Raw genomic sequence first — 144,179 nt, forward strand, 5'->3', positions numbered from 1 at the left:
TTTTCTGCTAGCCCTTTAAGATTCCTACTTAAATACTCCATTGTTGTGGCAAAGAGGAAGGGTGATATGGGATCCCCTTGACTCAAGCCTTTAGCTGCATTAAAGGGCACAGTAGATTCTCCATTGACCAGAATAGCATAGTTAACAGTCTGAATACATTAAAAAATCCAGCCTATGAGCTGTTCAGGAAAACCAATATACTCCATGACTTGTTTCAAGTATGCCCATTCTACTGAGTCATATGCTTTCTGTAAATCTATCTTGCTCATGCACCTGGGGGATATATGTTTCCTTGTGTATGCTTTTACTAGCTCATGAGCTAGTATGATCTTATCACCAATCTTTCTTCCTAGTATGAAACCAGCCAGTGACTCACAAATAATAAATGGCATCACTTTCTATAGTCTTGCTGTAAGCACTTTAGCTATTATCTTGTAGAGTGTAGTGCAGCAGGCTATAGGCCTGTATTCTTTGATGGAAACAGGATTGGCAGTATTGGGAATTAGAGTTAAAGTGGTGCAGTTGATACCTCTATATATTTTCCCAGTAAGAAAGAATTGTGTTACTGCTCTAGTAACCTCGTCTCCAATGCTTGGACAAGCTTTCTTAAAGAAAGTGGCATTGTACCCATCTATACCTGGAGCTTTGTCCTTACCAACTGATTGAAGTCTTTTTTGTATTTCCACATCAGTCACTGTAGTACAAAGATCAATTCTTTGCTGGTGTGACAGCACTGGTCCTTTCTTTATGATATTTCTATTAACTGCAGGTAAAGCAGTGGCTGCAGTACCCATTAAACCCTTGTAGAATTTCATTATCTCATCTTTGATGGCATTAGACTCAGTGAGTATAGCACCATCAAGTGCAGTAAGTTCCCTTATATGCTTTCTTTGTGTCCTCCCTTTTAATACAACAGAAAAGTATTTAGTGTTGGCATCCCCCAGTTGCATCCACTTGGCTCTACATTTTTGTTTCATTATGCTTTCTTCCACTAGAGACCATCTTTCCAGATCTTGCAAGGTTTTCTTCTCTTGGTCTATCAACTGATCAATACTTTGAGAATTAAGCTGCTCTTGGATATACTGCAAATCCTTTCTTGTTTTGCTAATCTTATGTGTAACAGTTTGAGACTCTTCCCTTTTAAGCTGCTTTAGCAGGGATTTGAGTACTTTCAGTTTGCACCTGATGTTTTTCATGTAATGAGTATCCTTCTGTTGACTCCAAGTATCTTGCACTAGCTTCTGAAAATTACTATGCTCAGCCCACACATTAAAAATTCTGAAGGGGATAATGGCGTTACTACTAGTAAAGTCCAAAATAAGCATCATAGGTGAGTGATCTGATATATTAGGCAATGCATATTCAACCATCACATGTCCCCATTGCATCATCCAATTATGATTGCCAAAAGCCCTGTCAATCCTGCTCAATACTCTGTCTGCACCATGTTGTTTATTTGACCATATAGAGAACTCACCTTTCCAAGCTAGTTTGTTGAGTAATAGGTCTTGGATACATTCTACAAAGTCCTTCACCGCTGAATATTGTACCCTGGATATGCTTAGTTTGTCATGTTGTTGGAGGAGGCCGTTGAAATCCCCACACACTAACCATGGAGTTGTGATTCCCTGAGCCACAGTTCTGAGTAGATTCCATAGAGCTTTTCTTTCTATCTTTAACTGAGCAGTGTATTAATTATGGAGCTTCTGTAAGTTTATCTACTTCATATTTCTCAGTGTCCCAAAGTATCCACACTCTACCATTGGTTGCACTCTGATAGTTGTCATGGCAGTTCCATCCAGGTGCTATAGCATTTTGTATTCTAGTAACATTTGGTTCCTGCACTCTAGTTTCAATCAAGCTTGCTAAGGAAATCTTATTTATTTTCAGGAATAGTCTTAACTCCTTCTGCTTGTATCTCTTATTTTCTCCTCTAACATTCCAAAACAGCCAGGTCATAACTGATTATTTTCTCCTCCTTTATTAGGAGGATCTGATTTGTTGACTCTGTTACCTTGAGATAACACCTCAAACCCATTCTTTATTTAGGGCTTAGCTGGACTTTGCTGAGCTACTGGTAGTCTCCTTTTCACTGGTACTGATCCTAGCCTAGGAAAATTGGTATCATTCAACTCATGGCTAGTATCTGCTGCTTTTCCACTTGCTTGCTTTGTTGGGGAGCCCTGTATTTTATCATTTTGTACTTGCTCGACCTGATGCACCTCAGGAGTGGAAATAGGATTGCTTGGACCAACCTGTGTGTTAACTACAAGTGTAGCCTGAGCACCAAGTTGTATTTCTGCACCTTCTTTATGTTGCCATTGCTGAACCACCCTTCTTTGTCCCCTTCTTTTTCTAGCCTACTGTCGAAGTGGAGCTTGTTGTTCTGGAGGGCAGACATGGCCTATCACTTGACATTTCTGGCGAAACAGGGGTTTCTAATCATATTCAATAATCTGATGAAATATTCTACCATTTGGGTCCATCACAGCTATTGAATCAGGTAATGGTTTAGGGACATTGATCTCCACAAGCATTCTTGCAAATGTGACTCTAGTTTGCTTAGTAGTACATTCATCCGCATACATGGGTGTGCCCAAGCCACTAGCAATTCGACTAAGCAATTTCAGTTGGGTATTCATTATCAAAATCAAAATCTGGGCACCAAGGTTTAAGTATGAGGGGTCGATTAGTAATAGAGTATGGCCCAGAGTACAAGATGTCTTGCATATCATGAATATCCTGGAATTTGATGATGTAGTACCCTTCCTCACGTAAAAACACCATTGGTTGAGCAATAGAATTCCAATTTTGTTCAATATACCTAGACATAGCATTGTTGCTGGGTGTATCTCCAATAACATAAGCAATTAGGGCACTCTTCCATTTAGCTATCCCCTTATCAACCTCATCCCTATCAAGTTGAACAACGACTTGACCAACTATAATTTGGGGAGGGATGTAGGATAGAGCCATACCATTTTTTGCAGCCCTATTGTTAGCAAACAGATTTACCCATGGTTGCTTATGTTCAGTTTCTTCGTCAGGCCCAATTTATGCCGTCACCACTGTTTCATTATTCTGTTGGTTCCCTTCTTCAGTCACAGGTTCACATGGGGTTACTGGACTCTTAGCAGCACTTAAAGATGCCAGAAACGTATCAGGTGCTACCACAGAGGTTGAACTTCCGACATTTAGGCTCCCGTGCTGACTCAAAAGCACTGGAGTTAGGGTTTCGTGTAAGCTATCGCGATTCTGCTGGATCCGAGCTCCCACTGCACTGCCGAAGGATACAATGGGTTCCTTTCGCAGTCTACCGCAACCACGACCTTGTCTTTGTCCTCGTCCTTTTCCTCTCGCCATAGCTGATTCACGACGATGCACGTTTAGCTATCATGCGCCGAGAGTGTCAGGAGAGAGAAAATTCAAAGTATCTTACAATTTGTTACAAATTCATAAAAGTATCATTCGACATATAATGTTATTGAACTTAAATAAGAATCTATAAATACCTATTATTAAAAAATAATTATTATAATATAAAAATGTATTACATAAATTGAGGATTGAAAAAACAAGGGTGAAATAATCATTGCATAAGATAAAAGGGGGAGAATGTCTGTTGTTAAAAGTTAAGGGAGAAGTTTGATTTTTAAAACAAAGTTGAGGGATGAAAATGATTTTCACCCTTAGTTATTAAGGGTTAATAACATAACTGTGCAACATTTTAAAAATATATACTATTTCCTAGCACAGTTACTTAATTTACATATATGTCAATGTATTTATTCTTAAACCTAATATCCTCGTCATCTAAGCCAGCGAAAAGTTAGGCACCTTAAATATCCCAACAACTTTGCCCCGATTTCATGCACTATGATTTATCTTTCTCTCGCTTCTAAAGAATTTTGTTCATTAGCATAAATGAGTATTTTATTAGTAATGGTAATAGTACTTTCCTTCTCTTCACTCAACTTTCTCTCTTCTCATTCAACTTTCTCTTTAATTATGATATATTTTACCTATTTATTATTATCATTATAATTGTACTCATAATATTATTGGTATAATTAGTACTACGCATTGTTATAATTATATTCATATTATTATTGATATAATTAGTAATATATATCATTATACTCATAATATTATTGGTATAATTAGCATTATTATAATAATACTCATATTACTATGAAGCTCGAGATGGAGACTGAACAATATAATCAACAGATGAAATATGAGAATGACATGAAGAATTTGATCATCATTATACTCATAATATTATTGGTATAATTAGCATTATTATAATTATACTCATATTATTATTGGTATAATTAGTAATATATATCATTATACTCATAATATTATTGGTATAATTAATATTGTACCTATTATAATCAAAATATTACTGGTATAATTAGTAATATACATTTTTATTATTATAGTCATATTATTTACTGGTATAATTATTAGTATACATTATTAAACTCATAATATTGGTGGTATAATTAGTAATATACATTATTATAGTTAAACTCACATTATTACACTTATAACATTACTGGTATAATTATTAGATACATTATTATACTCATAATATTACTCATATATCAGTAATATACATTAGATTTGCATATAACAAAATTCATAGGTCAATAGCATATAAAGTTAGGAATAAATGACGATTATACGGTGTAACCATGGGGGAGTATAAATCAAGTATCAAAAAATGAGGGAGTATAGGTTGAAGAAGAGAGAGAAGTGAGAAAATGGGAGTGTATTTGATTATAGAAAAGAGAGAGAGAAGTGAGGAAAGGGGGATTATTTGTTAAGGAAGATAAAGAAATGATACTAAAGAGAGAGAAAGAATAGGATTGAATCCCTATTTTAGTGGGATTATCAATTATACGATTATTTTATGAATATGTCATAAATATAATAAAAGTTGCTCTTTTGAAGAGTTTTAAAAGTGATGCTATTTATGTGCCTAGCTCTAAGACGGTGATTTTTAGTGTAATTTTCTCTCATTAATTCAGCTCAGTTTGACACGTTCAATCCAGCCCATCTAAAAGTAAAGTTGGGCTGATATTGATCCAGAGAAATCTTGTCAAAATATTTTCTAAAAAAACTTAGTTTGTTTCATATTGTATATATAGACATAATAAAGAAAGAAAATTATTTTTGTTTGGTAACCAAATAACTATAAGAAAACAAATAAAAACAATTAAAATTTGGCTAGAGCTGGACAGGTTGAGTTGTGACCCATTGTTAGCCCATTTTATCAGCTCATCTCAACAAGTAACCTTAGACAGATTAATGACCTGCTCGTTTAGTAACTCAACTCATTTTGATTCACCCAAATTCAGTTCAAATCTGCTTATTTGAGACGTATAATTACCAATAATAACTAGTGATGATGGTAAGCAATACTGATTAATGATGGTGGTTGATAACGGTAGTTGATATCCATTGATAACGGGGTGGATAGATGAAGGCGCAAGGTGTCTTGAGTTGAATGCCCCGCATATCTAGATCGAGGAGAATCCTCAATGTTTGCTTTTTTAAAATATTGAGCCCAAGTTTTATGCATACAACAAGTATATCGGTATATTATGTAGTATACCGTAATTATTATTGAATCGTGATATATTGCGAGTATTGGTATATCAAATGATATTCAAAATATACATCATATATACCACGAAAATTCTAAAAAAAAAAAAACAAAGGAGTACGCCCCATTGAAAAACCTCAACTTGTAAATTCTTCAACACTATGATGAAAATAAAATTTGGACGAGTAAATTAAGCGTACAATTTGACTCTTATCAGGATTTGGTGGGAGAAGAACTTTTTTTTTAATCTCGTGGTTCTAAATAAAAAACTTTGCTTTGCTTCAATCTTATTAAAATCGAGGAAAAGGAGACAGAGAAGAAAAGAACAAAAGAGATTGGGGAGGGGTTTTTTTTTTTTTTTTTGCGTGGGTGAGGGGGGGAGGGGGGGAGGTAGAGGGTTGGTCATTGAGGTCAAGAAAGACAAAAGTAGTTTAATTTGAGTGAAAAACGGCAAAGAGTCAGTGGGCGTTCGGATGTTAGTAACTGATTTTGTTTGGTTTTTAACTTGCATTGGCATCGGATTTTGTTGTGTCATTGTTCACATTTTTTGTTCAACTGTTTTATTACGTCACTTGTCAATAATTGGCATTAAACTCCTTTGTATTTTCTATTAATTTTCAATGGGGCGTACACATGGGGCGTACTCCTTTGTTTCACCCTTGACTAAAGGGTTTCGAATTCGAGCCTTAAGAAAATTAATAGAAAATTTCTTGATAGGAGCGGTTTAACCGTTTTGTACAAGTGCATGTTAATGTGCTGTGTGTCATACGATATAGATTCTACACTATTAAATATACATAAAAGACTCCGATCCACCTGGATTTTCCTTGCTACATTAAATTTTAGTTCACCTCATGCAGGTTTAATCCTTCTCACAAGCTTGTTTTTCTGATGGGATCTAATTCTGTGGACCGACTTGCAGATGGTTGGTCTTTCTCTCCAGGAGAAATATTGATATTCTGTATGTGAGCTACCAGATTGGCAGAACATGTTACATGAATTAAGTTTCTGCATGCATGTTCCAGTGGTTATAGCTAATAAAATCTGCAACTTTAATTTAGCATGATCTGTTACCCTGTTGGACCACCATATTCAATTGAATCATCTTTTGTCGAAAAACTAATTTGTATAACTAGGATAAAAAATAAATTATATGTTATATATGCAAATTGTAGAATCATCTCAACATTAGGGAAGCTTATGGTCTAATGACAAAGATGACTCAAAAAGCACGTGCTACATGGTTTTTTCTTTACAAAAAATTAAAGTTCTGATGCTGTCACTGCGTGATACGTGCATAGTATGCTCTAAATCCCGTGATACTAATTAAAGGTGAACTAACAACACTTGTATCAACAATACATGCATTAATTAAGGCATGTAAAATGAAGGAAAAAAAGGTTCTTGCTATTAGATTGCTATGGAGACGACCATGAAAAGAAGAATGTCACGAACAAAATCTGACACCCAGACTATAATTAACATGACACCCAACGAGTCACTACTCCTTTGGCGAAGCCTTTAAGTTAGAGCATGTTGAAATCATAAAAAAGATATATAAGAGAAAGTACTACTAAAACTGTCTCAATATAATCAGGTGCGGAAACGTAAAACAAAGTAACGAAAGTCAACTCATACACCCCAATAAGATGCTAAGTCATGGAGCAGTACAATCAAAGTACAAACTAATTTGGGATGCAACTAGATAAAAAGAAAATAGACTAAAAGTAAATGATAGAAGCTGAAGTCGCCTCCACGGTCTAGTCGTGGGTCACCTCAACTGGATCGTACTGATTGCTAGCTGGAGTCACTGATCAACAACTGGATCCCGGCCGCCTAATGCACCTGCGCACACAACAGCAATTATGAGTCTAAAAGAGCCAGCAAGATTATTGACTCACTCTCCCAGCCTACCCCTAGGACAAGTCGTTAGAAATCACGGAAAATTCATACAAACACTTCATCAAACAGTACAAGTACAAATATGAAATCTAAATAAAGCAATTGAACTAAATCATGAATACATATAATGAAAATAAACATAAGCACTACTGATCTGAGATGGTGTCATGAGACATCGCTCAAGCTCAATTCGACTAAGGTGCATTAAGTACGTTCACTCAAGCTCAATCTCCTATGGTGCCATGAGTACGCTCACTCAAGCTCAAAAGAGGAGATAAATTATTTCAAATAATCAAATCCATTCGAGCTTTGCCGAAGATTCAAAATCACACATATTGATTACTTCTCCATTAATCGGCCATGCATGGGAAACCCCAACAAAATTCCATTATTCTCACCTTTTGCTGCCATAGTGTTCCACATCTCTTGCTTTACTGTGGCCAATGTGGAACTCATTTCTTGATGATAATGCATTCCCATTTCTGCACTCACATTTAACCCCAATATTTCTTCATTTTGAACATGCCCCATGTTTCCATTATTATCAATACCATAACTCAAGTTATGGTGGATTAATCCACTCGGGGATTCAAGAAATCCACCCCTTTGTGCACCATGAGCATCATAATGAACGTTATTACACATCATTGACATATCATTTACATATGAAAGTGTTGTAAATGAAGACAGTGGATAACTAGGCCTGTTGGTCATGGAGTACTGATCATGATCTTGGCTTGATCTCTTTAAGGATGAATTTTTGTTTTTTCTACAGCCTCCACCAACTGGAATGTTTCTCAGTGTACCACCTTTAGTCCAGTACCTTTTGCAAGATTTGCAAAAGTATCTGGGCTGAGAGAGACTATAGTTGTTATAGTAACAGAATTTGGTGTTGGCAGAGCCACATCTTGGACATTTTTGTGCTTGCTCTATAGGCCTTGGTTTCTTTTCTTGCTCCACCTTTGTGCAAACCAACATACTACTTTCTAGTGGTTGGGATGACATTTCCTGAAGACTAAACTGAAAAGGGTGATTGGACATTGGCTTATATCACTAGTAGTGAACAAAAGAGAAAATAATATGAAAAGAAATATATAATGTTGTGTTGTTAATTGCGTCGAAGCAAACTGAACTTGCTAAGAAAAGGATAAGAACTCATGCAAATGGTAAGGAAACTTGATGCCTCTCTCTCAACCTCATGTGCCATTTATATATAGAAAAAAAAGTAGAAATAGAGAAGGGAGAAAGGAACAGAATGGTGGGGTACCGTAGGGGGTTGCTTCAATAATTATGTGCAGTGTATGAATTTTGGGTGAGAAACAAAGAGAGAGAATGGTGTAAAACTAGTAAATACTAAATAGTCACTCCACTATTTTAGAAGTTTTATGTTTAAGCACTCCTTTTATATGGAAAAAGTTTTGGATAAAAATAGAATTTGGAAGTTTTGACAATTGGAACCTCAGCATAGTCTGGAGTTCGAAAATCTCCAACAAGTTAAATAATCAAGCACCGTATGTCGGAGTTCGAAATTCTTAAATGTGAAACTCCAGCACACTGTGCTAGGTTCCAACTCTTCCATATTTTTTGCCAGGGTTATTTTTGTTTAGACATTATTTGCAGATTAAAAAGCGACTATTTTCAAATAACATTTGAAATGGTGGCTAAACTTGATTATCGGCTCAAAAGCTGGCCATTTCACCTAATTTTTACATGGGAATATGGGTATCTAGGTGTCTTTGCACACAGAGAAAGTTGATCTGGTCGTTTTAATTTGGCTAAATACATGAACGGGAACCGATCCGGGTTTTTACACTTTGATACTAGAATTTTGACTTGTTTCTATTGAACACTTATATTATTCAAAAAGTTTATATCTAGCTCAAGTTTATAAAGAGAAAATCTACTGCAATCCGAACCGACAAAATTGCACTGTTTGTCCTTCAAATGGGCCGGTCTTTAGTTTTTGCCCTTCAAAATTGAACTTTTGCCTAGCTAGTGTGGCATAAGTTCTTAAGGGCGCGGGGCATAACCCGTGAAATATTATGATGTGAAAATATAAATTTATGCTTCACGAAGAACTTTATTGCCTTGAGGGACAAAAATTTATAAGACCAACACAAAATAGGGCCAAAAGTGGAAATGACCCGATTAAGTGCACCGATGGACTGAGACCCGAACTGCCAACTGGGCCGGTCTCCAAGCCGAAAAATAATATCCAACCCCAACCCCCCGCCTCCCGCCCCCCAAACCCAACCCCCTTTCCCGTTAAGTCTGGGTCGTTCTGAGTTTTTATCGGGCCGAATAGGGCTGCAACCGGGGTTAGCCCGGCCCTTTATACATCCTTGTCTGGAATTCGGATTATTAGCCCCTGGTATCATACCAATATTCCAAGTACAAGAGCATTGTTTATGCGGTTGGCAAATGATTGTAGTATAAGTCCATGCTACCATTTGTAGGCTAACTGGCGAAGAGAAAATACTTTGTGAAACACCGTACAATAATGTGATTAAAAATTTTGACCTTAAATAAGAGATTTTGTTTATAAGTTTTATTTTAAAACTTTTCGATAGGAGAGGTTATACTCCTTCCGTCGTGAATCTATCTGATGTAAATCTGAAATAATTGAGATAATTATTGTACCAGTTAATTAAAAAAAAAATAGTTTGCATGTGAAGCAACAGTGTAATTTATCATGATGATAGTGTACTCATAATATCACTACAAAATTCATGTTTCCATCATTTTTAATCCTTTCATGCCGCATTTCCATTTTAGTCACGAACAAAAAAGTTTACTCTTGTGGGCAAGTTTTTTGCTTGAAGAAAAGAAATGATACAAATATAGTAAGTTCATACACATAGGCCATAGCTTAGACATTCATGATATTAGAGGGTTTGCTCATACACACTCTTGCCGACACAAGGAAATAGGTAGTTCGATTATATATATATATATATATAAAAAAGATTTCGTATCAAGACTATATATTCTAGCTTCAAGGTTAATTTTACAAATGGTCACTCAACTTTAACGTTATTGCGACAAAGTTAACAAAAAAAGGTCGCTCGACTTGTATTACAAAAAGTCACTAAACTATTTTTATAGCAAAGTCACTAAACATTTTTTTGTCACTTGAAAAGTCGATGAACTTTGCATAAGTATCACAAAAAATGTCTCATTTATTTCCTTCCAATGACTTTTATGCAAAATTGAGTGACTTATTTTTTTACAAAGAAATACTTAGTAACTTTTGTGATCTAAAGTCGTGTGTTTTTTTCGTTTTAAAAATAATTTAGTAATTTTGACGCAATAAAATAAAAATTTGAATGACCATATGTGTTGCTTCAATACATCTTCTTGTGGAAGTATAATGCGAAAACTCCAGTAAAAGGTGAGAAAACCACTACAATTAATGGATACTTATCAAGAAAAATCACTACAAATGGATGGTTTCCCCGCTAATAGCACGAAAGATCATATGAAGCTGCTGAGTTTTATGTTTCTTTCAGCTTTATTTGTTGAATTGTTCTTGTTTCATCCTTATTTTTCTTCTTGTTCTTCTTCTTTTGTTTTCTTTCCAGTTCCAACTCCTTAATTTTCGCATAGCTCTCTCCCTCAGCTCTAAAGACCTTAATCAAGTCTCAAGAGCATCATTAATTAACAATAAGAAAATCAAGAATACTCCCCTCATTTCAAAATAAGTGGTGTTTTTATTTTTTTTCATTTTGTTTCAAAATAAGTGGTATGGCACAAAATCAAGAAAGCAATAATTTTTTTTTCTTCCAATTTTACCCGTCTTTAAATAAATGTAGTTTCATATGACCAAGAAACCGTTAAAAATCTATTTTTTTTTCAAGGCATTTGATTAAGGGTAAATTAGTAAAAATACTTCTTACTTTTTAAGAGTGAGTAGCTTTCTTAAGCGGTGTGCCCAAACTTAAAAAGGGAATTTTACACTGTATGCCAATTATGGCAAAATATTTACCGTTTTAGCCCATCTTTTTTAAATTACCCACCATAGCCATTTTTTTCCTCTTCAGTTTTTTACTAGTCTTATACATTATTATACACTTTTATACAAGGTTTATACATTGTCTACAGTAGATGTATAAAGTTATATATTGTTGTATAATATTGTATACTAGTCTTATACATTATTATAAACTTTTATACAAGGTGTATACATTGTCTACAGTAGGTGTATAAAGTTGTATATTGTTGTATAAAGGTGAATATTTCAAGTTGTGCCATGAAATGTTGGGCAGTAGGTTTGTAATTTAAAATATGGGCTATGAATATATAATTTTGACCCATAAATTATTTATAACTGAAATTTTCCCAACTAAAAATACCACTTATTATAAAACGGATGGAGTATCACTAATTGTCATTAAAACCATTAATTGACAATTGTCACGTGTCACCATAAAATCCCTAATTTCAACCTGAGATCAAATCAAAATCATTTAAAAACAAAGTTTAAGGAGTGATATTACATCTATCCGTGGGTTTATAGAATCCCGTAAAAAAATCTTAGCTCATACTCACAAGTCAAAAGGTTAATAGGTAGCATAAAATTGCCATTGCATGTTAAAAAGAACATAGACTTCCAGAGCCCTGAACTCACACGACGAATTTAACACTACATAAAAGAAAAATAGATTAAACATAATAAAAATTTAATCGCGCGAAGCAGCAAAACTACCAAAATGGTAAAAGAAATCAATAAAGCCAGAGGGGATGAAGAGATCGAATGGAAGAAGAAGGTGGAGAGAGGAAGGGGATGCAACTAAAAATATACTATATATCATCCTGAACGGAACAATTTGCTAAAGGAGTAAATGAAATATCAATTTCCAATTTTAATGGAGAGAATACACGTTAAATTTGAGAGAAAAACATTATGTCAAATGCTAAATATGGTGTAAACGAACATCACTTTTCAGTCTGCAGTCTTGGATTTTGGGGGTCATTTCTATTCCAAGTACTCTCTAATTCGATTAAATCAATATTATAGCTTGGTATAATTTAGAAAAGCAATAATATATATAGATCTACTTTTTCTTGTTAACGCAAAGTTTAACAAATAGTAGCAATAGTTCAATAGAAATACACATGCAAGCAAATAGAATAAGTCAACGATAAATGTCGCACTTACACGTACCAATATTGTCCATTGAGCGTAAAAATTGTGTACCTTTTGGATTCTTTTGTTTTCCGTCCTTGATTCCTCATGAGAGGTTAATATGTCGTAGAACCGGTAAAAAAAAAAAAAAAAAAAACTTAAGTTGTTTGAGGCACATACTTATTCGCAATAATTCTCATGTGAAGAAAATAAAGTGCAATCGCAAAAACAAAATAAAAGTAATTTTTATTAATGACTTTGTTGAGTACAATTTTGTTGTTCTCTTGATTCTTTTCTCTTTATAAATTTTTCCGTGGTTCGAGTGTCATTAGTAGCGTATTACTCAAATTTTTGGATCATTTAGACCTCCTAGAGATCTAATTTTATCGCTAGGGATGTAGGGCAACACTTCGTCATTTCGGATTGATCTCCGGGAAGAACTCTGTTGACTACTGCTTCGAAGAACTATGTAGTCTATGTTGGATCTCTTTGCTTGTGGATGTCTTCACCAACTGTGGAATGCTTTCTTCGATGCTCGGGTGTGGGTTCTCGAAAACCCAGTAATTCCGTTAATTGTATAAGAAATAGCTAGTTGAGAACCCATTATTAAAAGGAGCAGGTAGTTCAGTGTCAGAGATGGAACCTTGTTACGGCGTTCTCATGCTTGAGGCGGGATTGATTCCCTTGGACCCTTTTGCTTTTTTACTCTGCCTTTTCATCTCAACTTGAAGTATGCAGAAACTTAAGTTCCTAATTTATAGCAGTGAGTAATAACTTTTCCAATATAATTTAGCATTATCAAGATGAAATTGGTGCAATTCTAATTAAGAAACCACTGAATGAATGAATGTGATTTTTCAAGTTCTTCACCTAATGAGAGTAACAACTTTTCCAATATAGTTTAGAATTATCAAGATGAATTTGGTCTAATGCTAATTAAGAAACCATTAAATGTGATTTTTCAAATTCTTTACCTATTGACAACAACTGACAACCTGCAATAACTATCGCAAGATGTAACAATTCTTTCATATTTATCCAATTCAATGTAATAATAATTATTATTATTTGATGGAAGGAATTTTCTTTTGTGGCTCAAGGACAAAATGGTCATTCAATTTTTAAGAGATATTTTTGTAAATAAGTAACTTTTAACTTAGCGCATTCCACATTTAGTAGTTAGTACAATATGATGTTGTGTTTAAGTGGTTCCTTACTATTTAAATGTATATTAAATTTCGGGACTCATTTTTTGTCCGATATTATTGCATATTAGCTTATTTACTGGAATCATAAGTTTAAAATCCTGAATCCGCTTCTGAATTTATTTTCAAGAACCTGAAAATCACCTGCTAGGAAAAATATATGATATAAGGCAATTTTTTGCTAAAAAAATGAACAACCAAATTCCAAAATTCAGCCACACAATCAGATTTGGGCACATACTTACCGATTAATATAAAGAAAAATAATGAAACACCAATACATAATTTGTTGCCAATATCATAACAGAAGAGGAAAAAGCTAATTTTCCAAAAACTCAAATTTTAATTCATCAAATCCAAAATGATCCACCAATACAAGGAGTTAGGTAAATGAAAATGAATACAAAAGAAGCACACGTGCTTATAGGAAAATTGTATACACATTGAGAAGAATGAGAGCCTTGGAGTAACCGGTAAGAGATAAGGGTCAAAAATATACCTCAATCATCATTTTTTTTTTTTGTTTCATACTTGAACTATCAAAAGTGAGATTTTTCTACCTAAACTATTATCAGATAGTTAGCAAAACACATTTGAATGCTGACTAAACTAAATGTTTGAGTTCAAACACCTAAATGCGCGTGAAGCATAATTTTCTCAAAAACTTTCGTCCATTTGGCGTAGGGGAAAAATAGCATTTTTAGTCCCGGTGTTATTGCATTATTCCTATTTTAGTTCTTGCGATATGTAACTAAGTATATTTAACCTTCAATTAAGTAATGTGTGTGATTTTAGTCCTTGTACTAACAAAAATCAAATAAATTAACGAACTATTAAATATTAGAAGGGTAAATTTGGGTTTCTAATCTTCGTGGTGTTGTACTCTTATGAATTCCCAACCAACTACCAGACACAGCCTGAAAATAGATACCGACAACCTTCTTCTTTTTATACCCCCTGCTAAGAAATAATTATGTTTCTAATTATTATCTCTTGAAAGATGACTTAACAATCAATCGTAAACCAAAAACAGAATCTTCATTTCGTTCAGCATCCCAACTGAAAAAAAAGGCATAGAAAGAAACCGGTGACTCGTCTTTTGAAATGAAAGCTACGTTGAAGATGCATTCTTTTTTACGTCAATTCTTGTATTTGGTTAATACCAAAATATATAAAACAAGAAAATAAAAAGTAAATCATAAATGCTTAATTCTCTACGTGCTACCTACAAATATATATTGAATCAACCCCACCTAATTAGAAGAAGCAAACTGCTACATGAGCAACGTAACTCAAAGCCATATAAAAAGAAATTCTTCGAGTAGAGGGAATGGATAAATATTTACAACAGAAGTTTTAGAACTATGGAAATGGAAAAAAAAATTAGGTTATGTAATAATTTCAAAAAGGAAACTAAGAGAGGAGGGGGGGGGGGGGGGGGAGGTTTTTGGCTGAGAGAGGACATGGAGGAATAATGTTGCGGAGGTTGACCCGGTTGAAGGGAGAAGATGACAAAAGTTTGGGGTTCACTTTACCGAATTGCCCTTTCTAGAGTTAACAATCTTATTTATTTAATTCCTGCTAGTATAAAGACTAAAATCACACACAATTACCTAATTGAAAGTTAAATATGCTTAGTCACATATCACAAGAATTAAAATAGGAATAATGTAATAATACTGAGACTAAAAATCATATTTCCCCTTTGGCATATGTAATATATATGAGCTAACTCATTATTATTTTTATTTTTAAAAAAAAATCAGTTAATTCTCCCCCTTTTTCTTCATCATTTGTCAACCATTTTTCTTCATTTCTTCTTCTCTTGTGCAGATATTCTCATTTATTTCTTCTTCATTTTCTTCTTCTTCATTATCAACTTTGTTCTTCATTTTCTTCTTTTGTAAGAGCTAATCAGATTTTTTTCCTTCATTTTGTTTCCCTACATCTTCTTCATTGGTCATATTTTCCTGTCAAAATGAAAAAGAATGTCTTTGCAAATGTGGGCAGATTATCCACATGGGATTAACTTTTAACCTAACAATTAGTTCTATCATGGTGGAATTATTTATCCACGTGGAGTGCCATGTGACACGATTTTTAAACAAAGAAAAAAAATGTACTACACGCACCATCATATATAAGTCGAGGTGTGATGTGCTAACTATTTGGCGATAGATTAAGTAGGAAAGTCTCACTTTGGATAGTTAAGGTATGAAACACAAAAAAAAGTGATAGTTGAGGTGTGTTTTTAAGCCTCATCTCCAAATTTAACCAGTCCACAATTTTGAAATATACAACTTCTGTTGCGTTTTGTACAATCACCTATAGCAGTGTTCTCCTTTAGGATAATCTTTCCCTTGAATCACTATCCAAACAACGCTCAGAGAAGCATGCTTATTTTGAGAAAATGACAAAAATGGTCCCTTATGCTTGAGGATAGATTTAAAATAGTACCTTAAGTATGCTCTTAACAATTTTGATCCTTTAAGTTTGTCAAAAGTTAACACTTTTAATCTCCATAAAATATTTGACGAATTTTGTATGTTAGATTTGACGAAATTAGTGGGAAAAAAAAAAGATTTAACCATAAATACGAAGAAAGACTCATCAAATTTTAAAATATTAACATAAAAGATTACACTAGACACTAAAATGATTTTAAAACAATAGCAAAATTACACCTCAAAATGTTGCACCAGATTCTAGAAATAAATTAAAAATTGCAGGAACTATAAAAATTGTATATAAATTATGGGAGATTAATCTATATATTATTTTCATGCAGTACAGAAAATGAAATAACTAATTACATAATTTTTATACTCCTTTCATCCCAATTTATATGATACACTTCTCTTTTTAATTTATCAAAAAAAAAATTATATTAAAAAATAAGTTAACTTAAAACTTCTCATTTTACTCCTAATGAAATGGTTGTAGCCACACAAATATCGGTTGTTTTACACCACAAGCTTCAATTTATTTTTAAACTCCGTTTCTAATTAAACTATACCACATAAATTGAGACGGACTGCATACATAAATTCCCTCATAACCAGGGGTGGAGGGAGGAAGGGCCAAGGGGGTTTATCCAAACCCCTTCGACAGTAAATATCCTGGCTCTGCCACTCTTCATAACTAATTTCTGCATATCTCAAACCAACAACCAAACAACCCCTTAAACACCCTGAGATCCACAATTTGGAAAATACAACTTCCATTGCATTTTGTACAATCACCTATAGCATTGTCCGTCCTTCAAACTTTCCCTTTAAATCACTAATCACTATCCAAACACCACACAAACCCGCATGCTTATTTTCCATTATCCTTTTTCATCTATCTTTCTTCACTGGTATTAACTGATAATTCATTTTTCACTTTTCCGGTGAAACATTTATTTACTTACTTGATAAAAATGGCACACAGAGAAGGTGAAGTAGTGTGTGTAACGGGAGGCAGTGGTTATATTGGTTCATGGCTGGTCCGTTTTCTACTTGAACGTGGATACACCGTTAATGCCACCGTTAAAGATCTCAGTCAGTTACCTCCTCTTTTTCCTTCATCAACATTTTTTTTAAATAATCGTGGTGTCCAGGTCAGCTTGCGCGCACCTGGGCTACACTCTTTTTGTATGGTCGTTTACAGTATCGTACATGAAAAACTAGGCTTAGATATAATGGAACAAAATCACGACAACTACTCTTTTCTAACACTACCCCATAATAATAAATTAACAAGAGCAGTTATAATATATCCAATACAGGAAATGTAGCAAAGAAAGTCTTTAGGCCACATTGACACAAAAACAATTTGAATTTTAATAGAGAATTTTGATGTCACAAAATCTGTAAAAAGTTGACATGAGATCTCAAAGTTATGTCGGACCCGGCATAATCTTATGAAGGAATTACCAAAGTTATGCCGGACCCGGCATACTTATGTCAAGTCTGCCCATAGGGCATGAGTATGCCGGATCCGGCATAACTTTGGTAATTCCTTTATAAGTTTATGCCGGGTCCGGCATACACGCGACCCAAACCTTGTCTTGCAGTTTTCTTTTTTAATTTATGCTTGAGCGGGGGTTCGAACTCAGAACCTCATGATTTCTGCGTGAACGCTCAGTATTGCAATGCGAAGGGCAAAAATTAAAGACCAGCAATATGAGGGGCATAATTTAAAGACCACAAATATGAGGGGCAAAATTTAAAGACCACCCCAAAAGAAGGGCAATCCGCGTAAAAAAAATGTTTTAGATAAGTTAAACCAAATAAACCCAATTAATTTTTTGGGCTTATTTTAAGCACAAAATGGCTTTAAGCTGGCCAGCCAAACACTTAAAAAAGCTGAAAACAACTTATAGGCAACTTATAAGCCAATCCAGGCTCTTAGTACTTTCGAATGACGATACAGTGATTGCATCTTAAGTTAGGTAATGACAACAAGTGTGTCATATAATGATTATCTTTTCGAATGATCTCTGAAAATTCAAAATATGATCAAGCGCTTATGCAATTAAGTTATCTGTACAAATCATCAAGATTACCTAATAGTACTATCCACAATTAAAAGGTGGAGGTAAAGGCTAATAAGAATGGACTTTGAGGCTTTGAACCTAATTTAATTTCAAAAGTTAGTTAATGAAGTAAGAATCACTCAAATCATATAGACAAAATCACCCATTAAGGACGATACAAGAAATTCTAGCACTCCCCCACCACTCAGTTTTGCTAATCAGAGCCTGTACGCAGTGACGGAGCAAGAATTTTCACTAAGGAGGTTCAAAATATAAAAAAGTAATCATGCGAAGAAACGAAAGGGGTTCAACATCTACTATATATATATATATATATATATATATATAAAATAATTTTAACCATGTATAAACAGTGTTTTTTTTCGTCATATGTAGCTCCGACCTTGACGTGGAGTGGCACGTGACACCATTTTTAAACAAAAAAAGAGAGTGTAGTACACCCACCATCATATATAAGTTGAGGTGTGTTTTGCTAACTATCTGGCGGTAGCTTAGGTAGGAAAGTCCCACTTCGATAATTCAGGTATGAAACACAAAAAAAAAGTGATAGTTGAGGTGTGTTTTTGACTTTTATCTCTAAATTTAACCCTATAAGAGTCCACAATTTTGAAATATACAACTTCGGTTGCATTTTGTACAATCACCTATAGCAGTGTGCTCCTTCAATATAATCTTTCCCTTGAATCACTGTCCAAACAAGGCTCAGAGAAGCATGCTTATTTTGAGAAAATGACAAAAATGGTCCCTTATGCTTGAGGATGGATTTAACGGGAAAGGCTCAAATATGCCATCGAACTATCGGAAATGACTCATTTATACCACTCATCAATAGTTTGGCTCATTTATGTCATCGAACTATTGGAAATGGTTCATTTATGCTACTCATTAATAGTTTGGCTCATTTATACCATCGTCCGTTACCAAAATGACTCATGCATGCCATTTTTCATTATCGCTGGTTTTATAATATCAGATATCACACGTGGCCTCCTATTAGAGGTCTATGTCGTTTAATTAAACCAGCTCAATTTTAAATCCCAAATTAATAAAAACCGACCCATACACCCTACCCGCCCACAACCATAATCTAATTGGAGGCCACGTGTCATATCAGGTATTGTAAAACCGATGTTAATGAAAAATGGCATGGTTGAGCCATTTTGGTAACTGACGATGACATAAATGAGCCAAACTATTGATGAGTGGCACAAATGAGCCATTTCTGATAGTTCGGCGGCATATTTGAGCCTTTTCATAGATTTAAAATAGTACCTTAAGTATGTTCTTAACAATTTTGGTCCTTTAAGTTTGTCAAAAGTAAACACTTTTAATCTCTATAAAATATTTGTCCAATTTTATATGTTAGATTTGACGAAACCAGTGGAAAAAAAAAAAGATTTAACCATAAACACCGAGAAAGACCCATCAAATTTTAAAATATTAACATAAAAGATTACACTAGACACTAAAATGATTTTAAAATATTAGCAAAAATTAGACCTCAAAATGTCGCCAGCCTCTAGAAATAAATTAAAAATAGCAGGAACTACAAAAATTGTAGATAAATTACGGGAGAATCTATATATTATTTTCATGCAGTATAGAAAATGAAATAACTAATATATAATTTTTATACTCCCTCTATCCCAATTTATATGATACACATTCCTTTTTAATATGTAAAAAAAAAAAAACTATATTTAAGAATAACTTAACTTAAGACTTCTCATTTTACCCTAATGAAATTATTTGCGGCCACACAAATAGCGCTTGTTTTACGACACAAGTTTCAAAAGTCTTTCATTTTTTCCTTAAAACTCCGTACCTAATCAAATCACATCACATAAATTGAAACAGGGACATATATAAATTCCCTAATAACTAACCTCTACCAAACTCTAACCAACAACCAAACAACCCCTTAAACACATTGAGATCAACAATTCTGAAAATACAACTTCCAATGCACTTTGTACAATCACCTATAGCATTGTTCGTCCTTCGAACTTTCCCTTTAAATCACTAATCACTTTCCAAACACCACACAAACCCGCATGCTTATTTTCCATTATCCTTTTTCATCTATCTTTCTTCACTGGTATTAACTGATAATTCATTTTTCACTTTTCCAGTGAAACATTTAATTAGTTGATAAAAATGGCACAGAGAGAAGGTGAAGTAGTGTGTGTAACGGGAGGCAGTGGTTATATTGGTTCATGGCTGGTCCGTTTTCTACTTGAACGTGGATACACCGTTAACGCCACCGTTAAAGATCTCAGTTAGTCCCTTTGTCCTTTTACTCCCTCAGTCTCAATTTATGTGACACGGCTCGGATTTTGAGAGTCGAACCTTTTTATTATGACGGTGTATGCCAATATGGAATCTTTTTAAGTTTTCTGCGGTAAAATTTATATACTCATTCCGTTCACTTTTACTTGTTCACTATTAACTTTGCACATCCTTAAGAATTAATAAATTAAGTATGTATTGTACCATAATACTTATATTAATTGGTGTATAATTTGAAAATGTTAAATAATATTAAGAGTAAAACAAGAAAAATAGTATATTGTCTTTGGTTTTCTCTTGATATGCTAAAGGTGATAAGTAAAAGTGAAAATTTATTTTTAGTATATTGAATAAGTAACAGCGAACGGAGGGAGTATTTAAAAACTACTAAAAAAGTACTCCCTCTGTTTCAATTTATGTGTCACCCTTTTCTTTTTAGGAGCCATTTGGACATGATTTCATCTCATGAGATAAAATCATGTTTGGATATGCAATTTGAATTTCTTAAGTTGCAGATTTTTTTTAAACATAAAAAGCCCACAAGTTGTAAAAACCATTAAAAATTTTCCAATTCTTATACAATCTTACCAAATGAGTAAATCATATCTCATAATAAAATTAATACGCTACTAGAAGGCTTTTCTGAAAAATACAACATCAATTCATCAAACTTTAGTTCAATAAAAAGGAAAATTTAACATGAATAGTAATGTAACTACTCTTTAATATAATCCTCTCATATGGTAAACATAATTGGTAAATATATTTTACCAACTTGCAGATTAATATTTAATACAAATAGGTGGTAAACATGATTGGTAAATATATCTACTAGCTTATGGGTCTTTTCTTACAAAATATAAACGTATGGGTCAAATTTGATCAAATTTTACATTTATATTTTTTGAAATCATGATTGAAATAAATGTAAATGTAAAATTTGACCCATACCCATAAGTTGATAGATATATTTACCAATCATGTTTACCAACTATAAGTTGGTAGATATATTGTTTGTACCATGTGGGAGGATTATATTAAAGAGTAGTTACATTACTATTCATGTTAAATTTTCCTTTTATTGAACTAAAGTTTGATCAATTGATATTGTATTTTTTAGAAAGGTCTTCTAGTAGCGTATTAATTTTGTTATGAACTATGATTTACTCATTTGGTAAGATTGTATAAGAATTGAGAAAATTTTGATGGTTTTCACAACTTGTGGGGTTTTTATGTTTATAAAAAAAACTGCAATTTAAGAAATTCAAATTGCATGTCCAAACATGATTTCATCTCATGAGATGAAATCATGTCCAAACGGCTCCTTAGTCTATCGCAAAAATAATATCATCGTTCTATAATTAGAAACAACTTACCATTAAAATTTCTCTTTTGCCATTAATGAAATGATTTATAACCCTACAAATGTTTAAGGTTAGTGTTAGACCACAACTTTCAAAAGGTATTATTTTCTTTCTTAAACTTTGTGTCAAGTCAAATGGTGGCACATAAATTGGATACTATAAAGTCGCAATAATTGACAAATCAAAATGATTAGAAGGCATATAAAAAATTGTGGTAAAAGAAAAACTGTTTGAATGTCAAGATGCTGCGAAAGGTGGCACATAAATTGGGACAGAGGGAGTATCATTTTTTGGTTAAGAAAAGTTGCTAATTTTGTTAATTTTATTGGTTGTAGATGATGAGAAAGAGACGAAGCATTTGCTTGCATTAGAAGGGGCTGAATCCCGTCTTCGTCTTTACCAGATTGATCTGCTTAACTATGATTCCATTGTACCTGCTATTACTGGTGTTGTTGGTGTTTTTCACCTTGCTTCACCTTGTATTGTTGATGAAGTTAAAGATCCTGAGGTGGGTTCTAAAACCCCTCTAATTTTTAATTCCTCTGCGCTAATTTATGTGGCACTTTTCGAGATTTAAATTATGTAAACTTTGACGTAACATTTTAAAGTATATTTTTTCATCGTGTTGACATGAGAAATGCAACTTATAATACTTTTCGTGTAGTTTTTGAATATCTAAATTGTAATTTTAAAATATTGAGTTGATCTAATCCAATTTAACTTCAAAGATTAGTTAAATTGACTTCTCGGGAAGTGAAAAGTGCCACATAAATTGGACGGAGAGAGTACCACTATTGGCGGAGCCAGAATTTGAACTTTATTGGTTCCAAATTCTAGGATAGCGATATCGGTGTTGGTAATTTTGGGTTCTAAATCTTTTTTTTGTACATATCTAGTGATTTCTTTTAATACAAATACGGGGTTTGAATTAAAGCTAGGACGGGTTCGCCTGTGCTATTGCTCATTTACTTGTTCTTCATATTGATTTGAAGTTTTGGTATTAATTTCTACATGGGGCTGTGACGGACCCAGAATTTGAACTATATTGGTTCTAAATTCTAGGATAGCGATATCAAGTGTTAGTAATTGTGGTTCTAAATTTAATTTTTCTAGCTTCGCCTCTACTATTGCTCATTTACTTGTTCTTCATATTGATTTGTTGTTTTGGTATTAATTTGCTATCCTGTTTGTTATCTAAATGGGGTTGTGGTTGGGTGAATTATAGAATCAACTTCTGTCGCCAGCAATCAAAGGCACTATTAATGTACTTACAGCGTCAAAGGAGCTCGGGGTTAAGCGTGTGGTGGTTACTTCATCTATATCTGCCATCATCCCAAGTCCTAATTGGCCGGCTGATCGCATCAAGAATGAGGATTGCTGGGCTGATATTGAATACTGCAAACAGAATGGGGTACATACTTTTCCCCTATCTTCTTTATCATAATTATACCTTTCCCTTATCATGTTTCCATTTATTTCTTCTGTTTGGGATTGTCTTTGACTTGCCTTTGTTTCTTAACATTCCTGATACGTAACTGTGTTTTCGTTTCTGTGCGACAAATAAGACAAGGAAGGAAGAATTGAGTGAAAACTTAGCTTGATTATTCCCTCAAACTGTTGGGTTTAAACACTGAATGTAGAGGTGCTAAAATAGGACAGAACAATTTGACTAATCGTAATTGAAACTCACTCGTTTTTACAATATTTTAACAGCTTCTTAGGCATTTGGATTAGGAAATGGTATGATTTTAAGATTGGTTTGGTTATTGTTTTGGTTTTCATAAAACATTATGTGATTTTGAACTTAGTTTTGAAAGAACAGGTCTTGTGAACATGGTGAGTTACAAGTCTAGTGCCATGTTATCATATTTGGGTACCGTGACAGTAGTCCAATGTTAATTCCAAAGTTGCTAGTGTGTACGATTGCTGCCGCACGAACTTCTAAAATCGTAAATAGAGAGGAAGAAAAGATAGAAGATCAACTCCATTAGCCACCCTTCTTATCACAGGTTCTATTTTCTTTTACTTTTTTAAGTTTGTATTGAAATGATATGCCCTAAAGATCCTAGTATTTAGTTTGGTATGAGGTGCAGTTGACTGACTGATTGATGAATAAAAGTAGTATTCCTTGGTTTTCTTCACTCATAATTTGGAGTGAAATTGAGCACATGCTTGTTCAATCGTACTTAAGAGATTTTATCGCTTCCAAGGTTTTGGTTCAAAAGTAAGGACGCAACTCAGAATATGTGGGTAGGATACATGTAACGAGCTCAAATCGCGCTGCTTACAAGAAGCCTGATAATTTAGTGAGGTAGAGAAGAGAGGCAGGTCCATACTTTTTCAAGGTTCGAACTCGTGGTCAACTGGGGTTGGCTGCTAAACTCACAGGAGATTTCTCGCTTATAACTAAAATTTGTACTTTGAGATTTGAGTTTCATATTTGCTTCTATGATTGCCTACAGTATCATACATAGTGTCTTCATCCATGTATTGAGTGAAATTGCATATAATTTAATGAGGTTATGTTTAGTTGTACTTTAGTGAATAGAATCTAACGAGAATTCAATTTAGAGAAGTTAGGTTGTTCAAGAATATCAAGTTATTGTTAAAGTATGACATAATTTTGGTTAAGCTACCCGATAGGAACAATAAGAAGCTTTTTGTGCTACAAATAAGAGAATTCCTTAAACCTTAAAGCATCTTGGAGTCACTGGATGAGAGTCTACTCTTGAGAATATTCAAAGGCTAGGATGATGTCATGGATTGTCAAAGATGTGAAGCTTGAGTGGAAGTTTAGAAAGAAGAGACGGAGAAAAAGAGTACGGGAAGTGGTTGCTTTAGTGCTCATATGGATAATAAGGAGGAGTGGAACTGAAGTGCTTTTGAAGAGTGGAAATAACTTTGTAGAAATTAGTGGAACTGTATGTTTCCTTTGCACTTTTGAAGCATACGATGTTTCAATCAATGTCTATGACATTATGCTTTAGTGGACAGTAACGTTTGGCGTAAAATTCTCTACTTTATATGTGGGATTTCCTCATCTAATCAATGACTATTGGCTTCATTAAAAGAAAACACTGCTACGCATACCGTTGATTAACGGTTAAACCCTTTATTCGATTGACTCAACTATAAAACTAACAAAATATATGCAACATCACCGTGAAAGCCATGAAAGATGAAGAAAAAGTGACTTTGGTACTAATTAAGTCTCTTAAATCTTAATCAGTGAGTTAGGCTAACTCATCAAAAAATATAGGAGCAAAGCTCGACTTTATCTGGACTTGTTTAGCTTGCATTTTGTGAAAAAAAGACTAGGCCACTCCTTTTGATTTATGCTGAATTTTCTTGTACATTTACATTTCTAATCAGTTCCCTTTAAATGTGATGTGCACTGGTTCCTTAAATGACATTGATGTCAATCTTATTATGGTTTAGGTATGGTATCCTCTGTCAAAAACACTTGCTGAAAAAGATGCTTGGGAATTTGCCAAGGAAAAAGATTTGGATATTGTTGTGGTGAATCCAGGAACCGTAATGGGCCCTATTCTCCCACCAACACTTAATGCCAGCATGCTCATGATTCTTCGTCTACTTCAAGGTAACATTGAGTAATGAGCTCTATTTTCCTCGTGTCTTCAAGGAGAGCTCTAGGATAGGGTTAGATTGTTGTTCCTATTTTTCATCTCTTCAATTTGAATTCTTATTAAAAGCTTTTAAATATCTTCTGATGGATATTTAGTTATGAAACTTTGTTGCTGGTGTCCTCCTCAACATGTTTTGTCACTTTGTTTATACTCAGGCTGCACCGATACATATCAAGATTTCTTTATGGGATTAGTCCATGTCAAGGATGTGGCATTAGCTCATATTCTTGTTTATGAAAACAAATCAGCAAAAGGAAGGCACCTGTGTGTCGAAGCCATAACTCACTATGGTGACTTTGCGGCTAAGGTTGCGGAGCTTTACCCTGAATATAACATTCCTAGGTAATACTCTTGTAATCTGAACTCTGAACTTTTCTTGCCTAGTAAACTTGAGGAATGAATATTTCATATTATCCTAGACTAGAGGTGTACTGTTCTAGTATCACCGGGCATTCCTTATCCCTCCACAAAAATAAATTTCTATAAACCCTTCATTAAGTAGTGCCTTTTCTTTTCAAATGATCGATCTAATTGCTTTAATAACTCAATGGCTTTCTGAATCTAAATTTGTTCTTCTTTCCCACTCCACGTGCTTGTTTCTCTGGTGTCATAATGTAAATGTACAGACTATACACAATTTCTTCTCATCAAGACTATTGTTAACTGGGGATTTCCCTCAAATGAACTTCCATCATCTTGAAGCCACTTGATCTTATTAGAGTTTGAATATCGGCTCCATGACTTGCTCTTACTGTTTATTGGTAGTTTCCCTTCTTTTTTTTTCCTCTAAAATACAAGCTTAGGGATGTCGAAGTAAATAAGACTAGAAATATTTCAATGTCCTTGATGTTTAACGGTCTAAGTGCTTTCTTCGGTATCTGAATCTTTTTATTCCTGCTTCTTCTCTTTCACGTTATTCTTTTTGATATCTGACGACTCAAACTATTGCAGATACCCTCTGATCAATTTGAGTTCCTAGTTAAAAGTATATAGTAGTGTAGTTATTTTCTCCGTTGTGTTTTGCTTGTTTGGATCAGGTTGCCAAAAGATACTCTACCCGGACTATTAAGGGCCAAGGATGGAGCTAAGAAGTTGATGGATTTGGGACTGCAATTTATTGAGATGGAGCAGATAATTAGGGACTCTGTTGAGAGTTTGAAAAGCAAGGGCTTTATTTCTTAAATAAATGTCCATAGTTGTTGCTGTATCCGGAACTATAGTGACATGCTTTTACTTGTTGGTCAATTTGTACTAGCCGTAAGTAAATGGAAGCTAGATAAAACTATTTAAACTTTGACCAATTTCGTAGTTCTGCTGTAAAGTAAGTGATTTCTACTTTTAATTTTAAGTCTTGAAATACAAATGCAGACAATGGATGGACCGTTATGCAAACTACGAAGTCACAAGTTGTACCACCTCTTAAGTCTTATCTCCTCAAATATGACCACATTGTGAATAAATGGAATATGCTACTACAACTTTCTTTGTCATCAAAGGAAGATGGAATCATACCTTAATTCAATATACCAATATGTAGGAGACCACCATCCGGCCAATGAACTGAAGACTGCAGATATGAATTATGTCTTCGCCTTGTCACTTGAGATGCATTTTTGTATAGGTGATACTGGACAAGCTCTTACAGAATAATCTCTTTCTTATTAAATAAGTGGTTAAGTACTATGTTTAATGCTAGTTTTAAAGTTAGGAAAGTTTCAGAGATTTTCAGGATTGCCTTGATAACACTAACCTCCCTTGTAATATTGACATATTATACGGATCTCACTTATTTTGATATTTTTGTAGTAAAACATATTTAGAAGATAAATTATCAATTATCTTTCAAATATACCCTTTTGTGATATTAAATTTTGTAACAGGAACCCTTTCATAAACTTCACTCTCTCGTGTCTGCTCTCACCAGTCATCCCAATATATTCATGGTAACATTGATTCTTCCTCTAAGTTGGTATTACATTTTTTCACCAGTCATCTCCCTCCCTTTTCATTTGAAAGGGGAATGGATGTGTTATTGAGAGTAATTAAAGAATAATGTTCTCATAGATGAGAGCGATAGGCCGGTTTGAAGAGCAAGCTTGAAAGAAAATGGAGTTACTTTCAGTTCCAACTAGTTAATGCACCTATAAAGAACCCGACAATGCCCGCCTCCACTACTTTGTCAATCATAGCCGTCTCATCTCTTTTATTCCTGGAAGCGTGTAGATAGAAGGTGATTTACAGTAAACAATGTTTCGATCCTTTCGATACCTTGTCATGAAATGGACACTTCAAGTTCAACTTGATAAGAACATTCTAATAGGATTAATTTTTTCTCTTTGGTTTCTTGCTTTGTTAGTTTCCTGTGAACATACTTTTTGATTCACATGCTTTTTCAATTAAAAAAAGTTAAACTTTTGTGGTTTAAACTTGCTTTGTTAGTTTCCTGTAAACATGGACATGCTTTGTGAAGAATCAGAGAGCATGTCCATGTTTTCAAAGTAGTAGCTGAACAATGATTTAAAGGTTTTGGGTTTTTAGCTTGCCATCAAATTCATAACTCGTTTTATTTATTGCGTTTGCAACTGAATATTTATACGTACTCAATGAACGTTTCAATACAAATATAGAATTTCAGCAAAAGTTAATGAGTTCGTCTAAACCCATAGCTAATGAACCAGCTCCATCTCTTTTCCTTTGACTTCGGTTTTAAGTGTGAACTGATCAAGAGCATTCTTCAATCTAATATTCCTCCTCAACAACCAAAGAGATCATGTAAGAACAAAGGAGGTGAGTATAATATCTCAAATCACAAGAAATGTTAATGTTATAAAAGTCTATCTCTGAATTTATTCTTTTAAAAGTTTTATCCAAACAAAAATTGCATAAGACGGTTTTGGAGCATTTTAGTGATATACTCCCTTATAGCTTGTTTGGTTAAGTTTTTAGGAAGTGAAAATTACTTATTTCTCTAAAAGAGAGCTTATTTTGGAGAGTTAGAACTGTTTGGCCAAACTTGTAGGAAAAAACAATAAGTGTTCTTAAGTAGTTGTAGTAGAAGTTGTTTTTCAACAGTTGAAAAAAGTAGATTTTCTCTGGAAGCACTTTTGGAACCTAGGTCAAACAAAATTGGTAAAAGTATTTTTCAAATTAATTAGTCAAATACAAATTAAAAAAAGCACTTCTAACAAAAACACTTTCCCAAATAAGCAAGTTTTGAAAATTTGGCCAATTTGAATGTTAATAATCATCTTGTTATTGTTAGAAAAATAATATATTTTAGTATTTCAAAATAATGAGAGGACCAACGGTCAATTGGTCAATTGAATTTAATACAAAGGTTTATTATTATTTTATTAGCCTTAAATGGCAACATTCATTTGATAAAATATGGTTGTTGCCAAACGGTCACAATAGTTATGGTCATTTGATGATAACAATTTTTGATCCTATATATACCTTTGTATATGTTCATTTTGGGGAGTAGAAAATACCAAGAGCAAATAATTCTTCTTATTCTTATTTCTTTTGTTGGGTTCTTACTTTGTGAAATCTTTATTAGATTTTGGCTCCTAATTTTGTACTAGAAGAGCTTGTTGAATCCTAAGGGATACACCTACACCAGGTGAATTATCCTTAAGGACAGTGTCTTCGATACGCCTCAAGCTTTCAAGAATTTATTATTATTTCCATGTTTTGCACAACAATTTTACAACAATCTTAAGGATAATTCTTGTTGTCATGAAGCATGGAAAATCTAGCCGTGTTTTGTTGAAGAAAGTTTTGTTATGTTCTTGATGATTTTGATACTTTATGGTGTAGAAGAAAGTCTTGTTTATGTTCTTGATGATTTTGATACTTTATGGTGTATCCAAGAGTGAAGTGTACAAGATTAGTGGCGTGATCGGGTGGACATTTACTTGTTGATATGATTACAAATCATGGTTGGCTGGTAAAACTGTTAGTGTTGGAGGTTATACTCTTGTTATACTTTCAACTATAATTGTCTTTGCTAAACTACTTTACTTTTGGAATTATGCTACTAAAGTAGGTAAGTATATCCCTACTCTTTTTAATGAAAATAAACATGGTTACAAGCCCAAAGTTATTAATAAAAATTTCAAGAAAAGTGTTGGGAAAATTGACAATCCTGCTGAGTCAAAAATTAATTTGGGTAAAGCAGATGATATTATTTTTGTGGTCATTTCCCTAGAGAACATTGAGACCAGTGTGAGTGACTGGGTGATAGACTCTGGTGCTACTAGGCATATTTGTGCCAATAAAAATAATTTTATATCTTACACCCAAGTCAATAGAGGAGAAGAATTTATATATCTTGGTGATTCAAGAACCACTAAAGTTCTTGAAAAAGGAAAAGTTCTTCTTAAAATCACATCTGGAAAACCTTTGGCTTTAACTGAAGTATTGCATGTTCCAATTTGGTCTCTGTTGGATTATTAGGAAAAGCTAGAGTGAAGGTTTTATTTGAATATAATATGGTTACTTTAATAAAAAATAATGTTTTTGTGGGCAAAGGATATTATAACCATGGTTTATTTGTACTTAATGTTTCGCATGTTGTGATTAAAAAAGTAGTTCTTCAGCTTATTTGATTGATTCTTTTGATTTATGGCATGCTAGACTTGGACATGTTGGTTCATCTTGTATTAAGAAAATGCATTCTGAAGGTCTTATTTCGAATGTTAACTTTTCAAATATTGATAAGTGTGAAATTTGTGCTGAGGCTAAACAATTTAAGAAATTGCATGCTTCTGTGTTTAGAGAATCTGATTTATTGGATTTAGTGCCCACTAATTTGGGAGACTTGAAACAAACTACGACTAGAGGTGATAAAAGATATAACGTCACATTTATAGATGCCTTTTCTAGATATACAAAAGTATATTTGTTGAAAAATAAAGATGAAGCTTTTTAAATGCTTTTGTTGTATAAATCTGAAGTAGAAAATCAATTGAATAAGAAGATCAAAAAAGTAAGATCTAATAGAGGTGGAGAATATATTTTGTTTAATGATTTTTGTGAAAAGGAAGGAATTATTCATGAAGTTACTCCTCCATACTCACCCAAATCGAATGTAGTAGCTGAATGGAAAAATAGGACTTTAAAAGAAATGATGAATTGTATGACTGTTTGTTCATGTGCACCAGACAATCTTTGGGGTGAAGCTATTTTATCTGCTTGTCATTTACAAAGTAGAATTCCTTACAAGAAATCTTGAAAAACCCCTTATGAATTGTGAAAAGGTTATCCTCCTAACTTGATATATTTGAAAGTATGGGGTTGTCTTGCCAAGGTTATGTTACCTGACCCTAAGAAAAGAAAAATAGGGTCCAAGACTTCTGATTGTATGTTTGTTGGTTATGCTAAAATAGTGCTGCATATAGATTTCTTGTAATCAATAGTGATGTGATTAAACGCAACACTATAGTAGAAACAAAAAATGCTGAGTGTTTTTAGGATATTTTTCCTTTAAAGCTTAATAATTTTTCTCATGTTCCTAATTTTCAAAAAGAAAGTACTTCTACTGTTCCTGTTCTTCAAAATGATTTTGAAACTGAGGATTTGAGGAGAAGTAAAAGAACAAGGATAGAAAAATCTTTTGGTAATGATTTTTTCACTTATATTGTTGATAATGATCCTTTAACTTTTTCTGAAGCAACTTCTTCTTCGCATGCATTTCATTGGAAAGAAGCCATCAAATCTGAAATAAACTCCATTTTACAAAATAATACTTAGCGATTAGTTGATTTACCCCTGGGATCTAAACCGATTAGTTGTAAATGGATTTTCAAAAGGAAATATAATCCGGATTGTTCTATTGATAAATATAAAGCTAGACTTGTTGCTAGAGGCTTTACTCAAAAACAAAATCAAATCTGAAATAAACTCCATTTTACAAAATAATACTTGGCAATTAGTTGATTTACCCCCGAGATCTAAATCGATTAGTTGTAAATGAATTTTCAGAAGGAAATATAATCCTGATGGTTCTATTGATAAACATAAAGCTAGACTTGTTGCTAAAGGCTTTACTCAAAAACAAAATATTGATTATTTTGATACTTATGCTCTAGTGACTATAATTTCCTCTATTCGTGTTTTATTTGCATTGGCATATATTCACAAATTATTTATTCACTAAATGGATGTTAAAACTGCGTTTTTAAATGGTGATTTAGAGGAGTAAAGTTATATAGAGCACCCAAAGGTTGTATAGTAGCTGATCAAGAGAATAAAGTTTGTAAATTAATAAAGTCTTTATATGGTTTAAAACAAGCTCTGAAACAATGGCATGAAAATTTGATCAAGTTTTGTTAAGTAATGATTTTACCTCTGTTGAAGTAGACAAATGTGTTTATACAAAACTTGTTGATGGTCATTGTGTTATTATATGTCTTTATGTGGATGACATGCTTATCTTTGGTTCTAATCTTGATATAGTAAATGAGACCAAAAAATTTTTGTCTTCAAATTTTGACATGAAAGATACGAGAGAAGCAAGTGTTATTTTGGGCATAAAAATAATTAGAGACAATGATGGCTTGATTTTGACTCAAGGACATTGTGTAGGAAAAAAAATCTTAAAAAGTTTGAAAATTTTGATGTGGTACCTGTGAGCACTCCTTTTGATTCTAATAGTCAATTAAAAAAGAATTACGGGAAAAATAATTTTTAACTTTTTTCTCTCTCTAGCGGCGCGTAGCTTCTCCCTCAGCGTAGGTTACGCTAACTTGCGCTGAGCGGCGGATGGCGAAGAAGCGAGGCCGGCCGAGGAAGGTTCCGATCATCACTATTGGGAGCTCGGTAAGCTCACAAGTCACCCAAGACAGACCGGACCCTTCATTGAAATAGGAAGCAGTGACCCCAATTCTGATGAAATTTTCAAGTGAGAGGGGAAACTCTAATGGAAATCCCAGGGGAACAGCGCTGAGATTGTAGCTCTCACCATCACAGAGAGTAGCTCAAGGAAGTGATAAAGGTAAGAACAAAACCCCAGAGGCAGCAGCTGGCTCAGATCGAGGAGACGACGCTAGCCCTAGTCAAGTACGGATTGCTACGGGTGACCCACAGACACAATCCACAGATCTGGACGATGCTAAGGTCCCTTGGGCTAGCCTTTTATCAGGCAATCGAGCAGCGACTAATGGTATGTCGCTCACCTACATCACCAGTTTCACTCTCTCGTCTCTGCTCTCACCAGTCATCCTAATATATTCATGGTAACATTGATTCTTCCTCGAAGTTGGTATTTCATTTTTTCATCAATTATCGGCTCTGATAGTCATATGGTATCATCTCCCCTCTTTTCATTTGAAAGGGAATGGATGTGTTGTTGTGAGTAATTGCAGAAGAATGTTTTCATATAGGAGAACGATAGGCCAGTTGGAAGAGCAAGCTTGAAAATAAATGGAGTTACTTTAAGTTTCAATCAATTTCTAGTTAATGCACTCATAAGAACCCGACGATCCCCGCCTCCGTTGCTTTGTCAATCACAGCCGTCTCATCTATTCTATTCTTGGAAGCGTGTAGATAGAAGGCAATTTACAATTAACAATGTTTCGATCCTTTCGGTGCATTGTCATGAAATGGACATTTCAAGTTCAACTTGATAAGAACTTTCTAATAGGATTAAATTTTTCTCTTTGGTTTCTTCTTTTGATAGTTTCCTGTAAACATAGCTTTTGATTCACATGCTTTTTCAATTAAGAAAAAGTTTAACTTTTGTGCAGATGACAAGATAAGATTAATGGCAGAGAAAAAGTAGCTGAACAATGATTTAAAGGTAATGGGTTTTGATAAACACGCTTGAAGACGAGTTCAGGGGTTCAATAGGAACAACGCTTAATTGAGGTGTGAAAATGAAAAGAAAAAAAAAGTTTAGGGGGACGCATATGCATTAAGCCGTAGTTAAAAGTGTGTTATGAAGAATTGTGTTCTTTTTTAGTGTGCATGTATTATTGAGACACCAAGACTAAAGTGTCATGCACTTGCAATTAGTGTTTTAAAAGGCGGAGGAGTAAGGCAGGACATTTTACATGTGCCTTGACGAGGCGTAAACCCCGAGACAAGGGGTAAGCCCCATGGGTATTTAATTTTTAATATTTCATAAAATAATATAATTACAATAAATATTTTTATATATGTAAAATTACATAAAAAAAAATAAAAGAAAATTATAAATAAATGAAATATATATATATATATATATATATATATATATATATATATGTGTGTGTGTGTGTGTGTGCGTGCGCGCGCGCGCTTGATCCTCACAAAAAACTAATCAAAGCAATTCATTATACGCCACTTACAACTTGTAATTATATATAACATAATTTTACAAGTATAAGCAATACAATGAAATAAAAGCTATTATGAATTGCAAATCAACACTAACATCTTAACTTTTAAACAATGAAAATATCACAATTTCATAAAACAATATTACTATCATACTACTCATTCTGTCTCCCTATAAGCAAATAATCAATAAACTTTATCAGTATTATAATTAAAACGTAACTCCTTCATGAATAAAAATAAAATTACTTTCAAATAGCGAAATAACAAAATATGATAATTTGGATACATAGGACTAAAATACCAATGACTAGTGAAAATGTACAATTCGGCTATGTATTTTTAAAAGAAATATTAAGTCATATTCACCCTCACGATGTTCTCAAATAGTAAATATGCAATACTACGACTTGTTAGTTGAGTTACACCCAATCTTCTTATTTCTATAGATGAGAACTATTAAGTATCATTCATTTATTAAGAATTATGAGGATCAACGATTTTAATTAAAGAATTTAACAAATAATTTATATAAGAACGGTTAGGCGAGCCCCGATCATTGGGCTTGTTTGGTGTGTATAATCGGGCACTTAGGGCATAAGCCTCATAGGAACTAAACCCTGCACGTGAGCCTTGGGTCGTTTTGTCAGTGCCCGGCCCCGAGCGAGCCTCGGGATGAATCCTGAAATTGCCTTTTAAAACACTGCTTGCAATATTTTCTCCTGCTTACCTTGTTGTTGTCACGTCAAATGGAAGACCTGAAACCAATTCTTCATCTGTTGCCTAAATTCTGTGCGTCAGAGTTTATACTCTTTCCGTCCCAATTTACATGACACGGCCAAACAAATTATTCTTCAATTATAATTCTTTAATATGATTTTGAATTATTATTTATTGTAAGGAGTAGTATTTTTTATGTAGTTTCAAAAATATAAATTTTATTTAGAAAAGTTAAAAGATTTTTTGTCTAAATGCACAAGCAGAGCCAGTGTAGACTTATGGGTTCGATAGAACCCCGTAACTTAGGCTCAAACCCCTGTATTTCTATTAAAATTCATATATGTACAGTATAATCTATTTCAGAAGCAAAAAAAAGTTGTTATCCTGCCTCTGTCCAAATATATGATTAAAATTAAGAAGTTTGAATCTTCAAAAACAAAAAATATTACATAAAGACAGAGTCATAGAAAAATACTCTATTTTGCTTCACTTGTACAAACTATTTTAGGAATATAAACACTTTGAAATTATTATAAATAAATGTTTGTAGTTTATTACCTTAATTTTAAATATATATATAATATAAAATTCAAAATTTTAAATATTTTTCCATTCTCACAAAAAATTAACTTCCAAAAATGTCCTTCACAAAAGAATTACGGCCGAAAAAGTTTACATCTTTAAGGAGTTTTTTGGCCAAAATTATCTCTTATCTTTAGAGATAGGTCAAACTTTATCCCTCAAAAATTGTCCGAGCATCATATGTCCTTTCAGTTTATAAAACTTGAGCAGAGCACATTTAGTAGGCGTGTGGCTATGAAAATTAAATATTTTTCAATTTATTTGGAATTTTGAAGTTGGAGTTAAAGATGAAGTTGTGTTTAGTTATAGTTTTTGAAAAGACTATTGGATTGTTTTTATATACTGAAAGTGAAAAATAGGATTTTAGGTGATTTTCAAATTTCAAATACAACTTCAAATTGTATTTGGAGTTTTAATGGCCAAACGCTGATGTTTAAATAAAGTGAGGAAAAAAAATGGAAAAAAGTGAAAAATTCTCATGGCAGCTAACTGAAAACTCCTACTCCCTCTGTCCCAATTTAAGGGCCCATTTGGCCATAAGAATTATTCACTTTTTTTCGGAAACTTTTTTCACTTTTTTTTCGGAATCAGCATTTGGCCATAAGAATTCCAAATACAACTTGAAGTTGTATTCCGGAATTTCAAAAACAAGAAAAACTTATTTTTCAAAATTTTCACTTTTTTCACAACCAAAACAACTACTTTCGACCAAAAACTATAATTTCAAAAACTATGGTCAAACACAACTCCAACTCCAACTACAAAATTTCAAAAAAAAGTAATTTTTTTTTTGGTTTCTATGGCCAAACGCCTACTAAGTGTGTAACTTTCTTTTTTGGCATGTCCCAAAAAGAATCTCTTTCTATATTTAGTTAGTTGACAATTCAAACATCCTACATGACAAATTTAAAATTACAAGAATCAAAAAATATTTTAGTACTTTACACACATCTTTAATTTAAGACCACAACATTCAAAAGTCTCATTTTATTCCTTAAACTTTGCGCAGTCAAATTAAGACACTTGAATTAGGACTACTTGAATTAGGACGGAAGGAATAGCTTAAAAAAAAAAAAATAGTCCCTCTGCTCATATTATTTGTGCACTTTTCTCTTTTAAAGATCAAACTATATAAACTTTGATTAATATTTTGAGATATATTTTCTCACCAGATTAATATGAGAAAAGTATAACTTGTACTTCGTACTTTTCGTGTAGTTTCTAAATATCTAAATTATAATTTTAAAATATTGAATTAATCTGATCCACTTTGACTCGAACAATTAGTTAAATCAACTCTAGAAAAGCAAACAGGACAAACTATTGTGTGTGACAGGGGCATTAATAAAATACCCATCTGTATTTCACCCCATTTCAGTCAATTTCCAGCTTCCTTCAGAAACCGGGACACCGAAGCGAACACACAGTTGTAAGTGACACTGACCACCATGGCCGCAACCACTATTGTTAGGTCTCCTATGTTGGAAACTCTCAATTTAAGTGGACTCATATATTTAATATAATTATACATAGATATGCTATTAATTAAAGATGTTCTTTTTTCTTAATCTAATAAAGTATTATTTTTATGGGCTATATATGTTATTAATAAAGTATTATTTTTATGAGCTATATATGTTATAAGGTATGAATTTTATATGCGTAGAAACTTAGTTAACTTTTCAGTTATAATTAATGGGTTCATAACCGAAGAGTTGCACCTCTTCGGAAAGGTTGCATTTGAAGAGTTATGTTTCTTCCGAAGAGATGTCTCGCTATTATATATTAATTGTGGTCCTTAAATCTGTTAATAATTTTTTTCCTCTCTGCCCCATGAAAAGAATTGTCATAAAGAAAGTAACAAGACTTAGAAGATTTTGCTTTACTTCTATCGATTCTTATAATGGATCAAGGTAAGTGCCCTTACTATTCTTCTAAGAATTTATATCACTATCTAATGATTTACTTGCGATCTTGTGTTTGTGTTGTTAATAAAAGTTTTCCATCATCCTAAACTTTCCTTACCAAGGATTCACCTAATCCCTTCCAAAGTAGGTTCCAATTTTCAATTTAGACGTCTTTGAGCGCCTATAGTTTTGGTAAGAGAAAATGACAAAAATGGTTTCTTATAGGTTCAAAATAGTCCCTTAGGGATCACTTGAGCAACTTTGATCCTTTAAATTTGTCAAAAATAAGCGTTTTTTGTTTATCAAATTTTCGATCGCTAAATTTAATCAAAAGGGTGTAATTATTTATTAATCAGAAACCCCAAAATTATTCTGAAAATTTTAGAAACTTCAACATAAGAAACTACACCAAATAATAATAAAATAACCAAAACTGCACATAAAAATACCAGACCCTTGAAAGAGACCAAAAATAACATAAACTATAAAATTTGTACTTCGAAATGTGAGTTCACGTTAACTATTTTTTATTTTCACAATTTCAATTAAATTTAATAATCAGAATTTAATAAATGATGGAGAGCTGTGGAGTAACTGGTAAAGTTACCACAAGCCGTGAAAATAACCTCTTACAGAAATGTAAGGTAAGATTGCGTACAATAGATTCTCGTAGTTCGGCCATTTCTTGAACCTCGCACATATCAGGAGCTTAATGCACCGAGCTAATCTTTTTTCAATCAGAATTCATTAAATATCTTATCAAATATTAATAATGCTCATCTTTTGAAAAACTTAAAAAACCAAAGTTTCCCAAATTGTAAGGTATTATTAAGAAACCATTTTTGTCATTTTCTTTCTTTGATGAAGTCTACACCAACTGTAACCAAAAAAAAAAAAAAAAAAAAACAAACAAACAAAACGGTGACACAGTAACACAGAGAGAGAGAGAGAGACAAGTATCACTAACCACCATGGCTACCACCGCCATTGTTAGGTCTCCAAAACTCCCCTTACCTCTACCCGAAACAACAACCACTTCAAATCTCCAATCCCTAAACCACAACAACACTTTCTTATTCACTCCTTTACATAATAAACGACGTCGTTTTATCTCGATCTATGCTTCCACCGACAGTACCGGTTCCAGTGACCTAAGCAACAATGCATTTGGAGGTGAAATTAAGAAAGGACAAGCAATTGAGCTTAATAAAGTTAATGATGATAATCCTTATGAATTCAATGCTAAGGATTCACCTAATCCCCTTCCAAGTAGGTTCCATTTTTTACAATTACAATTTATCTAAATTTAGGGTTTTTTTTTTTTTCCATAGCATAAAGGTTTGTTTGGTTCCCACCCTCAATGTGAGATAAAAATAACACTATAATCCTGAGATAACTAATTTCTGGATTAGTTAATCCGATAATTTTTTTTAGCGAAAAGTTCAATGATGAGACCCTTATGAATTTGTAGACTTTGGTAAGTTAAATTTCTCTCTGAGTGAAAATTTGGAAAAAAAAAATAATAATAATTAAAGGACAAGCAATTGAGCTTAATAAAGTCAATGGACAAGTGAGGGATGACTCAGTGGTTAAGCACCTCCACCCACGACCGGTAGGTCCTGGGTTCGAGTCACACTGGAGGGGAAGTGTGGAAACACTATAAAAATGGGAGGGAAAAAAAAAAAATCAATGATGAGAATCCTTATGAATTTAATGCTAAGGATTTGCCTAACCCACTGCCAAGTAGGTTGAATTTTTTTTAAATGGATCAATTTATCAATTTTTTTTTTTTTTTGGTTATAGTATATTAACACTTGTTTGGCCATGAGAATCATTCACTTTTTTCCGGATTTTTTTTTTCTCTATAGTTGGAAATAAGTGTTTGGCCATGAAAATTCCAAATACAACTTGTATTTGGAATTTGGAAAACACCATTGTTTTGTAAAAGAGAACAAGCAATTGAGCTTAATAAAGTTAATGATGATAATCCTTATGAGTTCAATGCCAAGGAGTCGGCTAATACCCTATTTCTCTAAATTTAGTTTTTTTTTTTTTTTTTTTTAATAGTTAACTGTATTAATTGTGTTTTGTTGAAATTGATTATGAATTCAATGCTAAGGATTCACCTAATCCCCCACCAAGTAGGTTGAAGTTTTTGTAATGGATCAGTTTCTCTAAATTTTAGGTTATAAGTAGGCGTTTGGCCATAGAAACCAAATATTTTTCACTTTATTTGGAATTTTTGAAGTTGGAGTTGTATTTGGTTATAGTTTTTGCAAAATAATATTTGGTTGTTTGAATGTACTGAAAGTGAAAAAAAAAAAGTAAAACAGGGTTTTAGGTGTTTTCCAAATACAACTTCAAGTTGTATTTGGAATTTTCATGGCCAAACACTGAATTCCAAATAAAGTGAAAAAAGTTTCCGGGAAAAAGTGAATAATTCTCATGGACAAACGGGTATTGATTGTTTTGTAAAGAAGAACAAGCAATTGAGCTTAATAAAGTTAATGATGAGAATCCTTATGAATTCCATTCCAAGGATTCACCTAATCCCTTGGCAAGTAGGTTGATTTTTTTTTGAAAATGGATCAATTTATGTAAATTTAAGGATTTTCTGATACTGTAATCATATTGACTGTTTTGTGTTGGAATTGATGAATATTAGGGCCATTAACTTCGGCTGATTTGAGCAATATGGCGTCTGAAGGTTCTCGTCTTCGGGTTGCTTATCAGGTTATGCATGCATTTCCTTTTTCTTTATACTAATTGATTAATAGAGGCAGATCTATATATTTACTAGGATTAATATATCCACAGCCCCTTAAACTTATCAATAAATTTCATTTAAGCACTTGCACTATGACTTGTTCCAATTGAGTGCCTGAACACGTGATAAAGTGTTCCTATTAGGCACTTCCGGTTCAAATTTTGTAAAAACTTTTGCGCGTGTTTCAAGTGCTCATTGTATAGATACGTTAACCACTTAAAATGTGTCACCTCCTTTAGTTATACGCATTTTTCTCAATAAGTCGTAAAACCTCAGGCCTGTTTCAATTGAGGTTGATGTGTATAATTAAAGGAGATGACATATTTTATATAGTTAACTTAACTACCTAATAGAGGCTTGAGACCACGTGGAAAAGTTTTTCCGAAAGTGTCTAATAGGAATACTTCATCATGTGTTCAGATGCGCAATTGAAAACAAACTGTAGTTCGAGTGTCTAAATGAAATTTATTGGCAAGTTTAAGGGGCTATCTATGTATTAAGCCTATATACTAGATTATGCTCTCACTAGTTTCAAAATTTGTATGTGCTTCTGTTAATCAGGTTGCTTGTCTTTCTCTCGTTGAGGTTCCTGAATGGTGATTTATTGAGCTTTCAGGGTGTGCGTGGTGCTTATAGTGAATCAGCGGCAGAGAAAGCATACCCCAACTGCGAAGCAGTTCCGTGTGAACAATTTGATACTGCTTTTGAAGTGAGTTGTCCGCTGCATTCTAGAATGAATAGGCCTCAATTTGTTAGTCTTGATGAAGTATGCATTTTTTAATGCGTGTTAGACTATTTATAAAAAAGAAGGTTTAGACTACTAATTAAAAAAAGGTTTAGACCATGATATCATATGTTAAACTGTTGACCCATTTTTGTCTGAAATAATTTCACTTCAACAGTAACTTGCTAGAATTCCTAAGCTTTGGCTTGGTCATAGATTATGGACTTTCTTTCTTTTTTTTCCCTTTAATAAGTAAATAAATACTGGTGGTCAACAGTTCAAACATAAGCTAATAAATGATATATGCTTTCTCTTCAATATGGATATGAACAGATCGGTTAGTTAAACACCATGTTGCTCAGACTCTTCAAAAAAGTCGACAGGTACGTGTTGGATACTCTTAAAGCAGTGCATTTTTTAAGGATACGACATGGATGCTGCAACATTTTGGAGAGTCTGAGGGACATAGGTTAAACATAGAGTGTACCCGTGTAAGAGATTAAACGTAGAGTTTACCTGTGTAAGAGACTTTAATATCTAAGAACTAGCTGCCCAAGCTGGGGAAATGCTTATTTCCTTGAAATGTTATGTGAAAAATGCTGTTATACTCCTCTTGTAGTTTCCTTTTGTTCACCCATAGACTTCATCAGAGGCTGCCACTACTCTGTTCATAATACGTTGCTATGATTGAGCCCGTCCCCTTCCTTTGCTTTTACCTATCTCTGCCTTTCTCTATGCTTTTCGAATACCTCCATCTTGGGGCTTGGCTTAGATCATGAACCCCATATTAGTTTCTTATAGAAATATCTAGAGGCAGTCAAGTGGTTTTGAGGAAAGATACTTACTTCTGAAAGTAGGAGAGGAAAATATCTCCCAGCCAATTAATTAATTTATTATAATACTCCCTCCATTCCATAATAAGTGGTGTTTTAGGCTTTTCGTTTTGTTTCAAAATAAGTGGTGTTTAGGATTTCAAGAAGAAATTGATCTTATTCTTCCAAACTTATCCTTATTTATAATCAAGAATTATTAAATAGCTTTTCTTTCTAGGCATTAATTAGGGGTAAGTTAGTAAAAACACTCATAATTTTCTAGGAGTAAGCAATTTCTTAAGGGGTGTGCATAAACTAAAAACACCACTTATTAAGGAATGGAGGGAGTATTTTCTTGGCGTAATCCCCATGCCAAGAAAATATTATAATAAAAAATATTTTCTTGGCGTAGTCTATCTTGGGTTGGAATTTGGTTGGTCTATCTTGGGTTGGAAATTGGTTGGTTTTAGTATGCAGGAACAAAAATACTAGTGCATGGACAGAAGATCTGGTCATAGTCCCAACATTTTGTGGATTGACTATCATATTTGTTTCTAACACAATGATTTGTGACTTACAGCAACAGAAATTATCTGATCATAAGTACCATCGGCTCACTCTTAATTGCAAGAACGGTACAATTCTCATTTAGGTTGTGTCAGGCCCAAGCAACTTTAACTGATCTCCTTAATATAATACTGATACAGATAGCCAAATCCCAAAAGTTATACTGCAGGCCTTCAGCTAGCTTAACATTTCTCTTGAAATGGTCTCCCTCACCCCTGTTAAACTAATTCAGTCAGGCAAGACATAATAGCTCGGGCCTGTCAGACTTAAGGCCACAAAAGGTTCTTGAACTGAAGCTTGTGTGATTTGTCTATTTTTTCTTGAAGACTACGTCACTAAAGATTCTGAATAGTAAGTTTTAGTTGTAGCAGGAAGTCGGTTCCAATCCAATTTCCTTTGCTCTTATGTATATCAAAATAGATCGTGTTTTCATTTTCCTTTCTTGCTTGATAGGCTGTTGAAAGGTGGCTTGTTGATAGAGCAGTTTTACCAATTGAAAACTCTTTAGGGGGGAGTATCCACAGGAATTATGACCTCTTACTGAGACACCGTTTACATATAGTTGGAGAAGTCAAACTAGCAATTTCGCACTGTTTGCTGGCTAACAATGGCGTCAAAATTGAAGACCTGAAAAGAGTTCTTAGCCATCCGCAGGCATGTTTCTTTTGCTTCCTAATAATTTATATGGTTGAAACACATAGTTACACAAATCGTGGTTATGCATCAGGCTCTTGCTCAGTGTGAGAACACATTAACGAAGTTGGGATTGGTCAGAGAAGCTGTGGATGATACTGCTGGTGCAGCCAAGGTCAGACAAGATGTTATGAGTGTTCCATCTTTATGATTTAGAAGATTTCATAATTTGTTGTGGTAGATTGAAATAGATTCAACAAATTATCTTTAGACTTTTAAATCATAATATGTTTTTCTTTGACTATTTCTGCAGTATATTGCTTTCAACAAACTCAAAGATGCAGGGGCAGTTGCAAGTCTGGCTGCGTCTAGGATCTATGGTTTGAATGTGCTTGCACAAGATATTCAGGTTTACAAAAATCTATTGTAACTGTCTAGTTGTCTGTCAATATTTAAATCATTTGTCAGTCTCTCTTATGTTGTTGTTGTTGTCAGTCTCTCTTATGTATGTATATTTCAGGATGATTCTGATAATGTCACCCGCTTCCTTATGCTGGCCAGGGAGCCCATCATTCCTGGTACGGATAAACCATTCAAGGTCAGTCCTGCAGTTTAGCTACTTTTCGGCAGTATAACGGAATTGGTATTTTTTTCTTGGACCTCTTCAAAGTTATTCTCACCTGATTCTGTGGCTCGTGCTTATCTATTGATCGTGGCAGACAAGTGTAGTTTTTTCGCTTGATGAAGGTCCTGGGGTGCTTTTCAAGGCACTTGCTGTTTTTGCTATGCGAAATATCAACCTTACTAAGGTTAGTTCGTCTCTGCTGAAAATGATCTGGCTAATTCTCAGGTCATGCGTCAGATAAGCAAACCCAATTTTTTGATTTCAACTTTAAATTTTGGCCCAGATTGAGAGTCGTCCGCTGCAAAAGCAGGCTTTGCGGGTGCTTGATGATAGTCTAGATGGATTTCCAAAGTATGTATCATACAACTCTTCTCTTTACATTTGCAATTTCAAAACAGAATTTATACGTACTCGTGATAATATATAACCCATGTAAAGAAATGGATCATGGGCCTAACTCAACCCTAAAAGCTTGCTCACGAGGGGAGGATTGCCCAAGGCCATGTAATGAGACCTAGAAACCCATCCCACAACGATGTAGGACTTCCAGCACCCCCCCGCACGCTCAGGACGAGACATCTGAAGCGTGGACAATATAAGACGGGGGACCCAACATCGGAAACAATGAATCAGGAGGGGCCTGGCTCTAATACCATGTAAAGAAATGGATCATGAGCCTAACTCAACTCCAAAAGCTAGCTCATGAGGGGAGGATTTCCCAAGGCCATATAATGAGACCTAGAAACCCATCGCACAACGATGTGGGACTCCAACATAGGGTGTACCTTAGTTGTCAATGAAGTTGACTGAGAACGATGAGGTCTCAAGTTCAAATCCCAGTGGAGGCAAAAAACTAGGTGATTTCTTTCGGTATGTCCTCTGGTGGATAGAGTTTCTTGGTACCTGTGTTGATGGGAGGTAACTGGTACCTTGTGAAATTAGTCGACGTGCGCAAGCTGGCTTGGACACCGTGATTATCACTCACACAGACACAAAAAATAAAATAATATATATGCTCAGAGCACTGCTTGTCATAATGTCATTGCATCATTGTTGTGGATGTTTCAATTGCGTGCAACATGCTTGTGCAGGTACTTCCCTTACCTTTTCTATGTTGATTTCGAAGCATCAATGGCCGATCAAAGGGCTCAAAATGCTCTGGGGCATCTAAAGGTACTTCCTAGACATATTTGATGTTGGAGTATTTATTGGTCATTCATACAGGAAGAAGCAAAGTAAGACCACTCATAAGGGTTGTCAAAGTGGTGTAGTTGAGCACCAATTGAGAATTGTTTTATCCTTGCAGGAATTTGCTACCTTTTTACGAGTTTTAGGGAGTTACCCTTCAGATAGTGGAATAGCTTGACATTTACAAGGTATCAGTTACATATTTGAGAGTTTCTCTGGGAGATCCATTATGATTTTTCCTTTGCTCTTATTCGCAGAATAAATAAATATTTGTTTCCTCAAGGGTCTTATTTGCCTACGTCCTGAGTTATAAACATTACTGTCTTTTTCCTTTTCAGTGGAAGTAAATTATTGTTGATATGGGAAGAGGAGAATGAGAGTAGAGGACACAGAATCCTCAAATTAAAGATAACCAGAAGAGGAGACATATTCTAGAAAGTAGCATACATTTTATCTCTTAGTTGAAAGTTGAAACCTAGCTATTCCATGATAGAGCCGAAATCAGATAAACAACTTGCAAGGGATCTTCTTTCCACGACTCCAAAATCATAAATTAAGCAGTCTGTTAGTGTACTAGACAGCTGAGTTGTAATCACCTCCCACCTCTCAGGGCAAAATTAAGAAAAGAGTGAAGACAAAATAGTGAAAGAAGGGTTGTGGGGTATCAGTAAAGGCTGAAAACGGCATTATGGCTGGGGTTTGTTCATTTGTAATTTCTGTATTATGTGTGCTGTGCATGGCAACCTTAAGGGGCAATTTGCTAGCTGGAATTGTTTTTTGCTGAGGGAAAATCAAGGAAACCCGCAAGGGTGGCTCAGTTGGTTAAGCATGGGGCTTCTAATGGAGGTCTCAGGTTCGAAACCCGCTGCCTACGATAGCAGAGGGGATTTGCCTTCTGGGTCGAGCTTGTCGCAAGGGGCTTGCCTAGTGCGGGTTATCTCTCCTGTGTGGTTTGTGGGCGCAGGAGCGGGGTTTACCCTGTGCGCACCCGAAGGGTAGTGGCTGCGGGTTCCCTTGTCATCAAAAATCAAGGAAAATAGAAGCTTTGCTCAATAAAACATAAGAAAAAAAGGAACAGGAAGGTGATATAGTTCACATTTTTGCTAATAGAAAATTTCTTTTCGCTACTCTTTTTTTTCTTAATCAAATATAAAGAAGTTACCTTTGGATAGAACTTTCCATTGTTTGATGTATTCAATCAACTCATGAGAACCATGTAAAGAGACGAAGCCAATAAAGAGAAAGACACATTAAAGTTCAGTCTACAAGGAGAAACTTCTAATTAAAGAAAGAATACTCTAAATTAACGTATCAAAAAATGGAAAGACTATTCTAGGTTGTCGACAACTTAGTTCTGAACGCAACTCTAGCGTTGTCCCTGACACAGTGAACACATGTTCATTCCTCTTTGATTTGGTGAAAGAATAAGTCAAGTTCTCGGGATGAAGTTAGAGGAACCTTTGTAGACCCTTTTATGGGGTTTTGTGAGGATGATTGGTTTAGTTAAAGGAAAAGTGGCTTTTTCTCTGGTGAATTGCTTCCTTAGATTACACAGAATATGATAAAACCTTGTCTCGTGTTGCTGTTTTTGCAAAATCACCAGTTTGGTCGAGGGCATCCCAACTGGATTGACTGGGATGACAGTTTTACCTTTCGAGTCTGTAAAATCAGAATTTCGATCAAATCACACATCGCAGTATATTAGGCCTTCTAATTCTTTAAGAGGTTTATCTACAAAATTCGCAATATAACTAGGAAGACGTTTTAAATACCATACATTGGGTTACTGGGCATGCGAGTTTAGCCCATTTGATACCTTCGTATCCGAGAATCAACAAATTCGAATCCGCATTGTTCACAAAATTTTGGGTCTTCTTTTTCATCTCCGATTACTCCATAATTTCCACAAGCACAAATTCTGCTGTTTCTCTTGGTCTAGAATAGGCGTCATCTGCGGTTGGCCCGTCGTATTGCATCTATGAGATATGACGTGTCAGTATAACAAATAAGAAAATTACACGTGGAAACAAAGAAAAACTTTCTTTTCTCTCCCACCCACCCACTCACCCCCTTCCCTTGGCCTTCTTCCTTGACGATTACTGTCCAGAATTTTCGCCGCCTTTTATTCTCTATGTTCCTTTTGTCCTTTTACTGTTTCTTCTTCTGTTTCGAAAAATATCCTCGCAGACCAATTTTGAAATGAATGTTATTGTTCTTTTGGTATTTAGTTATAATTGGGATTGATGGGGAACAAATCATATTTTAAGGTGTTGATCAGATTAATAGGAGGGGATGGGTGGTGTCCATATATAATGAAGAAGAAGTGACTAATGGATGAAGGTGGTTGAAGAAACAGAGCAAGTCCGGAAATTTCTTGTGTAATTTGCTGCTCTGTTCATAGAATGTTTTCTATTTGATCGTTCAAGTTGTTTGTTTAAGTTGGTGGAAGAATTTTTCATGGTCAATTTGTTTCTTTGGTGAAGTTTACTCTGCCGAGCGAATATTATGGAAGAGAATATTTAAGAGATCTGGTGCTCTTTCGAAATAAGACCCAATAGTGTTTATTAAACAGAAAGGACACTGGTAGCCATAGACATATGGTGAAAATTTTAGTGCTGGTGATGAGAGAAGATGGCAGTGGTGGTGGCAGGAAGGTGGTGGGAGGGAGAGAATGAAAAAGGAGATAAATTGAAAAAATAAAAAAATAAAAAACGTGGATTTCACGCTCCTAGAATTGGTGCATTGTACTCACTTTGCCATGTCATAAGGGGTCGTTTGGTGCATGGTATAAGTTGGGATATCCCAGCACTAATTTTTCCTACCATATTTGGTAGGAGGTATAAATTTATCCCAGGATAAATTTATAGCTTGTACCAAACAAAGCACAAAATGCATCCTGGGATAAAAGATGGGATATCCCATCTTATCCCACTTATACTGGGATTATTTTATCCCATCCAGAAAATGGGATAAAATAATCCTAACTCTTGGGCTAAATTAGTCCCGGGATTACAATTCCGGGATAATTTTGACTATCTACCAAACGACCACTAAGAGCTCGTTTGGTTGGGAAACAACTTATCCCAGGATAACTAATCTCGGAATAAGTTATTCCGGTATTAGTTATTCCACCCTTAAGATGGGATAAAATAAGGTTACAATTCCGGGATAACTAATCCCGGAATTAGTTATCCCTGATTTTTGTTCCAACCAAACATGGAATAAGGAAGCACTAAAATTTTATTTCGGGACTATTTTTGCTTATCTTTCACACCAAACGACCCCTAAAGGTGTTCAATAGGACCAAGGTGTAGTTAAAGTGCCAAAATGACATTTTCGGACAAGTTTAGTGGGCTCTGTATGTATTCAGCCAAACATTTTAAGTACTTCATGGGACCCGTGGAATAAATTACTGATGGTGCTTCTTTTTCCTTGTACTTCTCTGATGATGGCCATTCCTCTTTAATCATGTGATTATGGCGATTGCTGTTGGTTCTCTGTCTGCAACTGCTTTTGTTGATGTCACATCCATGTAGTTATCTTTCTATCTTAAAAGCACTTGCAGCATCTGGTAATGGGTTAAAAGACAAGCAGAAGAAACTCCATAACAGGTTGTAGGGTTGATAACCATTTTTCCTGTTAAATAACTTTAATGCCCTTGTAACTATTTACAAAGAAAGTTAAATTAAGTTCTTTTACAAAGAGAAGGGAAAATGGCGGAAATAGAATAGAGATGAGGTAGAAGTTTTCATTTGGGGAGGGTAATTAGGAGATTAAAAAAGATATTAGGGATGCAATAGTAAAAAGTTTTGGTTCAACTAGAGGTGCTTATAAGCTGCAAAGTCATAAGTTAGAGCCCGTTTGGATTGGCTTATAAGTAGGTCAAACCAGCTTATAAGTTATTTTTAACTTATTATTTGGAGGTTTGGTAAAATAGAAAACAATTTAAATTAAATTAAAAAGTGCTTAAAATAAGTCAAAATCAAGAAGTTGCTCAACCTCAACTTATTTTTTTCGGCTTAAAAGCCATTTTGGTTTGACCAGCAACTTTACCGTTTTATCCCTTATATTTTCTGTTAATTCCAATACTACCCTTACTTCTAAAAACCCGTTAAGCAGTTTTATCCAAACACATAACTGCTTATTTATAAAATAACTTTCAGCACTTAAAAAGTACTTTAAGCACTTATGCTTAAAATCCACTTTTTTTTTTCCAACTAATCCAAACGGGCTCATTAGGAGTGACCACTTGTGGCTTATAACTTTTGATGTTTACCAAATGCGCAGTTAACTAAAAGTTTGCTTGTAAGCTGGTTTGACCAGCCTACAAGCTTATCCAAGCACCCTCTAAGATATACCGACTGTGGTGATCAGAGATGATTACCAATGAAAATCTCAGAAATGGTTTCAGATGTTTTAGTTCATTCTAGTGTCCTTCTCCTCATCCGGATGTAGGACTGGTTATGCTTTGCGGAGCTCATAGAGGCAGAATTCCTAAGAAAATAACTTAGGATTGTATGTAGCATTTCCAGAACAAAACCATATGGTTTCTGTGACTTCTAGAAAAGTTGTCCTCCTCTTGGTGAGCTTTATTCCCCTCCGCTCCTGCTTTTCTATGTTTTCCCTGGACCTCCCATAAAAGAAAACAAATATTACGAGCGTGCATCTTGTCTAGAATTGTTCGTCGATATAGTCACGTTAGGTGTGTTTAGATTTGATGTTTACTTGTTCTTGATTATTGAAAATCTTTTAGCCAAATTTGAACTTAAACAGTTTTAATTACTAACATTAATTGCTAATGCAGGCAATCACTTAAAGAGGCTTTGCGGAAGATACACACTGGTGAAACTGGTGGTTTGACTCCGATGGCTGCAATTCCATTATAGATACCATGCAGCAGCACTGCAGAATGCTTCAGCGGTTCCATTGATACCGCGTTACGAAATCTTTTTTGCTGACTGCAATTTGATACGTGTAATTACTGAAGTTCTTTTAAGCCAGAATTCATAATCTTTTTTTGTGTTCCTCTCTATTTTTTATCCCAGATCTGTTCTCTTAGGTTCACGGGTCCGGAGCATATTTTGTTTTGAAAGAGTGAATGTAGATGTCTAGATGACCCAGAGGATACATGTATACATGTTTGTAGAATCTTTTGTGAAAAGTTTTTATTTATCAAGAACAGAGATAATTCTTTATTGCATTTGCCAACTTGCAATATGTGTTGGTACTCTTACTTACATACAGGTAAATTAATTGAAATGCTTCTTTGTCTGGTAAAAAGGGATGGACGAGGAGAAGTTTCATATGAATTTGTGGTCAAATTCCTGAGAGAAACCAAGAGAACTGCCTAATGAACACAAAATTAAGTTTTGATTGATTGCCTAATCTCAATCAAGCTTTATATCGAAGTCGGAGTGATATAGTTACCAAAAAAAAAGAAGTCGGAGTGATATGAGAAATCCAAGGTGACTCCATCTTTCATTGGCACATGTCTAAAGGGGTCGTTTGGTTGGGAAATAAGTTATTCGAGGATTACTTATTTTAGGATTAGTGATCCCACCTTCCTATAGGGTTAAAATAACATTACAATCACGGGATAACTAATCTCGAGATTAGCTATATCACAATTTTATTTCAACCAAATGTGAAATAAATTCATTTCAATTTTAATTCTGGAATTATTTATATCACGATTTTATTCCAACCAAACGTGAAATAAATTTATTTCAACTTTAATTTTGAAATTATTTATTTTTTATCTCTCGAACCAAACGAGCCCTAATAATAATTGCTAGCCAGAGGCCGCCAAATGATAATTTAACTAGGTGCTATCGTACCTATGTCTACCTTTAAGCCTTTTTAGGTTCCTGTCTTCGTCATAGATATGATATTTACATTGGAAAGGGTAATTAACCATAGTCATTTTCACCTTCTGCCAGTACCATAAAGTTGGAATCACAGCAATTGAATTTCATGACCCGATATCTTGAAGTTTAAAACTAAACTTTCTTACATTGTGTCCTAAAATCTGTACTATTACAGGTGAAGTTTAAAATAGTACCCAAATCACTTAGGAGTATATTTATAGGATTAGATAAAATATACCCGCAAACATACTGATATAATTTTTTACACCGAACCTGAAAAAAGAAAACTTACGTTTAGGCTTAATTAAACGCCAAATTTCAGGATAAAACTAACATGAAGAACGAATATGCACCTTTGCATGGAATATTAACTTATTTTTTAATTAAGAAAAGGCAATGTTCTATATGTGTACACGTCTATTAAGTGTGGTATTCCACATTTGATCCAACACTAACTAGTCAGCATAAAATTACGTGCAAGATAACACTAGAGATTGCGTTTCCTTTAAGTCCAAATGCACTCACCTTGAATTATTTTTTCTTTTAAAAAGATACAACCAATACTTTTCAGTCTCCACTACAATAAAATGCTTTGTAGAAAATAGGAAAGAGACCGAATAAAGAAAAAAATGACTTGAAATTGGTCACAAGATTGAAATTATCATATTCAAATCCTTCGTACGTACGAACATTGGTTAACGACTTAACGAACGAGCATAAATTGCAAGTTATTCCTGACCAGCAAGAATATAGACTATGCATAGCCTAAAAAGATGATACTTCGAAGGAACTGTAAGATAATTAATTCGTAGCCATGGCAGAGATTAAGACATAATTATAACATAATCTTGAGATAAAATAAAGAAAGCGTACCGTTCATCTCCATTGTTTGTGATCCACTAGCTATCATGGCCATGGGGCATCAACCACGTATTCAAGAACAAAATATGCTAGGGTTTTCCAATAGCTAGGGAAAAAGGGGTTGGCCTCAATTTATTGAGAGTGCCTACCCATCACAGCTCAATATATAATTATTGGACCTAACTTATCCACACACATAATAATATGAGATTTTTACACGATAAATCACTTTTCTAAGAATATTATCCTAAATGGTAATGCTTTTTATTTATTCCTAAAATTACAGATCTTTTTACGAATTTAGCATATTTTAACTCTTAAGATAACTCATGAATAAAGAAGGACCACTAATTAAGGAATTCATTTAAATCCTGATTAATACATACCATTTTCTCTTTCATCATTATTTTCTCCACTATTTAAGCAATCCGTTTATCATTAATGATCTTTGTTTTATGTTTGGTTATAAGCAGTACTATATGTTATACCATATATATTTTTGTTATACCATGCATATACATGGTATAATAAAAATATATGGTTTAACATATAAATACATACGTGGTATAATAAAATATGCATTGTACAACATATATAACCATACGGTATAATAAGGATATACACGATATAACATATAAATACATACGTTTATAATAAAATATGCATGGTATAACATATATAACCATAGGTATAAAATAGATATACATGGTTTGTATATATAAAATAAATAATAATAATAATAATAATAATAATAATAATTAGCAGTTGTGTATTGTACTTAATATATACCACTAATACATGTTTTGTTATATATAATTATTGAAATAGAAAATATGCAATTACCACCAATTGAAGTTATAACATGTTAAAATAAAATGTTAATATTCAAAGAAAGGAAAAAAAGGAAGAATTTGCATGTATAAAAAGAAAATAAGAAAGAAAGACACGAGAAAAGGAAATGACAAAAAAGATGGAATGATTGTTGTGGGAGATAAAACTTTGATCGGAAAAATAGGATCCAACTGTAAATTGGGGATTTTTATTTAGTTGACATGGAATGTTAACTAACTAATGCTGCTACTATTATGAAAATATTTTTTAAATACTGTCTAATAATGTTTTTTCCCCTAATAATATAACATAAGGCCTTATTTCACCGCTTGAGCCACGTCACTATCCTTTCAGGCTATAATCAATTAACACAAGTCACCTTGAATTATTATTTCTTTTATAAAGATACAACCACTACTTTCCAATTTCCACTACAATAAGATGCTTTGTAGAAAATAGGAAAGAGACTGAATAAAGAAAAAAAAAAGACTTGAAATTGGTCACAAGATTGAAATTACCATATTCAAATCCTTCGTACGTACGATTCATTGGTTAACGAACTTAGCGTACGAGCATAAATTGCAAGTCATTCCTGACTCACAAGAATTAGACTATGCACAACCTTAAAAATATACTTTGAAAGAACAACTCATAAATGCTTATTCATTTTATTGAAAGTTCGAACCAAATACAAAAGTTTCTATTTTACTAAATTCATCTTCGTATAAATTGGATTTTTCGTTCCTCTATACTTATTTTAGTTTTCTTCACTTATTCTCATGTTAAATACACAATTTTACTATTTTTTTATGATTGAGGAATTCGTTTGGAGCCAACACTCAGGACCAATTGAAGCATTTGGATTTTTTTTATTTATTTTTTTGGTTCTACAGAGTGATTTCTAAAAGATTGAAGTTTTATATGCAAATTGAACTTGTAATTTAAAATTTTCATAGAAGAAAGTCACTTTGCTGGATTATTATAACGTTTCAGAAAAACTTTTTTATTTCACTTAATTTTATAAAACTAATGACTCAAAGATAATCTGACATTTCCTTCCTTTTTGTTTTCCTGTTACTAAGTATAGATTGGCCCGATCTAGTAGTGTACACTTCCATTTTTCTTCACATTTAATTTTCTTTGTTATATGCCCAAGAATTTGTCTGTGTAGCCGTTAAGGCAAAAGCCATTTTGCACTTCTGAAATTTGATTAATTAGCCAAACTCCAATATAGTCATTTGATTATTGAAAATAGGTATTCCATTTGTTTCAATTTATGTGAATCTATTTCCTTATTGGTTCGTGTAAAAAATAATGACTCCTTTATATATTTGGAATCAATTTATCTTTCTGTAATGATTTATGGTCACAAAAAATATATGTGACACATTAACACCACAAGTTTAAAAGTCTTCACTTCTTTTTTAAACTCTGTGCCCAGTCAAATGGGCTCACATAAATTGAAGGGAAAATGACTTAATAATACTACTTAAAACTCTATATTACAAAACATAAAGATATTTTTTCTTATTTACAAAACATACCAACAAAATTACAAAGTATACCAAATAGAATACCAGATTTGGACTTAATGAGATACCCACGATTTTTGGGCATTTTTTAAGGAAAATAATCTGATTTTAAATGTGAACTTAATTATAGGATAGTTATCAATCAACTTCTTCTCCCTTTTTAAAGATTCTTCTCTCTCGCTCTCTCTCCCTCTATGATAGACACCATTTCTAGACCTAAAATTCATCTTCTCTCATAATTTAAATTTTCAAACCAATATTACAAAATATTTTTTTATTACTGACATGTGTATTAATTGTATATAAAAATTGTATCGTTTTTTAGATATGTACGATCATTGTGTGTTTGAAATCTGTATAAATATTGAAAACTAGTATATGTATGAAATGTGTATGGAATCTGCTATATACTATCATTTTTTAGATATATGTGGCATAGTGTGTATGGAATGCGAATAAATTCGATATAAATTAATCTAAAAAATGTTGAAAATTATACGGGTGTGGAATGTGGTTTGTATCAATCAAAAAACTTAATATACATATATACTTTCTCATAATCTATACATACTTTGATTAGATTTTATACAATTTATATGTACTTTATAATAATCAAAATATACATACAACTTTTATACATATTTCATACATAAAAATTATAACGAATTTATACATTTATACATACTGCATACACAAATTTATTTTCTGGTGTATGAACTTTGTATGAAATATGGTTTGTATCAATTACAAATTTATTATACATATTTTCTCAAAATTTATACATACTTTGATTAAATTTTAGCCAATTTATATGCACTTTATCATAATCAAAATACACATAATTTTAATACATATTTCATATACAAAAATTATAACAAATTTATATAGTTATACATATTGCATATAAAAATTATACATATATGTTTTCTGATGTATATAATAACTACCGATTAGTATTGACTTTTTGAATAAAAGTTGAAGAAAATTAGAGAACAATATCTTTTAATTTTGAATGGGGAGATAAAAGTGGATGAAATAAGGTAGCATGGAGAAAATCAAGTAACAATACATTTTAATTTTGATTGGAGAGAGAAAATTGGATAAAATAATGAAAGCAATCTCCTTACCTTATTTAATGTGTTTTATTTAATTCTTTTTAATTTACCTGATTTGTATAGATTTTGTAACAAATCTATTGATATATTTTGTAAACGGAAAAATATCGTCATATTTCGTAAATATAACCTCTTAGTATGTACATATATGTTTTTTGCCCTAAATTGAAACGGAGCCGTTTCAATTTATGTGAGCCCATTTGACTGGGCACAGAGTTTAAGAAAGAAGTGAAAACTTTTAAACTTGTGGCTCAAAATAAGCATTAGATATGCGTGTGGCTGTAAATCATCGCATAAAGTGAATTTGTTTTCAAATTAAGAAAGAGGTCATTCATTTAGACATGGACTAAAAAAGAAATATGTTCACGTAAATTGAAACGGATGAAATGTTTTTCTCACATTTTCAATATTGTCCGTCTTCAATTCGAGATTTATTGATCACTCAAGTGGCAAAATTGTCATTACATTGTTTTTACATTAAAGTCAATTTCCACATCCATTTTTATAAATTTCAACCCTCCAAATACGATGCAAGTGAAAGACACTGCAGATTACGTGGCCCATGAAATAAAAGATTGACAGCTCGTAACTCCTTTTGTTTTCGAGATTAAGGCGTAAAATCAGCAATAAACTCTTATTAAAAATTATCTTTTTTCCCTTCAAAATACTGGATTAAGGTACTGACTATTCTTTATTTTTATTTATTTTTGACTAATTGATCACGACAAGAAGGTAGCATGTGTTGCAATATCATGTCTAATTTAAATGGTTTTCCAAATAGGTTCAAATCTTCGCCAAACAATTTCAAATTTTATAGACAATCTCCTTAGTGTTTTTTAACAAATCTAAACAATATTTATTACAAATTTCTTACAAAAATCATATTCGGAATTCAAATTCATTTCTTCAAATTTGTTTAATAATAATATGTTGTCTTTTTAATGTGATTTTCACTATCCAAATCTTACAAAATCGGTACCGTAACCCCAATTTGAGCTCGAAATGCAACAACAAATCGAGTTTGTCAACTAACAATCAAGAGATGCTTAAAATTGTAAAGAAGAGAAATTGGAAAGAGAAGAGAAATTGGAAAGTGGCTATCTTTCAAATTATATATAATATGGAACAATTTGGATAAAGGTTGAAAAACATGATTCATTGTGGTAATAAACTTGCACTAGGTGAGTTCTGAGAGTGTAAAAATCCCTAATGGAGAAATGAAATACGTAACCACGGAAAAACTATCAAATTCGTGGTTACAAAAATTGAGACTTTTCATGGTTATATAACCATGGGACGAACCTCTGGTTTACAACACCATACCACATAATTTTAAGAACAATGAAAACAAACATGGTTTCGTAGAAAACCATATATTAATGAACCACAAGAAACCACCATCCAAACAAGGGGTAAATTAAAATCTTTGTGAATATGCTAATTTTAATACATAGCTATCCTTTTTTTTTTTACCACATTTTTTTTCCTCGTTCAAAACTACATGGTCAAGGTATTGACCATTCTTTAATTTATTTATTTTTGACCATTTGACATTTAGTTTTCCCATTCTCTTTCACATTTAATTTTCTTTTATTTTTATATCCCCAAGAACTTGTCGGTGTAGCTGTCAAGGTAAAAGCCATTATTTGCTCATCTGAAATTTGATTAATAAACCAAACTCTTATTTTTAGTCATTTGATTATTAAAAATAGGTTTTTTCCCTCTCATTTTCAATATTATCCGTCATCAATTCGAGATATACTGATCACTCAACTGGCAAAATTGCCATTACATTAGTTTTACATCCAATTTTCATATCCATTCTTATACAATTCAGCCTATAAATATACCAAGATTCAGCAAATTACGTGACCAGTAAGATAAAAGATTAATAACAGGGAAAAGGGTAAAAAATATCTCTTTTCTTTGAAAAAAGGGCTAAAAATATCATCTAAACTTATTTTGGGTCAAAAATACCCCTCCCATCCTTAAAGTTTTCAAATATACTCCTGTCTTGACGGAAATTATCCCCCAAAATAATTCGAAATCTTTTTTTAAACCCACTCCATCATTTAAACCCGACCCAATTAAATAATAAGCCATAAGATCCTCTTATTCCCCCAATACGTAGGTACGAAGTTTGAGGGAATTGGGGGAATAAGGGAATCTTATGGGTTATTATTTAGTTGAGTTGGGTTTAAATGATGAAGCAGATTTAAAAAATGATTTCGGGTTATTTTGGGGGATAATTTCCGTCAAGACAGGGGTATATTTGAAAACTTTAAAGATGTGAGTGGTATTTTTAACCAAAAATAAGTTTGGAGAATATTTTTAGCCTTTTTTTTCCAAAGTAGAGGCGTATTTTTGACCCTTTTCCCTTAAGAATAACTAGCCAAACCAGGTACCAAACGACCCCAAAATTTCTTTATTTTTGACTATTTGACCAATGACTAGAATGTAGCGTATATTACAATTTCATGTCTAAACTTTTTTCATTTTACTATTCCATCCCTCTCCTTCTTCATACTAAAAAATAAAACAAGACAGAAATTCATTTCCCTTCCCATGGCAGTTAGTTACCTTTCGAAATGAACTGAAATTCCAAAATCGGTGCCGCCACTAATAACCCAACTCACAAAAAACAAAAACAAAAACAAAAACAAAGTGTGACGAAAAAAAAAAAAAGTGTAACCGTGTGTGTGATCAGATCTAAAGATTTTTTTTTGTAAGTGTATGGAAAATGGAGTACATAGAAAATTTACCTGCAATGGATCTGATGCGTTCAGAAAAGATGACATTTGTTCAGCTGATAATTCCTGTTGAGTCTGCTCATCCTGCTATTACTTACCTTGGCCAACTTGGCCTTCTTCAGTTCCGTGATGTACAGATCTATCCTTCTCTCTTTCTCGGTTTTAGTTTCATGATTATTTAGTTTTAATTAAAGTTCTCGGTTTTAGTTTCATGATTATTTAGTTTTAATTAAAGCATAGGAGTACCTTTTTTTTTTGTATGGTAAATTTATGTGCTGAATTGATTATTCTTTTGTTGTTGCTATGATCCACTGAGATTCAGCATTTTATTGCTTATATTTATAATTTTAAATATAGACAATCTCTATCTCCTCGTTTTTATTTATGTGCTTGTTTAGATATAATTAAAGCATAAAATTTTATGTGCTGAATTGATTATTTTTTTGCTGCTATGATCCACTGAGATTCAGCATTTTATTGCTCCTGTTTTGTTAATTTTAAAAATTAGACATTCTCTATCTCGTCGTCGATCTTATTTTCGTGATTATTTAGTTATAATTAGAGTATTAGACATTTTTATTTTAAATTTTATGTGCTGAATTGATTATTTTTATTTGCTGCTATGATCCACTTAGATTCAGCATTTTATTGCTTCTATTTTGTTAATTTTAAATATAGACATTCTCTATCTCCTCGATCTTATTTTCGTGATTATTTAGCTATAACAAGAGCATAAACAGTTATGTTAAATTTTATGTGCTGAATTGATTATTTTTTTGCTGCTGCTATGATCCACTGAGATTCAGCATTTTATTGCTCCTGTTTTGTTAATCTTAAAATAGATATTCTATACCTCCTCGTTTTTATTTATGTGATTATTTAGCTATAACAAGAGCATAAACAGTTATTTTAAATTTTATGTGCTGAATTGATTATTTTTTTGCTGCTGCTATGATCCACTGAGATTCACCATTTTATTGCTCCTGTTTTGTTAATCTTAAAATAGATATTCTATACCTCCTTGTTTTTATTTATGTGGTTGTTTAGCTATAATTAGAGCATATGTTTTTTTTTTTTGTATGCTAAATTTATGTGCTGAATTGATAATTTTTTTGCTGCTATGATCCACTCAGATTCAGCATTTTGTTGCTCCTATTTTGTAGTTTTAAAAAAAATATAGTTTAAGTGTTGCTAGGATATTTTATTTATGTGATTATTTAACTATAATCAAAGCATGACCTTTTTTTTTTGTATGCTAAATTTATGTGCTGAATTGATTTTTTTGCTGCTCAAATTCAGCATTTTATTGCTCCTATTTTGTATTTTTTTTTTTTTTTTTTTGAAAAAAGACGTTCTAAGTGTTGCTAGGATATTGTAGCAATGACCGTGCGAAGCGAGTCTCATTGATTTGGTCGTGATATGGATTTTTTCCATGTCGGTGCAATTCGTGATTAAGAACTGATCTTAATAAAACAATCGTGATTAAGACTTATATTGATGGTTCGTTCTGAGCTTAAATATTGGGATCAAAGTGGAGAATGAGTTGAGGTTGAATTAGTTTTGATCACTCTCTGATTTGAATGGTTAGACATGGTGGCCACTAAGTTTCTTAGCAATGCAGTTCACTAGCTACTAAATCTGTTTCATTTGGTGTTTAATAACCTTTTCTTATTTTTCGGAGTCGTATACTTTAGTAGGATTTTATTTTTATTTTTTATATGACAGATTTTAACTCGACACAGTTTTAATTAGTTTGATATAGAAAACAACAACAACAATAACATACCCAGTGTAATCCCATGAGTGGGGTCTGGGGAGGTGTACGCAGACCTTACCCCTACCTTGGGAGGTAGAGAAGCTGTTTCCGATAGAAAACATCACATTTAAAGTTTAGAAACTTTAATGGCTTAATTAATTTGAATTCTTGAAAGCTGTGGAAGTTCTGTAGAAATGAAATGGTGTCAAAATGGAACAGTGTTATTAAAAGCGAAAAGTGCAAAAAAGCTCTAAGGTCAGCTGGGGCTTTAAGCGCAAAGCGCAAATAAAGCGTGGGCTTTAATGAAAAAAGGCGCAATGGTGAAAAAACACAAATGTATATATATGTTTAGTCCAAGACTAATAATAATAAGCATGAACAACAAATATATGGACAAAGAAATTGTAAAAACATTGCGATAAATTGAAATATCAATTATCTAGTGTCACCTCTTCAAGAGAGGCTCATTGTCAAGGAAAACTATGTCTTAGAGCCTTGTTGATGACACTGAAGCGCAAATAAAGCGAAGCGAAGCGCTCAACATGTTTTGAGCCTCGCTTCAGGGCTTAAGCACGCTTTAAGCGTGCCTTTGACAACACTGAAATGGAATGTATGTTAAATAAATTGGAATGGAGGGAGGGAGTATTAAATGACTTGTGAAGAAATGAACCTTGAACCTAACTCAACTCGAAAACCTAGCTCACGAGGGAAGGATTGCCCTAGACTAGATAAGGGGACTACAGCCCATTCGTTTAACCAATGTTAGACTTAACCCTCCTTCCCTGCAGCCCAAAACTGGACAAATGTAGCATGGATAACATAACACGGGGGCCCAACATTTAGAAACACTACTACTGGGATTGATAGGTCTGCCTCTGATACCATGGGAGAAATAGATCTTTGACCTTGCTCAACATTAAAAGCTAGCTTATGAGGGGAGGAATTTTGCAACCATATAAGGAGACCACAACCCATTCTCTCAACCAATGTGGGACTTAACAAGACCAATGTAAGGAGAAAATCTGTCAAGAGTTTTTTCTTAGTCCTTTTGGGGCTGGTACAGTTCTATAAGTTCACACCCTCCACCCACCAATAACCAGATTGTGATTCTCTCGAAGCCCTAAAATGCTATTCGATTTGCACAAGAACTTTCAACCTTCCTAAACGTATGAATAATGTTATAATGTTCAAAGTCAGCTAGATGGAAAGGATTGTAAATGATCAAATAAGATAGTTCTATCTACCTTATGCCCTCAGTAAAGTTGAGTGATAGCAGATGATAGCATATTAGAGTCTAAACAGATTTTGTTAGAGAACTCCGTTTTTTCTCTCCCTGAATACACGTGATCATGCTTTTTCTTAAGTTGGAACATATTCGTTAATTCCTTGTGGCTTGCATGGGCTCAAGAGAAGTAGTGAGCATTCATCTTCCTTTATATGGGAACAAAGGGTTGAAGAAAAATCTGGAGAAGCATTCCAGCATGTATTTTATGGACAATTTGGAAAGAGAGGAACCGGAAATATTTAAAATGGAAGACATCATGAATACATGTCCTATGCTTATGTAATCTATAGGCAGGCTTCTTTTTTCTTATGCTTATGAATACAGAACCAGCGACGCTTATGTTGTTAGTAGAAGGCAGGCTCCTTTTTTCTTTAGGAGTAGTATTTGAAGATAGATTCCACTAAAGATAGATTCCACTTTAAATCTGGGTGTCTAAGTGAAACAGACTCCAGTTTTCTTCCGTCGAGATGATTTGTTGTTAAGAAGTCGCTGACCAAGAAAAGTACATGATAACCAACCATTAAAAGAAAGACAAGAAGTATATGATAATAGTTTGATCTTGAAGGGCCGAATGAAGTGTATTTGAATAAACAACAACAACTATGCCTCAATGCCAAACAAGTGTGTAAAGGAGACTTTAATTTCATTCTACTGATTTGTCTTGGTGCAGCATTTGTACGGATTGTGTTGATGTTTTAAAGGAATGAAAATTTCTCTATGCTAATTTTTGCTTTTGGAGTTGCTGGAGGATGATATAGCAGCCCTGTCCTTGACCTGGTTCTTGTTGGTTCAGGGTTACTACTAATCACATGATTTAATCCATAAGTCTGTCATTACAATTTCATCTCTCTGACTAGATTTTTATTGTGGCCAATTGATGGCTTTACGTAAGGTGAATGCTTTGCATTATAATACAAATGTTTGGAATTTTGTCACTGCTTCACCTTCTTTGTTATTGTTAGGTGGAAAATTTTCTCACTATCTAACTTTTTCTTTTGACAGTTAAATGCTGATAAGAGTCCTTTCCAAAGAACATTTGTAAACCAGGTACACACTAAAGTGAATACGCCATCTTTGTGTTGAAGATTCTAGATGTTGTTACCTCACTGGAATTCCTTTCCATCATTAGCTTAATTTGTTGAATTGTTAATCACTATTAGCTTGTATTTTTGACAAAATCATAATCATTATTAACTTTTTCTGAAAATTGTCCCTTGAGAGTTGATGAAAGTCCGCTGCTTTAGTCAAAGATAAGAAGTAGTTTTGTCCAATTTCAGCTTGTAATAGTAATGTAAAGTTACGTCGAGGTTATAGTAATGGTACATGTTGAAGTGTGTGACCTTCTCATATTATGTCTCAACACGCCCCCTCACGTGCGGGCCTGATTCTTTTTCATGGGCCTCACACGTGTAAAATTTCCCCCTTTTTTATAATGGGTCCCAGGGAGACTCAGACTCAAGATCTCTGCCTGCTCTGATACCATGTTGAAATATGTAACTATCTCATCTAAAAATTAGAGAGCACACTTTTTTGAGAAGGATTAGAGAGCACACTTTTAACTACTTAATTGTATTGTGTGGTGTCTTAACAGTACCATACAGTGATGTTGAGGTTATATATAGGATATTGGAAGTGTTTGAAGTAAATAATGTTTCTACTATTCTTTATCTTCTGATTGGTCTGATTTTAAAGATAGCACTCCATATATTCCTAGGTTGATGCTAGTGTGGCAATTGATAGTTCATATTTTAAAGCAACCTTAGTTGCATGAAACACCTGATTGCTAAATTTTCTTTGGCAGAGAAAACAGTGAAGCTCCCTAGATGTTTTCATCTTTTTGGTTGAGTGCTAAAATATAGACCAAAACTTACCTTGATTCCTCATGTTCTAACACATATTCGTCCCCATCTCTGCTTTGAACTTCAACATTTAGGGCTAAGATATTAACTAACATAAGGATAAGAGCAACTACATTGATCTCTTCACTTGTCTTATTACTATTCTCACATCCTTTGTCTATTACATCCTCGCTTTAATTTTTTTCTATTTTTTCTTCAGGCAACTCTTTTTCTTTTTCAAAATTCTAAAATTGTGCTTTAACTTTGTAATAAAAGTATTTTATCGACCAGTTAAAGGTTATTTTGAAGAAATTCTAGTGGGAGTACTACTAAGTTGTTTGCACTTAGCAAATACAAGAAAAAAACAGAATGGTTTGCAAGCAATTCAAGGTTACTCTACTAATTGACTTGCCTTCCTGATGAACTTATTGGGAATGATTACTAAGTTGCCAAAGCAACATGATACATCAGTGTTTCTGTTGGCAAAGAGGTGCTCAATAACTTGGACTCAACATTTAGCGTTTAACAAAGTTAAATCATGTATGCAGTCTTGAACTACTACTCGTTTTTATAAACATAAACTTCATTACTAATCAAAAAGTTGGCATCAAAAGCATATAAAGAATTTGATGGTCAGTGGTTTATATTTATCTTTTCATTGTAATCGTGGATGATCTTTCATAGGTAAAAAGATGTGCAGAGATGTCAAGGAAACTACGATTTTTCAAAGATCAGACACAAAAAGCTGGGCTGCTGCCTCCTGCACGTCCAGCTTCACAACCTGATATTGAGCTTGAAGAACTGGAGGTTTCTTTTCTTTCTGACAATGAACGCACTACTTTATCATCCAAATCGCGTTTATGCTTTTTTTTTCTTTTTCTTTCTTTCTTATGCTTTTTCTCGGTTTAAGTAAAAGCTCATGCAGACCTATTCTGAATTTCAGATACAACTTGCAGAGCATGAACACGAGTTGATTGAAATGAATGCTAATAGCGAGAAGCTAAGGCAATCATACAATGAGCTACTTGAGTTTAAGATGGTATTGCAGAAGGTACAGTTTGACTTCTGTTTCTTACCGTATCATTAATGAGCACTGGTTTACATTTGAGAAATTGGTCCATGCCAGACTAATACTGCTGTCTGGATATTTCATCAACATGTTTAGTCTGTCTTGCATTTTCTTCTTATGTGTATATGTGCATGGTATTGGCTTTCATTAATAACCATCTATTCTGTTTCTTCTGTCCTTGCATTAAACCATTTTAGTCATGATTACTGCGTAATGCTTTTACGGTTAAATACTCGTGTATGTGTAACTGTTACTTGTTTTTCTTGGATGTGAACATAAAGATATCAAATAAATTGAATTTATACTAAAGACATGAAATACTACCTTGGAGCACTCAAAGGGAGAACTTATGAGTGAGTAATATTGTGCTTCCATAGTGGGTGTCTTTTTTAGCTCTGATCAACTCATATATGCGCTAAGCTTTTAATGGCTTCTCAGATAACAGTGTTAGTTGAGATATTGATTTCTTAGTACTTGATCTGGTGTTATTAATCCTGACATGGTGATTGCCAATTAAACTTCCTCCAAGCATTTGAGTCTTCAAACTAACTCAATGAACTTTATGGACAAATTTGTTCTAGACTCTAGTAAACTGTACCTATTGGACCAAAGTCATCTATTTTTCTTTTGGTCAAGAAATATTTTCCTTCCGGAGCTATTCTTCTCATTTCTGCTAACTATATCTCTGCAAACTTTAGGCTAGTGACTTCCTTGTCTCAAATAGAAGTCATACAGCAGCCCAGGAGACAGAATTACATGAAAACGTGTACTCCAGTGATAACTATTCAGATACTGCGTCATTACTTGAGCAGGTAATTTATTCTTCTTGCTATTAGACTGATATGATAATTATTGTATGTATCTTCCACACATCTGAGATAAGGTTTTTTTCCCAATCAGGAGATGCAACCAGAACTTTCAAATCAGTCTGGAGTAAGATTTATTAGTGGCATTATCTGCAAGTCCAAAATTCTACAATTTGAGAGAATGCTATTTCGTACAACAAGGGGGAATATGCTTTTCCACCAGGCAGTTGCTGATGAGGAAATCTTGGATCCTTCCTCAAATGAAATGGTTACATTCTTTCTTTTAAATTGCTCTTCTGTTAATTCCAGGAAATAGTTTTCTAACACTGGTGCACTAAGAATTATTTTCCCAATTAAGGGAACTCTCCATGAAATATCTTCCTGCTTATGCTGTATGGTTTCTTCAATACTCTAATGCCCATACATATTGTTATTTATTTTCTCCTTGCTTACAGAAAATGGTTTAGTATCAACTTCAGTATGTGATTAACACCCAATTTTTTCTTCTGCAGGTTGAGAAAATAGTCTTCGTAGTATTCTTTTCAGGTGAGCAAGCGAGATCAAAAATACTGAAAATTTGTGAGGCGTTTGGTGCCAATTGCTATCCTGTTCCTGAAGATATGACCAAGAGGAGGCAAATAACTCGAGAAGTATGTTAAACATATTAATGCAGTCTTTCTGATTACTGGAAAGGGAGTTTCATAGACATCATTGTTGAACGAACTTGTTTTACTGCACATCAGTCAGTGTACTTTGGGATATGCTGCTAGCAGGCCATGGAACAATTTCTTTTTCTGCTTTATGTCTAGTATGGTTTGTGTTAATTTATATATGAGGTCATATTATGCTCCGGAAAAAAGTATACATGGAAAAAGGGCCAATATATTGGTTTTTCAATCTCTAGCAATAGCGCCATGTGATGTAGCTTTCACATTGCGCCAGTTCGATGAGTCTAACCCTTAATCTCTTTTGCTTGTTGTTCGTATGTATATTATCTCGACTGTAATCATTTTCAGTTGCCTGGACCTAAAGTAAGACCATTGGAATGAACATCTTGACTGCAGGTTCTGTCTCGGCTATCTGAATTAGAGACCACTCTGGATGTTGGATTACGTCATCGAGATAAAGCTTTGACGTCTATTGGATTTCACCTCACAAAATGGATAAACATGGTAAGAGTGAAGACAACAGTATAAGTTATCTTTTTCATAATTTAGTTTAATTAGTGGCTTGTGAGAGCAAGTCTTCCCGTGAGCCTGAAATACGAGTTGAATGCTAACTCTTTTTTCTAGGTTAGAAGGGAAAAGGCTGTTTATGACACATTAAATATGCTTAATTTTGATGTCACAAAGAAGTGTCTAGTTGCAGAGGGCTGGTGTCCAGTATTTGCAAAGACTAAGGTACTCTTCTTTTGTGTTATTTATGTTAGCAGTTACATTTTCACTGTTTCCACATGCATTGTTTATGAAGGTATTGTAATGTACTTGCTTTTGACACCTTAGATACAAGAGGCTTTGCAACGTGCGACAATGGATAGCAACTCACAAGTGGGAATTATATTTCATGTGATGGATGCTGTAGACTCACCTCCAACATACTTCAGGACAAACCGTTTTACTAATGCATATCAAGAAATTGTAGATGCGTATGGGTGAGTAAATGTGCAGTAGCATTTAGTTATCTGATAAACTGATTTACAATGTATTGAGTTAGGTAATGCTGTTGGGTCATGGGGATAGAATGTTTATTGATGACATTATTCTTTCCAGGAGTCCTTGTCAAATCTAGTGGCAGCAGCTTGCTTTAATTTGTGTTATGTTTGTCTATATGTTTCAGTCACTTATGGGTCACCCCATCTCCTTTAGAGTGTCATTGATTTTCATGATAGAGTACGTGTGCTTCGTGGAGTCATTTCTCCTCATTTTCCTTTAGTTCATATAGCAACGTTGTTTGCAGTAAGGTGTTTACTATGCCTATAGCTCTCTATAGGCAAAATATGATCTACTTAAAACTGATAGTCCAGCTTTCTTCCTTTTTTTTTTTTTTTTTTTTTTAATTTTTTTTTACGTGTAATGCTGTTAATTTGGGATGCTTTAGCTCTTCAAATAAACTTTTCATTTATTTTCTTAAAATTATATATGAAAAATCAACAGTCATCTCCTATACTACTTTTCTGGCCCTTTTGGCTAAGATCAAGTGAAGAATCTGTATTTTTTTTTTCAATCAAAATTGAAATATCCATGTCTTCTGTTGCTTCGGCAAAACAAAGCACTTACTATTGTCTACATTGACAGTGTTGCTAAATACCAGGAGGTAAATCCTGCTGTTTACACCATTGTTACATTCCCTTTCCTTTTCGCGGTGATGTTTGGAGATTGGGGTCATGGAATTTGCTTGTTGTTGGGAGCATTAGTTCTTATTTCAAAGGAAAGCAAGCTTAGCTCTCAGGTATGTCCTCCCATTATTTCAGCCTCTCGCTCAGAGTACTTAACATCATCAATTATGCAATTATATATTCCTTGTGTAATCAAATAAAATTTTCTGTCAGAAACTGGGAAGCTTTATGGAGATGCTCTTTGGTGGTCGCTATGTGCTCCTGTTAATGTCAATATTTTCAATTTACTGTGGCTTGATATATAATGAATTCTTCTCTGTTCCATTTCACATATTTGGTGCCTCTGCATACAAATGCCGAGATGCTTCATGCAGGTACGAAATTATAACCTTGTTAAATTTCCATATAGAAATACTTAGATATGTGATTTGTTGAAGTAAATAAGAATGAAAAATGTTGAACCATAGTTGAAAAATGTTTATAGCTAACCTTCTAAAGACCTGGGTGAGGGAGCTTAAAAATGCAAATCACAATCTTGATCAGAAGCATATAAGAGATTACATTATGTATGGTTTTCTGATTAATCCTTCAATTCAACACCACCAAAAATAAAAGGAATCAAGTTCCCTTGGGTGTTTCTAATCATTTGATCTCAGGTTAATGCCTCAGTTGGTTGGTTTTTAGGATTTCCTTAGCCAGGCTGCTTATATTATTATGTACTTATGGTGTGAAGATTGGCTAAGTTTCTGTTAGATTTCAACATGATTTTAAGTAGCTCCATTGCTTTCCTGTCAAGTACAAGACACTGTAGTAATGCAATCAAATAGTCATTATCTTCTCCATATTTCTGACATATTCAGATACTGCTGTTCCAAATAATCTTTATGATGGTTCTCTTGACATTCATGTACTACATTGGCACCTTACCCTTGTCTCCCCATTGTTGAATGCACGTAGAGCTTGAGTTAGTATTTAATGCATGGTTTCCAGTCAGCGGTTTTTCATTTCCATTTTTTAACTGGAATTTGATGTTTGTATTTACAGTGATGCACAAACAGTTGGTTTAATAAAGTACAGTGATCCTTATCCTTTTGGTGTGGATCCAAGCTGGAGAGGTAGCCGTTCGGAGCTTCCTTTCTTGAACTCCCTCAAGATGAAGATGTCTATTTTGTTGGGTATCGCACAGATGAACCTCGGAATTATATTAAGTTACTTCAATGCACGTTTCTTCAACAGCTCACTTGATATTAAGTGCGTATTCCTTTTTCTTCTGTGTCTCTTCAGGTTTTCTTATTGAAGTTATTTATTATATTATTGATTTGTTTTCAGGTATCAGTTTGTGCCACAAGTTATCTTTCTCAACAGCCTTTTTGGATACCTGTCGCTCCTCATTGTTGTTAAATGGTGCACTGGATCTCAGGCAGATCTCTACCATGTTATGATTTATATGTTCCTAAGTCCTTTCGAGGCTCTTGGTGACAACCAGTTGTTTTGGGGCCAGAGTGTGCTTCAGGTATGTGCCATTGCATCTTCTGTATCTTGTGCGCTTAGAGTTCATTTGATTTGCAGTCGTGATAAGCTAAAACTATAATACCACCAGATTACACTGTAGGATGTGATGTTAATAAATGGAGCATGGATAGGATTGTAACACTTGTATCCCATGTTTTGGTACAGGGGTTTTAAATCTGTGCGACAAATGTCCTTGGCCTAAATGGATTAAATAACTTATGAGGAATAAGGACTAATTTAGGAGAATTAGTCATGAGAAGTTAGTTATATATTTATTAAAGGCTATTCGACATTAATTAAAAGGAATTCAGAAAAGAAAATAAAGAAAAGGTTGGTGGCAGTGTGTGGGTGGAAGAGGAGAGATAAATCTGTGGAGTAAAAACACCCTTTGATCCCATCGGGTAACTTTTGTCGCTTCTTCCCTAGCGGATAAGTTTATCCAGACCCGGGGGAGTGAGGTTGTGGGGGGAGTGAGGTTGTGGGGGGAGGGAGTTCGTGATTCCATCCATTTTTGAGCTCTACATAGACAACCAAACAATTGATCATCTTTGTATCCCTAAACTCCAACCTTCAATCCATAATTAGAACAAACCCTTAAATTATCTCTGTTTCCTTGCTTCTTTTTTTAACAATTATTATTGCAGGTAATGTTGCTGCTTTTAGCACTTGTTGCTGTTCCATGGATGCTCTTCCCGAAGCCTTTTATTTTGAAGAGACTTCACACTGAGGTAGTATATTTGTTTGCTTTTTCCTTTCTCACTTTTCACAATGAATTCAATATAATATCTTTATGATTCAGAGAGAAGTATAAAGGAATGGCTAATCAAATTTAAAAGAGAAAGGGCACAACGAATGGAGTCCTTTGAGGATGTAAATCTTTTTTCTTCTCAAAAAAAGAAAAAAAAAAAAACAAGTTGAGTCAACAAACGGGTCATGATACAATCCTCCCAAAGTTTACTTGGGCAGGACTGGTTTGTCTTTTCTTTATAGAGAAAAAGAGGGTGAATAAGTATAGCGAGAAGTACACCTAACAAACCAAACAAAACAAATTTTATTTTATTTTTTTGACAGTTTTCTTATTGTTATTTGGGCTACCTTATTATGATTCTTAGAGATTTCAAGGCGGAACTTATGGCCTTCTTGGAACCTCCGAAGTGGATATTTACGAGGAACCGGATTCTGCTAGGCAACACCACCATGAGGAGTTTAATTTTAGTGAGGTTTTTGTGCATCAAATGATACATTCTATTGAGTTTGTTCTGGGTGCTGTCTCTAACACTGCGTCATACCTTCGGCTGTGGGCTTTGAGGTGAATCCTTCATTTTACTTGCTTTTTCGTCATCAATAGCAACATGTTTTATGTTTCTAAATAATTGACGTAACTTTGATGTTGGTGCAGTTTGGCTCATTCTGAATTGTCTACTGTGTTCTACGAGAAAGTTCTCCTCTTTGCTTGGGGGTAAGATTTCATTATTTTTTCGTAGCTGTCTTGCTGTTCAGATTTTTCTTGTTTAGACATTGCTCAGTGTCTTCACATGGACGTTGATAATAGTTAACTTCAAAGTTTATTCCTTTTGAAATGTCAAATTGTTGAATCATGAATCTGGTGAACTCATTTGGTTCTTGAATTTTTTCTGGCAATGGTATGGATTTGGAGGTAGAACAAGCATTCCCTCGGAACTTGCTCAGTTTTCTTCTGCAGCTCTGATTTGTTTAGCAACATTTCATCCAAATTGTTTCTGTTCTTATGCTTAAGTATTTAGCCTAGGTTATCTGCTCCACTGTACTCATTAAATAAATCACGGAGGAGAGGTAAAATTGGTGTTTAGACTATGCTGAAAAGTGGAAGCATGAAAAATGAACAATTTTGTCATTTGTACCATTAATAAAGCTAGTGCAATTACCATGGTCTCTGCTCAAGATCTAAATGCATATTTGCTCCCATGGGCCACTATAAACTTACAAATTGTAGGGCTAAATTTGTAAAGCAGCTTTGGTCTCTACTATACGCCTCTCTCCAACTTTAACCCGTTATGTCCTTGATATATCTCCTCCGATTTTGCCTTTAAAAAGCTCTTTAAAATATTGTTCTACTCTGAATTGTAGCAATATATGTATGTCAACAGCAACCAATTTAAAGAATTATCTAGACAACATGCACACTCCTATTGGTGCCATGATTTTCTGGTGCTTACGAATTGTTATGTTGCATTGTGCCTGGACTGATGTATTAAGGTTCTTTATTTGGATTTTGGGGGGGGGGGGGGGGGGGGGTGGTTACATCATGTCTTGGTCAAGGGAAAAGATTGTTAACATCTCCTCCAATTTCTTGGCTTAAGGATAGAACTGTAAAAGTTACGGGCCGCATGTGTTTGAGGTACTTCTATGTACCAATAGGAAGCACATTTTCCACTTTATTTTGAGTACCTGACTTGATTTGTAATCAAAAGGCTTTGTGATTTTTTCACTTCTTTCGGTATCTTTAAATCTGTCCTGCTAACATGATTTTGATTGATATAAATTATTGTTGGAAAACTTTTAATTTTTAGTGAATATAGCAGCATTTTCTAATGAAATGACATGACAATAAACCCACTTCTGTGCAACCTTCTCGCCTTTGTGTTACTCTAATTTTGTTATTCTTTTGGAAGGGGGCTGGGGAAAAGCCTTCATGTATACTGTGATGGTAGGGGTTTGTTGTATGCACCACAGCTAAAATGTGGCGGTACAAATTGATTGTGTTGTTTTAACATTTTTCCCTTGACGTCATAGCTATCAAATTTATCTGAGTGCCAATACTTAATAATTGCAGGTATGATAACCTGATCACACGGCTCATAGGGCTGACAGTTTTTGCCTTTGCAACAACCTCTATACTACTCATGATGGAGACTCTTAGTGCCTTCCTTCATGCATTGCGTCTCCATTGGGTGGAATTTCAAAATAAGTTCTACCACGGCGATGGCTACAAGTTCAAGCCATTTTCTTTTGCTGCATTAGCAGACGACGAGGATTAGTATATAAACCTTTTTCATTTCCTTATTTCTTTCTGGGGAATTCTGCAGAGAAGGAGTTTCCATATAACAGGAAAAAGCCTGTCACAGAGATTTTGAAAGGACCCAATTTTGGCTGACTACTATCGCGCACTTCCTTTTGATGAAGCAACTGAGTTTAGCATAGAGTTGTAAAGTTGTGGCACACATAATGTTTCAGTATAGTGATATGAAAAGGGCTGTGCTTGGGTTATAGTTAGTTGTTAAAGAAGAGATCTGTAAATTTTTCCTCATAGATCCTTTACATATTTTCCCAAACACAAATGAATTGTAAAGAGGGAAATTTTTATAGCATTTATCTTAAGGGTGTCTCATTCTTTTGTGGAGGGAAATTTACAGAATCAGCAAATAGGTGCTTCATTGTATACAATTTGTGGGCTGAGTGTCTTATAAATTGTTGTAATAACAGAAGCCTCTCTTTTAGGCCCCGTTTGTCCATAGAAACCAAAAAAAAAAAAAAAATCACTTTTGGAATTTTGGAGTTGGATTTGTGTTTGGCCATAGTTTTTGAAATTGTAGTTTTTGGTGAAATGTAGTTGTAAAAAGGTGAAAAAAGTGAATTTTTGAAAAATAAGTTTTTGGTATTCCGGAATACAACTTCAAGTTGTATTCGGAATTCTTATGACCAAACGCTGAAAAGTGAAAAAAGTAAAAAAAACTCCAGAATAAAGTGAATAATTCTTATGGCCAAACGCCTACTTAGTGTAATGCTCCTGATATTTCATCTCTTAGGAATCACCCAAATTTTGAATTTTGATAAATGAAATGGTCAAAGTTTAATAAATTGGATTTCATTATACTGCATTAGGTTTTCTTGTATTTTGTAGGCACAAGCATATTTTAACCTTGCTGGTGAGGTCCATGGACAATTGTTGAAGGTAGAATTCACAGAGCCATTTTTCAACTCATGTAATTGAAAAACTACTACTGTCATAAAGTGTTAAATTTCATAGGATAATCACATGTAGAATTTGAAAACTCCAAGATATTAACTTATTTTCAAAGACAAGGCCGAAAAATGGCTAGAGAATGGAGTCCGGAACCAAAATGGCTCAAAAAAAAACATTTTGAACCAAAATACCCCAACAAAAAAAAAGTTACTAAAGTACCTATAGCGCAGTATTTTACTGCGCTATGGCACTAACGGAGACGGCCCCGTTAAGTCTTATAACGCAGTAAAATACCGCGCTATTCGAAATACGGTCTGACCTATAACGCATGATTTTACTGTGTTATAGGAGTTTGTCTCTCTCCTATAACGCAGTAAAATCATGCGTTATAGGAGTTCCCATTTCCATACCTACGTAATTCATCTTTTTTACGTAGTTTAGCCGTATATTAATCATGCTTTAAGACTCCGAAACCAATATTTTATATAGAACTCTAGTTATATTTGTACAATTAATAAAATAGGCTCAACACATCAAGAATACGTGATACTTTGAATTGTCGTTTTAATAGTTAAAAAATGCTCGAAGTCCTTTTTTGTTTAAAGACTTGTAGTCATTAGCTTTAAGTTATTTATCTTTTAGGGTTTCGTCTTATTTTTAAATTAATGCTTAACTTTATTTCGAATGTGTCACGTTTTTTTTATTATCAATAATAAAGACTAATGATAATATTTATAAATATGCAAAAAATATATAATATTTACGATAACTTGTACAACACTAATGTATATACACTATTGAGGATGGGTCCCACATGTAGTATGCCGGAGACTATCCCTAGGCCTAAGGCTCATACCATCCCTACCGCCCTCGCCATCGTCTCCGTCGCCCTTTTTCCTCTTAATAACCGGGCGCTCCAAGTCGTGATCATCTCCTCTTTCCCTAGCCCTTGCGCCCTTAACTAGAACGTGCTTTTTCTTGGGATCTTGTCCCGCTGGCATGCTCAGAACCTCAGGCTGAGCTGAGTCTGGAAACTCGACCTCTTCCTCGTCGGGAGTCGCCACCGCAGGCGCCGAAGGATGAACCTAAAAAATATATAAATATTAGTACCATTTCTTATTTATGTTGAATACATCAACGTTATTTATTTAATCAAACCTGTGTGTCAACGAGCGCCTGAGAAGACTCCTGAGATGGGTCTGTAGCCTCCTGAAATGGGTGTGATGGTGAATATGAGGTAGTCTCCTGGACGAGATGCTGTTCGAAGTCCAAGTAAAGGTTATAAAAATTAAATAAACATTTACCTTATATTGAATAAAATTAGTTTTAAGTAAAAAACTTACATGCGCCTCGGTAGTCTCATGAGAAGACACATCTGCCTCAGGCTGATGAGAATGCTCCGGAATGGGCAGCTCCTGTGGACCCACTGGCGCCGAATCCTAAAATATGAAAAAAATGAAATAATAAGTACTTTAAATGATCAAATATGTATATTAAATATTGACCTTATATTGAATAAAATAAATTTTAATAAAAAGCTTACCTGTGGCTCGGTAGTCATATGAGAGGACACTGCTGGCTCGGCAGACCCATGAGAAAATGCCTCAGTGGGTGGTTCTGATGGACCCGCTGGCGCCGAATCCTAAAATATGAAAAAAATGAAATAATAAGTACTTTAAATGATCAAATATGTATATTAAAAATTGACCTTATATTGAATAAAATTAGTTTTAAGTAAAAAACTTACATGCGCCACGATAGTCTCATGAGAAGACACCTCTGCCTCGGCAGGCTGAGTGGGTGGCTCTGATGGACCCGCTGGCACCGAATCCTAAAATATAAAATATTACTAAATAATGAATAACATATATATATGTTTAAAATAAATAATTTAAATGAACAAATAAGTATTTTAAATACTAACCGGGATCAAAAACTCATCAAAGTCAAGAATCCGGGCTCCCTGTAAATTCCTCACAGGCCGCTCATCAGCTAATGAAGCGTGTAACGCCGCCCAATCAACGTTATCACGCTCCTCCATGTATGCATTATGACTCGGCCGTGATGAAGACCCGGGTATCTCAGCAAGTAAGAGCGCCGGCGTAAACGTAGGTGAGTCTCCAGGTGAGCTGCCACTGGCCTGGAAGGGCTGCGGATGGACTAGACCCTGAACGCCCTCTGGAATGGGATCGGCCTCATCCGCCTCATCTACCAGTCCTCCACCACCAGGTCCTCTAGCAGCAGCGCTGCGTGCTCCACGCGCACGGCGTCCTCTGCCAGCACGGCCTCCTCCTCTGGGAGCCCCCGGTGCTGCCTGATACTCAGCCTCCGGAACAGGCTCCGCCATGCGCCTAATCTCGCCTGCCTGGCGGATACCGTCCTCGGAAATCCTAACCATCTCCGCGGCAAGCCCCGTAAGCCCAGGGTAAGGCATATGCTCTAACCCCAAGATGCGTAAACGCTGTACGGCCACCAGCTGCATTTGTGTTTAACAGAAACAAAAAAAGTTTATTTTTAAAACGTAAAAATTAATGAAATTAGATAAATCTAAATACGATAAACTTACCAATGCCTCGTACTGCCCCGCGAGTGCTGAATATCCTACATCCCTATGGGGACGCAAAGCTGGGTTGCCGATCAATCGGCGTGTGATCTGATGATACCAGCGCATGTAATGCTCAATGGGAGTCAAATGGCCGACCACCGCTAAAGTGCCCAACCTGTTCTCCCAACGGTGGAGTTTGACATCCATGAAAGCCAAAAATTATCATCAATGGCAGCCCGATCGTCCCGCTGGTAGTGTCAGAGCTCATGACGGACATCAGGGGGTATACTCTGTGTATGCCCAAACTGTCGTAAGACACGCTCGGGCATGTGATCCTCTACGATGTCCAGGTGTATCAATGGACACCGCGACCTCCAAACCCCCTAACCTGCCCTACAGAAGGGGGGAAAACCATCTAATATAGCAGCGTACGATGTCCATATAAATAGTTGCATAACATATGAATACAAATCAGTGATCACCATGTAGAAAAGACGTTTAATTAAATTATTAATGTAAATTTAAATAGTTTTATCGCATCATCCGTCATGTGATCAAGCTGGTCCCGGAATGGAAGAATAATGTGGTGCGTATCGACATCCCGGTCAAAACCCGCTGTCCACCTCCTCGCATAAGGCATGTCAATCTCGAGGTGATGCCTAGGTACAGGCTGAAAAGGTAGCATCCTCTCCCACGCCCATAACTGTAAGCGATATTAGAAAATACTATTTTTTAGTCGCCCTTTCAAGAGGTTTGTTGACATTACAGGAACGCACACTTAAATATTACCTGGAGAAGAGCAAAAAATCCACACACATCTCTGACAGCACCAATAGACGCTCGGCACAGGCATCTGTAAAGATACGCCAAAACAGCACCGCCCCAGCTGTAGTCTCCCAAGCGGTCCAGATGCTCCAAAAAAACCAAGTAACGTAAACTGACAAAGGCACCCGATGAATTCGGGAACAAGATGCCCCAGAATATAATAAGCAGGTACAAACGGGTATGACGATCAACATCGTCCTGCGGGGTGCCGTCGCCAACCGGATCCAGACCCTCCAAATAAGTGCAGAGTGCACTAAGCTGAACCCGACTCTGTCCGGATATCTGGGCCGCGGCATCAGGCACGAAGTGGGTGAGCCTAGTCAACTCTGTCACCCACGTCCGACCAGGAGGAGGCTCGTACCGAGTGTACAGTGGCTCTCCATCAACCCGCAATCCAAAGAGGACCTCTACATCCTCAAGTGTAATCGTGGCCTCACCAGTGCGAAGATGGAAGGTATGTGTCTCTGGCCTCCACCGCTCAACCATGGCCGTGATGAGCGCCCAATCATGCTGTACCCGACCAACAGACACGCAACGGTAGATGCCGCCCCGAAACAATATCTCCAACACGCGAGGGTGTGGGGGGTGCTCGCGTAAAAGAGTCCACGCTCTCTGCAGCCTACGGGGACGGAGCCTAGTAGATATCCCTATAGTACCGGCCCATAATAACTCTGACCTATAATTGTCTTGCAAAGACAATACTGATCTATCAGCGGGCCCCGGGTGAACAGCGGGCCCCGGGTGATCATCGGCCCCAGGGGGAACATTCGGATCCATGAAAGAGTCCGGTCTGTACAAACTAAATTAGTCATTATTCTTGAAATGAAAGATAAATTATATTAACTAATCGAAATTTAGCAGTAATATTTGTTTGGAACTCTATTTTGAATATGTGATATATTTTTAGTTGACCAAATAGCCAACACAACTACGATAAAATTAAACTAAGAGTTGATATTTGTCGATCAAATATTTTCCTATAAACTTTACATTTTTATCGTTAGCTTATGTATTTATGAAAAGAAGAACTTTAACTATTCTTTATAAGATAATTTTTTTTATTTAAATTATATATTCATGCTTTTAAAATTGTATAGATTAACATTTCATAATCGTTTACAACTTGTTTGGATGGTTGTTACCTATTGTATTATATTATGTTGTTAGTATAAATAAAATGTTTGCTTTGATTGCTACTTTAATTTTATTGTTATGTAACGACGAGAGGTTCTATTTTATGTAACCACTGATTTGGTCCTATATAATACAACATAATACGATAAATGTCAAAACAATACATAACAATCATCCAAACAAAATGTTAACAATATAATAATTCATTACCAATCAACTTCTTTCAATTCATAAAGAATATTTAACAAATACTCAATTAACAAAATAATAATTCATTAACAATTCATAAATAATTAACCAAATTCAACTCATAAACATATAACAAATTAACAATGTTAACAATTCATAAATAATTAACCAAATTAACAACTCATAAACATATAACAAATTAACAATGCATAAACATTTAACAAATTACAATTCATAAACATTTAACAAATAATGAATTAAACCAAAAAAAAAAAAGGAACAGTGGCTCCAGCCACTGCCCGATCAAAGCAAAAAAAAAAAAAAACGTTTTTTTTTTTTTTGGAAATTAAGGACGATTAAATGTAAAACATGCATGCAATATAATGTATATAACAAAATAATAACAAAAGTCATAGTAGAAAACCTTAATCGAAGATTTTTTGTAGAGTTATTTTAATCGAGTTGTACGTCGCTTTTTCTCAAAATTCGAACTTAGAATCTTGCTTCTTGACTTGAATATACCGAGAATCTAAACTTTCCGGATGAAATTTAATAGAAAACGACGTTTTTAATGCGTGGGGACCACCTTGGCTCGCCTCTAATGGCGTTTTTAATTTTTTTTTGCCACTGGAGGGGCCTGTGGTGGAAAACGATCAGTTATAGTGGAACTCCTATAACGCATGATTTTACTGCGTTATAGGAGAGAGGCAAACTCCTATAACGCAGTAAAATCATGCGTTATAGGTCAGACCGTATTTCGTATAGCGCAGTATTTTACTGCGCTATAGGTACTTTAGTAACTTTTTTTTTTGTTGGGGTATTTTGGTTCAAAATATTTTTTTTTGGAGGCATTTTGGTTCCGGACTCCTAGATAATGCTAGTATTTCTTCTTTTGCGTTAAGATTATCAACAATTTGATATTTCTTCAAAAAAGCTAGGTATCCTGCTATTATTTTCGATGTTATAAAGAGCATAGGGGTACACTGGAAATTGGAAAATAACAGGATTGTGTTATACTATGAGAAATAAATATATCAAGCAGGTGTCTCTTTCATTTTCTTTTCGTATTTTTCACTCTATCTTTGACTTCTAGCATTATTGAAATTAACGTTAGTGCACGAGATATTATACATGTGAACTGATTTGTAAAGTGATTTATGATTAACAAATCTGTAGGCGGTCAGTGTACTTTTTCTCTCTGTAAAATGAGGTTTTAACCAAAATCTTAAATTGATATTACCTCTTTTCCAAAATGAGTGACTTTTAGTGAGTTCACAATATTTGCCTAATCTCATTCTTTGCTACAATTCGCCTACTTTTGGAAAGCTTCATGATTTGGTTGACATTTTGAAATAAAAAATATTTGAAGTTGAAGTTGAAAAAAGGTATTAAGAAGAATGTCGAATTGGTGTCTGGCCATGAATTTTACTTACAAACAAGTAAAAAAAATTATGAGTGAAAATCATTTTTTCACTTGAAATACTTGTGAGGCATGTTTTTAAAACTATGAATTCCCGATAGACCAGGTTGTTGCAAACACTATTTTGAAATAATTTGCAAATACTAGTTCAAATATTTGAAATAGAATCAATGGCCAAACGGTTACTATTATTTAGATTAAACTACAATCTTATAGAACTAAAATAAAAGTGAGCACAGAGAAAACAAATACATACAGGCGGTACCAATTAATTGGTATTAGTGCATTAACTTTATATGCAATGCATATTAGGAGTTTTTTAGTTTTATAAGAGATTTGACTTGACGGTAGTATTATAGATAAATTCAAATGGTAGAATAATTAATTTTGCAATAATATTAGAGTGAGATGTTCTTACACGAAAAGTGATCATATAATCAATTCCAATAACTCCTAATTTGCTTAGAATTAACAACACATTTCATTTCACATAGAAAGTTACCAAACCAAATCGAGAATAAGAACAAATAGTAAAATTAGGATTCCCACGAAGCAAATGGATAGGAGGAGGTGGAGATAGTCCACTTTAAATAGTCCATCCTAATTATGCTTTAGAAGATGATTCTTGAAAAATTGTGTATCATGATTTTATTTTTCTTCTGGACTCGTGTAAGAGATGCGGACTATTTTGGATAATGTATTAAGAAACAAATGTTAAGAAAATGCAGAATATCTATTTAAATGTCTGTAGAATATTTTTTTTTTAATTTCATATATTTAAATGTCTGTATAATAAGTTTTTTTTTTGGTTTAATTTCTAGATATCATTTATTCTACATAATTCAAAAATAAGAAATATCCAACCAGAGAAAAAGTTTTAATTTGATCCCCGCAATTTTAAATTGCTCTCTCTCTCCCCTTGGTCTTTTCTTATTTGTCACTTTAGTAAAAAAAACAAAATTAATTCAAACTATTTACCTCTTTATATAACTATATATAAGATGACATTAAAAAAGGTATAAAGTCATTAATTATTCATCTAAGGAAGAGATAAGGATTACTTAGTCAAACACTTCCTAAAATTAATATTATTAAGTACTCGCTCCGTCCCATTTTAATGATCGTTTTAGCTCAAAGAATTTATTTCAAAATTGTCACTTTAAATTCAAAGATTGACAATCGTTTTCAAGTATTACCCGTAGAAGCATGCATGATATTTTAGAGATAAAATTAGTCTACTTTATTAAATAGGAGTAACTTAATAAATTATACTGTATATTTTTTTTTAATTCTTGCAAAGGAAAACAAAGGGGGAGCATTTTTTTTTTTAAATTTAAATTTCTTACTCAGTGTTGATACTCTCTCCGGTTTAAAAAGAGTTTCACTCGGCCTTTATTTTTTATTTAAAAAAAGTGTCTACTTACCAAATTAAGAAAGGATTAACCTTTTCAGATTTGTCCTTATTAAGTGTTTAAGTGACCAAATTCAATATCTAATTAATTAGGGGCAGTTTAATCAAATTACTTATTTTTATCTAAGAGTTAATATTTTCTTAATGAGTGTGTAAATGACTAAGTGAACACCTTTTTTGAACAGGAGGGAGTATTAATTTCATACCTTAATTCAAACCCAGTAATTCACTAAAGGAAAAATGTTCTACCAATTTTTTTTAATCGGCTCGAACCCGAAACCTTTAATTACGTTGAATAACGGTGGTTACTTTGTTCCATCACCTAGAAAGGCCTATTTTCCTAAACACTTTACGACTGTCGTAAGAAGGTTGTTAAAGACCACCGATAGGCAATCCATTTGTATATCCTGTATATTCTGTAAACTTCACTGAAATTGGTGTAAATTTGTACTCCCTCAGTCCTGTCTCAATTTACGTGTATTAATTTAATTAAGAACGAAATTTAAGAAATAAAAAAGAGATTTTTTAATCTATCGGTCTTAAATAAAAATTTGTGTAGTTTTTCAAATTTGGTGATCTTAAATAAAAGATAGATGTAGTCTTTTAAATTTTGAAATTGAAAAACTTAGTACTTTCTTCGTCCCATATTATTTGTCCATTTACACATCCTTTAACAACCCATAAATAAAGTATATTTTTACTATATTATCCTTTTTCTCTCTAATTAATTATACTCTAATCAATATTGCTTACTTTATAAAATAATTAATGTTATAGATAAAGTAGGAAAAATTTAATTAATTTTATTTTAATTTTGTAAATAAATAAATATTTTGAGACTGATATTTATAATCATGCAAACAATTAATACAAGAAGAAGGGAGTAACATAGAAAGAGACATTCATTTTGAACAGATTAAAAAAAAAAAAAATAAGACACTTAAAGTGAGACGGTGGGATTTAACAATACTTTAATCTCAATTCTCAAAAATACAGGTGTCCCTTATATCTGCTGAAGTGTCAATCATCCAGGTGCTTCCCTAACTGTTCCAACCTTTGCTGTTCCTCTTAACAACACAAATACTTACAAAATATGATGATTATTATTATTATTATTATTAATAATATAATATAATATCATTTGCCTTAGCTTTAACAGAAATGTCATCATGCTTTCACTTTACTCTCTACCAAAAACCCACTACTTCAATTTCTATACTTCATAGTTAGCACCAAAAAAAAAAAAAAAAAAATTCTATAGTTGATCAAGATTGGTTAAGGAGCTAACATGGAGAGGTTATACAAGGTTTCAGATTTAATGGAGTTTTATAAAAGAGAAATTGGCTTTTCTAAGCCTAGAAATTTCTCTCGTCGTATCTCTGCTTCTGAGGTTTGATTTTGTATCCACTTTTTTTTTTTTTTTTTTTTTGATATGTCTTTGGATTTGTTATGTTGGGTGTGATTCTTTTTTTAGCTTTTTTGGGGTTGTACATTTTGTGGGTTTAATGGAAGTGAACAAGAATGGATTTTGATGAGTTTAGAACTATGTTGTGGTGGATTTTGATCAGTTTAGAACTATCTTGGGGTGATTTTTGATTAGTTTAGGACTGTTTTGTGGTGATTTTGATCAGTTTAGAACTATCTTGTGGTGATTTTGATCAGTTTGGAACTATCTTGGGGTGAATTTGATCAGTTTGGAACTATGGTGTGGTGATTTTGATGAGTTTAGAACTATCTTTGGTGAATTTTGATGAGTTTAGAACTATGTTGTGGTGATTTTGATGAGTTTAGAACTATCTTGGGTGAATTTTTATCAGTTTAGAACTATGGTGTGGTGATTTTGATGAGTTTAGAACTATCTTGGGTGAATTTTTATCAGTTTAGAACTATCTTGGGGTGAATTTGATCAGTTTGGAACTATGGTGTGGTGATTTTGATGAGTTTAGAACTATCTTGGGTGAATTTTTATCATTTTATAAGGCAGGTTGTACTATCTTGAATTCTTTCTCTAATTTGATCAAATTTATGGTCAAACATCACTTAAATTAAAGGCCAAACCCATTAGAGGGGGAAAATCTGATCTTGAAAAGGGGCTAAAATTAGGGCTAAATTGGATTTTAATTTTGAAGTGGAGAAGATATAAATATATATATATATATATATATATATTTTTTTTTTTTTTTATGGGAGTAACATTACTGTTGGATGCCACATCAGCTTTAAAAAATCTTTTACATGCGCGTATTTCGATTGAAATACACGCGACATGGCAACGGTGCAAAAAGTGTTTAAGTGGAACAGAAAGGGCCCACCTGAAGTGTCTAAATGGAACAAGGGGCACTTGAGGTGTTCAAGTGAAAGAACCGGACGACCACAGGTGGCTATCGATGGGTTTGGCCTAAATTAAACTCTATATATGTACTAGTTATACATAAGATTATAGTAGCTGAGCCAACTAACTTGAATTGGGGCAAATTGATCTAGTTATGTATCGATTAACTCATGAAGCTCTCAAAAATGCACACATACGGACACACACAGTTATTCTACATGAGAAAGTTTGGTTATGTTGTGGATGGTAAAAGTCCAATAATCGCGATAGAAGGGCTCTAGCTGCGTGAATACAAAAGAAATCTTAAACAATAACAAGAAAATCATATAGGAAAGCGTAAAGGATGGTATTGCTTGCCGTTGATAAGCTTCATTGGGTATAGAGCCTTTAGACTATAGACAGATACTCCCTCCGTTTCAATTTAGGTGAACCTATTTGATTGAGCACGGAGATTTAAGAAAGAAACGAGAACTTCTGAAGCTTCTATTACTAAACAAGTTAAAAACTTTTGAAACTTTTTGTCTTAAACCTCTTATAGTATTTGAGTAGCTCTAAAAGCTTCTCATTAAGGGCAAAGTGAAAAGTTTAAGTTAAATTATTCCGAATTTAGAAAGGGTTCATTCTTTTTTGTGAAGACTAAGAAGGAAATAGATTCATGTAAACTGGAACAGAGGGAGTAGTAATGAGACCTTAGCTCAAAGTAGAATTATATGCAAGAGAAGAAGCAGTAAAAAGATAGAAAGCAATGAAGTTGAGTATAAGCTGGATGTGAGTGAATCAGATTTTGGTGGCACATATCGTATACCAAGATAAATAAATAATGACGACTTCCACATTCTATAATGCTCATCTATGTTACTACTTAATTTTCTTTTCAAGTCATACTTCAATATGCAAAATTTTCACATTTAAAGTAAGGTAACTCAGATCTAAGTTGGAAACTAATTCTGTAAATAATGATACTATTTATCTTTAAATAATATGGAGTTTTATTCAAAATGTTTAAAGACAAACAAATAATGACGCCTTTCATATTCTGTAATGGTGAAGTATCTGTTTCTACTTATTTTCCTTAGTCATACTTTAGTATGCAGAAGTTTTCACATTTGATGTGATGGTAATTAAAAATCTATGCGAGTGTTTTATTCTGCTATATCTACGGTGTTTGAAAATTCATGTACCGTAGAATTGTAGAAGCTGATATATTATGAGCCGCTGAAAGGATTCCTTTTGTGATCTTGTGGGACAGGCTATGGTCAAGCGGCTGGATTTATATGGCAAGTTAACCGGTCACGAAGGATGTGTAAACACAATAGACTTCAATGCCACTGGCGATGTTCTTGTCTCGGGCTCTGATGACAGAAGAGTAATACTATGGGACTGGGCAACGACAACCTCAAAATTTTCTTACCAATCAGGTCACATGGACAATATATTCCAGGCCAAGTTCATGCCCTTCACGGATGATCGTAAAATAATAACTGCATCTGCTGATGGTCAGGTGATGTTCCCCCATCTTATGCGCTTAATATATGGAACACGGGTCGTTAAAAATGTAGAGAGAGGGCTAATATCTGTTAAACAACGACAACATACCCAGTATGATCCACAAGTGGGGTCTCGAAGGGGTGGGGTGTACGCAGACCTTACCCCTATCTTTTGTGGGGTGGAAGACTACTATCTGTTATTATAATGATTTCTACTTAATGGAGATTTCTCTTGTTGATAATATAACCAAATTCATGGTCTTAATAACAAAGAACTCGTAGACACTTGGGTGTTAATAATTCTCTTCCATTAATAGTAGTATAGTTGATCTAATCACTAGACATAGTAACTTGAATGGTTCTGGCAGTAGCCTTTATGTGCGACATTTTCTTTTATCCTCGTTTTATTTTTTCTACACATTCTTTCATTTGCATATACGTGTACATTCAGCTATGGTTTCTGTATATTTTTTATTACTGTGGTGTCCTGGCCAGCTTGCACGCACCTCGACTAATTTCACAGGATACCTGCCACCTCCCCAACAACAGCTGCCGACAGATAGGAAGAAATCACCTAGCGTTTTTGTAAACACTGGGATTTAAACGCGAGACCTCATGGTTCTCCTTCCACTTCATTAACCACTGGGCCACACCCTTTGAATGCAGCGCACAACTTTAGTTTCTGTAATATTAAGCAATAGTTTAGACCTGCTGAGTTTGCCGCTTCATATTCCTAATTTGTCAAAGGCCAAAGAAGGTGATGGTGGCTCTGACTCCTATGTGCTTATTTTCGATGTATTGCAAACACTGCTGCAGGTGAGGCTTGGTTTAGTGATGGAGAATGGTCGGGTAGAGACAAAAAAAATCGGTAAGCACCAAGGTCGTGTACATAAGCTTGCTGTGGAACCAGGAAGTCCCTACATACTTTATAGCTGCGGTGAAGATGGTTTTGTTCAACATGTAGGTTGCCACGCGGTACTTGTTACATTATTCTCTTTTTAAGTTACTTTTCCGTGACTTGCATTATTTTGCAGTATGATCTGCGAAGTAATACTCCCTCGAAGCTTTTACGTTGCTCGTCATTCACGGAAAACAATAAGCAGTCGAGCAGCGTAAGGTTGAATGCCATTGTGATAGACCCAAGAAACCCTAATTATTTTGCTGTAGGAGGTTCCGATGAATATGCACGTGTATATGACATCAGAATGTACCATCAGCTGGATGCAAGAACCAGTTCAGATACGCCAATCGACACATTTTGTCCACATCGCCTAATTAAGACACATGATGTTCACATTACAGCATTGGCTTATTCGAACACAAGTGAATTGTTGGTCTCGTACAATGACGAACTGGTATACTTGTTTCAGAAGAACATGGGATTGGGTCCCGCTCCTTTGTCTTTGCAAGGTGAAGATTTGGACAGGCTGGAAAAGCCACAAGTTTATTCAGGGCATAGAAATTCACAAACAATTAAAGGAGTGAGTTTCTTTGGTCCGACCGATGAATATGTGTTGACTGGGTCTGATTGTGGGCATATATTTGTGTGGAAGAAAAAGGACGCCAAGCTTGTCCGCTTAATGGTTGGTGATAGGCACATTGTAAATCAGCTGAAGCCTCATCCGTGTATCCCGGTTCTTGCTACATGTGGAATAGAAAAGACCATAAAGCTTTGGGCTCCAACATCAAAAGATGTTACTCCTTTGCCTCCTGATGTTCAAGAGGTACAGATCTTAGCTGTTTTCTGAATATTTTTCATGTTTCAAAATAGAAAATGACAAAAATGGTCCCTTATCTTTGATAGTAGTTCAAATAGACCCTTAAATATCACTTGAGCAGTTTTGGTACTTTAAGTTCGTCAAAAGTGAGCACTTTTAGTCTCTGTCAGATATTCACCAAACTCTGATAGTAAATTTTATTGGAACTGTGAAAATACAAAGTATTTAACGGGAACTCACATTTGGAAGTACATATTTTGTGGTTTATGTTATTTTTGATCTATTTCTAGAGTCGGATGCAACTTTTTGAGGTGCAATTTATGTTATTTTTTTTTTTTTTTTTTTTGTGTTGGTGTAGTTTTTTATGTTGCCGATTCTGGAATTTTGACAAAAATTTGTGGTGATTCTAATTAAAAAAAGATTTCCACAGTTTCGGTTAAATTTAACAATCGGAGAGCAAAACTGCTCGGTTGATACTTAAGGGACTATTTTGAACCTATCACCACAGATAAGAGACCATTTTTGTTCTTTTGTCTTTTAAATCTATAGGTAAGTTTGGTTCATCTTGTCTAATATCTGATGACACTTATGATTTTCTCTCTGTCTTGATGTAAACAGATAATGGAAGCTAATAGGCGAGGCCGAGAGGACCATTCACGAGTTACACTCACCCCGGACATGATAATGCATGTTTTACGTCTGCACAGGAGGCAAGCGCTGGCTTATATTGAGAGGCGAGAGAATTCGGATGATGCCGACAGTGATGACGATGACGGAGGAGGAGGACGTGCTTATGTGTTAGGGTTTTCAGATGGTGAGGAGGGAGAAAATTCCGAATGCAGCATTAGTTAGTCATAAGTATGTTTTTACCTTGCTAGCAAGATTTTTTTCTTCTATTTTACGCTGTATCCTTGCAGAGGCCATTTTTACATCTATCATGGCTTGCTGCTATTTTCAACAAACATGGTTAATAAGGCATGGGTGGTGTGTTATCTGTAGCCACTCATCAAATTGAATAGTTCGTCTGTAAATTCTTCTATCCTGTTCTGACATGTAAGAGAGAATGGTTTAATCTTTGACAATTTGTACACCTTTCTGTCAACTTCAGTATACGGAGTTAACTCCAAAGCTACTTTATGATGTTGTGTTGTAACTTCCAACTAACATTATGCTATGGACTAGTAGTGCATTCAAACTTGGTTTAATCTTTGGATATTGAGGATAAATTAGTTTTCATGTAGCATATTGAATGGCGAAATGGTCCTTATGTTGGGTAGGTTCAGAGTAGTTCCTTGGGTAGGTTCAAAGTAGTTCCTTAAATATGTTTAGTTTTTCTAAGTTCGTATACAAGTGAGCACTATTGATTCCCTGGATTATTTTGAATTTTGTCGTAAATTTAACATGGGAACTTACGGCATAATTTTTGTAGTTTCTGCTATTTCTTTTGGAGTTTGATGCAGTTTTTTGAAATGTAACGTTTGCTATTTCTGGTCTTTTTTTTGTCTAATACATTTTTTTATGTTACGGTTTCAAGAATTTGGTGGGTCTTTTCTAGTGGTTATGGTACTTATGGTTAAATTCTTTTTTCCACAGTAGCCATCAACGGTGGAATTGTGAGTGGTCTTTTATGGTAATAGTGTTGGTGTGTTGAGGTGGTGGAGTTAAGATGGAACAGATAAGTTCGATGATTTAAGCAACAGTATAAGGGTGGAGAGGTTAAGAAGATAATAACAAAAATGGATGATACTTCTTGTTTTTCAGTAATGGTGATGTTTATATATGATTAGCGTTTGTTTTGATTTTTCTATCTTATTTTAATTTTATCATAATTGTGTTTTACTTCAAAAATATTTTCTTGGTGGAAAAGGTTTTCATTGTGGATATGGATTCTATCATATCTATTCTTTTTTTGGAGGGAAAGTTTTGGACTTCTATAAAATAGGAGATCTTTTTTCTCATATAAAACACAATAGTATCTATAATGTTGTCGTTCAGAGAGTTCTGTTTATGAGGAGATTTTTTCTCTCAAGATCTTATGCTTTCTTTTTTACTATTTTTCTAATATGTTGGTTTAATTGACCAAACCATATAATAATATTATGCTTATTTTAGTATAGTTTTTTTTTTGTCATCTAATTTATTGTTGTTCACGATTTGCAATTAGCTTCTAGCCATGATTATTTTGATCCCAACATATACATGGATATAGGCGACGGTCAATGGTGGTTATGAGTTATGACATCTTCTAATGGATAGAGGTGGCGGTTAACAATCAGCAATGACTAGCATCTTTGGCATTTTCTAATGGGGTTGGGGTGGGTTCTTTTCTTTTTTTGGTTAAAAGGATATATTATACTATATATTTAAGGTGCATCTTTATAAAATGTAGTGTTGCTAGGACCACCAGAACTGGCACTATATTGGTGATCCGAGATGTTTTAAGAGTCATTACAGACATTAGTTGATAGGATGTTATAGGCTTATAGCGGCTGTCCGAAAGATTTTGAATATAATTACATAACCTATCATAAATTACCCTTCATAAATGAGATAACATTCAGCGAATCTACATGTATCTCTAATGGTTTACAATTATATTGCAGGGCCATTTTAAGCCTAGTGGTCGTCGTAGCAGTAGTATTAGGTAGTAGCCGTGTAGTTTCATTTCTTTAATGTGTATTACTATCTGTTATCTCATTTGCTTTTTATCGTGCTATTTTTATTGTCATATTTCTCTTGATACCATGCGTTGGACCTTGATATTTGTTGTCACATCACTATCTTTTCTTTCGAGCCGAGAGTCTATCGGAAACTACCTCCCTATCCCATAAAGATAGGGGTAAGGTCTACGTACATCTTATCCTCCCTAGACCTCACTTGCGAGACCACACTGGGCATCATGTCGTTGTTGCAGGCCAAAAAGTTCAGTATGAATTGCCGAATTTATTGGAAGATGACGACTGAAATCTATAATGCATTTTCCACGATCATCATTACGCAAGGATACAACTTCATCAATGTTCAACTTAAAATAGCCTCGTCGAAGGGTGTGCCAACTTACCTGAGATGTAGTGTTGTACAGATGTAGACATTTTTCCTGCTAAAAAGTTATATTCGAGAACTCTAGCTAGTGATCACATTATGAAACAATATATATAGTTATATTAGATTTTGTGATGCAGGCTAAGTTGGAATGCTTATGGTTGATGGGAGTATATGAGAGAATGAACTTTGGAGAGGAAAGAAAGTTATTTTTTTCAGAGAGAAAAAAGTTACTTTTTTGTAGAAAAGAAAGTTAAGTCTAAAATTAATTAAAATGTTTTTTTGTCTATAACTGTAGTGTATATTCCTAAAAGATGTGTCGGTTACGGGAAGTCATTTTTGAATAGACGTGTCTGCTTGCGAACAAATTCCTAAGGTTTTATAAATACCTGATACTTCGTCAAAACGAAGGATGTACAATTACATATTTCTTTTCTTCTTCTCTAAATATTCATTACAAAACGCGATTATGTTTTTGTCGGAAATTTAAGTTAGTTGCTAAAACTTGAATTTCATAGGCTTTGTAAACTTCTGGAGGAATTCTGCCACCATCCCTGCAGCAACAAAGTGGAAGACTTAAATTCCTTAAGGACAAAGATTACTCTATCAAAGTCGGATTATTACTTTTCCACTTCTAAAACCTATTTTCTAACAGGTTATGGTTACGAGTGAGCCATATATTTCATAAAAAAAAGCAGGGGCGGACCTATGTGCTTTTTGGTGGTGCTCCAACACCCGTTAAATTCGATGTAAACTAGATATAGTTATATAAGAAATATATGAAATTTGAGTATAAATGTTAAAAGCATTCTGGAAATCTATAAGACAGCTGAATGCTTTGGTTTTGAGGTAGAACTTAAAGGCTTGGGTGGAAGGGGACCTAGATCCGTCACTGAAAAAAGGAAACAGTTCGTTCCAATCTAATGTAGTGTGGAAGTAATAGACAAATCAACAAGATAATCTAGCCAGTAGTTAGAACTTAGTTTAGCACATAATACATTCGCATTACACCAATTGATGAAAATATGTTTCAGCAACATATTTTGTTGTCTTGAAGGGAATTGTTGAATGGTCCAAGAATCATTCAAAAAGTTTATACAAGCACCATTTCATACAACCCATTGCAGATTATTTCTACATACATGCCATCCTTTCATAATATTCAACCACGTATGTGAGTAGGATTTTCTACTATATTTTGGATTAATATGATAAACGACAATACCTATTAACAAGAATTGCAGCTCAGTGAGTATTTAGGTTCTTAAATAAACGCCCGGACTCCAAGTCCACCACAACATTTAGGGAAAGTAATAGTTTTCCAATTAATTAGGTGCAACTTCTTACAACTTCATAGTTTCCCAAATAAATTTTTGAATACGATCAATAGTTTTATTTTGTGGCCTAACTTAAAAAATACTCCCTTGTTTCACTTTTACTTATCTACTATAGTAGGATTAAATTTTCACTTTTACTTGTCCATTTTAACACATTAAGAGAAAAATAATTTTTTTCCCATGTTTTATCCTTAAGTTAGTTACTCTTTCCAAAATCATTTTCTAAGTCCGTTAGAACTACAATTAATATGAAGTTTTTTTAAAAAAAAAGATAGTCCGGTGCACTAAGCTTCCGCTAAATCTATTAATATGAAGTATCATGATAAAATATTCACTTCATTTATTATTTTTTAAAGGGCGCTCAAAGTCTATTATGATAAGTAAAAGTGAAGGGAAGCAGTAAATCTTATCTTACATGGCATAGGAAATATATTATTTAAAGTTAAAAGTAACTTCAACTCATTCTTGTGTTGTCAAGCATAACTTTTACGCTAACTTTATTTTTTCGAGAGATACTAATCCTTCGTGGCCGTCTCAACAATATTATAGCCTAAAGCCAAACTTCAAAAGGAGGCCTTAGCTAACTTTTTTAAAAGGAAAGATCGTCTTATATATTTTTATCAAAAAAGGGTCAAATATACCCTTATACTATCGAAAAAGGGCCAAATATATCCTTCGTTATACTTTGGGTTCAAATATACCCCTGTCGTTATACTTTGGGCTTAAATATACCCCTTCACCGTTAAAGTTGACCCAAATCCTAAATAGCATTAATATTTTAATAAAATAAATATTACGTGGCAGCCACCTCACTTGCAAACCCAATTTTACCCTTCCCCTCCCTATCTTCTTCCACCACACCTTCCCCTCTACTACTACTGTCCTTCTTCCACCACACCTTAGAACTCAATACCTGACAAATTCTAGATTCGTCTCAATACTTCATGTTAGGTACATGGATGGCTAACAACAATAACTCCATAATGTAAAAGGAAGTCGGTTAGTCATTTTATTTTATTTTTGCTAGGAATAATGGCATCAAAAGAGAATTATCAATTGGAGTATTCACAATCTTTATTCCTTTCACATTTCTTTTATGGGATAAAATTTCCACTTAAAAGTACATAAGGGGACAACACAATAGCCAAAAAGGCCACAATTGTTCGAATCTCAGGAGCCGTCTATGAGATGAAATCATGTCTGGACATGCAATTTGGATTTCTTAAGTTGTAATTTTTTTTATAAACATAAAAGCCCCACAAGTTGTGAAAACCATCAAAATTTTCCCAATTTTTATACAATCTTACCAAATGAGTAAATCACAGTTCATAATAAAATTAACTAAAAGGCCTTTCTAAAAAATACAACATCAATTGATCAAACTTTAGTTCAATAAAAAGGAAAATTTAATATGGTTGGTGGGAGTAATTAATTGTTGAAAATATTTTACCAACTTGAAGATTAATATTTAATACAAATGGATGGTAAATATGATTGGTAAATATATCTACAAACTTATGGTCTTTTTTTTTATAAAATATAAACGTATGAGTCAAATTTTACATTTATATTTTTTGAAATCATGATTTCAAATCCCAAATCATGTATTTTTGGATGATTTGAGATTTTATCTCATGAGATGAAATAGCATATCCAAACGCTGGATGATTTGGGATTTCATCTCATGAGATGAAATCGTATGTCCAAATGCCTACTCAGTGGCCTCATGATCACTGCTGCCCAGTTGGGTCTTCCCTATTCCTAGTAAACTATATGATAGAGAGAGAGAGAGACCGTTAGAAGGTAAGGCAAGGAAAAGAGACACAACGGCTGTCACATTTTTTGCAATTTAAACAATCACTACTCTTATGTGCAAGATCAATTGACATTGTACATAAAATTGTCTAATAGTCTTCTAAGGACGGTAGTGATAGAGGGGAAGGTGTGGTGGAAGAAGATAGGGAGGAGAGGGGTAAAATTGGATTTGTAAGTGAGGTGACATGCCACATAATATTTATTTTATTAAAATATTAATGCCATGTAGGATTTGGGTCAACTTTAACTGTGGAGGGGTATATTTGAACCCAAAATATAACTCTGGGGTATATTTGGATTCAAAGTATAACGAAGGGTATATTTAACCCTTTTTCGATAGTATAAGGGTATATTTGGCTTTTTTCCGTATTTTTATTTAAAGTCTACTTTTCTAGCTTTTTGAGACACGAAGTAATTAATTATTATTTTATAATCGATTTATTCTAACAATTCCTTTTCAATTGATAATGTAGCTAATTCATTCAATCTCTCTTGAGACATTGTTGATCTTGAATAAGATTTTATCAATTTTAATTCTGAAAAACTTCTTTCGGTTGAGACAACAATTTATATATAAAATACATCTTTAAGGAAAAAATGGAGTCCCAAAAAAATTAGGGTCCCAAGCACTCCCTTCGTCTCAACTTATGTGACATTATTTGATTAAGCACGAAGTTTAAGAAAGAAAGAAAGACTTTTGAAATATGTGATTCAAAATATGTCTTAGATATTTGTGTGGTTGTAAATTATATCATAAAGTTAAATTATTTCTAAATATAAAAAAATAATATTCTTTTTGGGACACGTTAATTAAAAAGAAAAGTGTGTCACATAAATTAAGATAAAAGGTTAAGGAATAATACAACAATTTACTGACCTTATCATTTATCCAAAAAAAAAAATGCTTATCAGGCAGTTTGATGAAAAAAACTGACTTGTAAATTAAATAATCCCTCATGTTTGGATTCTATTCTATAATATCTTAATAAAGACTACTACCATATTCCAATATTTTATAGCAGAAAAATTTGACATGTCGACTACTACTTAGTATGTTGTCAATTAAATACAAAGATTACGCGGTAGGTGACGAAAAACAAAAAAAAAAATCTACTCTGCGTCGGTGAAAACGCAAAACATTTAAAAAAAAGAAAAAAAAGACACAAAATGGGAATTTGTAAAACTTCGTACCCAATAAATAGCCCATTGTCTGAAGACAATTTGGATACAAAATCAAATTTAGAAATTGAAAAAACTGAAGATTTAGAAATGGCTTCACCTTTGAAAATTAAGGAGACTTTCTTTATATCACATGGTTCACCAACACTTTCAATTGATGAATCTTTACCTGCTAGACATTTCTTGAAAGGCTTTAAAGAAAGATTTTTGAATCATCAAAAGCCTAATTCAATATTGGTTATTTCTGCACATTGGGAAACTTCTGAACCAACTGTTAATTCTATTCGTGGTAGACATGATACTATTCATGATTTTTATGGTTTTCCTAAACCCATGTATCAGGTACTTTAACAGCTTTTTTTTTTTTATGATCGTTACCTGTTGTATTGTATGTATTCCCTGTGTCTCAATTTATGTGATACTTTTCATTTTTCGTGATTCAAACTAGTTAATTTTGACCCTCTGTTTGAACATAGAATCTTTATATATTTAGAATCTTTGTAAGAAGTATTGTAAGTTACTATAGTTAATAATTTCCTAAACCCATGTACCTGGTAGGTGCTAGCTTTAATTGTCATCTCTAGTTGTTTTTTTTATTCTGTGGAAATGATTTTATATGAAGCTTAGTTAGCAAAGGCGAGATCAAGATTTTTAGTTTATGGGTTCTGAATAAATTATTTGTACGTATTAGTGACCGTTTGGCCCCGGATAGTTTTCACTTTTTGCCGGAATTTTATGCCGAAAAGTGTTTGGACATAGAATTTCACAATTTTTTGGAATTCAGCTCAGAATTTGAAAAACTCCAAAAGTTGTTTTCACAATTTTGACTCCAAATAACTCACAAAAATTCAAAAACAACTCGAATTTCCAAAATCCATTTTCAACTTGAATACAAATACTACTTTTTTGCCAAATTTCACAATTCTTATGTCCAACGCCCACTTAACGAATTTCTGCAGAACCCCTATCTCTAGTTCTCTTTATTGATGAAGGTTGACTTTACTAAATCTGTTTAGATAAAAGTTGTTTAACCAGAAGAACATGGGATGAATTAACTCTGAAGACCTGAAATATATAGCTCTGTCCCATAAGCCAATTTATACGGAATTTCGGATCATAGAGAATATGTAGAGTACAATGAGAAAAAAATGCAACAATAGTATTACCTTATGTTGAGACACCTCATTTCCAAGCACAGAGAATATGATCATTTTAATTTTTAATCTGTAGTATCAGAGAGTAAGATCATTTTTCTGTTTGGTTGATTGTATCAACGAATATGATCATTCTTCTTTTATCGGTAGTATTAGAGGATTTGATCTTTTTTTTTTTTTGATTGGTAGTATCACCAGTCCACTTTGTGGGATTTCACTGGGTATGTTGTTGTTGTTATCGGTAGTATCACATAATATGATCATAACATGTCAGCCATCTTTAGATCCCTATATTAATAGAGGCTGAGCCAGATCTAAACCATAATTCTTTTGCTTACTAGGTTCTGAATTGATTATATGTACATATTGAATGATTTTTACAAATAAATGGTTTGAGCCAAAGTTACTGAGTTGTGCCGAACCTGTAGCTACCAATGTGTCTCCGCCCCTGCCTATATACTTCTCTAAGATGCAGGGGCTAAAAAGGATATCAAACACATGACTCTGTAGGAACCGTGAGTTGCAACATCTAACAGATTGATTGTAGTAGAAATCATCTTTGATTTGCTTGTCTCATACCTTTCCTGCTTGTGTCCTAATTAAGTGCCATTGGCTAGTCGAGGTAGATGGTTTTGTGACCTCTCTGTATATTTTGAAGTAAGCTTCTATAGTTAAGAGTTTTCGGATCCTACATTCTTTGATATTCATTTCAACCAGTTTGTGGTTGAATTTACAGATTCTTGTTCCCTTTAACCTCATGTTAAGAGATAAAATGAAGCAACTTTTTGCATGTACCTTGTCTATTATGCTATAAAATTGTGATATAGTATGAGATCAATTAGTTTGTTGTTAAATTTTTCTAATCATGCAAGCAGGATAGGGATTTTTCTGAAGCACATAGCCAGGACTTAAATCCCTAAAAAGTTCCCTGTTTTTTCTAGTAATTGGATGGCAGGCACGAAATGCTAACTCCTCCTAATCTGCTTATCTAATTTCTCTCATTTTCAATCTTCAGCTCAAGTACCCTGCACCAGGAGCTCCAGAATTGGCAAAAAGGGTGAAGGACCTCCTCATGGCATCTGGGTTCCCGACAGTGCATGAGGACAAAAAACGTGGTCTGGACCATGGTGCATGGGTCCCGCTCATGCTCATGTATCCTGAAGCGGACATTCCAGTCTGCCAGCTTTCGGTCCAGCCCAATAGGGATGGTACTCATCATTACAACCTGGGAAAAGCATTGGCCTCACTCAAGGATGAAGGTGTCCTCATAATGGGTTCTGGTTCTGCTACTCACAACTTAAGGGCTCTCAGTTCATCCAAGAATGTTGCTTCGTGGGCTTTAGAGTTTGATACTTGGCTTAAGGACTCCCTTCTCAGTGGAAGGTACATTCTTATATCCACTTTTTGTGTCTATGCTAACTGGTGAATCGAAGACTAAGGTTTTGAAAAGCTCATTTATTTCAAGTCTTTCATAGTAGATTAAAAGTACTACTTTTAAAGAAGCACTATGTGATCAAATAGATCTAATGCTAATTGACATGGTTGATGTGTTCCTCCACTATATATCAACATGCTAATATCCATAAGAAAGTTGCTCTAAAGTAGCATTTGATCTCATAAGTAGCGTGTTTTTGGTGTGTGCATCGATATTTAGTTGAACTTATGTGGAGGCTGAAACTCAAGTCAATGCAAAGGCCAGTTAAAATGATAGCGGCTTTCAATATATGCTTATTCTAGAATGTAAATCTTACTTCACGTCATCTTTGGAACGTCAAACAGAAATAATCAGATTTTATTTTTCCATTGTGAAGCTTACAGGACATGTTTTAGTTGTTCCTGCTTTCTTTGCTCATCCTTGTCCTTTTCTTTCTGTTCCACGATTCTTGCCTTTTTTAAATTTTCTTTAGTATTGCTTCATGGTTGAAAGCATAAGGATTCTCAAGTAAATACGAAGTTCTTATTCTCCTGCTTATACCAGAGTGGTTTTGTTCATTAATATGTTATTTTTGAGTAATATACTCTTTCTCTGTCTGTTATGCATATTAGTAATACATCAGAAATGCTATAACTGGAAATAGTCTTGCTCTACATTGTTAAATGATAATACAAGTTTCGTCTCTCTTTTAAATTTATGTTCTTGTCCTTGCTTGTGAGATGATAGGCATTCAGAGGCAGATTTAGAATTTGAACTTTATGACTTCTGAATTTTATGACAACTACCTCAAGTGCTAGTAATTGAGTTCTTAATTTAATTTTTGTACATATAGTGGATTTCTTAAACACATATACAGGGTCTAGGTCAAAACTACTGGGTTCTACTGAACCTGTATAAGTATACCAAGTAACTTTGAGATTTTCAGCTTATGTAGTTGCTATTTCTGTGTAGGCATCAAGATGTCAATAACTATGACATGAAGGCGCCACATGCAAAAGTTGCACACCCGTGGCCTGAGCACATCTATCCGTTACATGTAGCGCTAGGTGCTTCCGGTGAAGGTGTGAAGGGAGAGCTTATTCACCACAGCTGGGATCTTGGTTCACTTTCTTACGCTTCGTACAAGTTTTCTAGCTAAGCCTAAATAGGTTTTCATAGATGAATCCTTATATGTGTATTAATAGTGTCTGCTGGTGTTAAATGTTGTATAAACTTCTCAAAATACTTTGGATTTATAGAATAAAATGAAATTACTGAATTTGATGTGATCTAGGAGCTGAAATGTGAAAAAGGGTTGTTGACTTAATTGTTAAGTTCCTTAATTGACAGTTATGCCCTCTCTATTTTAAGTAGAAGTTTTATTATTTCCATATCTGGCTGGCCATTGTATTATCTATTTTCAGTTTTAGTCCACACTCCAGATCAAACCCCTCTCAACTTTTGAGTATATAGATGTTCTCCCACTGCTTGGGCGAGCAACATATTCAATTTTATCTTCTCTATTTTTTAATCGGTAATACTATTAATTGTTTATATATTTGTCTTCTCAATCAATTTGAATGTCGCCAGGCGTAGAGCCATAGGGGTGCAAGGGGAGTCAACTGAACCCCCTTCGTTGAAATATTATACAATGTAGATTTTTTATAAAAAAGAATTATTTTTGGCATATATATATACACGTCGAATCCTTTTGCCAGAAGAACTTTTTTCTTTGAATCCCCTTCTATTTCAGGCTTCGCCGCTGAATATCGCCTTCTCTTTCTGTGGACATGAAAAACATAGTACTATTCAACTTCACGACTTACACTTTACTCATTCTTAAAAACCTCATACTAATGGAAATGAAAGATTCGATTGCACCACGGAACCTTCTTGATCAACGGAAACAAAATTATAAAATTAATTCAGACTAAAGATGTTTATTGGACAATGAATTATTAAGTATTGATGTTTGTACCTTAGTGCCATTTACCTAAATTAGATGTTATCCTGAATCATACCGACAAATTTATATTAGGATGATTTAACAAATTAATTCGACGAAATGAATTTAATTTATCTCGTTGTGACCAGCTGGGACTACTGCAGCTTAATTTCTCTGCTCATCTTTCTTCAAACTCGAGTTTGTTGGACTGAGTTTATACCGAAAAGATGACTGTTGCTAATCTCAGGGCCGGCTCGACTATAAGACCAATAAAGCAATAGCTTGAGGTCCTACTGTTTTTGGGGCCTCATTTTTTTCCTTAACGATGTATTTTATATATAAACTATTGCCTCAACCTAAAAAAGTTAATTAATAAAATCTTATCTAAGATCAATAATATCTCAAGAGATTTAATGAATTAGCTATATTATCATTTGAAAAGGAATTGTTAGAACAAATCGATTATCAAACAGTAATTAATAACTTCTAATCTAAAAAAGCTAGAAAAGTGGACTTAAAATATATATATATATATATATATATATATATATATATATATATATATATATATATATATATAATATATGACGATCTATGCTTTAAAAAAATTAGGGTCTCTGTTTGAAGTTTGGTGTTAGGCCCCCTGTTAGTGCTATGATTTTAATGATGACAAACAATTTTTGTAGGTACTATACTCAAAGGAACTCAAAGGTCCACCAAGGCCATTGGACATATAAAGCCCAATTGACAAAAGGAGTTTAGTCGGCTGCAAAGGAAAGAAGCCCAAATAAAGCTCAGTCAGCTGCAAAGGGAAATTACCATAAAGTGCAAAGAAAATAAGGCCATGCTTATTTTTGGAACAAGGATCAGATCATCAAGTAAGATTGTAAAATCTTACGCTATGTCAAAGGAAAGGAAATCAGTTAAGAGATCAATCAGTGCAAATCATGAAGATTCCAAGATTGAATCAGATCAGCATATACAAGGAAAGAAGTATCATTCAAACAAGGTCAAAACCGCACAAGGAAAGCAGATGTACAACGTTGAATAACTATCAGCATATACAAGGAAACAAGTATCAATCAAATAAGGCTGATACTACAGAAGGAAAGAAGCGGTACAACATTGAATTAGGTCTTGCTTTATTCTTGGAAATTAGGATCCTCAATATTCCTAATTTACAAGGATCAATTCTCTTGGGTTGACATCTCTGCTGAAGAGAGTCTAACGACTACACAAATTGAAGAATATAATTACAAGACTCTGGTGACGAAGAAAAGATATACCTTTGTCTCATTCTCTTAAGTTCTCTGCTTTACTTTTCATAAACATTGTATTCCTGAGTGATAGTGTAAACAAAAAAGAAAGGACATATATAGTATAATTTGTGAGGCATTGTATCAAAAAGATTACGGGTGTTTGAGTGTAGATGTAGGAGCTCCATTCAAACAACCATTGTACCAAAACCATTTACAAAAGAGCTGTAGAGAACACCCTTGCAACCTAAGGGGGACTGGACTAGGATTCACATTGAATCTGAGCCAGTATAAATTATCTGGTGTCATTCAATTTCTGCACTTTAATTCCTGCATTACATTACATTATAGTCGACTAGTTTGTTTAGATAGTCGACTGTCTGAGTGAAAAAGTTGTAATTCACCCCCCCACCCCCCCCCCCCCCCCCCCCCCCTCTTGCACTTTCAATTGGTATCAGAGCAAGCTCTCACATTTTGTTGCTTAATCGCAAGTGAGAAAAGAACAAATGGCTGGATATCAAATTCCTGGAGCAATCTTGCAAGATGGGCACTCCACAACAAGACCACCATACTTCAATGGTGAACACTACTGTCACTGGAAGGAAAGGTTCAAGATATTTGTGCAATCAACAGACTATCAGGCATGGATCGTGATCAAGAAAGGACCTAAGCCTATTCCAAATATGGATACAAAGAGTGCAGATGCAACAAACATTGATTTGGATTCGCATGATGTGACTAAAGAACAACAGGAAACACTATCAACAAATGCTAAAGCAATAGCCTTGCTTTACTGTGCAGTTAGTGGAGAAGAGTATGCTAAAATATCCAACTGTGGAACTGCAAAAGAAATGTAGGATAAGCTTGAGGTCACCTATGAAGGAACGTCAAAAGTAAGGGAAACCAAAATTGATGCGCTGAGGCATGATTACGAAGCCTTTAATATGAAGGATGACGAGAACATTGAATTAATGTTCACCAGATTCAGCAAAATCATTGGAGAACTCAAATCCCTTGGAGTTACTTAGACCAACTCTCAGCATGTAAGAAAACTTGTTAGAAGTTTACCAAAGACTTAGGAAACCAAGGCAATTGTCTTGGAAGATGGAAATTTGGATAACTTTACTTATGATGAACTGAGAGGAAATCTGATGGCCTTTAAAAAGAATCATATTCAAAGATATCAGAAGGATGAAAAAAAGAAAGTGGTTGCTTTCAAATCTCAAGTTGAAGAATCTGATGATAACTTTAAAGAGGAAGAAGTGGCCATGATCTCTAGACATGTGATTGAAGCCATGAGAAGATCAAGAAACAGTAGAAAAGGAAGTTCAAATTTCAAGAGAGGTAAAACTTCTATTGTTCAACAAAGGAATGACGAAAAATGCTATGAATGTGGAAAATATGGTCATATCGCATCTGAGTGTCCTGAGGCAAAAAGAAAACCATCCAAAAAATATCAAAAGCAGTTGGAGTGAAGATGAGGCCTCTGAAGATGATGATGAAGGAATAAAGAACATTTGCTTCATGGCAATTGGTGAAACAAGCGAGGTAAGACCTTATCACTGTTCTAACTGTAGTGAAACTTGAGAATTGCTTGATCAAAATCTAGAAGATTTAAATAAAGTTTTTGATGAGTATAGGAAACTTAAAAGAGAAAAAAGAGACTGGGAACTTAAACTAGAAGTAGTTGAAATAGAAAGGGATCTTCTTCAAGAAGAAGTTGAGGATTTGAAATTGCAACTAAATGGGTTGCGCAAATCCACTAGTCATAGTTCAGTCAGGTCCAACCAGTCGACTCGTAACAACAAGTTAACTGGAAAAAGGGAAAATCAAAAGATGTGTTGACCTATTATGAAGAGACAGATCAGTCAACTAAATCTTTTAAATCAACTGAAAGGATGTCTCAAAGAAATATTCATTCCGTTAATAAGTCGACTACCCAGTCAATCACTGAAGAACACTTTTTCCAAAAATGCTTTTTTACGGAAAAATGGGTCACAACTTTTTTCAGTGTCGATTCCGTTACACATCATCTCCAGGTTGGATATGGAAACCCAAAACTGATCATCAAACGACTAACCCTCAAGGACCCAAGGAAGCTTGGGTACCTAAAAGAAAGTAACTACTCTGTTTTGCAGGAACACCACAAGAAGAAATCAAAAGGAAAATAGTATCTAGATAGTGCGTGTTCCAGTCACATGACAGGCGACAAAAGCTTGTTCAAATCAGTCGCAGATTTTGACGGAGGACTAGTAACTTTTGGTGACAACTCAACAGGAACAGTAATTGGTACAGAAACTATTTCTTTCAATAATTCTTGCGATATCACGAACGTTTATCTTGTTAAAGGACTCAAATACAACCTCCTAAACATCAGTCAACTATGTGATTCTGATCTAGAGGTGAGTTTAGAAAGACAGGTTGCGTCGTAGAAGACAAAACAGGAAAAAAAGTCCTTCCTGGAAGCAGAACAAAGAATGTATATGTGTTAGATTCTGTTAAAAGTCCAGCTGGACACATCTGTTTGGCTTCTATAGGAGAAGATCCTTGGATTTGGCACAAGAGCCTTGGGCACGCTAGCATGCGTCTAATTGAGAAATTAGCTAAACATGATCTGGTTTTAGGCTTGCCTAAAATAAATAACTCAAAAGATCATATATGTGATGCTTGTCAAAAAGGTAAGCAAACAAGAAATTCTTTTAATTCCAAAGATATTGTATCTACTTCTAAACCCCTGCAGCCTTTACATATGGACCTTGTTGGTCCTACTAGAACTGCTAGCATTGGAGGAAAAAGGTATGCTTTGTTATCGTTGATGATTTCTCCTACTTTACTTGGGTCATATTTCTTGCTCATAAAGATGATACTCTAAAGAATTTTAAGTTTTTTTGTGAGAAGGTTCAGCGTGACAAAGGATACTACATTATTTCAATAAGAAGTGATCATGGAGGAGAATTTGAAAATAAAGCATTTGAGGACTTCTGCAATGAACACGGTTATGTGCGTAGCTTCTCCTCACCAAGATCTCCTCAGCAAAATGGTGTTGTTGAAAGAAAGAACAGAACCTTACAAGACATGGCAAGAACTATGATTTTAGAACACAGCCTGCTACATCACTTTTGGGCAGAAGCTGTAAGCACAACATGCCATGTATTAAACAGGTGCTTGATTCAACCAATTCTTAAGAAAACCCCTTAAGAGCTATGGAATGGTAAGAAACCCAATATTAGTTATTTTCATCCATTTGGATGCAAATGTTTTGTGCACAATAATGGAAAAGACAACATCGGTAAGTTTGATCCTAGAAGTGATGAAGGTATTTTTGTTGGCTATTCAAATACTAGCAGATCTTATAGAGTATTTAATAAATGCACTATGTCTATTGAAGAGTCAGTTGATGTTATTTTTTATGATACTGATCACTTGGTCGAGAAAGAAAAATTTGCAGATGAAGAAAACTGTCAACCTTCAGTCACTATGATTACTCCTTCAACTGATCAAAATAGTTCTCCACAGGAAACTACTTATGTTGATGAGTCGACTAATCTTACAGTTGGGCCTGTTCCAAACGAATGGAGGAGTGAGCCTGACTATCCCAAGAAGTTTGTTATTGGAGAAATAAATGAAGGAATGAAGAGTCAAGCATCTTGCAAGAATAATGCAAATTTAGCTCTTATATCTCAACTTGAGCCAAAGAAAGTAGATGATGCTTTAAAGAATGATCATTGGATTAAGGCAATGAAAGAAGAACTAGATCAATTCGACAAAAATAAAGTGTAGAATCTAGTTCCCAAGCCTGAAAAAGGATTAGTAATAGGTACAAAATGGGTTTTCATAAACAAGCTAAATGAAGCAGGCGAAGTTGTGAGAAACAAAGCACGACTGGTTGCTTAAGGATACTCACAACAGGAAGGAGTCGACTATGATGAAACATTTGCCCCTGTTGCTCAGGGCCGGCTCGACTATAAGGCCAATAAAGCAATAGCTTGAGGTCCTACTGTTTTTGGGGCCTCATTTTTTTCCTTAACGATGTATTTTATATATAAACTATTGCCTCAACCTAAAAAAGTTAATTAATAAAATCTTATCTAAGATCAATAATATCTCAAGAGATTTAATGAATTAGCTATATTATCATTTGAAAAGGAATTGTTAGAACAAATCGATTATCAAACAGTAATTAATAACTTCTAATCTAAAAAAGCTAGAAAAGTGGACTTAAAATATATATATATATATAATATATGACGATCTATGCTTTAAAAAAATTAGGGTCTCTGTTTGAAGTTTGGTGTTAGGCCCCCTGTTAGTGCTATGATTTTAATGATGACAAACTATTTTTGTAGGTACTATACTCAAAGGAACTCAAAGGTCCACCAAGCCCATTGGACATACAAAGCCCAGTTGACAAGAGGAGTTTAGTCGGCTGCAAAGGAAAGAAGCCCAAATAAAGCTCAGTTGACCGCAAAGGGAAGTTACCATGAAGTGCAAAGAAAATAAGGCCATGCTTATTTTTGGACAAGGATCAGATCATCAAGTAAGATTGTAAAATCTTACGCTATGTCAAAGGAAAGGAAATCAATCAAGAGATCAATCAGAGCAAATCATGAAGATTCCAAGATTAAATCAGATCAGCATATACAAGGAAACAAGTACCATTAAAAGAAGGTCAAAACCGCACAAGGAAAGCTGTTGTACAACCTTGAATAACTATCCGCATATACAAGGAAACAAGTATCAATCAAATAAGGTTGATACTACAGAAGGAAAGAAGCGGTACAACATTGAATTAGGTCTTGCTTTATTCTTGGAAATTAGGATCCTCAATATTCCTAATTACACGGATCAATTCTCTTGGATTGACATCTCTGCTGAAAAGAGTCTAACGGCTACACAAATTGAAGAATATAAATACAAGACACTAGAGACGAAGAAAAGATATACCTTTGTCTTATTTTCTCAAGTTCTCTCCTTTACTTTGCATAAACATTGTATTCCTGAGTGATATAGTGTAAACAAAAAAGAAAGGACATATATAGTATAGTTTGTGAGACATTGTATCAAAAAGATTACGAGTGTTTCAGTGTAGACGTAGGAGCTCCATTCAAACAACCATTGTACCAAAACCATTTACAAAAGAGCTGCAGAGAATACCCTTGCAACCCAAGGGAACTGGACTAGGATTTACATTGAATCTGAACCAGTATAAAATATCTGGTGTCATTCAATTTCTGCATTACATTATAGTCGAATAGTTTGTTCAGATAGTCGACTGTCTGAGCGAAAAAGTTACAATTCACCTCTCCCCCCCTTCCATTCTCTTGCACTTTCACCCCCAATGTTGTTGAGACGGTCTTGGGTCTAATCTAATACCATGAGATGTCGTGATTAACAAATATGATATCGCTGCATCACCTTTATTAGATAAGTACCACTATTTTGTGAACACAATATACTAGTGCTTGGGGATTGATTACTGCAAAAACTTATATTTACAGCTATGCTGTCATGCCGATCGACGTACAATTTTCATTGTGGAGACAAGTCTAAAGCTATGGATAAATGACTCAAATTTGAAATTCAACAATGTCCCTTGTGGAGACAAGTCTAAAGTTTTCATGGAGAACTCCTTGCTATATGGAAGGCTTGCATATGACATCCATACACAAGCTCACACCACTGGAAATAGAAATTGAATCGACGGAGGTTATTAATGCGTTGAACAAAGCTTACGATGATATTATTTATGATTGCTGGTTATTAATGCTGCAGTTGAAGGCCCCGGTGATCAAGCATAACTTTAGACAAGGGAATACAGTAGCACATATGCTTGCTAAGGAAGATCCTAATCAGTCCAGGTTAAATAAAGCTATCTACCCAACGAGGCCTCCACCTTAACACTACTTGAAGTTGACTGTCGAGGAGGAACTCTTTTTGTTAAGAAGTTTGATGTACAAACTATTAATATGCTTTCTACTTATGGTAACTAAAATGTCCTGCGAGACATCTAGTCTAGTAAAATTTGGTACTGCTGCTGCTGCTGCTGCTTATGGAACTAAATATCCATCTCCTGAATGCTTTCAACATCAGTTACTTTCCTGAATGCTTATGGAACTAAATGACCGAATTGCACGACTAATAAAGATTGTATTTCCTTCCTTATTAGTTTGTTAAAAAAAGATTGACATATTTCTAAAGCAATGGAGAACACTTTGCTTGAAAGAGGCAGTGAATTTTGTTGATTTTTAAAGTAACGGGTCAGGGCAGAAAAGAACTCGCTTGACTTAAGAAAGGTGAGAGTGTATTCCAAGCATACGACAGAAGCTACCGAAGATGAAATCTTATCACTCCAGTACTACCTCTGCTTTTCTGTTTTCTTTAAATTCAACTCCTTTTCTGCCAATGATATTTTCTTATTGGCTCTTAATTTATCAGTGACGGATCTGGCTCCCCTCCAGTGGGTATCCCCTCCATTACATGCTTAAATTAGTGACAAGGGTCTATTTTTGTCAATAAATGGTCCAGATTTTAACTGCCTTAACCCTTTGTCTAACTATAGTTAACTTTCCATTTTCCCAACAAAGAAATTGGAAATCATTCCTTTGAAGTTGACCCGAAGCCTTCAAGTGGTGTAAAACAATTTGGTCGTAATTTGTTGTTTCAATTCTCACTTACTTTAATTTTACAGTCGATTAGCGTCAGTATGTCCATTGATATTTGAATTTCTCTTCAAACAGAGAGTTATTTCTTCAGTAGCTGTGCAATTATATTCTAAGTCGATTGCAAAAAAACAGAACTGATACATTCATCTTCTTCTTTTCCTGAGACTTCATATCAATTGGGTCTTCTTTTATTTATCTTCTTGTTTCAGAATTTTGCATTAGAGAAATCAACCGGGTTTTATCTGGTTCTGGGTATCTATTTCGACTCCAATAATGGCTATCTTGCCCAAATAAAACCAGACAATTAGTTACTACTATATAGTTGCTGCAGTCCTAATTTTTAATCTCAAATTGTAATGGTGATGCAAAATGGGACGGCAGTCAATTCGCACCATCAAGCTATCAATTTTTAACAGTGGTGAAAGGTCTTATAGAAGGTTAATTATGCAAACCCAAATGTGACCAAGGAGCTTTTGTCGAAGGGATTGAGGCTATGGTGGGAAATGGGAATATTCCCAATTAAATGTTTTTAACTATAGTTACACAAAGGGTTTAGGCAATTAAAATCTGGACCATTAATTGACAAAAATAGACACTTGTCACTCATTTAAGCATGTAATGGAGGGGATACCCACTGGAGGGTCCATCAGTGACAATTATGAAATTCTCCTTCATGCATGTTAAATTCCATTACAAGGTAAAACCTTGACTTTATATGGTTAGATCAGTAACAGAAAGGAACTTCCATGTCAAAGTAACTAGTGATAACTATCAAGGAATATGCATATCTTGCCAATCTATTCTTTTTTAAAAAAAGATTAAGTGGCTTACATGCGATGTTTATTGTATTGTCAAATTTGAAGGGTGCTTCGAAAATTCGGTAATGGAAAGACTCCCTTCGTTTACACAAAAAAAGAAGAAGTTATGGTTATACACAAATTGGAGGAAAAAGTTTAAGTTCTTAAACAAATATAGATCATCAAGAAAACGAAAACAGTACACAAGATATCGATGGCTTTTTATCATGGTAGTCTCCAAAATTGTAGCAACTTCTTGAAGTATGAAATAAATGAGCTTCTATCCTTTTAACTTTTCAATAACCACAAAATCTCCTGCAATAACATTCAAGGAACAATAACTTATGGTTAAATGCTACTGTACTTTATGAACCTTTTTTTACCAGAAGGAATTTGAAAAGTACCTGATGTCATGTTGTTAGATAATTCAATAACAGGAAGAAAGCTTCTGCTTGATCCTTTTCAATGCTGCTACAACATCAATCATGTTCATCCTTTCAACTGGAATATTAGTTGTGCAATTCGTGGTTAACTCCATGATGGATGACACACACTGCAACTTTTGACTTAAGTTTTGTCATCTAGTGTTAGTAAGACAACTTCTATGATTTGATCTAACTCATCACGAAGAAAATATGCACACAGATTCTCAAATTCAAATCTCCCGTGAACATTTCATCATTAGGTTTCTTCTTGGTGAAAGTTTCCAGCGACATGATACCATAACTATAAACATCAGACCTCTTGGATATAAGGCCTTCCAAACCATATTCTGCAAAAGAAAATATCAACAAAAACACTCATAATGCATTATTAATCCATAACCTTATTACAAGTTAAATAAAGGATTTACCAGGAGCAATGTAACCCATTGTGACAAAGGTTGTAGTGTGAGCAATAGATTCTTCCTTAGTTAAAAGTTTTGCAATGCCAAAGTCAGTCAGGTGTCCTTCCATGTTATTGTCAAGTAACACGTTGCTAGGCTTCAAATCACAGTGAATAACCGGTACTGAGTAACCATGATGGAGATATTCCAGAGCAGATGCAACATCGACCATGATATTCAATCTTTGCATTATATTTAAAGAATAATCTCGAGAGTATAGCAACTTGTCTAAGCTCTCATTTGGCATGTACTCAAGTATCAATGCTTTAAAATCCAAGTTACAACAACTGCTAATAATCTTAGTGAGATTTCTATGACGAAGGTTCTGCAATTTCACACTCTATCAAAGGTTTGAAATGTACCTTCTAGCTGTACATTGAAAACTTTAACAGCTACTATGGTCCCATCTGTCAATGTCCCTTTGTAAACAGAACCGAAACTCCCACTACCTAGCAAGTTATTTCCATCAAAGTTTTGAGTTGCTTGTTGAAGTTCATAGCAAGAAATTCTTTGTGGTGCTACCTCAGGCAACCACTCATCTTCAGCATTGACTGTTTTACCCCGATGTCTCATCAACATGAAAACTATTGCTGAAGCAAGCCCTATCACAAAGATAACTGATGAGGCAACAATCCATATCAATATTCTATTTTTTGAATTAGAACGATTCTTTGAATTAAAAGGACAAGCTGGGACATGCTTTTGAGGGTTACTACACAATCCTTCATTCGACATGAAAGACTGGAAAGTGAGATTAACAAAAGGTCCTCCACTCGGAATTTCTCCGTGTAACCTGTTGAATGAGACATTAAAGGAGTCTAGCTGCTTAAGTGCCTGTAATGACTTTGGAATTGCACCAGACATTTTGTTATATGAAAGATCCAATGCTTCCAAACTTATGAGTTCCCCAAGTGTATCGGGAATAGATCCCCTCCAATTCTGTTATGAGATAAAGATAGTTGAATCAATCTTTGTAGACCTCCCAGTCAGTGGCGTATCTAGCATAGAAAGTGGCGGTTCAATTGAACCCCTAACTATCGGCGCAAAGCATAAATTTGTGTGTAAAAAAATATTAAAATTGTAATAAATAGTAGATATGAACCCATAACTTTAAAAATATAATGAGTTCAGTATAAAACTCTTAAAATTGAACCCCTAAAATTTAAATCCTGGATCCGCCTCTGCATACGTGTCTACTAATGATACTCAGCTTCTTCTTCATCTTAAAGGCCATAACTAGGTAACCAATGACTACATTTAGTTAGATCAGTAATAACAAGAAACTAAATAAATAGTGAAAGGTATCAAGGCCTATATACATGTCTTGCAGCTCCTTTTTCCACTTTGTTTTTTTACATCTTTGCTGAAAAATTGGAGAACTTGAGATATTAATGGATTCAATAAATTATTCAAATAGCATATATGCGATCTCTATTTTAGATAGCTCCTTTTGGGATTCTCTCGGGGCTCGCTCCTAGGCAGGACACTTGCAAAACGTCCAGAGTCTCATGTGTGGAGCTTGGTTCCATGAGGCTTACACCCCAAGTGTCCGACTTGGCGCCCTAAGCACACCTAAACATTGGGGCCTCACCCAACCGTTCCTATATAAATCATGTGTCAAATTCCCTAGTAAGCACTATTGACCTACAAAATTCTTTAAAAATGAATGATAAAAGTTCTATTCATCTGAAGAAATATGAAACTCAATTGAGAAGTATGAGTAAAAGGGGTCAACCAGATGCAACTTCTAAGAACATACACTAAAGACAAACTTACTTTTTTATGTAGTAATTTTCTACTAGCTTAAGAAAAATTCTTTGGAATTGTTCAGCTTCTGATTCCTTCTATGGATTTTTCTGCTGTTGTTGTCTGCAAATTCGTTATTTTCATGAAAATCTTTATATTGTAGGAAACATGTCAATTCAAAAGCTTATAACTTTTTCTTCAAGAAGCCATGAATAAATTTACTTATTCATTCTCCTAGTTAAAAATGTTCAAAGAAGTATTAACATATGAGATTTTGATTTATCTGAAAACATGTTTTTTTTATAGATTAGTTTCTGGATACGTGCGTTGCTCGTGTGTTCTAATTCAATAGGTATAATTTTCAAAACGAAATAGATAATATTTTTAAATTTTGCGTGTAATGAGTAACTGAAAATTTGAAAAGAAAGTACAAACCAAATTTCATAAACAGTTAGCGTACTCAAATGATTTGATTGTTAAACACAAAATATTATGGAAATTCTAAACCTGTAAATTTGAACAGTTACATTTAGTTTGGTACGCGTGATATGCAATGTGATAATTTTTTACATAATTAAGTGCCAACATATCATATGATTGTACCTAGTTTAATATTTTGTTTACGGACAACATTCTTGATGTATGTTCTCCCGACGTCTTATTTGCTCAATTATGACTATGACTCTTATTATGACCATTATATTGATAGTTTCAATTATGATAGCATCTTAAATTTTCTTGTTGTTTCATCATGAAATAAAAAACTATTTAAGATTAGATGATTACAAATAGTTTAGCAATTAAAAAGAAGATTTTGGACAAGGTGAGGGAGTATAGCATGTTTTGCCAAAATTATTTCCTTACAATCATACTCAAATCAAAATACATATTAAGTCCTTTTTTTAGTTTGCTTTTTTCTTTAAAAAATATTTTAGTTTTCCTGAACAATATTATATTTGATCCATTACAAAGACAAAAAACTATATGTTATTAAATTAAAAAAAAGGGAAGAGAACTATTGTTATACTTAAAATTCATGAAAGTAAGAGACATGCACATGAAAACATCCTTTGACCACAAATATAATGGATATCATATTGTACTAACTGATTAACAACAAATTAAAGTAGGAAGAATTCTATGAGTTTTGCACGCCTAAAATATATATTTTAACGATTTTCATGCTAACCTTTATATATTTTCCTACAAAATCATAAAAACACATCCATTCTTTTTTTAAAATTTGTGACGGCAAAATAGGAAACATACAATTCAAGAAATTAATTTTGTGTTAGAGGCAACTGGTGCCTACTATTCCGCCATCATCTATTCCTGTGTGAATTAACACTGTTTTTTTTTTTTTTCCTGTTGTTGATCTTAAAAGATGATAAGTTTATCGTGAATTGGTTTATACTACTGTTTAGTTTTTTGTTAAAAATTAAAAGCTGAGGCAGATCACATTTGAGTCAAGACAAACGTCTAGCAACATGATCTTTGACCGAAGAAAAAACTCAACACCATTGATCTGCAAAGAGCTTATTCATTTCAACTACAAAAGTTCAAATTTTGTTTATCAGATTAAAGCAAGTATCGTTCATCATATTCCACAAAAAAAAAAAAAAACGTGTAGAAACGTATGAGATCTATTTATTGAAAGAAAATATACTAAGAAAATGATGAAAAAGAATCACAACTAAATATAGTTTCTGAACAGAGGAGGGAAAATGAACTAAGTGATTTGACTCTTGATGCAAATTTTATAAAGCAAGGAATAAAGGCTATGAATAAATGTTATAACCGGTAAAAGTTTATGGGACAAAACCATAACAGTTAGTCAGTTAGAATGTGAAAAGGTTGCATTCACTACTACGGAATATGCATTGGTACAGCCTTATATTAATTACTGGCAAATGAACCCATTATCCACCATTTATCCTATTCAATGCATCTGATTTTATTCATTTAGTTTATTAATTATTAATAAAAGTCTTTTCTCCTTTAAGGATAAACCTGTCATTCAAATTTTGATCAAGAGCAATTTGATATTTTAGCTTTTCACTTTACAGCTTTCCACTTTTATAATAATATGTGATGATAGTTAACACAATTACTCCCCACGGAGAATCTCAACGAAAATTAAACATAAACAAAAGGTAAGAACCATAATTGATTGGAAGAAATGAAAAAAAAAAAGAGTCAAATTGAAGAAAAGAAGCTCACATCTTATTTAAGATGCAATGGATAGTATGGATATCAATATTATCCTATCCATATTATCCGTCATTTACTCCATTTTTTTATCCGTATCAAATGTGGACAGATTGGATATTTTATCCGGTTTCACCTAATTCATTTTCGACCTGCCCATATCCGATTCGACCCGCGAGACATATTTATGTTGAGTTGATGTTCTAAATGATCACTGGGTAAGTTGACGTGTCAAATTGACAGGTGGGGCCAATTTTGAGTGTCTATGTATGTATTTTGCCTTTATACATTGTTTGCACTACTAAAAAAAAGGGCGTTTTCGAACAAAAAATTTCAACCACATTTTTGGTCGAAAAAAAATCGACCACGCGCGGTCGAAAAATCAAGAATTTAATTTTTATTTTATTTTCAGTAGGATTTCGACCACACGGGGTCGATTTTTTAAAATGAAAATATAATTTCGACCACGTGTGGTCGAAATTAAATTTTGTATACATAATAAATGGGAAACGTTTAAATTAAAAATAAAAATAAAAACAATTTTCGACCACATGTGGTCGAAAATTGGACCACATTTGTATATACACATCTGCGGTCTTTACTTTTCATATTGAAGATTTTTTCTTTCTCTCTCTTTCCTCTCTCCCTCTCCTCTCTCTACCCACACGCACCACCTCTCTCCCTCTCCTCTCTCTACCCACACCACCAGCCCACCGCCTCACCAGCCTAGACCTCAACGCACCGCCTTCCGACCAACGCCAGTCCACCGTCGGCAGCGCAGCCCTTGCATTTTCAGGTACGTTTTTTTTTTCCAATGTCATGAACACTTACCAATGCATAATAATCTCATGTTATTAGCTACATTACCTTCTATATTTAGTAGATTTGATAACTTTATTTAGTGTTCAATAGTTGTTTTAGGGTTTATTGTCACGACCCGACTAGGGGCCGTGACGAGTACCCGATACTTGTACCGAGCACCCCTTATCTATCGTATTACCTGTACCTCTTAGCAAGCCGTGTAAACCGAGCCATTTTTTTTCCCTTGAACATAAACTAATAAACTCCGTTATTACCTTGTACAACAATATTAACATGCCAAAACACTATACATATATCTGTACCTGACTGACTGTACGTATCTGTCTACGAGCCTCTAGACATAGTACACTTATACATAGAAAGGGCCGGGGTGCTACCAAGCCCGAATGTATATGCATAAAATAGTACCGCTGGAGTGAGGCTCCGGAACAACTGGAGCGCTGTCAAGTGCGGCTGGTAGAGCTTCTAAGGATCACGTCCACCTGTCTGCTGACCTGCGCGGCATGAAACGCAGCGTCCACAAGAAGGGACGTCAGTACGAATAGTGTACCGAGTATGTAAGGCATGGAAGACAATGCAAGCAATAACATAGAGTGCGATTAATAATATCATGGAGTCACAGGACATATAACGAGGCAAGAAAGTAACCTGTACATAGGAAGGCCCCTTTTTGGGCGGCTATCATGCATGGCTTGTCTTTCCCTTTTAAAAACGTTTCCCCTCCATGAACGTAGAAAATAGAACTTATATTATGTCGTATCTTGTCGTATCGTGTCCTATCGTGCCCTATCGTATCCTATCGTGGCATATCAGGTCGTATCCTATCGTGGCATATCAGGTCGTATCCTATCGTGTCTTATCATGGCATATTATATCGTGTAATGTCATGTCTTACTACAGCATGTCGTATCGTGTTATATCATGTCAATGTCATAGTATAGTGTGTCATAGTGTATCATGCCATAGCGTAACTTGTCATATCATAGCATAGCTTATCATATCATAGCATAGTTTGTCGTAGCGTATCATATCATGGCATAGCGTATCATAGCGTATCATATCATAGCTTAGCTTTCCGTTGAAAATCTTTTCTTGTTCATATATATATAAAATAGAACATGTCATATTGCCGAGGCGTCGGCAGCCGATCCATTTAGCCATAAATACACATCCCGCGTCCGGGCATCCCGCGTCCGGGACGATATCATGTCATGTAATGCCAACTGATCAGGTGGATATGCGTGTATAACGCTCTGCCCTTATTCCCATCTTCCCCGTATACATATGCATACATCATGTACATATATCAGCGTCTATAGCGCTCTAAATCTTTTATCATATACATATACTGGTATCATGTACGTATATCAGCGACTATAGCGCTCTGGATCTTTTATCATATACATATACGTGTATTATATACATATATCAGCGTCTATAGCGCTCTGGATCTTTCGTTGTATACATATATGTATATCATGTACATATTTTATAAACATATATATATCTTATATACATATACATGTCTTATATACTTTTACATATCTTATATACATATACATATTTTATATACATATACATATTTCCATTAGAATGGTACAGTACTTATCGTTTGATAATCGGAACGAGGATCAAAAGTTTCCTTTGGATTCTACTCCCAAAATAAGTCAAACGGAGCAATAGGGAAAATCCGGGAACAATGGGCCCACCTCGGGTCAAATGAGGCGGCGTACCAAATTTACGTACATTATATTTCATGACGTCACTTGTGAGGGTTTTAAGGTAGTCGGGTCATATTTATGCCAGTTCTAGATGTTTAGGAAGTTTCTCCAATATTTTACACAATTTCTAATTCAATTCTATTGAATGAAAAAGGGGAAACTTTAAGTGCGGATTCCGGGAAATAGAGTTGTCCCCGAGGCTCGTACCCAACTTATTACGTTTAAGACATGCCATAGAAGGAAGGGTGAAGCCTTACATACCTTTTCCGCTTCATACACGTCTCCAAAATCAAGTTTCAAGTTCGCCAAAATCTACAATTTGGTCACAATTACCAAATGTTAATTGTAAGGCTTTAAGATTTCAATCTTAACCAATACTTGTCTACAAAAATTTGGGCAGCATCTCCCCTATAAATACACCATCCCCAAAATTCAACTTAGCCAATTTTTTATCAACAACAATCCGGGAATTCAACCCGGCCAAACTATCAACACAATGACAACAACCATGACTACAAAACACAATATAACACAACTAGTCTTCTTTCCAACATAATGCAATAGCTTTCATTCCAACTTCACATTTCCAAACCAATCTCAATGTTTTTACATTCATTACTAATCAAGATCATTACAATATAATTCGGAAGCATTTCATATCGTTTCTACCAAATATTCACAAGATATAAAAAATATACAAACTTTCCACCAAAACCATAATCCATCCAAAACTTCTAATCTTCAATCTACATATTCATAACATATTTCCATCTTCCAATTTCATCAACCATAATCATAATTTGCACCTTAATAATTTTATTTTCATAATTACATAAATCTACCATAAAATCACAAAACTTCTCATAACCACTTAACAACCAATCTTTCATGCCAATATGAACTATTATCCTTCCAAATTCACCAACTAACATAATAATTCACATTTAAAACTCCACTTCTATAATTACATAAAAACTTCATTAAAATCACATAATTTCCTATAACTATTTCCAATAATTTTCCATGCCAACTTGAACCATTTTCTTCCATTTCCAATATAAATTTCACCATAACCACAACTAGAATACAACATAAAATTCAACTCATACTATTTATACAACAATATACATATATGTCCACTTACATATATGCACACCCACTTTGTAAACTTTCATATTTCCATAAATTCTACTCATTTCTACATACTACAACATAAACCAACCTTCATAACATAATAAAAAGGGATTAATTCTTACCTTTTTCTACAATCTTTTTCACTTGACCAAGTTGTCAACTTGAAGAAACAAGTGCTCTTTCTTCCAAAATAATTACACCAAGTTGTAAAGGACCCTTGAATTAGTAGAAATACCACAAGAAAATAATTTTTGGGATAAAATTTCAAAGGGTCAATTTTTTTCTCCATGGCCGTATGGCCTTTAGTTCTTTTGCTCTTGTTTCTTTTGTTCACTCTTTCTCAATTTGTCTTGAAACTTCTATATGTTTCAAGACAATTAAATGGTCCCTTTTATTTAATTATCACATGGATAATTCACTTGGGCTTGGGTCCTTTTTATGGACCATGGCCGGATGTCCCCTATTGGGCCTGATTTTTCTCTTCATTTTTTTTTTGGGCCAACTCGGTTAATCCCGAGTTGGGCCTAGCCCACTGACCTTTCGACCTTAAAACGTCCATATCTCCTTGTACCGACGTCACCTGGGAACCCACGACCTATGGTTGGAAAGCTAATTCAATTATCTACAACTTCTATTTCTTGATATTTTCCAAATTCCAAACTTATAATACCGTTTTTGCCCCTAGAAGTCAGATCACCCGAAAACGTTTTCTTAAAAATATTCGTTTGGAGGACTTCCACTTTGATTTGGCCCAAGGGTCCTTCTTGAGTTGTGTTTAACTTCACATATGTGATTCATATGACTTTTCAGATGTCCAAACAAAATCTCGATGTGTGGGCCCCACCTCAGCTTACAAATAATCTGACGAAAAAAAAAAATACGGGATATAACATTTATTTTATGTTATTTTTTTTTGGATTTTGAGTTGAAATTGAATGTTATTTTTTGGGCTGTTTTGGTCCCTTTTTTTTGGGACTATTTTGATTCTTTATTTATGTGCTATTTATTTATTTTAGTTCTTTATTTTATGTGCTCTTTATTTATTTTATTGCTCTTTATTTATTTTTTCTTTCCATTATGAAGTGCTAACATTATTGAGGCTACTGTGTACTTAAGCACGTATTGTTTTCCGCCAAATATTATATTTTTTTAAGTAATATCAATTGTTTAAGTCCTTAATAAGGCAAGACAGCTTATATGAACCACATAGTGCTAATCATGATCAACCATTATTTTGTTGGTTTACTTTGGTTATGTAGATTTAGACACAATTAATTAGCTCTTCTTTACTAATTGTTTTTTTCCCCTAGTTGGTTATACGTATTCTCCATCATCTGTATGTCAATTTAAGTTGTCATTCTTTTTGGGACAGTTGAATGAATTCAGTGCCAAGTATCTACATCAACAAGTCCTCAAGCATGAAGCATATCTGCAAGGAGATATTGGAACATCAGTCCAGAAAGCCTTTTTCAGGTGATTTCTTGAAGTTTTGGTGGTATAACTGGCTAATTAATAATCTGCTCTGTCTTGTCTTTTAGCATCGATTACTGAGTTTCCATATATGTGTAAATTTGCATTTCAACATTATTCCAGACTTTCATTTTGTCTTTTGTCTTTATATTCTGGCAGGTATGTTCAAGTCAATTTTTTGTTATATAGTCTAAGCTGAAGGCAGTGGGTATGCCCAAGCTCGCAGCATCTTGTTCCTTTGTAAGTTTGCATACAAATGTATCAACCTATCTAAATGCCACACTAATGGATGTATGCATTAACTATAATATCAAATCAAATTTAAGGTTTGCCTATGAATCTGAGAGTAAAATGAGCTCAATTATAACTGTTGATGAGAACAAGAAGCGGAATTCCACATTTCAATGGAAAACTGAAAGCTGGTATGGGAAACCAGAGTAAAGAAAGAGCTAAATTTTTGTTTACTACTTTTGACAGATGGTTCTGGGCTATTAGATCATGTCCTATGCAGATCCCTTTCGTCGATACCCGTCGGCCCTTGAAGCCGTAGGTGTTACTGATGATGGACACTACTAAAAAAACAGGTTTTCCCGACCTCAAAAAACCGACCTCAGTTGAGGTCGAAAAAAAAACCGACCTCATGAGGTCGGTAAAGTCGTAATATTTATTTTTTAATTTTTTAAAAAATAAACCGACCTCATGAGGTCGGTAATATTGTACCAAAATTTGAAAAAATAATATACCGACCTCACTAGGTCGGGAATTTATTTCATGATAAATATTATAACTTTATTTTTAATTTAAAATAATACCGACCTCACGAGGTCGGTATTATTTTAAATAAAAAATAAAATTATTAAATATACCGATCTCGTGAGGTCGGTATAATCGCTCAACAAATTAAAATACACACACAGTTAAACTCGTTCCCATCTCTCCTCTCACTGTTCTCTCCCCCTCTCTCTCTAACCCTAACTCCGGCGACGTCACCACCACGGCTTGGCCGGTCACCCCACGCCGCCGCCGTCCCTACCCAGTTGAAAAAAGACTACTTCTTCCAGATCTCTCCCCCATTTTCTATGCTCTCAAACTTTCTTCACTTCATTTGAAACCATGTCTCACGCCCTTCTCTTCTTCCAATGCCCTCCACCTTCATTTTCCATCTTCTAGGTAAGCCCTAATTTCTCCTTTGATTCACTAATTTCCTTTCTCATTTTAATTCCCAAAGTTACTTCCCCTTTTTTGTTACTCTTACTAAAATGTTAAAGCTTGGCTCGAATTGACCCAGTCTTTCCCTTATTTTTTTCCTTTTCTTTTCTCAGTGATTTAGGAGATCATTATGCTGCTGCCTCTATTGACAACTTTGACGATTAGTAGACAGCCTCCTTAATCTTTCTGGTGTGTATTTTCCTATCTCAAAATGTGCTTTCTCTATTTTAATTGTTGAATTGATGCTTAATATAATTTGGAATTAGAAACACTGTAACTGTTATGTTGTTGTCTTTCGTCATGTAATTTGGAATTACAAACACCGTAATGCACTTGACAATCTTGACGGTGTAGTGGTACGTTTTATGATTTTTTCCCTTTTGTAGAATTTTACCTTACTAATCCTATTGAGGCAAACTAACATATCTGTGTACCATGTATACCACTGGTATATCTGTGTATATCAATCTGTTGTTCATATGCAAACTACAACCTGCATATTCTGACCATGCCTTATTTAGAAATAATTAGAAATATTTTCTCCTTCTGAAAGTATCTAATATTTACACTGGTACTGCATTTGGTATACAGTATAGTTTTCTAGCAAAAGGGTATCAATTGAAATCCCCTGCCTAACTTGTATCTGTCATTATTTGGCAATAAGAGATCTACTAATTACATAATGTTTCTTCATAACAAAATGTAGTGTTCTTTCGCACTATCATTTGATAATTTTAAAATGGAGTCAGTAGTGGAATAGTTGGTTATAGTAAGATGGGGCACTAGAAAATACTCTATTTCATGTACTGTAGCAATTTCGTTTAGATCATTGACAAATTCTGAATAAAAACCGCGTCCACAACTTTTTTTTTTGCCTGTAAGTTTGCTAGGCTACAGCATAAGTATGAAATACCAAAAAGTGCATTTGTTTGCTTGATCAAGATATCTGATGATTCCAAAAGTGACATTTTAATAAGATTTGATGACTAATTCAGTCAGAAAGCTTAATCAGCAGGAGAACTAAGAAAACACACCATCTTTGTATTCTTTAGCTTTGACCTTACTGTAGAAATTGTTTGGAATCACATTTTCAGCCCAAGAGACTGATGGTTAATTTGTGGTAGCTACACCAGTAAGAGTAGCTGATTATTTTTGTTATGTAGATGTTTGCACACTATTACTTTGGGTCTGTGTAGATAACTTGATTGTGCATTAGTCTAATTCATTTAAGTACATAAATTACATTTTTTTTTATCTTGATAAGGGAATTAGGCATTAGTTTAGTTGGATGTCTGAGTACATGTTGACTGCAAACACCTGAATGATGCCTATATTTTGCTTAATAGTTTGAAACCTTTGTTGCACTTGGCCTGGTTTAGTTCAATTGATTTATTATTGGGGTTTTATCATTTCACCTTAGATGAACTTAAGTTTTGATTGTTTTAATAATCTTGGTACATGAGGTTAAATTTGGTTTAGACTTATTTGAATTAGCTTAGCTGTCCATCAGCTTCATGTTAAAATAACTATGGCCTGTGATTAGTGTATTCTCCAAACTCATATTTATTTAGCTTGATATACTATGTCTGTGTGTACTGGTTTTTCTTATGGTCAATCCATCTGCTATGTTTACTTGAGTTTGAGGCTTCATATGCTAGTTTTGGTGAACTGGAGAGTCTGAGCCCATGTACCTACTCTATGTGCTTGGTTTTGGACCTAGTTAGCTAAATGTATGGTCTCTTTGTGTAGAATGCTGAAACTGAGTTTTCCTACATGGACACCCAACTATTATGATCATGTTTTTGTTTTGTAGTCCATTTGATTGTCAAAGTCTATCTCTACTTGGTTTATTATTATTATTATTATTTTTTAAAAAAACTAGTTGTAACTGGAGAGGGTGAAACAAGCAGAGATGTCATTGGATTTAGTTGAGTTAAAAGTACCTGCAATATACTTCCCAACTGTATTATATTGCTTTTTCATTGCTGCTGTAAACAGCAATGTTGTGCTGCACTGCTGCCCTGCAGTTGCACATCATTCAGCACATCATTTCCTCATTTAAAGATCTTTGTGCACACTGCAGTTGTTTCACTACCAGGTCTGAGCCACCAAGTTTGTTGTCCAAGCCATGGCTAGGGGTGATTGCTAATCATCAGATGACTGTTGGAAACAGGCTGTTGGTGTGAGGAACTTTGCACATCACCAGGAATTTTGATAAGGACCAATTTGAAGGCTACAGTGAAGATATGTTTTAGACTACTGGTGTGAGCAGGGTCCCAATTTTTGTTATCATCTTTTGAGAAATAAGACTGCTACACTATGCTGAAGGTACTCATTTGGTTTGTGCCTATACCTTTATTCCATCTTCCTTTTGCATTTTCATGTCATTTAAGAAAGATGGTCCCATGTTGCATGAAAGGATTTAAGTTCAGTACATTTACCAAAAATTATTTTTACTTTAAAAATCAACTACATGTACATATCTTAATAAATCTTGATACAATAATGTATAAAAGGAATTAATATAGTTTCGAGACCATTTAATATAAGAAAATTGATATTTTTTTAACATTCTTGGCACTGCAATTTAGTCAACAGTTGGTCCAGGAAATTTTAAGGCAGGTTTGTTTTCTGTTGGCTATGTGAATTTACTTTTGGGATGGCCCAAATATGATTGCTTTAGATGATTTTGACCTATCATTTTGACTTTAAGATCTAATATCTCTAAATGCTACTGAAACTACCAAGTGGACTATTGTGCCCTTGTTACTGTTTGTTCCATCTTCAGTGATAGGAGATATTGTAAATTTAATAACTAAATTTCCTTTTATGATCTGATGTATACCTCTTAAATAACTGATCGTCCATTCTATGTCCTTAAATTTCCAATTTAATTAACCTTTCGCCAGCATTTACCTGTTACCAGATACTCTTAAATTTTAGTCTTCTGAAAGGAACATAGAGCGTTATCATGCTAACAACTTAGTGAAACTCAAGCAGTGAGCTAGGAGTGTCATAGCCTACGTCTGTCAAATAAATGTCTTGCTTACAAAATTTTACCTATAATATTCTTGAGAGAATCGAAACAGTAATATTTCCTTCTGAATGCAGGAGCTGGGGAATAATTTCCTTAACTATAGCTTATTTCTGGCAACTCTATACTTTATGGATCCTTGTTCAGCTGCATGAAGTAGTTCCCGGGAAGAGATATAATAGATATGTGGAACTTGCACAAGCAGCTTTTGGTAAGAAAATCCAGTTATATATGTTTTAGCTACCAACTATTCAAAGTTGCCTGTCCAATCTAATTATCTCGTTCTGTTATCTCTGCTCAATTTATATCCTATTTAAGCATCTCAAACCTCACTTATCAAATACGTCAAACTCCATGTCTTTCAATTCATAAAGTTTGATTTTACTAATTATAGAAAGGTGTCATTCTATTTGTGACTGACTAAAAACAAAAGAGTGTCACATAAATTGGGACGGAGGGAGTATTTTCACTTGCACTTTCAGGTGAAAGACTTGGGGTTTGGCTTGCTCTCTTCCCTACTGTTTACCTATCTGCAGGGACTGCGACAGCTTTGATTCTCGTAGGAGGTGAAACCATGAAGATGTTCTTTCAAATTGTTTGTGGTCCACTCTGTTCATCGAATCCTTCAAGTCTTATCAGTCTAATGAGTTCTGTTGCAGGCATTGTTTTATAGATAAATGCAATTGCAGTGATCCATAAATTTGGTCACATTGTATTGACTGATATAGAAGAACTGTAATGTCTATGTCTTATTTCTCATTATTGTTGATAGCAAGTGCAACTGTGGCCTTATATTAGTTTTTGCGCAACTGTTGGAATCATTTCTTGTTATGGAAATATCTCTGAAAAGAAGAGAATATAATTCTTGTTTTATATGTATTGCAATAGTAGCTTATTGTTTTATGTATTTATAGTAGTTTGGTGTATTGTTGGCAGCTATTTGGGCTCGTTTTAGTTGAAAGTAAAATTATTTTCATCTTGATAGGGAGGCAGCTGGAGTAACAGCTAGGTGCTACAATTTTTTTTTGCAGAATACCGACCTCATGAGGTCGGTTTTCTGCAAAATTATCCAACATATGGCAAATTACCGACCTCATAAGGTCGGTTTTCTGCAAAATATTCTCAGAAATTGCAAATTACCGACCTCATGAGGTCGGTTTTCTGCAAAATTATCTAGAAATTGAAAATTACCGACCTCATGAGGTCGGTTTTATGCATAATATTCCCAGAAATTGCAAATTACCGACCTCATGAGGTCGATTTTATGCAAAATATATCATATATTCATATAAATTACCGACCTCAGGAGGTCGGTAAACTCATATTATTATATTATTAATATAATTTACCGACCTAATGAGGTCGGTATTTTATTTAATTAATACCCGGCTAAAAAAACTTTACCGACCTCACGAGGTCAGTTTTTGGCCAAAACCGACCTCATGAGGTCGGAAATAGCCATTTTTTGAGGTCGGTAAAACCTGTTTTTTTAGTAGTGACAGTTGATCCTAAGGAGTATGTGTTACACCTCGGAAATTTCTCCGTACTTGTATGATGAGTGGAATGAGGAAGAGTTTGAGTGTATGATGTTTTGTTAAGTCGGGAATGGCTAATTATGAATTTTTGGAAATAAGAAAGTCGCGGAAAATTTTTCAGCCCAGTGGTCGTATATGGCACTATACGGCCCGTAAGGTGATTTATGGACCGTATAGTGCAATCGTCCTTCAGCTTGTCAAAAATCTCAAGTTCTGCCAAGTGTTGAATATAGTTAAATACGACCCAGTTTACGGGCAAACTGGTTTACGGACCGTAAACCAGGTCGTAAACTGCCATGTTCCTCAGCCAAAACTTTCTGTCTTTGAAATGATTAAATACGGCCATGGAGGACGGACCGTAAATCAAAATACGGTCCGTATATGGTGGTTTACGACCACTGTTCATCCCGACAAGAATTCATTAAAGATCAGATTTTGTGATTATTAAAAGGGACTTGGACTTCAATTCATTTCATTATTCATCCATACAACTCAAGAACATTCTAGAACTTTCCAAATATTTCCTCCACAAGAATCCAAGAGAATCAAAGGGAATATCAAGATCATCACCACTAAATTCATGAAAATAAGTGTAAGAACACATCAAAGGATCTTCTAAGTCAAGAAATCCCACAAAAGGTGGAACTAGGGTTTTGGTTAATTGAAGTATTTCAACTTAAGGATTGTTCAACCATCATCCAAGGTATGTTTCATGATTATCCCATGTTGTTTGAAGTATTGGAAAGCTTAGACACTTGAAATGTAGAAGAACATAGAAATGGGTCATTATTGAGTGAATAGTGACATAAATGAATGGTAGTGGAATTGAATTACGAATGTTGAAGTGTTGTGAGTACTAATACGTTATAAATGATGTTTATATCATGAAACAAGCATTCAATGCATGAAAACGCAAGAATGAGCTAGAAGTAGAAATAAGGGAAAATTTGGAGGAAAATGGTGGATTTTGCCAAATGTACGTAAATGACGATTGTCGATTATGATATTGCGAATAATACTATGAATATTGGGAGTTGATATAGAACGTGGGAAAAGTGGTAAGAGCGAAGGAAGCGTTGTCCGACTTCTCCTAGAATTAGCGACGCATTCTTATAGTTAGTTTACTAATGTTGATACGAATTCTCTTATGAAGGTAACGACGTGATATCGACGGAGAACAAGTGAGCGATATCTTAGCTAAACAACCAAGGTATGTGAGGCTAGCCCTTCTTTCTAATGGCATGAATCTTTTAGCTTGAATCCCTATCCCTTTCATGAATTCTTACATTCTAAGAAGTTAAAAGCTTATGCCTATGAATGTTTATATGAGATAAGTTATACGATATGATGACACTAGAATGATGATGATGTTATTCCTTGCCTACACTCACCTTATGTACTAGTCCTTTCAAGGTGAGGCAGAACGTCCATGATGGTTCCATAATGTAATCGGGGGATCACGACCTTACGTCACCCCGATAGAGTAAAGTTGATCATGAGTCATATATACGCATTATGATAAGATAAGTATTTTATGATAAGCATATTACTATGAGTATTTACATTAAGCATGTCATGATTGCATTCACACCGGGCCTAGTTGGCCGGGCAGACACCGCTTTGGCGGGCGGCGATACGGATACACCACGACCTACAGGCGTGGGCAGACACCACTAGTGGGCAGCATGAGATGGTACCCCGGACGCGGGAGGCCTGGACGCGGGCTAATATTATTGATTATCACACCGTTCCGACATGGACGGGCAACTTGCATATGATGCATACATGTTATGATGATGAGTATGAGTAAGATAACATGCATTACTTTATTTATGATTATCAGTCAGATCCAGATGTCTCATGTTGATGTTATCCTCATATTATTGATGTTTCCTTTCATTATGTATGCCTCTCATACTCGGTACAATATTCGTACTGACGTCCTTTCTTCGGACGCTGTGTTCATGCCCACAAGTAGACAGGGAGGAGAGCTTGGCCCAGGTCCTCAGTAGCTGTCAGCTGATAGATAGCACTCCATTGTTCGGAGGTGCTTATGGCCATTCTTTTGATGTACATTCATATATGCATATTTTGGGGCATGACGGAGTCTTGTTCCGTTTATGTATTCATTATGTCAGTAAAGGCTCGTAGATACGCAGTGTGGGTTAGATGGTCTCACAAGATGCTTTCATATGTATGTATATTATTTTGATGGCCAAGAGGCAAATGTATATAAAGTATTTATGTTTTAATTAAATATGATTTTCCTACAATTGGTATGTAAAATTGATAAAAGAGTATCAAATGAGCATGACAAGCAGTAGAGTAAGCGGTGCTCGGTAATTGCTCCGGGTACCCGTCGCGGCCCCTAGCTGGGTCGTGACAGTATGAAGCTATGAAGCATCAAGTTGACCTGCTAACAAGAACACTTAATTCCTCGGAGGCCAAGATGTTGGGTATGCAAGCCTAGATTAATAGCTTACTTAATTCGCAGCTGTTTCCGATTCCCCCGTGTCCTGGGGATGCTCGTAGGTCGCAGCCTCCTAGCCAACCCCGACCTTCCCAAGGTAGACAACGTTGGTCACAAGCTGACATAAATCATGCTCTTGTCGATGATTCTAGTGGGGAGGATACAGATCATGTCTCTAACACCGAACATTGACCTTTTTGATTAATGTGCTTTTGGATTCTAATTCTGCTATGTTTAAATGGATATGTATATTATGTTTAAGGGTTTTAATGTAGTTTTAATTTGAACTAGAAGTACTTTTAATTTTAAAATGTTTAAGTGTTTGAACGTAGTTTATGATGTTTAAGTGTTTGAATGGACAATGTTTAAGTGTTCAAGTGTTTGAACATTGTTTATGGTTGTTGTGTTGAATTGTTGATGAATTGGATGATTGTTTTGGTTGATGAATTTGGTTATTTGAAAATTGGCAGGTGGTCGAAAATCAGCCCAGATATTTCACAATTTCGACCACATGTGGTCGAAATTTAGCAATATGGTTTCCAGATTTCGACCACATGTAGTCGAAAATCTGGGCCCAATTTACAATTTCGACCACATGTGGTCGTAATTGTGAAAATAATTTTTTTTATATTTAAATATAAATAATGTTTTCGACCACACGTAGTCGAAAAAGTTAAATATATAATTTAATATAAAAATAATTTTTCGACCACATGTGGTCGAAAATAATTTTCCCTTAAATTTGGTAGAATGTGATTGCGACCACGTGTGGTCGAAAAAAAATTTCGACCTACCGATTAGCGACCTACGCGTGTGGTCAAAAAATTGGTCGAAATAAAGGCCTTTTCGACCTCGTGTGGTCGAAATTTTTGGTCAAAAATCCCGATTTTTTTAGTAGTGTTGATTACAAAAATAAGGAAACATAATCTTCACATAGAATCTAGCACAATAATGTTCAATTGGTTTTTTCTCTTTCCACATAAATATGGCATTACTAATACAATGTTTGGTTCATGTTTTCTTTTCTGCATAACTAATATATGTATCAATTATGAGAGAATCTATGTATTATTTGGTAGAAGATGGAATAATTAATGCATGAATAACTGAACCATGCATAATTAATCCCTGCATAACTAATTCCCGCTTTATTAATACCTAGGCCTGCATAAAATAATACATAAATTGACTCATAACATGTTCTAGTTGTATATTCAGGATAATTAGCTGGTAAACAAACACCTTACTTGATGTGATTAATTTTATACATAGCAACTAAAATGCAACCAAACATGGTACTAGTTATGCTCATTTTAATACATGAATAATTCACTTCCTAATAACCAACAACCAAATAACCCCTTAACGATATTAGTTATGATGAATAATTCAGTTACAGACATCAGTAAATGAAGGGAAAAAGCTTAAATATGCCATCAAACTTGTTACACCCCGCATTTTCAGAGCATGAGCATGACACGTACATCACCGTAGTAATGGAGTATCGGAGACGTCCCATGATATTTTGGAAGGTACAAGCCATGGGAAGTATGTAACAATGAAGTAAAGGATGAATTACGACCTCGTAAGTCGTAATCGGGAAAGACTATTTTGAAACACAAGAACATGACCATTATCAAGTATAATAAATGATAAATATCATGTATGGAGAGTTTCGAAAGATTTCGAGATCAAGCAAATTGAATAAAATAAGTTTAACGAAAAATTTGAGAAATGTTGGGCAGATTTTTAGTCAACTTTGGAGGGGCATATCTCCTAGCATATTAGGAGTTTTAAGGTGTTTCAAAAGCCTAAAATTAAATTCGTCAAGTCTAGTTTTTAATGCGACAAACTGCTCGTCGATAGGACATCGGAGTAGAGAATTATAGTCATTTCAAACTGAGCTGTCAACGCAGAAACAGGGCGCTACAGTACCGCTACAGTACTGCCGACCCAACTTGATATAAAAGGGGCTAAAACCCCATTTTTCATCATCAAAAAATGCTCCAATGTTCCAGAATTTTCAGCCATCAAAAGGGCTCTTAATCTCACATAAAAGTGAAGATTCTGAGCAAAATTTCAAGCTACGGAATATCAATCGAGGTCCGGGCAACGCGTAGACGCGATTATAATTTCGTTTGGTGTTGGAGTTAGCTTGTCGTTTGGTGTTGGAGTTAGCTTGGGGACAAGAAAATGATGAAGATTTTGCTACCTTCATAAAAATAAGGTATGAATCATTAAATCTCTCTCTCTATGAACTTTGATTAAGGAATATTTACAAGAATAAAGTTATAGTTGTTGTGTTGATGTTGTTGAATTATGGATTGAGGTTTGAAGAGAATTTTGGGTGAAGATACATATATTTATTTTGTAGAATGTTGAGGGTGTTGTTATTGATGTTGTTGGCGTTAATTTCAGCTTCTTTACGGAAAATAAAGTTATTAAATAGTCGTATCACAAGTTGGTTAGTTGAGAAATTTAGAAAACATCGTGTGGGATGTTTTAGGAGATATATTGGCATGGATAATGGTATTGATGATGTTGGTATTGTTGTTGTTGATTGGTTGTTGATTATATGATTTCGGGCTAGGCATATAAACAGGGGAGATGCTGCCCGAATTTCGACAGAATCTAAAAGGATTTTAATTAAAGTTTTGAGACGAGCATGATGACGAGCCTAACAATGGTATGAATGGTTATATATGTAGACTACGAGGCGACGAATAATCTTAAGTGAATTGCAAGACAGGAAGTTAGTTGGAAGTCGAGAAATTATCTTCCAGGTATGTTAAGGCTAGTCCCCTTCTTTCTAAAGGCATGATCCTTTCGCTATAAACCTTTGTGTCGTACTCATAATATCATTGGTTCGGCAAATGGTAGAAGTCCACGAATTTCGTGATCCTTATAATATTATTGAGCTTCTAAAGGCATGATTCCGATGCTATGGCTTCATAAATGTTTCCATATCTTCCTCGTTTTCAAAAGTTAAATGTTTACGACTCCAAGGCATAATTCCTTTCCTAATAATTCATAGCTGTTTTCCCAAAATGCCGTATTTTTCAAACCAGAGATTTATGATTCTGGAGCTCTTATGATAACAGCGATGAACATGTTTTTACGATGATAATGATGATGTCAAAGATGAGGATATTTTCTATGATGATTATGATGATGATGGTTTTATGGCTAAAAGTCTCAAGTTATGAGATCAATGCTTTTATGAGATGATTTTCATTCATAGAGATTTCCATGTACATGAGCTTGATATTATTATGAGGTGATTGAGCTTATTTTGCAAATTTCTTAATTTCCTTCATTGTTGGTATTCTCACCGTATGACCCTTGTTCCTTCAAAGTGGGATAAGCGATGATGATTGATCCATAATACAATCGGAGGCTACCGACCTTATGTCACTCCGATATAGTTGTGGCTTTTGATTGGGCTCTTATGCATGCTTTATATATATGTATGTATTTTCACACACCGCACCGCGCTATAGTCGGCCGGGCATTGCACGTAGATGTGCACACCACTGCAGTGGGCATGTTATGATATTGCCCCGGACGCGGGAGGCCTGGACGCAGGCTAATGATGATAACACCGAGCCTTAATGGCCGGGCATGATACTATATATATGACACTGAGCCTTAATGGCCGGGCATGGTACTATGTATATGTATAAAATGTTTTTTTTCAAAGGCTAAGCATGCATGACATCCGCCTTACGAGGCATTCAGATGTACAAGTTATCTCTCTTATTCCTTGTTACTTTTCATATCTATGTTATGTTATGTTGTTACTCATACCTTACATACTCAGTACATTATTCGTACTGACGCCCCTTCTTGTGGGCGCTGCGTTTCATGCCACGCAGGTGTATACAGATGAGTAGAAGATATTGCTAGAAGATGTTCCAGCTGGATTGGCGAGCTCCATTTCTTTCCGGAGTGTTGCCGAGTCAGAGTATCTATGTTATGGTGTATTGATTTATGTTAGAGACTTTGCAGACAGAGTCATGTATACAGTATGCCAGTCTTGTAAGCGGCTATTTAAGTCGATGTATCATTATGTATTACTTTACAGATTCATATGATTACAGATCTTATTTGACTCGAGAAAGACGAAAATAATGTTTTCGAAAAGCTTCCATTATGCATTTCATTACATGACTTAAGAGTCCTATGAGATTTATGAGTATAACGAGAACCAGCGTTCGCTCGGCTCTAAGTAAGGGTCGGGTGCTCATCATGCCCTATCAGGATTGGGGTGTGACAAAACTATCAGAAAAGGCTCATTCATGTCACTCGTTAATAGTTGGGCAAAAAATGTCACCTTTGTTACCATTTTGGGTTATATATGACATTACTCACTAACAAAACTCTATTACTATCAGATTTTGCCACATGGCATTATCTAAACCATTCATTTTACGAGTGGCATATATGAGCCATTTCGTTAAGTTTAGTGACATATTTGAGCATTTTGCCAATTCCTATATAAATCTCCATCTTTTCTAATTTTTTGTAACAAGCTTATAAGGACAAGTTTATCCCTTATACTAATAACATTATTATTTACACGGAAAAAAATTATACTCCCTTATTTAATTGGATTATGAATCTAATCTTATTCTACATCATTCACAATTTTCACATACTTTATGGCTCTTTAAAAAGATTTCAAAAAACATAAAATTTGTTTAAGAAAAAAAAAACAGGTAAAAGAGAGTAACTAAGGATGTGTAGATGGGTATTAAAAATTACACATGAGTGTGACATATTTGACCCTTCTCCCAACAACTAATTTCATTCATAAATGTCCAGTAAATGGAAGAATGAAAACAAACATGCATAAATGTTTCAAGAATAGAGCCTTTAGCAGGTGCAAAGTATCCTAATAATTCATGTAAAAAAGGACTACAATAACCTTGGAGCTTTTGACGGTACAAAGTTCTAAACTAAACAAGGTGTGACTCAAATTCAATTCATTTATTTAACATGTTCCACTGATCCACATTGACATTGCATAGCAACAAAGTTGCTAAGAGAGAATTTTTTCCCCAAAAACACCTTTGCCTTTCACATGCTATGATCGATATACATGCTTCTTAAATTATACTACAAGTAGTACTTCATTTACTGGGCACATCATATGGTTTGCTGTCCATATTTTTGTACTTGTATAAGGAGGAAACCACAAGGAAATAAATGAAGTTTACAGATCCCAGGGTACAACAGACCCAGAAGACATTGTCCATTCTTCCATCATTGATATTGTCAGGCAACCATCCTGATTGCCTTTGAACAAGATTGATCAACACGTTCCCCAGATAGAACGCAATACCAATAAACAACGAAACCATCGCAGTTGAGGTGTTCTTCAAGGATGTTGGAAATTCTTGGTAATAAAACGCGATGTGTCCTGGAAAATGAAATCCTTCTCCGATTCCATTTATAGCTAGCTGTGGCAGTAGCCAGAAAACGGACATTGGGGCGATGGCATCCTTTTGGCCTTGGAGTTGGTGTGATCTAACGACCCCCAGTCGCCTAGACTCCACCAGGGCAGAACAAGCCATGCACGCTATAGTTAGTGCATGGCCTATTCCAATGCGCTGAAGAGTGGTAAGAGAAAATCGTGTGTACTTAGCTAGAAAAGGGTTTAGTAGTCTGTCAATGATGGATATGGCTATACAAGTAAATAAAAGTATGAAGACTAACATAGAACCTGCTGGGATCTCGAAATGAGGTCCCATATGGCGATCCATTTTGAGAGCCTGAAGTGTTAACAAGCTCAATTGCATGACCAATTGAGTGGATATTAGCAAACCACTAGCCCATAGAGGGAAAAGCTTGATCAAACTTTTAAAATCTTCTACTTGCTGCACTGTGCATAATCTCCAGGGGTTATTAATTGAGCCGTCTGGTTTGGTGTCTCCCTCAGTAATAAAAGCTGCACTATTCATGAACCTGTACAAGTGGACTTATATATCAGCTAATCAATAGTGACAGAGAGCATATATAAGCAGAAAAACAATGGGAAAGAAGACGTTTACTTGAAGAATTTGAAAAACAATGGGAAAGAAGACGTTTACTTGAAGAATTTGAAAAACAATGGGAAAGAAGACGTTTACTTGAAGAATTTGGTAGGAATTGGAGAAGTTGTTAGTGTGGTTTTGTCACTTGCATCATGGTAGTAGTGTTGAGTTTGTTCTGAAAGAGGGACTCTCCATTTCTGAATGGCGGCGACTATGACACGTGCTAAGTTGACGAAAGGGCTGCCTCCTTGTTCCTTAACATGGCGATAGAAGCGCTTGCCAGCAAGGAAAATTGCCAAGCCAAGTACGTTACAAGCCAAAGATATACCATAGCCCCATGCCCAACTGACGTTGTCCTCCACATAGACGATGAACGCGGTGCTTAAAGCCCAGCACAAGTAAAAGATGAATATGTACCAATCAAAGAACATTGCCTGATGTTTTGGCTTATCAAATTGATAAGCTCCCATGGGTGCAATCGTAAAACGAGTACCTCCAACCCCTATAGATGCCAGTGCCAAAGCCACGTACAAAAATACATATTGGTTTGTTGAGGGGCTTGTGCAAAAATTGGATCCATCACCACATGCTAGAGGTCTTAATGCATTAATTACTGCTGTCAATGATAAAAGCAATATGCCCTGCAAATGCAAAACAAGTAATCATATTGTGGTTCTTGGATCCTTGTTCTATTTTCAAAAAAAGAGAATGAAACTAACAAGGGGTTAATTTCACGATGATCGCTAAAGTTAGGCTTTGTAAAACTCAAGTTACAAAATTATTTTTTGTAGTAGTAGAGTTACTTTACTAACTAGTTGTAACATGAAAGTCACAAAACTCGCTAGTTTACAAATAGTTAGTTTAGTGACTTTACTGGTACAAAAAGTAAATTTAGTGACCATCGGTGAACTTAGTCCAACTAACAAGGGAGTTGGTTTCTATACCAGAGCAGAGATAAGTGAAGAAATCCAAATGACAGAAAAACAGCCAAGATAAGAGTCAGCAATGATCCCACCAACAATGGGGAAAATGGTTGTCAAGCCATTGACCAAATTGAAAACTTTAGCAGCTGCAATGCTCTTCATGTTGTACTCATTTATCAGAAAAACAATCAGGTTGCTCATCCATCCTCCAGCCGCAAGCGATAAGCCCGCCATGGTTGCTGATTTAGGAATCAAAATATTCAAAATTGTTAAATTTCACATATCTTAACATTTGTCACGTTGACTCAACTCTTAACATGGGGATTGACAGCAGAGGCGAATCCAGGATTTGAAGTTTATGAGTTCCTACAATGGCCTTACGTTGATATACAATGAGTTTGCAGTCAAATATTATAGATCTACGGTTGATTTCTTAATACAAATATAGAGTTTGAGCAAAAGCTACTGAACCCACATGTTGCATTATGAATCTATCCCCGAGTAGAGGTGGATTTAGAGCAGCTCCAATAAGTTCACTAAATTAGAGGTGGAATTAGATCAACTTTGACAAGTTCAACTGAACTCACTGCTTTCTACTCGAATCAGTTACAAATCTAGGATTTTTAGAGCATGGGTGCATTACTAAAGAAAGGAGAGAAAAAATGCATTAAGTGAGAAATGATCCTTGTTCTTCTAGGTAAGTAACACAACTCTCAACTAGTGCGCTATTAAGCCTTTTTGTTGCATGGGTTCCAGCTTAAGCCAATTCTAGAAAATATGTATATAAAATGCATAGTTTTGCGAAAAGACCATGGATTCACGTGCACCATAAATTGCATAGTAAATTCCCCGTTGACTCAAAAGACAGGCTCTAAATCCTGAGTTCGACTGGACGACGGAGAAACATACCTATAGTAAAGGGGAATGTTATCCAGCCACCATTTTTTCGACCAGAAGAGGACTGCATTTCTACTTCATCAACATGACTTGCTGAATTTTCCATTGCTGTGTTAGCTGCAAGTCAACTTGAAAGAAGAAGCAGATTTTTGTTTCTACTTGCTACATGGGTTCTTATATACTACTTATTTAAATAGAAGGCACCTTTTACCTAGACTTGCACGCCATAGTTTCACCAACATTTTTTGAGCATATATTATTTGGAGAACGTCGTATTAAGATATTCCTTATCATCCAATGATTCAGTTTCTGGATCTAACAAATTAATTTCACAGAATTCATAAGCTATACTATGATAGTAGAAGATTATTTAAGAACGAGTTGTAGTTATTAAAACGAAGTCCAAATAAATAAAATGTTAGGCGTACCTAAAGTCAGAATAAATAAAGGAGGTGAATGCGAAAAATACTATAGAATATAAACGTATGTCTGTTCTCAATAATATTTGGAGGACTTAGCATTAAACTATACAAATATGAACAGAAAGTTATCTCCTAAATACAGTTTACTAATTTCTTCCTAGTTAATGATTGGACAATGATGAGACAATATCAAGTTGGCTATTTTCTAGTAACTCATTCTTTTCTTGAAGAGAGTAAACAGTTATCCAAATTAATTCATGTGTGTTTGGTGAAAAAATATCTGTTGAATTTGAAGAATATTTATTACAAAATAAGTCATTTTCTATATTTGGTCGTTTTATTTTTTTATTTTTTATTTTCAAAGAGAAGCTGTTTCACAATATGGGGCGAAAATCATTACTTCCCAGTTCCCGCACTTTTTGGAAATTTTTCTTTACATTAGTATCTAACTTCATGTTATTATTCCAACCGAGACTTGGAAATTTCATCAAAACATTATTCAATTTGCTAAAATTATTACCAATCTTAATCAATGATTTTCTTAAAAAAAAAAAAATCATTTCTCTCCGACTAAACATCAAAAAATATTTTTGAGGGAAATATTTTTGTGAATGGTACCTTTGTGTTAAGAACAACGAGTCCATTGAAGAGGTCAACTTATGATACAATGAAGCTAAGTAAGATCCGGACCCAATTTTTTCTAATCATTCGAGAAAACGATTCATTCTCTTCATAAAAAATAGGAGGTAGAACCAATAAAGATTTATTTTTCGATTCATCCCTAGCCTCATTCAAGAATTGTTTTTTATCCAATCCGCAGGAATCAATAGACACTACTAAAAATACAGGTTTTACCGACCTCAAAAAATGGCTATTTCCGACCTCAAAACCGACCTCAAAATTAGGTCGGAAAAGAGTGGGTTGGTAATATAACCGACCTCATGAGGTCGCAAAAAACCGACCTCACGAGATCGGTAAATTTTTTTACGTCGGATATTAATTATATAAAGTACCGACCTCATTAGGTCGGTAAATTATATTAATAATATAATGATATGAGTTTAACGACCTCATGAGGTCGGTAATTTATATGATTATGTAATATATTGTTTTAGATTTTCGTCATCGTGAGATCGGAATTTTACAATTTTTGCAAAATATTTACAGAAACCCGACCTCATGAGGTCGGTAATTTCTAATTTTTGGGAAAGTTTTACAGAAAACCGACCTCATGAGGTCGGTAATTTGCAATTTGTAGAGAATTTCACAGAAAACCGACATCATGAGGTCGGTAATTTACAATTTCTGGGAAAATTTTCCATAAAACCTACCTCATGAGGTCGGTAATTTTGAATTTTTTGATTTTTTTTTTCAGAAACCGACCTCATGAGGTCGGTATTCTGGAAAAAAATTGGTAGAATCTAACTACTATTCCAGCTGCCCCCTGTCAAGATGAAAACAATTTTATATTCAACTAAAACCAACTCAAATAGCAGTCAACAATTCACCAAACTACTACAAATACATAAAACATTAAGCTACTTTAACAAACACATATACTACAACCACCAATACATCAAATTCAATTCGAAACTACTTCAAAGTTGAATCAAAACGTCATTCAAATATTCAAAAGAGACATTAAACTACTTCAACCTTTGCAAACATCCACAAAACATTAAACTAATCTACACTAAGTTAGTCTACAACACTAGACTACTTCACGCGGCTGCCATTCTTGTAAATCTTAAATGTTGGTACTGTTCTAACATACTCTGCTGTAGCGATCGCTGGGCTCTCTTCCACATCCACCTTCAGTAGAAAACAAAAGGCAAATGTAAATTAACGAGTTTACTTCATTCCCCTGCTTGTGCAGGTAAAATCATTGAAAATGACAAAAATGGTCCTTTATATTTGGGAGTAGGTTCAAAATAGTCCCTAAAGTATGGTCTGATTGGTCCTTTAAATTTGCCAAAAGTTAAACTTTTTTGGTCTCCGTCAAATATTTAACGAACTCTGTCCGTTAGATTTGACGAAACTGTGGAAAAAAAAGATTTAATGCAAAAAACTAGGAAAGTCCCATCAAATCCTCGAAACTGTAAAAAACTGTACTGGACACCAAAAAGTAGACCAAAAAAAGCAGAAATTGCACAAAAAAACTGCACCAAACTCTAGAAAGAGACCAAAAATAGCTAAAACTCTAAAAACTGTACCTCCAGATGTAAGTTCCCGGTAAATCTTTTTTTTTATTTTTTTATTCCATAGTGCCCATCAAATCTAAGTTTGATAAATATTTAATGGAGACCAAAAGTGTTAACTTTTGGCCCTCTTAAAGGACCAAAACTGTACAAAGCATACTTTAGGTACCATTTTTGTTATTGCCTATGATTGTTTACCTTGAGAAAACTTATTCAAGGAAATTTGGTGCATAAGGTGGCCAAGAATGGGGATATCTGCTTGCATTGTAGGTTGGATGCTGCTTTAAAATGGACCACAGATGCACCTGCAGTTTCCAACTGCAGTTGTTGAGTTATAGTAAATGATAGAAGGAAGGTTAAGATCGATACGGATGCAGGAAAGCCTACCAGATGACGAAATCGCAGCCCGGAACTGCTCAAGACCTGAAACCAACTCCACCTCCCCACCAAATTTCATATTGCTTACATCTTCTCCGCGTGACTTTTTCAATGCAACTTGGGCATGGAATAATGATTCAGCAACCTCATTGTCATATGGAAGTTCCCTCCGTAAAACCTCGTAATCTCTCACAGCTTCAGCCCATCTTTCTAGCTGTAATCCATTGAATTCAGTCAAATACATGATTTTTTTCTCAAACAGCAGCAACTAGCAAGAATAAATAAAAAGAACTCTTCTAGGAAAATATAGTAGCACTAATTAAGATTTAAAGGTGGCATGTCACCTTGGCATTTGAGGCAGCTCTTCGAAGTAGAGCTTTAGTATAATTTGGCTGAATAAGGAGAGCTTGGTTGCAATCATCCCACTGTTCGAGTTTATACCAGCAAGCTGCTCTATTGCAGTAGAGAACTGGATTCAAAGAACCAAGCCCGAGCCCTTCACCATAAGCAGCACAAGCCTAAAACACCTATTATTTTGGACTGGAGGAAGTAGAAACTATGCAGTGATAAACTCACCTTCCAAGTTTCCGGGCAGCAGTGCATTCACTGATATGTTTGTCCACTGCTTGCAACTTCTGTAACTTGGCTTGATCTGGCTTATGACCAAGGGAAAAAAAAGTGACTCCTTGCACTTTCGACCTGTCCTAAACTGCAAGTTTTACAGGAGTGAGATTGCGCTGACAGCCCTAGGCAAAATAAGCAAGGCAAACTCCAATAATCGAAGGTTTAATTACAATCCATAAAGAAACTAGGAGGCTTAATAATAGAACTTATGGTGGAAAGCTACTAATAATAAAGAGGGGAAAGGAAAGAAAGGGAAAATACTAACTTCTCGGAGAACAATTGAACTAAAAGAACTAGAAAACAACCGGTTCCGCCTGCAATATAGACATAACGTTGAACTAGGATGGCTCCACCTAAGTTATTTGTCAACCATTACTCATGAGTCAAAGAGACAAAGACAGTCCACCAAGCCACAAAAGCAAGCCAATGCAGAAGTCACCCTAGAAGCTGAATGCCAAATTGGTGTTCCGACAGGCCAAAAACAGAGTACCAGGAAATATAAAATGTGAAATGGGAAACAAAAATAATATATACGGAAATACAGCCCTATATACAAACAAACAAACACAGCGAACAAGTCGAAGGAAACAATGACCACAAAAATCCGAAGACAAAACCATTAACTTTAAATCGTCCAAAATAATCAGATCGCGTTGATGGTACAGTGCATCACATTAGCACCAATCAGCACACTTGTATCAATCAAGAAAGTTTTACATTAGCAAATAACAAGGCAATAAAAATAACACATTTCCTGTAGTATCTAATATAACCTTCAGAGATTTCACCACATTCCCAACATTGGTGGTCAACAAACAAGCATATAGATACTAAAGATTTGAACTTTTTATATCACTTACCTAAGTAACAAAGATCCTAACCGCTGGTGTGCTCTAACATACGATGGATCCAACCGAATCGCTTCTTCACATTCCCTCTTCAGACCAATCAACGCAGCAGCTCTATTACAATGCAATGCAGCATTTCCCGGCGAAATCGCTATAGCTTTATCATAAAGATTCAAAGCTTCAACAAAATTACCCTTCTTGTAATTCTCATTCCCTATTCTCTTCAACTCCTCCGGATCATTTCTCAATTATTTTCTTTTTATATTTCTTTTTTTGTCAAAGTCCTACACGAACTTTACTAATATGACAAAATGGTCTACTGTTTTGGCCAGTTAATGATGCCATCATGCCCCAAATAAAGTTGTACAAAACAATGGAAGACAAAAGACAGCAAGATAACAATTACGGTGTTTCTAATTCCAAATTACATGATAAAAGACAGCAAGATAACAATTACGGTGTTTCTAATTCCAAATTACATGATGAAAGACAACAAGATAACAGTTACGGTGTTTCTAATTCTAAATTACATTAAGCATCAATTCAACAATTAAAATAGAGAAAGCACATTTTGAGATAGGAAAATACACACCAGAAAGATTAAGGAGGCTGTCTACTAATCGTCAAAGCTGTCAATAGAGGCAGCAGCACAATGATCTCCTAAATCAAGCACAAACAATTGAGAAAAGAAAAGGAAAAAAATAAGGGAAAAACTGGGTCAATTCGCTTTAACATTTTAGTTAGAGTAACAAAAAAAAGGGGAAGTAACTTTGGGAATTAAAATGAGAAAGGAAATTAGTGAATCAAAGGAGAAATTAGGGCTTACCTAGAAGATGAAAAATGAAGGTGGAGAGCATTGGAAGAAGAGAAGGGCGTGAGACATGGGGAAAATGAAGTGAAGAAAGTTTGAGAGCGTAGAAAATGGGGGAGAGATCTGCAAGAAGTAGTCTTTTTTTAGCTGGGTAGGGACAGCGGCGGCGTGGGGTGACCGGCAGGAATGGCGGTCACGTCGCCGGAGTTACTAGGGTTAGAGAGAAAGGGGGAGAGAGAAGTGAGAGGAGAGAGGCAGAGAAATGAGAACGAGTTTAATTGGGTCTGGGTGTATTTTATTTGACTGATTATACCGACCTCATCAGGTCGGTATATTTAATAATTTTATTTTTTATTTAAAATAATACCGATCTCGTGAGGTCGGTATTCTTTTAAATTAAAAATAAAGTTATAATATTTATCATCAAATAAATTCCCGACCTAGTGAGGTCGGTATATTATTTTTTAAAATTTTGGTACAATATTACCGACCTCATGAGGTCGGTTTATTTTAAAAAAAAATAAAAAAAAAATATTACGACTTTACCGACCTCATGAGGTCAGTTTTTTTCCGACCTCAACTGAGGTCGGTTTTTTGAGGTCGGTAAAACCTGTTTTTTTAGTAGTGAGAAAAGGCAAATCCCTTATGATACACCAGATCCGACTCGGTTATTGACAGAGTGAATAGATCTGACATTTCTTGAAATCTCTCTTCTGATTCAAAATCGTAGTGTAACGTGTATCCTCCCCTGTTCCGATCATGGACTAGATGAAATAAATCAAAAAATGGATTTTTGTTCAAGAATGAAATCTTATTGGAACTGTTCATATCCGGTTCATCCTTCGGAACCATATCACATCCCGGATCTGATGAAATAGGATGAATTGAGCGGTATTTTGTAAATACGTAATTATCTTGAATATATTAACCATTTCTTTCTTTTCCGATCGCCTGGAAGGGACAAAAGAAAGATCTTGTTGTTTCTTCAATAATTTCTGATCTCTAGTGGACCTCTCAGTAGGATTCGAACCCAGATAAAGTTCTGACCATCTATCAGAGAAAAAAGAACGAACGGATTTGTAGGATTCCCAAGAAATTCTTCGATTTCTTCCGGAAACAGATGATTAATCATCTGCTTCTCACGTTCCGTGAATAGACGGGACATTGAGGAATATCCAGAAAGGCATTACGGGAATCGGCCTGATTCTATCTCTTTTCGTTCCGTTTAAAGAAAGGAAGGATCCCAAAGAATTGATCTTTCTTTTTGTTGTTGAATCTCTCTTTGATTAATCAATGTGTGATATTCCGAATCCTCATTACTAATGGAATCCAAATGATCTCTGGATTGATCAGAAGATCCTTTCAGTTGGCTAGAATCCGTTACTTGAACGAAACTAGATCTTGTGGAATCATATTGAATATTTGACAATACATTTTGTACCTCACTAAAAAACTGATCCTTGTTTACCAACCACACATTGTCTAACCAAATACAATTCTCTCTCGATACGTTCCTTAAAAAATCTGATTCAAGCGGATTCTTCCCCCAACTAACGAAGAGATCTTGGCGGAATTGCCACATATCAAATTGAGCATAGTTTTGCAAAGAAATAGCCCATTTTTTTCTCGAGAAGAGATGGGAAACATGCTCAATATCATTTGATTGAATAGTTGACCCAGCCCTTTGTTGTTTGAAGAAACCCTCCACTTCAATTGGTATTTTTTCACGAAAAGCAGACATGAAATAAGAAATTCAGTGTTTCACTAAGATTTTGAATAACGGTCCCGAATTCAAGTTGATTCTATTTCAACTCTTCCTCAGAGAAAGACGATCAAATAATTCCCAATCATGGTCCTTGCGGATCGGATCATCCATATAATATACAAAAAGAAACTCCAGATATTTGAGATCTTTCTCTTTGAATAAGATCTCAATTCCAGCGACGGTTTCATTAGATATCTTACAACTAGAATTCCTCTTTTTTCCAATCCAATTTCTCCACTAATGCGAACCCCAGTTAGATTCAGGCATGCTACACGTTTTAGTTATTGGGAGAACCCAAGTACTCTCTTTCGGATTCAGGAAGAAACTCTCAGAGATCTTTTTTCCTTTGGGAAGATACAGGAGAGAAACAATCAACCTATTGATGTTGGAAGACCCAATGGATTCTTCCAATGTATCATTTCTGGGTCCAATGGAATTCATAGGTATAGGAAGAAGCCCTATCAAATAGAGATTTTTTCTTTCGACCATATTTCGATTGTTAATATGATATATAAGGACTGCTACTGCAAAGAGTATTACACCCTTGATCTTGAAATATTGATTGCTTGGTGAACCCTGTGAATTGCGTGAAAGTAGTAGGATACTCTAAATTCGGGGGTCAAAGAGTCTTAGAAAACGTTCTTGGTGGGAAAAAAATGTGAATGAAGGATCCCACTGAAGTGAATTGGGTCCATGAATCTAAGAAATGGTGAGAATTCTTGATCTCTCTCAATTCGAAACTCCAGTATTTAAATTGATGTCTCATTGATTCCTCCTAAATTGCATCGATTTCTCCTAAAGATTTCATTTCAATTGGAATTTGGTTATTCACCATGTACGAGGATCCCCGCTAAGCATCCATGGCTGAATGGTTAAAGCGCCTTACTCATAATTGGCGAATTCGTTGGTTCAATTCCTACTGGATGCACGCCAATGGTGTTGACACCCAATTTTGTCCCGCCTTGCCTCCAAATATTTATTTGTGTTTCTAATATATTTCGATAGCTTAAGAATAGTCATTTATACTTTACGGCAATTTTTAGCTTTCTATTAATATCGTCGTTTTCATTATCCAATTATAGTCATTGCCTAGTATTACTATATTACTATTACTAGTATTACTATTATTACTACTATTACTAGTATTACTTATTACTATTATTACTATTACTAGTATAATAATAATAATAATAATAATAATAATAATATTATTATTATTATTATTATTATTATTATTATTATTATTATTATTATTATTATTACTACTACTACTACTACTACTACTAACTATTACTAGTATTACTAGTATTACTAGTATTACTATTACTAGTATTACTTATTACTATTATTACTAGTATTACTATTACTAGTATTACTTATTGCTATTATTACTAGTATTACTATTACTAGTACTATTATTACTATTATTACTGTTATTATTATTATTACTGTTATTACTGATATTATTATTATTATTATTATTATTATTATTATTATTATTATTACTATTACTATTACTATTACTATTATTATTATTATTATTATTATTATTATTATTATTATTATTATTACTATTACTATTATTATTATTATTATTATTATTATTATTATTACTATTACTGTTAGTATTACTATTATTATTATTATTATTATTATTATTATTATTAGTAGTAGTAGTAGTAGTAGTAGTAGTATTACTATTACTATTATTATTATTATTATTACTATTACTATTATTATTATTATTACTATTACTATTACTATTACTACTATTACTATTACTATTAGTATTACTATTATTATTATTACTATTATTATTATTATTATTATTACTATTACTATTACTATTATTATTATTACTATTATTATTATTATTATTATTATTATTATTATTATTATTATTATTACTATTACTATTACTACTATTACTATAACTATTAGTATTACTATTATTATTATTATTATTACTATTACTATTATTATTATTATTATTATTATTATTATTATTATTACTATTACTAGTATTACTATTACTAGTATTACTATTATTACTATTATTACTATTCTTATTATTATTTGCATTATTATTATTATTATTATTATTATTATTATTATTTGCATTATTATCGCATTTAACACGTTTATTTACCGTCTTATGCACACACGCATCGCATTTAACACGTTTATTTACCGTCTTATGCACACACACATCGCATTTATTTTATGCAATTAAACAATAGCATTTATTTACTGTTAAAATTTAAAATATTATCGCACGACTATTACAACATCGTATAATTTTATTTAGTAATAAATATATTTTATAGTAAGTAATATTTTAGCACACGTTGATATATAATTAATGGAAGAAGATCTTTTATTTAAATTTAGAAGCTCAAATTGTTTCTTTCATTCAGCCAATATTAGCCTAAATCCGAGCTCATTCAACCCACAAATTTTTTCGGACCAGCCCATTGTCATCTAAAATAATACCCAGCCCAAATCATAACTAGTCCGCTACCCATTTTAACCTATCCGACCCGGCCCATTTTTTTTTATTTTGTTCATCATCTAAATCCTAAACGAATACAGGCGGCGCCTCTCTTCTCCTTCTCTCTCTCTCTCTTCGACGAACATGGCAATTCGCAGAGGCCCTTTCCGCTCCTACAGACCATGCATGGTCATTTTAAGGAAGGGAAATTAATGCTCGTCAGGTCTCATGCGTTGTGAGGTGATCTTCCCTTTTCTTTTTCCGCTGTTCACCTGAAATCCCTTAATGGGATTTGTCCAGTTGTGAATTTGAATAATAGTTTGTGATTGGCTGTACAGATTGGAGGGATTTTTTCCTCCATTTCACTTCCATTTCTCGGTGAGGGTTGCATTCGAAAGATCCGAGAGTTGTTCGCGTTCGAGCATAGATCCGAGACCCCCCGCACCCTGTTCGCTGCACCCGAAGAAGGTCGGTAAATCTTCTCTTCTTTAGTTATTTTTGAATTTATTAGCTGCTTTTCTGCTTATGTGTGTTCTAGGTTGTTATTATGGTAGTATTAATTGCTAGTTTAGCCTGTTATTTGTGTGTGTTAATAATTATTCCTGCCTAGCATGCTTACTAGTTACTAGTTTAAATATGTTTGCTCATATTTAAATCCTGTTTAGTTATATTTATGAGTATTAGCTTCCTGTTTAGTCCTTTTAAGTTGATCTTAGTTTCTTATTGAGGGTTGAGTCTCTATTATGTGGAACTAGACCCTACCTTGTTATTAATCTAGCTTAAGACTATGTTGAATTGTTGTTTGTCCTGTTTTAAGTTTAGCTTATGCCATAGACAGTTCGCATAAGTCTGGTATAAATTGTGTCCACCTACTAGTATGTTTTAAAATATATGATTAGTTGGAAATATTGCTTCAGTTAAGTGGTTTGAGATTAGTATAAATCCTGTTAGTTGGTTATGGGCTTAGCCTAATATGACATGAGGTGGTTAAGGGAAATCCTTGTATAGCTTAAGATTTGCACTAAGTTCTGCCAAATATTGAATGAATAAGCATGTTTTAGCTTTTCTTTGAATCTGTTTATACTATATGTTGGTTAAAAAGATGAGATTTATAATGATTTCTGCTTAGTATAATGTCCTGTAAGTTCCCCTCACTGATCTGCTAAACAAATGATGGTCCAAAGAGTCACATATTGGTTTGTTTGAGTTGGTTCTGCGCCTGAACTTTGGAAATGTTGTATGATAACTTAACCTATGTGCAGAATGTAACAAGTTTAGTCCAGTATGATGAATGTGTATAGATCCTTGAGACGTCAAATGTTGTTGTTAGTCCAGTATGACAAATGTGTATAGATCCTTCAGACGTCAAATGTTGTTGTTAGTCCAGTATGACAAATGTGTATAGATCCTTGAGACGTCAAATGTTGTTGTTAGTCCAGTATGACGAATGTGTATAGATCCTTGAGACGTCAAATGTTGTTATTAACTGAAAAGATCATATGTGCTATGTCGCTATTTTATTGGAGTCTTTATCAAGTCTGAAAGATATTTGTTGTTCATATTAGCCCCTGCTTGATTGCATTATTGCTTGAGTGTCATGAACCCTGTGTACTGCCTCAATTTTGGTTTGAATACCCAAATGTTTACACTTAATCCATGTCTGCATATCATATAAACATAAGAAAAGAATCCTTTGTGTAGTAGCTTAAAAGTAGTATGCTAAGTCCAAAATTGAATCTCTGAAACTTTATAGTGTTATTTTTAAGTTAACTGCTACTGGTGTGCTGCCTACTTGCTTGGCTACTATGTTTGTTGTTTGGAACCACTGTTACGCTTATGAGGATCTCCTATGCTGCTGTTTTTATTTCTATCACTGTGACTATCCTTTGTTGATTGTTTGTTGCTGCAATATATAATGTTGGTACTACACTTAGGGAACTGCTGGGTTTTAAAAGAAACAGATGCCACATTTGATGAGAGTGTAGTATTAAGCTCAGTCGAAGCAGCTGTTTCCTTGTTGCTATTTATTATTACTACTTTGATGTTACCTACAATTGAGTTTCTGTGTTTTATATGAGTTGATGTTCTCAATACAACTTCTAGTGTTACGAGTTTTATAATACTTTCCTTTTCCTTTTCTCTCTTGTTGAGTCATGTATATGTATGTATATGACCAGTATACCTTAGTTAATACATTTATGGGGAGATTAGTTGGTCATTATGGATTAAACTTGAACCTTCCCCGGTGTTAGCCATGCCTGGGATTCCTGGAAATCCCTCGGAACTTGTGTAACATCGGGAAGACGGGGGCAAAAGCTTTCCAATATTAACCCTCTAAGCATCCTTATGAATGTGTGTACATGAAGTATACTCAAATATACATAATATATACATAACCCATTGATCTGTTTTTGAATTTACATCATATATGTTTTGCCTTATTTAATGGTTACATACGTTTCTAATTCTTTATCTTTGTTTTTTGCATGTACTCTTTGGGAGCAAATTGGGGTCTTCGTAAAACTTCCGTGGCTACAAGAAGTCTCGTTGTGAGACTCAACCCGCAGCTCAATTTTGATCTGTGTCACTCTGGACTCAATTCCCTTCTCGTGAAACACTTTCCAACAAAAACAAAGAGAGGGGCTATTGTCGATTTTAGCTTACCTCGGGACTAATTAATTCTTATCTCTTCATATATGTTTATTTGTTCGCCTTAAAGATTATTGACTTTAGGACATTTAGAGTTAGACGGGGTAATTGACTTAAAGGAGAAACTAGCAGTTAATTCCGTTGTTTTTTTTTCTTATTTTAGAATAGTGTATAATACCTATAATGTTTTATGTTACTAAAATAATCTATT

At 34.4% G+C, this 144,179-nt stretch overlaps 9 protein-coding genes, 1 long non-coding RNA gene and 1 pseudogene across 12 annotated transcripts; 6 read left to right on the plus strand and 5 right to left on the minus strand.

Annotated features, from left to right (window-relative positions):
* Positions 1–7,421: 7,421 nt before the first annotated feature.
* On the minus strand, positions 7,422–8,557 carry LOC132643815 (dof zinc finger protein DOF3.1-like). The gene is made up of 2 exons (XM_060360341.1): positions 7,915–8,557; positions 7,422–7,459 (listed from the first exon to the last, which is right to left on the minus strand). Exons 1-2 carry the CDS (start codon positions 8,555–8,557, stop codon positions 7,422–7,424), a joined length of 681 nt encoding a protein of 226 aa, XP_060216324.1.
* Positions 8,558–17,135: 8,578 nt separating this feature from the next.
* LOC132600807 (cinnamoyl-CoA reductase 1) lies at positions 17,136–27,101 on the plus strand. Of its 2 annotated transcripts, none has more exons than XM_060314206.1 (6): positions 17,136–17,388; positions 22,375–22,547; positions 23,265–23,450; positions 25,478–25,640; positions 25,842–26,028; positions 26,724–27,101. In XM_060314206.1, the coding sequence occupies exons 1-6, from the start codon at positions 17,268–17,270 to the stop codon at positions 26,866–26,868; spliced, it is 975 nt and encodes a 324-aa protein (XP_060170189.1). In that variant the 5' UTR covers positions 17,136–17,267; the 3' UTR covers positions 26,869–27,101. The 2 variants fall into 2 exon arrangements, with proteins under 2 accessions (XP_060170189.1, XP_060170188.1); XM_060314205.1 differs by lacking the exon at positions 17,136–17,388 and adding an exon at positions 20,318–20,664.
* Positions 27,102–37,957: 10,856 nt separating this feature from the next.
* LOC132600808 (arogenate dehydratase 2) lies at positions 37,958–49,730 on the plus strand. Of its 2 annotated transcripts, none has more exons than XM_060314209.1 (12): positions 37,958–38,483; positions 39,880–39,947; positions 40,598–40,690; positions 42,538–42,738; positions 42,812–42,892; positions 43,031–43,126; positions 43,238–43,315; positions 43,437–43,526; positions 43,626–43,693; positions 44,434–44,515; positions 44,649–44,718; positions 44,869–46,580. In XM_060314209.1, exons 1-11 carry the CDS (start codon positions 38,186–38,188, stop codon positions 44,706–44,708), a joined length of 1,215 nt encoding a protein of 404 aa, XP_060170192.1. In that variant the 5' UTR covers positions 37,958–38,185; the 3' UTR covers positions 44,709–44,718; positions 44,869–46,580. The 2 variants fall into 2 exon arrangements, with proteins under 2 accessions (XP_060170192.1, XP_060170191.1); XM_060314208.1 differs by lacking the exon at positions 44,869–46,580 and adding an exon at positions 49,335–49,730 and having other exon boundaries at positions 38,018–38,483.
* A 7,491-nt stretch (positions 49,731–57,221) lies between these two features.
* LOC132600809 (V-type proton ATPase subunit a1-like) lies at positions 57,222–71,566 on the plus strand. The gene is made up of 18 exons (XM_060314210.1): positions 57,222–57,617; positions 61,530–61,574; positions 63,050–63,172; positions 63,309–63,416; positions 64,133–64,246; positions 64,335–64,508; positions 64,753–64,890; positions 65,305–65,412; positions 65,533–65,640; positions 65,743–65,891; positions 66,535–66,688; positions 66,789–66,949; positions 67,620–67,826; positions 67,905–68,088; positions 68,732–68,815; positions 69,200–69,396; positions 69,487–69,546; positions 70,900–71,566. Exons 1-18 carry the CDS (start codon positions 57,477–57,479, stop codon positions 71,102–71,104), a joined length of 2,460 nt encoding a protein of 819 aa, XP_060170193.1. The 5' UTR covers positions 57,222–57,476; the 3' UTR covers positions 71,105–71,566.
* A 9,126-nt stretch (positions 71,567–80,692) lies between these two features.
* On the plus strand, positions 80,693–86,231 carry LOC132600810 (uncharacterized). Its single transcript, XM_060314211.1, has 5 exons — positions 80,693–80,944; positions 83,136–83,387; positions 84,190–84,333; positions 84,408–85,097; positions 85,710–86,231. The coding sequence occupies exons 1-5, from the start codon at positions 80,843–80,845 to the stop codon at positions 85,941–85,943; spliced, it is 1,422 nt and encodes a 473-aa protein (XP_060170194.1). The 5' UTR covers positions 80,693–80,842; the 3' UTR covers positions 85,944–86,231.
* Positions 86,232–92,437: 6,206 nt separating this feature from the next.
* LOC132600811 (extradiol ring-cleavage dioxygenase-like) lies at positions 92,438–96,321 on the plus strand. Its single transcript, XM_060314212.1, has 3 exons — positions 92,438–92,806; positions 94,634–95,001; positions 96,005–96,321. Exons 1-3 carry the CDS (start codon positions 92,453–92,455, stop codon positions 96,189–96,191), a joined length of 909 nt encoding a protein of 302 aa, XP_060170195.1. The 5' UTR covers positions 92,438–92,452; the 3' UTR covers positions 96,192–96,321.
* Positions 96,322–106,119: 9,798 nt separating this feature from the next.
* On the minus strand, positions 106,120–107,442 carry LOC132643817 (probable LRR receptor-like serine/threonine-protein kinase At3g47570). The gene is made up of 4 exons (XM_060360343.1): positions 106,941–107,442; positions 106,546–106,842; positions 106,336–106,464; positions 106,120–106,193 (listed from the first exon to the last, which is right to left on the minus strand). The coding sequence occupies exons 1-4, from the start codon at positions 107,440–107,442 to the stop codon at positions 106,120–106,122; spliced, it is 1,002 nt and encodes a 333-aa protein (XP_060216326.1).
* A 4,159-nt stretch (positions 107,443–111,601) lies between these two features.
* LOC132599559 (uncharacterized) lies at positions 111,602–115,614 on the minus strand. Its single transcript, XR_009566874.1, has 3 exons — positions 114,332–115,614; positions 113,337–113,387; positions 111,602–111,848 (listed from the first exon to the last, which is right to left on the minus strand). It is a non-coding gene; the product is annotated as an uncharacterized LOC132599559 (long non-coding RNA).
* Positions 115,615–119,882: 4,268 nt separating this feature from the next.
* On the plus strand, positions 119,883–120,793 carry LOC132599560 (lysine histidine transporter-like 8). The gene is made up of 2 exons (XM_060312893.1): positions 119,883–120,133; positions 120,405–120,793. Exons 1-2 carry the CDS (start codon positions 119,926–119,928, stop codon positions 120,593–120,595), a joined length of 399 nt encoding a protein of 132 aa, XP_060168876.1. The 5' UTR covers positions 119,883–119,925; the 3' UTR covers positions 120,596–120,793.
* Positions 120,794–129,006: 8,213 nt separating this feature from the next.
* On the minus strand, positions 129,007–131,888 carry LOC132599561 (protein NRT1/ PTR FAMILY 2.7-like). The gene is made up of 4 exons (XM_060312894.1): positions 131,795–131,888; positions 130,907–131,124; positions 130,059–130,603; positions 129,007–129,894 (listed from the first exon to the last, which is right to left on the minus strand). The coding sequence occupies exons 1-4, from the start codon at positions 131,886–131,888 to the stop codon at positions 129,060–129,062; spliced, it is 1,692 nt and encodes a 563-aa protein (XP_060168877.1). The 3' UTR covers positions 129,007–129,059.
* A 1,855-nt stretch (positions 131,889–133,743) lies between these two features.
* Positions 133,744–136,497, minus strand: LOC132643818 (TPR repeat-containing thioredoxin TTL1-like; annotated as a pseudogene).
* Between the last annotated feature and the right edge of the window lie 7,682 nt (positions 136,498–144,179).

Source organism: Lycium barbarum, chromosome 6, assembly GCF_019175385.1.
Source record: "Lycium barbarum isolate Lr01 chromosome 6, ASM1917538v2, whole genome shotgun sequence".
Lineage (NCBI taxonomy): Eukaryota > Viridiplantae > Streptophyta > Magnoliopsida > Solanales > Solanaceae > Lycium > Lycium barbarum.

What these genes read in the sequence shown, in the direction of transcription:
- LOC132600807 (XM_060314206.1), top strand. Translation starts at nt 17,268, where the DNA reads ATGGCACACAGAGAAGGTGAAGTAGTGTGTGTAACGGGAGGCAGTGGT. An exon ending in ATGAAGTTAAAGATCCTGAG is followed by an intron (nt 22,548 to 23,264) that starts GTGGGTTCTAAA and finishes GGTGAATTATAG; the next exon opens with AATCAACTTCTGTCGCCAGC. An exon ending in AATACTGCAAACAGAATGGG is followed by an intron (nt 23,451 to 25,477) that starts GTACATACTTTT and finishes ATTATGGTTTAG; the next exon opens with GTATGGTATCCTCTGTCAAA.
- LOC132600809 (XM_060314210.1), top strand. Translation starts at nt 57,477, where the DNA reads ATGGAGTACATAGAAAATTTACCTGCAATGGATCTGATGCGTTCAGAA. An exon ending in GCCTTCTTCAGTTCCGTGAT is followed by an intron (nt 57,618 to 61,529) that starts GTACAGATCTAT and finishes TTCTTTTGACAG; the next exon opens with TTAAATGCTGATAAGAGTCC. An exon ending in TCACAAAATGGATAAACATG is followed by an intron (nt 65,413 to 65,532) that starts GTAAGAGTGAAG and finishes TCTTTTTTCTAG; the next exon opens with GTTAGAAGGGAAAAGGCTGT.
- LOC132599560 (XM_060312893.1), top strand. Translation starts at nt 119,926, where the DNA reads ATGTCTTGCTTACAAAATTTTACCTATAATATTCTTGAGAGAATCGAA. An exon ending in ACTTGCACAAGCAGCTTTTG is followed by an intron (nt 120,134 to 120,404) that starts GTAAGAAAATCC and finishes TTGCACTTTCAG; the next exon opens with GTGAAAGACTTGGGGTTTGG.
- LOC132643817 (XM_060360343.1), bottom strand. Translation starts at nt 107,442, where the DNA reads ATGTCTGGTGCAATTCCAAAGTCATTACAGGCACTTAAGCAGCTAGAC. An exon ending in TTTCAATGTACAGCTAGAAG is followed by an intron (nt 106,843 to 106,940) that starts GTACATTTCAAA and finishes TGGATTTTAAAG; the next exon opens with CATTGATACTTGAGTACATG. An exon ending in AATGGGTTACATTGCTCCTG is followed by an intron (nt 106,465 to 106,545) that starts GTAAATCCTTTA and finishes TTTCTTTTGCAG; the next exon opens with AATATGGTTTGGAAGGCCTT.
- LOC132600811 (XM_060314212.1), top strand. Translation starts at nt 92,453, where the DNA reads ATGGGAATTTGTAAAACTTCGTACCCAATAAATAGCCCATTGTCTGAA. An exon ending in TTCCTAAACCCATGTATCAG is followed by an intron (nt 92,807 to 94,633) that starts GTACTTTAACAG and finishes TTCAATCTTCAG; the next exon opens with CTCAAGTACCCTGCACCAGG. An exon ending in GACTCCCTTCTCAGTGGAAG is followed by an intron (nt 95,002 to 96,004) that starts GTACATTCTTAT and finishes ATTTCTGTGTAG; the next exon opens with GCATCAAGATGTCAATAACT.
- LOC132600808 (XM_060314209.1), top strand. Translation starts at nt 38,186, where the DNA reads ATGGCTACCACCGCCATTGTTAGGTCTCCAAAACTCCCCTTACCTCTA. An exon ending in TTCACCTAATCCCCTTCCAA is followed by an intron (nt 38,484 to 39,879) that starts GTAGGTTCCATT and finishes GATGAATATTAG; the next exon opens with GGCCATTAACTTCGGCTGAT. An exon ending in ATACTGCTGGTGCAGCCAAG is followed by an intron (nt 42,893 to 43,030) that starts GTCAGACAAGAT and finishes CTATTTCTGCAG; the next exon opens with TATATTGCTTTCAACAAACT.
- LOC132643815 (XM_060360341.1), bottom strand. Translation starts at nt 8,557, where the DNA reads ATGTCCAATCACCCTTTTCAGTTTAGTCTTCAGGAAATGTCATCCCAA. An exon ending in GAACACTATGGCAGCAAAAG is followed by an intron (nt 7,460 to 7,914) that starts GTGAGAATAATG and finishes TTGTGTGCGCAG; the next exon opens with GTGCATTAGGCGGCCGGGAT.
- LOC132599561 (XM_060312894.1), bottom strand. Translation starts at nt 131,888, where the DNA reads ATGGAAAATTCAGCAAGTCATGTTGATGAAGTAGAAATGCAGTCCTCT. An exon ending in CTTCACTTATCTCTGCTCTG is followed by an intron (nt 130,604 to 130,906) that starts GTATAGAAACCA and finishes TTGCATTTGCAG; the next exon opens with GGCATATTGCTTTTATCATT. An exon ending in ATTCCTACCAAATTCTTCAA is followed by an intron (nt 129,895 to 130,058) that starts GTAAACGTCTTC and finishes CCACTTGTACAG; the next exon opens with GTTCATGAATAGTGCAGCTT.
- LOC132600810 (XM_060314211.1), top strand. Translation starts at nt 80,843, where the DNA reads ATGGAGAGGTTATACAAGGTTTCAGATTTAATGGAGTTTTATAAAAGA. An exon ending in GTCGTATCTCTGCTTCTGAG is followed by an intron (nt 80,945 to 83,135) that starts GTTTGATTTTGT and finishes CTTGTGGGACAG; the next exon opens with GCTATGGTCAAGCGGCTGGA. An exon ending in TGCCTCCTGATGTTCAAGAG is followed by an intron (nt 85,098 to 85,709) that starts GTACAGATCTTA and finishes TGATGTAAACAG; the next exon opens with ATAATGGAAGCTAATAGGCG.